General features: G+C 45.4%; 1 protein-coding gene across 4 annotated transcripts; it reads right to left on the reverse strand.

Annotated features, from left to right (window-relative positions):
• Positions 1–16,952: 16,952 nt before the first annotated feature.
• Positions 16,953–107,435, reverse strand: Bcat1 (branched chain amino acid transaminase 1). 4 transcript variants are annotated; one of them, XM_059256343.1, is made up of 11 exons: positions 107,392–107,435; positions 71,846–71,914; positions 64,329–64,529; positions 57,476–57,586; positions 55,770–55,889; positions 43,435–43,598; positions 31,940–32,082; positions 26,845–26,930; positions 24,662–24,802; positions 22,266–22,340; positions 16,953–19,033 (listed from the first exon to the last, which is right to left on the reverse strand). In XM_059256343.1, exons 1-11 carry the CDS (start codon positions 107,395–107,397, stop codon positions 18,992–18,994), a joined length of 1,158 nt encoding a protein of 385 aa, XP_059112326.1. In that variant the 5' UTR covers positions 107,398–107,435; the 3' UTR covers positions 16,953–18,991. The 4 variants fall into 4 exon arrangements, with proteins under 4 accessions (XP_059112326.1, XP_059112328.1, XP_059112325.1 ...); XM_059256345.1 differs by lacking the exon at positions 107,392–107,435 and adding an exon at positions 89,033–89,068; XM_059256342.1 differs by lacking the exon at positions 107,392–107,435 and adding an exon at positions 73,068–73,361.
• Positions 107,436–121,896: the final 14,461 nt, after the last annotated feature.

The following is a 121,896-nucleotide window of genomic DNA, read 5'->3' on the forward strand; positions in this document are numbered from 1 at the left end:
TCCTGTAGACATTTTGAGCAGGTCTTGAGTATGTGCTAGTGGTAGAAGTCTTACAGAATGGGTGTCACATATAAGGAGCTGAGGCACCAACAACCATAAAAGGCAGGATAGAAAGATGGGGAATATTTGGGAGATGTGAGAGGGAAAAGAGGCCCCTACCCGGAATCCCATTAAAGCCTCTTGCCAGCCTCAAAACAAAGATTCCAACACAATTAACAATTGCTCAAGGCCTCTCCCTTCCCACTATAACCCTGCAGTTTTCTGGGAATCTCACCAGAAACCCATTAGAGGGAAAGGAAGTGTTTCACCTTATCAGACTACAGCTCCATCCAAGGCAGGTCCAGAACCACCTCACTTATCTCTCTTATCAAATGAGAAAAGGGGGGTGGCAGTTCTTAGCAACTTTTGAGATGTAACTTGAGAACCACCAAACGTGAAACATAGCTACAGCTAAGACATCCACTGCTTCTGCTCTCTTGGAGATGTACCCACACCCCCGCTTGAGCATGCTTTACTTTCTTCTGAGTGCCTCTCTTTCTCCTTAACCCTCACTCTTAAACCCATAGTAAAATATCTTTAACAAAATCTCCAATTCTGCTTTGTCATAAAATGGCTAGTCTAGAAATTCTTTTTCTCCTCAAAACTGTGAATCCTGATTTGTCCTGAGTCAATGTCCCTAAGAGTCCCAGGGGAAGGGGGACAGACTCCTCGGGCTGCGGAGGGTACCAGTGTAGAGCTGTCCCCTCATCTCTAACAATAATGCCTATAATCACCACCAATGAAAAGCAGAAATTAAGCCCCCAAGACCACTAAATTCCCACTGCATAGTTTCCCAAAATCTTTCCCCCAAAGAAGTGACATCAAATTTCTATTCCTGCAGTAGTGTGGAGGAGGCTGTCACACTGAGGCTGCTATCTCTACTCATCCTTGTGACTCTCAGACAAACTCTCTGAGAGGGCCCACCAAGGCTTTCAGTCTGAGGTATGTCTCCTTTAGACCCCTTCTCATGCAGTTATAAGAACTAAAAAAGAGAAATTCCATGATACACTGTAGATGTAACAGTCTTATTAAATAAGAAACACAGAGCCAAATGCAGAGTTAAAAGCCCAAGAGGTCAGAGCAGTAGCTAAGAGCTGATACTAAAAACCTTTCTTACCCTTCGCTGCCGCTGTAGACTTCCCCTCAGAAAGAGACCTACTTCCTGTGTATGTCTTTTTATTGACTTTCTGTTCTGCCTTCTCATTGGTTGTGAACCTAACCACATGACCTCCTCATCACTGCCTGTCTGTACAGACCTCCAGGTCTTCTATGGTTGGTATTGAGATTAAAGGCGTGTGTCTCCATGCTGACTGTATCCTTGAACACACAGAGATCTTCTGTCATGTGATCGGGATTAAAGGCATGTGTGCCACCATTTTCTGGCCTCTATATCTAGTGGCTGTTCTGTTCTCTGAACCCTGCATTTGGCTCTGTGTTTCTTATTTAATAAGACTGTTACATCTACAATACACCTCCACTCAGTGGTATAATTTTAGTAAAACGTGAGCCTATTTTGTCAACCTGAATGTTGACAGCTGTACAAACTACTGCTTTGAGTTGTAGTTTGGCTTGTATTTTTGAGTGTAAGTCTATACCTATTTATTTTTTGAGAAGCTGCAGAGGCAATTTCCATCACTCATAACAGACATGGTGGTTCACAGCTGTCATCCCAGCACTTGGAAGGTAAAGGTAGAAGTTCAAGGCCATCCTTCCCTCAAACAAACAGAAAACATCACAAGGTGCAGCATGGAAAATGAGTCCTAACAGCCCTGTTCTAAGTCCTTAATAACTTTAGTTCGTAATACTCATCAATACTGGTTCATCTGCTTGGTGTCATCTGAAGGAGAATGGCCACAGAAAGCGAGGTGCTCAGAAGGGCTTGGAGATGTGTGCTTCCCCCTGCATCTTCTCTGGCAGATCCACAACCCCTGGCCAGAATCAGGACCAAGAATGTGAAATGTCCACCATTCTGGTCAAGCTCCAGGCCCTATGGAATGAGCACATCTGCTCATCCCACTATCCCTTAGATGTGAAACTTAAAATGTCAAAACATTCTCCAAGGCATAAAAAGGATTTCAATAGAACTTTTTTCTATGTCATTTTTGGTGGCTCTGGAAGAAAATTTTGTTACTGGCTTTAAAATGTGTATATGTGAATGTGTGTGTGTGTGTGTGTGTGTGTGTGTGTGTGTGTGTTTGCGCGCACGCGCACGCGCACGTGCACCCTCCTATGAGAAAATCACAAAGAGAATGTTGTACTTAATTTTTACCACAAGCAACAATAATTATTTCTGGTGGAAATATTAGACATGAATAGCATGGAAAATGTTATGTAAACTTTTATACTGGGAAAAAAAATCCTCCAGAACCTTAGGAATATTATGCAGCTCAAGCAATGACAGAAGCCTCCAAGAGCAATGCACTCTCCAACTTGTACATTAACAAACATGCTACACCCCCAGGCAAAGAGAACCACTTCACCTTCCCAGATAAAACCTAAGACGAATGAGTCTGACCAAGCTAGTTAGGGGCTTGAATCACAATCCTTAACTCTGCTGAACCTTTTTCACTTTCTTTGTTAACTGAACACCACCTTTCGAAGATGCTCTATGGATATGCGTTTGGCCTTTAGGCACTCTGACTGTCCCATTGTCCGATTAACAGGTAATTAAAAAGACAGGGTGCGTGTGCCTTTCTCCCTTTCTCCTCCTCAGGGAAGTGTGGTGACATAAGAATGAACGGCACGTTCATTAGATTAGTAATTAGCTAATCTCCAGAGAATGGGACCCATCTCCCTGTCTTGTCCCTGATTCAGCAGTGCATGCTTCTGCCAGGTAACTGGTCCTTACTGGTTTGTCTTGAGATATCCCAGAGTTCTGTTGTCAGCTGCTCAGTGCACATGGAGAATCATGGGTGAATTATTTTTGAGCACAATCAAGACTCAATCCTGCTTATGACTAATTGGCGGGAAGATCCCTTTACAGATTCTCTGATCTATGGGTTCCGCTGTTTTAACTCCAGTTCCAGAGGACCTACCGCCCTCTTCTGGCCTCCGTAGGCACGACGTGCCTGTGATGCACTCAAATGCAGCAAGATGTTCATGTTCATGAAATAAAAGTAAATAAAAGGGTTGGGATTATGTAACCTAGCATGTGCAAGGCCCCGGGTCCTATTCCAATACCATAAAAAAAGAAAAAGTGAGATGAGCACACTGATGATTTGAAGAGTCTTCATAATGTGTTGGGTTTTGAATATAACTCTTAATAGAATCTTCTGAAAATTTGACAGTGTACACCGAGTGATGGTGGTGCAGGCCTTTAATCCCAGCACTCGGGAGGCAGAGTCAGGGATCTCTGTGAGTTCGAGGCCAGCCTGGGCTACAGAGCGAGATCCAGGACTACCAAGGATACACAGAGAAACCCTGTCTCGAAAAACTAGAGAAAAAAAAAGGAAAGAAAAAAAATAGACAATGTATTAGTTATCTATCTGTTGCTGTGATAACTAACGCCATGACCAAGGCAACTTATAGAAACGTTTACTGGGCTTGGGGCTTACAGTTCCAAGCGGAGGTAGCAAGTAGTCGAGCTAGAAGCTCAGACTCTGACCTTGAACCTCAAAGCACAAAGCAGAAATGGCTGACGGGAAGTACGTTTCAATCTTGCCCCTCAGAGCCCACCCCCAGTGACTGACGTACTTCCTCCAGCAAGGCCACACCCCCTAAGCCTAGTGGACTAACCCACCAACTGGCTCCCAATGGTCTGACCGGCCGAGCCGCTGAGGTAGGCTTCATTCAAACCTCCACAGATGGCTAATGTAGGACCCACACCCCTGCACCGTGTGCAACTGCTAAGCAACTGAGTCCTTAAGAGAATTATTAATTGTAAGAGAGGAAAACAGAAGTCACGGAAAGGCACCATGAGTCACCCACTAAGGGCAGATGTCATAGAGTTGTGGCGCTTAGGACAGAAAGGAACTTCAGGGTCAGCTTAGTGAGGACCTTGTCTCTCAGAGAGGCTGCTCTACTCAGGTGTGGCTGCTTCACAAGGCGCGGAGGGACGATGACGACAGAGGCTCAGCTTCTCAATTCTCCAAATTGAATGCTTCCTTGAGACAGTCTCTGTCTGCTCTTTCTCTGCACGCTCTCTCTCCCTCCCTCCCTCTCCCCTCTCCCACCTCTCTCTCTGAATCTGAAATTTAGACAAATAAGAGAAAGTACCTTAGACAAAAATAATAATAGTAACAGGGAGGTGGCTGCTGGAGAGATGGCTCAGGGGTTAAAAGCACTTGTGGCTCATGCCAAGAACCTAGCTTCAGTTTCCAGCACCCACATGGAAGCTCACCCAGAGAATCCAAATCCCTCTTCTGGCCTCCTCGGGCACAGGCACACAAGCGGTATTCAGACATACATGCTGGCAACACACACACACACACACACACACACACACACACACACACACACCAAGGAGCACAGCAGCAGTCACCTTGGCTGAAAAGAAAAAGACACATGGTAGTTACGGTTGAAAGTAGTCAGCCCAGCATGAGCAATGCCAAAACCATGCATCCAAGCTAGAAGTGTAAGAGAAGCACGTCTTGAAGGGCCTGTGTCTCCTCCACTGACCACAGCTCAGCCCAAAGTCCGCTGTGGAGATCCCCATCTGAAGTGGAAGAGAAGCTGTTCTGGTTTGCTTTTCTGTTTCTGTGACAAAACACTGACCAAACGCAACTTGGGGAGGGAAGTTTGTTTGTCTTGCATGTTCTGATCACAACCCATCATTGGGTGAAGTCAGAGAAGGAACTCGAGCAGGAGCAGAGGAGGGAACCACAGAGGACCTGAAGGAGGAAGGAAGCTCAGCTTGCTTCCATCTACAGCCCAGAACCATCCGCCCAGAGTTGGCACCACCCGCACCAACCATCAGTCAAGAAAATGCCAAACAGACGTGCCTACCAGCCAATCCAAGGGAGGCAATGTCTCAACTGGGGTTCCTCTTCCCAGGTGACCCTAGTTTGTGTCAAGTTGACATAAAACTAACCAGGTCAGGAGCAGAGCACTGAGAGGCTCAAGACGTGAGACAAAACCTCAAATGAGACAGAGGAGACCTGGGATTTCACCCCAGGGCAAAAATTGGCAACTGATTAATAACATCACGCTGTGTAGAAGGAAGTCACCTAAGTGAGGTTTGGCGTTTCTCCATTTGGAGACGTTGGCCATAGCTGGATTTAGGGCTTTTTCACTGGACAGTGGGAAGGATTTATAAAGCTTGCAACACTTTAAACATGAGCCTGATGTCCTGAACCCGAGGGGCTTGTTGCACCTCTTGTCTGGTGACAGTTTAAAAGGAGGGTAGAGGTCCTCCTGTCTGCTGGCTCAGATACAGCCCGGTCTAGAGTGAGAAACACCACTGAGCTGCAGTAGTCCACAGAGCTAAGGTCTGCAGGGGGACGAAATACATTCTTAAAACCCCAGCACTGGGCAGAGACAGACAGTTCCTGGGATTTAGTGGCAAGTTAGCCTAGCTTGGGAATCATTGGCAAGCTAGCCTAGCCTAAGCATCAAGTTCTAGGTCTCAGTGAGAGACTCTGCCTCAAAAACCAGGAAGACAGATAGCCAGAGTTGTCCTCTGGTTTCCATATGCACAAGTACACATGTGCACCCTCACCCCAACATGACCCCCCCACAGACTCACACATATACACACACACACACACACACACACACACACACACACACACACACCCCTGCCCTTACTTTCAGCCTCAGTTTAGGTTCTAAGAAAGGCATGACCCTGTAACTGGAGAAAGAAAGCTCTTGGGGCTGTGCTGACCCTTGGAGGGCTTCAGTCCCTTGCCATGTTCTCAGCCAGCCCACTGCCATTGGCAGAGCACTTTTGAGACTACAAGGCTATGAGAGGAAGCACTCATGAGGGATGCATTCCAAAAGACAGCCCGCCACAGCTTGGCTGAGAGTCTTGTTGATCTTTCTAATTGTGTAGCTAGGCCCTGAGGCCTACAGTGCAAAAAGAAAAAAAAAGACTAAATAAAGTGTAGGAATTCACTAATTAAGAGCTCCTGTAATTTCCTGTGTGGTAATTTTTATGGACCACCATGATACCTTCCTCACAGGAGACCCAGAAAGAAGGGAAGTGCCCGGAAAGTTCTTGGGAGGAAAGATTAGCTATTTAGGGGGAACATTTCCCAACCCAAACCCAAAGCTCCTCTGAGCACTGTAATGTGAGCCCTTCAATATCAGTACTGATTATTTTATTTTATTAGTATGATATATGCTATATACATGCATGCATATCTGTGTGCATTTGAAAGGCAGATGGCAACATTTGGTGTCTCCATGATCACACTCCACCATATTTTTGAGGCAGGATATCTCACTGAACCTGTTGTTCATGGATTGGCTAGACTGGCTGGCCTGAGAACCCCTGGATCTTCCTGTCTCTGTCTCCCCAGCACTAGCCCTACAGACTCTGCACTCTACCTCGATTTTTACTTGGGTGCCGGGGATATGAACTTGGGTCCTCATGCTTGTGTAATGACACTTTACCCACAGAGACAATTGCTCCAATATCCCCAGTTCCTTTATTTATAAAGCCATTTCTGCTTTGCCAATGATTTGGTTGCTAGGCATGCTGTGGCTCTGTGATGCTGAGCAGGTTGAAGATCAGTGCTTTTGGACTGAGTATGCAGAGAAGTCATCTTGCTAAAACGAGAATTCTGATTTCGTTAGGTCTGACAAGGGTCTTAGAGACTGTATTTCCAAAAAGCACACAGGGCTTTCTATTGCTACTGGTCTGCTAGCAAAGCTGTGCATGGCTAGGTTTTAAATCACTTCAAAACTAATCCAGCAGGTGCAATTTTAGATTGTAAAAGATACTCTCTAAAAAAATTAAATTAAATTAAACCCACACACCAGGAAGCTACTATGATTTTCAAAGCTAAATGGTTATGTCTTTGGGGCCAAGTAGGAGCTCTTGCAAGCTGAGGCTTCAAGAGGAAGTTGGCAGGACAAAGTAGTGAAGACTAGAGCCAGAGCAGCCCGGAGGAGGCAGGAGGCAGCCGAAATCACCGCAGGCAAAGTGCTGTGGTAAGTTCACGTCAAATCAAATCTGAGTTAAAGACTGGCTGGTGGGGTCCGAGGCAATCATAATCGGGCAAGCGGCAGTGATCTTGTTCCAAAAGTGTTGATCTAGAGAGAAACAAGACCCATTTTACCTGTGTGGGAATAGAAAAGTCCAGACTTGAAAAGGTGGTGGGTCCTGGCCAAACAAGCTGCTGCAGTTCTGGGCATGGTATCCATTACAAAGAACTGTACCAGGGTGGAAATCCTGTCCATGAGCATGGATGAGCCCACGCATGGAGGGCGGGAGAAAGCTCATTCAGTGAAGTCCAGGGATTTGTCAGGAGATGCCAGATGCTAGGATTAGCACCACACAGCTGCTTTCATGCTCCTGACCCTCAACTGTAGCTTTCCTATCAGGCCTCTTTCCAGTGACCTCTCTAAGAGGACTCAATGGAACCTGCAAGCCAGGTTGCAACAAATGCTCTATTAGATACCAGACGCCATGCTGAGTGCTTAAAAGGAACACTTGTCTGTGATTGAAGATGTGGTTTGAATGCAAATGGCCCCCATTGGCTCATAGGAAGTGTTCTTGTTGGAGGAAGTTGTCACTGGGGTGGGCTTTGAAGTTTCAAATGCTCAAGCCAGGCCCTGTGTCTCTTCTGCTGCCTGAGGATGCAGATGTAGAACTCTCAGCTCCTTCCCCAGCACTGTGTCTGCCTATGTGCCACCATGCTTCCTGCCATGACAAAAACGGACCAAACCTCTGAACTGTAAGCCAGCCCCAATTAATGCTTTCCTTTATAAGAGTTGCTGTGGTCATGGTGTCTCTTCACAGCAATAGAAACCTTAACCAAGACAGAAGAATTTCATTCTTGGAAGATGGGAAATTGGATTAGACAAATTCTTTTGAGAAAGCTCTAGTCTAGTGAGAGAGGCAAAGAGTGACATGATAATCACCAGTGTGCACTGCAGTGGCTAGCCAGAAAAGCACCAGAAATAGAAGGCGTAGGAGTAGAAGGGAAATACAGAAACAAAACTACCTGTTGATTTGGTACACCTGACTAGAGATTTAAGTAGGTGATTAATAAGAAGGAACAGGACGGAAGGGTGATGGGGCTCATTTAGTAGAGTCCTTCCCTAGCTCCTCAGTGAAACTTAAACAAGGTGTGATGGTTCAGACCTGTAATTCTAGCACTGGGAGGTGGAGGCAGGGGGATCGGAACTTTAAGGTCACCATCAGCTACATGTGTGAGACCAGCTTGGCTTACGTGAGACACTATCTCAAAACAATGGCAAAGTTTGTTAAGAGGAATTCAGTTAGCTCATGATTTTGGAATTAGGGAGGCTAGCCAATTCGATACCCACCAAGTGTCTTAATTCCCACCCCCAGGACCTCATGGAACCCAGGACAAACTCAAACTTGCTATGTAGTCAAGGATGACTTTGAACTTCTGATCCTCCTGCCTCCACTTCCTCAGTGTCAGAACCAAAGCCATTCCCAAAGGTAAGTCTGTTTTAGTTGTCTTTCTGTTTTTGTGATAAACACCATGAGCAAAAGCAATTTGTTGAGGAAAGGGCTTATTTCATCTACAGGTTTCATACAGTCCATCATCAAGAGCAGCCAAGGCAGGAATTCAAAGGAGTTTGAAACCATAGAGGAATGTGGCGACAGGCTTGCTCCCACGCTCGTGTTCAGCTGCCTTTCTTACACGGTTCAGGTCCACAGGCCTAGGGACACACGCAGTGGGCTGGGCCCACCTACATCTATTAGCAATATTTAAAAAAAAAAATGACCATAGACATGCCCAAAGGCCAATCTGATGCAATTAATTCTTCAGCTGAGGCACCCTCTTCCCAGGTGTCAGGTTCACAGCTGAAGCTATGACACAAGCCCACCATCAAAATTAATCACCACCTGGGATGCTACCCGGTGGGAAAGGCCAATATTTGATGCTGTGGTCTTCATCTGTGACCTGCAGAGGAAGCCAAGCAGGTTGCAGATTTTAAGCAGGATTTCTATTGCAATCTAAAGGCCAAGTTCCCAGGAAACTTAGCTGTGTCCATGGGGTGTCAACTGATGGGGTGAGGGCCACCTACCAGAGGGTCTTCTTCTGTCCTCAGAGTTCACAGATCCTAATAGCAGTCACATCTGAAAGTTACTTGGCATTATGACCCCATAGACACACCAACTGCCCAGGGAGGTTCTGTTCACAAGGAATGTAGAACTTGACTCAATTGGTTTCCACTCTGATTTCTATCTCCTCTACTCACCAATTAAGGTATGAACTCATGACCACAAGATCAGCCAACAGCTCTTAGCCATTTTCTCATGATTAGCCATCTGTGTGTTAGGATATTTCCTTCTAGCTCAGAAGATGCTAAAGATTAAAGCAGGGTCACCTGGTTCCCAGGATGAAGGAAGCTTTAATGAGAAATGTTTACTAGATTATATAACTACCTTTAAACAAATGCAAGTCGGTCTTTCTTCTTTCCTTCCTCCCTTCCTTCCTTTCTTCTTTCTCTTTCTTTCTTTCTCTTTCTTCTTTTTCTTTCTTTCTTTCTTTCTTTCTCTCTTTCAACAGTTCAGCTTTGGAAATTAGGGATAGAGTCAGCACAGATCTGTTAAGAACAGAACAGCAAGGGGCTGGAGAGACTCAATGGTTAAGAGCACCAGCTGCTCCTGCAGAGGACCCAGGTGCAATTCCATACCCAGATGGCTGCTCACAAATATCTATAACTCCAGGGCCAGGGGATCCAATACTGTCTCCTGGTCTGTGGACCCTGTATGCATGCAGTACAAAGACATACATGCAGGCAAAATACCCAGACACATAAAATAAAAATAAATGCTTTAAATAAAAAGAATGGAAAACTGGAAAGATTTTTTTTTTCATTGCATTTTGAAAACCTCTGGTAACCATGACCTTGGAGGAAAATAGCCATGGGTTTCCTAGACAGAGCTAGAGAGCCAAGCAGTGGCTACTTTATGGATCAGCATCTAAACCTACCTGATCATGAGGTTCCTGGCTTCAGGATGTGAATTTGCCTCTTGTCAACATTCTAAATGAAGTCAGGCTGTACAATACATTATCATGACAGGAGGCATAGGTCACGTGTCTTATATGGAATCAGACCCTTGATCAGGAGAATATGCTCCAGATCATGTCAAATCAGCCTTGTAGAAAAATCATCACAAAAATTGGAAACCCCCGTCTTGTTCTCTGGACTTCCCATGTCAACACAAAGAGACACTTCCAACCCTGAAGGAGACACCTGTCTCTTCTCATCTGTCACATCAGTGCCTATAAGTGTGTCACCACCCTCAGCAATGTCACATCTCCCTTGTCATTCTTGTGGGAGTGCAGCATTGACATGGTTGGAGGGACGACAACTTTCCCAATTCCATGTGTTGTTTTTCCTCCCTCCTTTTTTCCTTTGTCCTTCAATTCTGGGGAACTGAACCCAGGGCCTTGGGCACTCTAGTCAAGTGTTCTGCCACTAGGCTGTGTCCCCAACACTTACATGTAACTCCCTGTTAGAGATCTTAGCTAAGGGCCAAGATGTTCACAGGTTAACAATGTGTGCAGGTCATTTAACACACAACACTTTTAAGTTCAATTTATGGCAATTCTTAAAAAACAAAACAAAAAACCACCTTTGGTTTTTGTTACACTTACATTACTTTGAGTAAACCACAAAAATGCATCTGTGGAGGCTGGAGAGGTGACTCAGTGATGGAAAGCACTGGCTGGTCTTCTAGAGGACCCGGGTTCAATTCCCAGCAAACACATGAAAACTCACAACTGTGAAACTCCAGTCCTAGGAGTCCCAAAACCCTTTTCCAGCTTTCATCAGGCACACATATGTGCACAGACATGAATGCAGGAAAAGCATGCATATGTAACAAGTGCATTTGGACAAGTCTGAATTCAGCTTTATTCTCTCAAAGGCAAGTGCATCTGAGGGAAATTTACTCACGGCCTAATATAAAGTCTTGTTTATGCTCTCAGGGTCTTGACCAAGTGTCTTTTCCTTTGTAAAGTTTTTCTGTATTCTGAAGGTGACTAGCCACATGCCATACACCATTCGTCAGGGAGGTGAACTCATGGCAGTAGATGGGAAAAGACCAGTTTTAGTGACTTTGCTCATTGCTAAATACTTAACAAAAGCAAGTCAGAGAAAAAAGGATTGATTTTGACTCAGCCTGGGGAGATGTGCTCTTCACAGCAGGAACACTTCATGACCAGAAGGAAGGCTGCTTGTTCACATCCTGATAAGGCAGTAGGCAGAGAAACTGGAATGCCTTCACTCAACAGGCTCCTTTCTGCTTTGTGTCTGAGATCGCAGCCCATGAGAGGGTGCCACCCAACCCAGGGCAGGTCCTTCTCCCTTCAGATGACCCTCTGAAAAGCCCTCAGACACACCCAAGCTGATGTTTGAAGTTGCCCAGTGTGCAGCACTGGAAGGAACAAAATGCTGCAGCCAGGGGAGGTGATTGGTTGGTTTACTTATTTATGTGTGTGTTAGGGGTGGTGAGAGCATTCTGACACACGTGCTGAGGTCAACCAGGTCAGTCCTGGGGACAATTTAGGTCATCAGGCTAGGTGCCCCCCACCTCTGCTCCGAGCCATCTCTCCAGCCTGAGGTGGTCTTTAAATGCCCATTTTATTTCTTGCTCAGACATTTGAGATGAAGACACCTAGACTCTCTCTGGTTATGTGGTTTCAGGTCTCTGGTGCCCTCAATCCTCAGCTTCTTGGTGCTGCTGTGGTTCAGAGATGCACATTCCATTCACTACCACCACTGACCAGAAACCTTGGGACATAACATAACTTCACACATGCAGCCTTGCCAGTCTCACGACACTAGACAAACAGTGGTTTTCAGTTGTTTTATTGGCAGCAGAGGAGTGTTCATAGTCACAGATCTGAAGAACCTGCCAACAATGAAGAATTTATCTATTGCCAACAAAATACAACCACCTTGGGTCCTTAACACAAACATAGAGTGCTTCACATGAGATGGCTGTGATACAACAAAGCCACCTTCGAGTGCTTAATTGAGTTTCTACAAACCCTTCAAAGAATGAGGTAATTTCCTTTACCCAGCATCCTCCACATCAACATCTTTACACTGCATCCCTTTAAATCCTGTCAAGACCTTCTAACCACCTTCCCTGAAAGCTGAACCTTGTTCACAGTGTTTCTTTCTGTCTGCTTAAAAAAGAAGCTGGGCCTTGCAGTGATGTGGTTAACCAATGCTGATACAGGAGGGCTGGCTGAGACACTATTGTTCAGCTGACTCTGTTCCCACTCATAATCTCTGGTGTCAAAACTCACTGTACATATTTGCTCTCAGCCACTGAATTGCCGGGCATGGTGGCAAAGGGGCACAGACCCTAGGCCTGTGTAGCTCAGGCCTCCCCTGTAGAGCTGTAGCTGCACACACATGATGTGGGCGCATTCCCCTCTGGACATCAGCAGAGAAAGATCTACAGCTATGCAGATTTGTACACACCGGCTAGTTGGATCTTGAGACGGTCTTGCTATGCTTCTATGACTGAAGATTAAATTCCCAGCTTCCTGCCTCAGCCTTCTTAGTGTCTGGAGCTTATTAATTACATCACAAAGAGGATACCACCCTATAGTCCAGGCTAAACTGGAACTCAAGTCTGTAGCTCAGGCTGACCTAGAACTCACAGAAATCCTCCTGCCTCATCTGCCCAGGTCTTTTTGAGACCTGATTTTAATCTACAGAGAACTGAAAGAACTCTGCATTCCTGGGAAAGGAACCAGAGCCATGGGGACTGAAGAGCTATGTCCATCCTTTCCCCAACCCTGAGGATGACTTCCAGGCCCTCATGAAAGCAGCCAGAGGGAACAGCAGCATGGTGCCCTATCTTATCATTTTCACCAAGGAGCGAGAGTAGAGGGCCCAAGGCTTCGAAGGGAGGAAGAGCAACGGTCTGGTCGACACTGGTTATTTGGGTTAGGGCTTCTGAACCTGAGAACACAATCACTGAAGACCAGACACCACAAAGCTCACACACTGTGGTGCTTACCCACCTGGACGTTAGTAAAGGGTTTCCACACAACGGGACCCCCAGGTTACAACCACAAAGCTTAGCCTGAGCATCTGAAGGGATGAGCTGCTGGAGTGGCCCCTGATGACACTGACGGCACTTGGCACGGGCCTGGCAGAATAAGGAGGCTTCTGTGAACAGCATGAAAATAGTTTGCACCCCAGATAGCCCGTCCCTTTTCTCCTAACCTCCTCCATTTGTCCTTCTCTTGTTTTCATTCAGTGACTGCTACCTTGTGTCATCACCACGTGGCAGTGGCCTGCAGACATGTCTGTCAGTGTGATACTTTACTCTCTCCCACTCACTGGCTTCCATTAACTCTCAGGATCTCGGTGCAAGACTTAACTGAACATTGTACCACTGAGGTCTCAAAGCTCCGACATCGGGTCCATCGTGAAAAGGACACCTTCAGGTGGATGGTCTGAAATCTCAAAACACACACCCAGTAGGTTCTAAAGCACCTGGTTCCTATGGCTGAATTTAATGCTTTCCTTGTTATTCTCCCAGAAAAAAGCTGGGTCTCCCTATGCAGCCCTGACTATCCCAAATCTCATTCTGTAGACCAGGCTGGCCTCAAATTCACAGAGATCCACCTGTATCTACCTCCTGAGTGCTGAAATTAAAGGCATATGCCACTACACCTGTCCTAAATTTCATGTTTTTGTCACTTATTAAAGTAAGTATGGCCCCATGGAGTTATAACCCACAAACACTACTATGGTCTTCCTAAATTTCATGACCAACCTCTCCAAATTAAATAGCTTAGAAATCTTTTACTATGGAATGTGGCAGGGTCCTGTGCTGTTGTTCCCTTTGGGGGAGTGGGCCAAGTAGGCCCAGAGTCAACGACACAAATTCCCAGAGAATGTCGAAACAACAAGCTCAGTTTATTCAGGAAGAGGCAACCCTTATATACCCTCCACCCCACCCTGGGGGGAGGTCTGATGAATCTGCATCTGCTGGTGTGACATGGCTGCCTCTCATTGGTCCAGCTCATCTCCAGATCATGTCTCAGCTGCTGTTGCTAAGGCCCTTAAGCAGACCCAGGTTGGCTCTCAGAAAGTATCTTTGTTACTGGTTTGGGCCAGCTGGCCCTCAAGCCTGTTATGGATGAGTCATCCCACAATGGAACACACACTAAGGGTCAAAGGTTCTTGATTCTACCCAGGCTTTTCAACAATAATTTAAAAAGGAATAAAATTAACTTTGTAATATTTTAAATGGCCTTTGTTTGTTTGTTTTTAATGTGTATCTCAGGCTGGCCTCAGACTCTTCTCCTGCCTCCACTTCCTTCAGCAAATCCTACAGGCACGGGCCACCAGAACCGGTGGCTTTTGTTTCTGTATTGAAATCCTCAAACTGAAAGTGGGCCTGGTGCCTCTCAACTGAGGCAGGAAAACTGAAAATCTAAGGCCGGCCTAGGTTACAGAGTCTGCAAATTTGGGCATCAAAAGTGAGATGACGTAACCAAACAATAAAAAGTAAAGAGGGAGACGCAGCTCAGTAGTAGAGCTCTTGTCTAGCGTTCAGCGCCCAGCACTAAAGAAAACAAGGACCTTCAACTGAAAGTCACATTTCTGTGAGAACCCCTCAAGTGGCTGACCTGTTCCCTCTGGGCTGTCCTTTCCACAGCTTTCCCCACTGAAGAGAACACAGTCGGAATGTTTCTCTGGGGTCATTTCCTTTGCTTCTTTCACACATAATCCTGCTTTGAGTTTATTGAGATGAGCAAAGATGCAGACACGGACGGTCTGTTAGATGCACCTGACAACAACTGCTTCAGAAGAATGAGGTGACAGATAAGTGCAGATGACAGGTGCCCTGGGTGGGGAATGAGGTGACAGATATGAGTGCAGATGACAGGTGCCCTGGGTGGGGAATGGCGAGCCTGGGGGAAACCCAGACACAAGGACAGGAACTCAGCTCTAACTTCCTGAATAAGCAGCAAAGATCACACGCAGCAAAGACTTCCTCACAAAGAGTGAAACCAAACATGTTTGCTTAGAGAGCTGTGCTCTGAGGTCCTTCTGTTGTCTGCTTACCATCACTTTATGTCTAAAGTTAGATCGGTTATCAGCCCACACGCTCCATGAGGTAATGTTTACATGCTACTTACTTTCTGTGTGAACTTCCTATCCTACTGCAGGCTGTGTGAGGTGTACATTGTGGGCATGCAATCAGTGTGCATCCTCATGGCCTCTGTTCAGTAACACATAATACAAAGGAATATGAAACCCTTTGCTTCTTAGGGGGCATAGATATGTGGACCATAGAAAGATGAACAAATTCTACCTGCATCAAAACAAAGCGACAGTTGCTATCACATGTCCCTGAAGTCACTCCCTGGACCCATGGCCTGTAACTGCAGCATTTGGCTGTTCATAAGAAACCCACTCAGCAAAGAAGGGTTCCTTTACCTTATTTGGGTCAGGACATGAAACAGCGAAGTCCTTGGCCTTGATGTGATCCAAGAGTATCTATTGTTCTACATAGCTTAGAAGTTACCATCTAGTGGGAATGAGCAGCTGTTGTCTCCCGAGAGGCTATCGGCCTCGGTCACAGATGTTAATTAAATATGATTTTGAAGAAAGGACGCTGAACTATGTAGAACACAGAGCTAGGGAGGCAAAGAAAAGAACTTCCAGGGGCAGCTTTGTGCTTCAGTTAATTCCCTTAAAGCAAACCCAAAGTGCAGAAGTGACAAGAAGTCTTTCTACCCTTGTGCTCACACCCGTCTCCACGTGCCCAGGAATGCTCCACAGAGGGAAGGCAGCTTGTTGAGATGTGTTATTAACAAGCAACAACTGCTACAATAAGGATTGTATCCCAGAGAGGCTGAGGTAGCCTCTCCACCTCTTCACGGAGCTGACACTACATCAACACACAGCTTGTTTAAGGTTACTTTATATGTATGTGGGCCTCAGTGTATTATCTGTGCACCATATGCATGTAGGTACCCCTACAGGCCAGAAGAGGGCATCAAATCCCCTGGAACTGGAATTAAGACAGTTGTGAGCTGCCAGGTGGGTACTGTGAACTGAACCCTGGGTGCCTGCAAGAGCAGCAAGTTCTCTTAACCACTGAGCCATCTCCCTAGACCCCACTACAGCTTGTTTCTTTCAGCAGGAAAAAACATGGCTCCCTAACCAAGTGTTTCAGTCACTTCCCCTTCTATTTGTGCCTCTGCAAGCACAGGAGGCCAGAAATCGCCCATTTATGCAGTCCCCCCTGTTTCTCTGTGACAGCTCGAAGCACTTCTCAGGACCTGAGGCCTCTTCTTAAGCACCCTTAGTAGAATCCTTGATAAACTGATTCTAATAACCACATTTCCATCAGCAAACCACATTAGCCAAGGCTCCGATTCTCTCTACCTTTCAAACGCCTGGTTTTCACATGTGTTCTGGGGAAAGCTGACAAACCAAGACATGCAAGATAAGCTAACCATCCTCTTAAACTACCAGTTGTGTTTAGTTATGTTTATACCTGCTCACATGGGACTTGCTGAATCTCATTGGATCAACCCAATTAAACAGGAAATAATTGCAGTCAGTTATGCAAATATCAGCAATAATATTAATTTGTTGATTGCACCCAACAGATTAGCCTTACATGTTTCTAATGCTATTCTGCCTTGTGCCTTAAATGATCAATTAGTGTTAGGATTAGTGAGTCTTGATGAAGGGGTAATTGCCTGTTGACAATGTAACCCTCCTGCTGCATTATGCCCCTGCAATTGAATAGACAGTGCACAAGGAAAAAAATATTCCAGACATTCCTTTTATGCCTACTTAAGAAGTCATTTCAAAAGTTGATCTCCTGTCCTGTTACTTCAATGGCAGACTGAGCTCTGTATCAGACGTCCAGGTTTTTTTTTTAAAAACACATGTCCTGCCTTCCGTTTTAACTGAGTCTGATGGAAAGCTCAACAGGTTTTTATGTAAGAGGTCATAACATATGCTCTCTAACCATCACACAGGCCACTGTTAATTTAGAAATGTAAAGTCTATAGTGGACTCGGGGCAGACAACTCAGCCTGGTCATTCTGCACTTCTTGACCGCTAATACACCTGCAGCTCTCCCAGACAGATACTGAAGATGAGGTCAAAGGGCGTGGGAAGCCAGAAGCATCTCTGAGGATGCTGCCTCATGAACATGTGCAGGAAAGGATGGAGAGCAGCTGGACACCCTCACCCAAGACTTCAGTCACCAAGGGAAAGGCCCACGAAGACATATTTTTACCATCTCCTTTCACATTCTCCTTCTCCCAGTTTCTTACTGTTTCTGTCTAAAATACTCAACAGCTAAACATTTTGGAACAGAACCAAAGTGCTATGTATTGTTAAATGTCTCTAAGGAATGTCTCTAATGGATGAAGTTTTTACAATGTGTTCCCCTGGAATGCTAAAGAGACCCAAGTTTCATCAGCAAGATGAAAGCCACTGTGACCAAGAAGCCACAGTACCATGGTTGAGAGCTGACCTTCCAAGGGTGAGTGCTTTCTATCAAGGCATGACTTTCTCCTGGATAAACTGGAAGATAAAAGAATTCTTCACTCACAGTTCCTAAACAAGGAAAACACTCTCTGGAATTATTCTGTTATCTCGCCAGATGCTCATTAATGCTCACCTAAGAGAATGTCACAAAATGCAGATTAAGATCAAAATCCAGAGTGTATCTCCCTACCTACCCCTCTATTTGGCATTTAACATTTAATGTACAGCATCTGTAATTTCCATGTGGTTGTTATTTTATCATGAATTCTGTCCAGGGCAATCATTTCAGTTCCAATAATAATAATCTTAAAATATAAGATAATTCTTCCAACTGACTGATGTCTTCCATGGACAAGAAAGACAGCTTGAGGTACTACTGCTACATGTTACCAGAATTAGGCATGGCTCCCAAGAGGGCTTCAGCATGGAGAGACGGAAAGTATACTTCTATGTTCATTTTTATAGTAAACATGTGCTGAATACCTATATTGTGCTGGGCTTTGAGGACACAAAGATCTCGAAGGCATAGGACCCCTAGTCTCATTGCAGCACAGTGAGCAGCCAGTTATAATACTATGTAAAGAGGACGGGGGGGACAGTGAGTGTGAGCCTCACAGACACCCAGAGACTGGGGCAGACCATAACACCAAGAAGGGACAGACTGCCTTTAGCTTGGACTTAAGGACCTACAAAAACATGGAGGAAGGAAATCCAGGGGACCAAATTTGTTAAAAGAAAAAAAATCAAGACATGATAGTACACAACTGTCATCCCAGTATTCAGAAGGCTGAGACAGGAGGACTGCCATGAGTCTGTGACCAGCCTGGCCAGACATTAGGGAATACTAGATCAGCCAGACCAGCCAGGGCTACCTAGGAAGTCCAACTCCCAACAACAATAACAACAACAACAACAAAAACTCATAGCAAAAAGCCCTGTCCTGTGTGTTTCTGACACCAATGAGCCACAGGGATGCCACCTAGGAAATGTCCTCGGGTCATCCTTCTGCGCATACAGAGGTCTCATTGGTTGAGGAACCCTACCTTCTACTAAGGAACAGACATTTGGATCTTGTGCAGGACAGGGTAGGCATTTATCATCATCTTTCCAGAGAATGCTACAGGAAGCAATTACTACCACATTTACAGGTAACATTTGGCATTGGCAATTTTCTGTGGCTCAAGGAAAAACCTCCACTTGGTAAAACATGAACTCTGCATCTACAATATGCAAAACTACTAACAGGTGGTCACGGTTGAGGGCAGAGGTCCGTCTTCTGTGGCACATCACCAACCCACGGGGGTTTCCATCAGGGTAACACTGTTGTCCAGTCGCTCTCCACCCTTCCGTACTATGACAAAGGCAAAAGCATGTGTTTCAGTCTAAAACAGACACTTGAGCAAACCCTCAGGGACCCGAGCAGCCACAGCTGTACAATGGGCTCATTTACTACAGCAGAGAGAGGGCTTGGCTGTTAAGAGCATGTACTGACCTTCCAGGGGACCTGGGTGTCCGCTTACAAATGTCTCTAACTCCAGCTCCATGGGATCCAGTGCCCTCTCTGGCCCCCATGGGCACCAGCACTTACAAGTGCATGTACCTCCACTTCTACCATCCCCTTCTACACATAAGTAAAAATAAATCTTCTACAAATAAAAAATCTGGTAAATCAAGTGTGTCAACATATACTTGTAATCCCAGCACTTGGGTGATGAAGGCAGAAGGATCCACAGGAGTCAAGGCTAGCCTGGGCTCTATGAGACCCTGTCTCAATCAATCCATAAAATGAAAATAACCTTAGTATGAACCTGTAGCTGCCTTTTCCCATCCTAGGAAATGGAGCTCATTCCTCACACTGCTTTCCCTGATACATGAGGCCGGGGCTCCAGCTACCCAAGGCAGGTGTCATGGTGTCAATATCCACTGTGTTAAGAAAACACGAAAAGCGGCTTTGGAAGAAGACTGTGACACTGCAATCAATGTGATGTCAGCTGGGTCTCCTTCGGTGGCTCTGGTTTGAAGGCTTTTCCCCAGGGAGGTGCTACTGAATGACAGCAGAACTGTAGGGTGTAAGGCTTGGTCACTGGGGCTATTCCCTTGAAAAGGGCAGTGGATCCAGCTAAAATGCATGGGAACCTGCTACCTGCCAATCTCAGAGACCAATGTCGAATCTCTAAAACTGTGAGCCAGACAGGCCTTTTCTTGTTATAAAATTACTAGCCTCGAGAATTTTGTTTTAGTACTATGAAGCCCATCAATGCCACATTATTCAAGACATTTCTCTTATCTCTTCTTAGAATATGTAAATACTTAAGAGCAACATATGATTTAGTTTAAAAACAATTTATCTTGGCATCTCATTCCTTCTTTCAATGAAGAAATATTACTGTCCGTATTCTCTACCCTAGACCCTGTGTTAAACCCCAGGAGACATAAGAAAGTAAAAAACTCCGGCATTAAAAGAGCTCTAGGAGGGGACAGACATAGGACAATTATAATGGAACTTCCTGGTCTTAGGTAGCTCAAGAGGTATTTAAAAAGTTCCCACAGGGGTTCAGGTCTAGCCTGATCTACACAGTAAGACCCTATCTCAAAAAAAAACTGAGTGATAAAAAGTTCCTGCATGGGATGAGCGCCAAAGGTCGCCATGACGCTATGAGGCAACCACACTGTCGGGTGTGGTAGTGTCATGGACCAAAGAGCATTTGGAGAAGAGAAACTACCCAAAGAATGGAAGCCAAGATGATTAGGGTGGACAGAAACACAAGAGCAGACAGCATGGCCAGCGTTGTCCAAGTTTACCTCTGCTTCTGTAAAAAAAACCAGGAGTGCTTTTCCTTGTTGATTAGAAAAAGAAAGAAATGGGGGAAAGAGAAGAAATAAAACAACCTTGTATTGAACTCTCCCCCTGCAGCAGGTATTTATTGTAACCTAGCACCCAGGACCAATGTGGATAATTGGCCCCTTGGGACAAGAAATTAGCCTAGCACTTAGAATTATAGACTTTAAGTCAGATCTGAGGTTTCAAAGACTTCCCCCTGGGTCATACTGGCAAGAGCCTTGGTTTTTCTTTCTCTTGTTTTTTGTGGTCGTTACTTGTATTCAATTTTGTGGAACACTTTGTAGGGAAACATCATGTTTCCATGTAACACCCAAAGAGATCAAATGTCAAACATGATGTAACATCCTACTCTTTTTTCTCTCAGTAATTACTAAAATTATTTTTCTTGGAAACAGACAAGCTAGTCGCTTGGCTAACAGAACCAATTTGCCATCTTGTAAGAGGATAATTTGGAGACTTGAGGACACAGCACAAAATAATTGAGGGAACAAAGATGTGGTTTTGATTAGGGATGGTTGGTGCTGTTGCTTAACAAGCGGGGATATGTAGGGTACTTGTGCTTTGTGACTGACTCTGAGTCACTTCCAATCTCTTGTGCCTGTGCTGATGACCTCTTTGCCTCTGTTCAGTATGGGTTCTGAGTGGACCATTGGGCTTTTTTGTCTGTTTTTAAAGATAGGCTCTCTTGTAGCCTAGGCTGGCCTCAAACTTGCAACATATTGGATAGCCATGAAGTTCTGATCCTCCCACCTCAAACCCCAAAGTGTTGAATTGTAGGCACACACCCAAAACACTGTTGGTTGTATGCAGTTCGACCCAGGGCTTCATGCATGTTAGAAAGCCCGCTACCAGTCAAGCTACATCCCTAGCCCATGCTGGATTCGGTGCCTCCATCACTAAAGAGCATAAAGGGAGAGGGAAAAGTTCTATTTTTCTCAAATGTTCTACCATGTGTATCTCTTACTATCTTTTTCTTTTCCCATTGTATGTGTGTTATTCATGTGTATGCATTTCTATATGTGTAGACACATGTACATGTGGGCACACATGTGCAGATGTGTGGAAAGTCTCAAGGTTGAAACTCTTCTACCATATCTCTAGAGGGAGGGTCTCCCAATCAAGCCCAGAGCTCATGGATATGGTGGTCTTACTAACCACTTTCTCTGGGGATCCCCTGGCTCTCTTTCAGAAGCTGGAATTACCAGCTGGGTTGCCATGTCCACCCAGCATTTGCATAGGACTTTGTGCAAATAGGGACCTGCACACAATGAACAGCAAGCATTTCAATCACTGATCCTCTAGGTGCATCTTTTGTATTTCAACTTTTTTTTTTTTTTTTGAGACAGGCCTCACTGTGTATCCCTGGTGGACCTGAACTCCCTACATAGACCAGGTGGGCCTTGAACTCAGAGATCCCCCTGCCCATACCTCCCACGCTGGGATTAAAGGCGTGTTCCACCTCACCAAACTGCTTATGAATATGAGCCCCAAGGTGAATTTCTTTTAATATTTTCTTTAATTTTTTGTTGTATCTGAGTGTTTTGTTGCATGTATGTGTGCACATGTGTGGAGTGGAGGCACAGGCACGCAAAAGAGGGTACCAGATCTCCTGGAACCAGGGCTGTGAGCTGACTTGTGGGTTCTGGGAAATGAACCCAGGTCCCCTTCAAGAGCAGTAAATGTTCTTAACCTCTGAGCCATCTCCCAGCTGCCCCCAACCCCAGCTGGTAAAAATGTCTACCTGGATATCAGTCAACTTTCCTAAGATGCGGCTTGCAAGCTTGGGACCGTTCTCCATTGTTGGAATGTGCAGCATCTGCAAAAGAAGGAAGAGAGTGGTCTGAGGGTGTGAAGCACACACGGGCGTGACGGGAAGATGCGCAGCACGCCCGTGAGATGAAGGCAACGCCTCGAGGCCCAGAGAGGCACCCCAACATACCTATCACACACACTACCTCCGACAACGGAGTCTTTTCTGCTCAGAATCTGAATAAAAACCAGTCAGCCAATGACAGCGTGTTCATTTCCTACCAACTCAATCAAGGGCACAAAAGGTTGGAATGCCGTTCTTCGGGACAGTGTGAGGAATTCAGGAGACAAGAAGGGGTCCCTGAAACAGTAGAAGAACTCAACACAGGATTCTAAGAATTCATAGGGTGAGTAATCGCCCTCTGTTGAACCCTCTGGCAAGAAATCAGAGCTCAAAGATATTTTGCAACAAACGAAAGCAAGTCATTTCAAAGGAATAAATTAAAGCAAGTCTCATCTCCATTCACAAAAGGGATTTCTGAACCTGGTCTGGGACAAGTCATACATACCTCCAAGGGCTACAACTCTCATGAGAAGTCAAGGTTAAATCCATAGCTGAAAGAGATTTCGTGCCCTTAGTTTGTATCTGAGCCATGCCCGTTCATGCCTTGCTGGCTGGTTGGCTTTTGATGCTTTGATTTTAATAGATAGTGCATATTCTCAAACACTCTTCTTATTATACCTTTTAGTATAATAGGATAATTGCAGACCCTTTGGGCTCTAAATGCCTCCCAGAACCATTTAGGAGAAGCATTAAAAATAAGTTAACCTTTGTAAACTTTTTATTTGTAGAATAGAGTTAACAATTGGATTTTAGTTACTAAAATGGACCAATAACATACATAGATACTGCCATAAAATACTCAAATTAGCCCCTTACAATCTCTCCTTCCTCTCTCTGCTTTTCTCTATCCCTCTCTGGTACTCATGCCTTCCCTCATGTCTCTCTGCCACATGGACATAAAACCAGGTAGTTCTTCCACAGTGAAATAATCTGTATGTGAAATTGTGTCAGTAGCCACATCTGAAAAGCAAATTCTAAAATGTTAAGCAAAACATAATAGTAATAATAATAATAATCCCAATAAGCTGACATTGTAATGTTGTTCATAAATCAGAGGAACTTACATTTAACGAGTCATCTGAAGCAGTTAGTCTTGTAGGAATAAAAAGCATACCCCTACAGAATAATGCCTACACTGTTACAGACTGCCTATACGCCTACAGAATAACATTTACACATTTACGGAATGCCTGTAAAATAATTCCTATCTTTTCACTCTAAAGATAGAGGCTGACCAGATGTGCATGAGGATTAGATTTTGCTATAATAGGGAAAGCCCTCCAACTGGCAAGATAATGCATTTATGGTACAAGTAAAATTGGATAAATGGGGGCGGAGAGATGGCTCAGTGGTTAAGAGCGCTGGCTGCTCTTCCAGAGGACCCAGGTTTGATTCCCAGCACCCACACAGTGGTTTATAACCACCTGTAACAGCAGTTTCAGGAAATCCAACACCCTTTTCTGGCCTCCACAGGCACTGTATGCACATGGTACACATGCAGACAAAAGACCCATACACAAATAAAAGAAACAAATCTGTTTTTTAAAATTAGACAAATGCAGTAAAGAGGTAAGTATTATTTCCTTACAACTAAATCCTCGAGCTGCTTCAGAAGATCTGAGTGAGCACAGTGCACACCACTCGAAATGTCTGCACGGTGGTCTACACAACGCTGACAACGGGAATCGAGGCAGATGAAAGAACGGACAGTCAGTTCTCACGCGCACTTTGTACCTACTGCCCCTCCGCTCCAACTGCAGCAGCTGGGAAGAACCGGCAGAAACCAGAACACTGAGACCCAGCTACGTGCTCTGCAGCCTACCTCGGCAGGCGGGCAGAAGAAGGAGGTGAAGAGCTCCACAGTTGCCAAGGACAAGGCTGCCTCGATCTCATGTCCGAGCTCTCACTGAATCTCCAGAAAGACCCAAGTGCTGCGCCAGCTCAAGCCCAGCCAGCTCAAATTTCCCTTGCACACTCTATGACTCCATTAAGTTACAGGTAAATGTCTACATTTTGTAAAATTCCATTCATTCATTTACTTATTGTGAGCATCAGGTAGTGAGGATGCCGTCAAGCGCATGAGGCGGTCAGAGGGATGCTAAGCTGCTAGAGTCAGTTTGTCTCCTTCCGTTACGTGGGTCCCGGGGACCGAAACTCAAGTTCTCAGCCTGGATGACAAGCGTCTTCACCACTGTGCCATCTCACCAACCCCGGGGCACAAACTAACTTTAGAAATGACTGACATATAGAACTATTTGTCTTACCTGGCCCTTGTAGAGAATGTCTGAAACCGGGCAGACGACGCAGGCCGTCCCTGAGCCAAACATCTCCTTCACTCTGTTCCCCTCCAGGGCAGTGGTCAGGTCATCCATGGTGAGGTATCTCTCACACACCTTAAACTCACCCTGTTTGGAGTATTAAAAATGAAAAAAGAAGAGAAAAAGAAAGTCAGTGCTTGTCTTTGGATCTGGCTGAACTTGAAGGTGTCATAATGGTCCTCTGGGAGAAGCAGGAAAGGGCACACTGTGTGATTGCCCTAGCACGTTGAGTAGGAAAGGACACAATGTGTGACTACCCAATGTATTGAGCAACCTACTTCCAAATGACTGACAACTTTCACAAATGAAGTCATCAAGATGTTCACCTGGGTTCATGGCACATTTTCACACATGCTTATGTCAAGACTTACAGTTGTCATGGATAAGGTCTCACACACTAACTCATTCTAAGTGCTACTTACTACATTTTCCACATCTTTTATGATTAAGAAGAACAACTGACTGCATCATATATCAGTACAAGGACAGCTGCCATTTACCAAGTATCCACCACATGCCAAGGTCTTTAATGCATCATCCTCTCTACTTTACAGTTGAGGGCATTTGGTTTCCAGAAGGTAGAGGGGGCTTCCTTAAGACCAGTCAGCTAGTAAACAGTGAACCCTAGATTTGAACTAAGCCTTATCTGGTTGCCTTCAAAACTGGTAAAAATCATAAACTTAGTTCATACGGCTGAAGCAGTCACTATTTGTTAGGAGCCAATATTTTGACTTTACACCAAGGGGTGTTGTGATTTTGTTCAAAATTAAATAAATTACTAAACAATTTGTGTTCCAGAAAAATCAGCAAACATTACTGAAAACAGTTAAGGTCTGTGTTATAGAGAGAAAAAAACAAAAACAAACAAAAACAACAACAAAAACAGTATAAACCCATCTTGCAAATGAACAGAATCGTGTTTGCTCAGCTCATCCTTATCTCTGGACTAGTTCCCCTGCCTGGCAAGTTGTGGTGCCTCCGAGTGCCTCTTGGCATTTTGTCTGTTTCAACATAGCTTTAAAATGAATTGCAGTTAAGGAGTCAAGAAAGACCCCTCCATAATAACCTGTTTTCCAAGCTCAGGAACCGGAGGTGCGGGACACTCAGGCTCACACCTTGTCACCGGGCCTTCTATACTCGGTCCATTTGTTCTCTTAGTAAAACAGAAATTACTGAGCTTCAAAAAGCCATCTTTCCAAGGGCAGACATAGTTGGGACAGGGCAAGCTGTCTGAAATTAAACCAACAGTTTGCAAATGTCATGCCCAATGTGCCAGCCAACTGGCAGCAGTTGGGTCTTGTCTACTCTGGACATGGTAGGATTATTTAGCTAATGTCTTCTACTTTCAGTCTTTTCCAGGGAAACTGCTGGTCCACTATGAGATAATGCGTGTGTGTCTAAACATCTGTCCACTAGGACTGTCTGGCCACAGTGTGCTCAAAGCCTTTTCATGGTCTCTGGGGATCTTTAGAACACATGGGTCACAAGGACCAGCCAAGAAGCCATGCTAGTCAGCTAGCCAACTCCCTCCCACATCTACCTTACAAACACTGTCTTTGGCATGAATTTGAAAGTTTACTGAAAACAATTTTATATTTGCTTTGAGTGTTTTTAATTTTAAAATAAGCATGTGTAGAAATCTAAGACAACAGGGTGGGGGGCAGTAGAGGGAGAAAGACAGACAAATCAACATTATGCTGATATTAATATGTCAATGAAAATCTGTAGCTCCTCTAATGGTCGTGGGCACACTGGAATAAATACAGAACATGTCACCAATGCAATGAGGAATAGTTTACAGTTGAAGTTAAGGGCTGGGTGCAAACACCCAGTGTAGACCAGGTAAGCGGTAGTAGAAGACACCCTGTAAACAGACTGAGATTAGTTAGAAACCCTCCTCACTACGACAGCCTGTTCAGCTGGTTCTCTGTGTACTCTACTAAAAAGAATACTTACTGGCTGGTTTTGCCAACACAGACCTTCTAGAGAGATCTTTTGCACAAGGTAAAATTTGAAGATTAGATAACATTGGTGGGAACCACAGGATATGATATCATTGCAAAGGGGGGTCATTTTTCATGATTCTTTGTGTTGGGCTCATGGGAGTTGTTCGGATCAAGGGCACGCACCCACTGTTGTGCCAGCTCTATGATGCTCTGCCTCGTCACACCTGGGAGAATGATGCCATCTAGCGGAGGTGTCGCCAGCTCTTCCTCTGTTAATTAGAAACAGGAATGTTTACAAAATTTCACTCATTAGACATGTCACAACAGTAGCCATTTTTAAAACCATTTCTGATAATTTGACAAATAATAAGCATGCAGATAATTAATTCCACTGCCCTGCATCATTAGGTTTCTCAAACCTCTACTCGCTTCTCATAAGAAGACACAAGAGAGACAGCCCAGTGGGTGAGAACAGGTATTGCTCTGGTAAGGACCAGAGTTCTGTTCCTAGTACCCACCTAAGAGGCTTACAACTGCCTGCAACTCAGCTCCAAGGGATCTAGTCCTCTTTCAGAATCCATGGGCACTGCACTAGTGTGCACATTTCTCCACACAGATGCACACACACACACATAATTAAGAATAAAACAAATTTTCTTAAATAAGCAAAAACAAAAAAAGGACCAGCAAGATGGCTCAGTGGATAAAGGCATTGGGTCCCAAGTCTGTCCCCCTGAGTTCAACCCTCTGGAAACCCCATGGTAGAAGGAGAGAACTGATTCCCACAAGTGGTCTTCTGTTGTCTTAGGGCTCTCCCAGGCCCCTGAATACAGTTAAGAACTTTAGAACTAACTCATTTCAATCCTTACTCTACAGGAGTAACAAATGTGCACTTTCCCAGGCTAGTGACAGTGAGAAAAAGCTGTGACCACACACCAATGTCCTAGCTCTGGGACCACTACTTTCTGTCTCGAGGTGGGGTGGATCTAGGCTCTTCAGCTTCATAATGGTTACCAGAATAGAGATCTGTCCATCTCTGTGTGCCCCAGTCCCTGCATCATGTCTGGCCTAGCACTGACGATGAGGTTTTTTGTTTTGTTTTTATGTGTATGGGTGTTTCACCTACCTGTACGTATGTGCACCACATGCATGCAATACCCACAGAGGTCAGAAAAGGGGACCAGATCCCCCAGAACTGGAGTTACAGGTTATGAGCTACCACTTAAGTGCTGGGAACTGAACCTGAATCCTTTGGAAGAGCATTACTCTGAACTACTGGGGCATGCCCCAATCCCCTATAATAAGTATTTTTTTAATTTTACTAAATGAATGAATGAACCATCTTTGCTAGGCTATACAGCAGTTTGATTTAGAGAGTTTATTTATTTTCTGAAAATTGCTTTTTAGAAAGAAGAAATTGGTTCTGGAAATGTTCCCGAGGCTACTTGTCATTTTAGAAGTGTTAATGATCTCAAAATAAATGTGTTTTGTGATGGCTCCTTAGCTAGACACAGAAATGCATGAGTGTATGTGTGTGTGTGTGCAGTTTTCACACGTGCATAGACCTTTCCTACAGTTAGTTCAGCTCTAAGACAATACTGAGTTAAACACAAACAGCAGCCTTCATGTGTGTAAAGGCTGTTGTGTGAAATGAATTTAGCATCCAACTGTAACCACCAGCCTGAGGTCAAGAGGCAGAACATCTGTTCCCCTGTTTCCCAGACAGGGTGAGGACATGAGGACATTTGGGTGAGAAGTAGTCATTTTCCTCTGCAAACACAGACACACTCCCAGGAGCCAGCCGAGAGGGAAACACAGCCTGCTGCTCAGCAGAGGCTGGGGGTTGGTTACTGCCCTAAGTTCTATGACCCATTGTTTTCTCCCCCTCCTCACCCTCCAAGGAGAGCTACACAAGGATTGTGTTAGATAGTGTTAGATCATGGCTAGGACAGAGAAGAGGACTGAAGAGGCCCAAGGGAGAGGACTCTTTTTATTTCTTCTTATTGTATACGTGTGTGTGTGTGTGTGTGTGTGTGTGTGTGTGTGTGTGAGTGCCTGTGGGTCTCCTGGAGCTGGAATTACAGGCAGCTGCCAGACATAGGTGCTGGGAATCCAATTCGGGTCCTCTGGAAGCAGAGCACTTGTCCCTGGCCCACTCACTCCCACCCCCTTTTGCCTAGTGATGGATAACCCAATGGAAGGAGCACACTGAGACTAAAACCAGCTTGGGCAAGTCATAAAATCTAACTCCTATTAAGGACTCGTGTATTTTGCAAGAGGCAGTAGACAAATCACTCATTCCCACTCTGATCTTTACTCACAGCCATGCAAGACTGCTGTGACTTCTCAGGAACAATTAGTCACCAGGACAACTTCTGGAGCTATGATGCAGGTGGTGGTTAAAGTCCTTGACATCTCCCATAAATAATGACACTGCCTTTTCTGAATGATGTCCCTGTTTGTGCTTGTGGTGGCTTGTGGTGCTGGGTGGGTGGGAACAGGGAGAGGAGTGGGCAGGGAGAAAGACATCTCCTGAGCACAGGACGGCAGCGTCAGCCACCTCTCTAGCATCACTTCACATATATGTTTATGAGAAGTCCCAGTTTGAAATCCCACAAATTCCAGCATAAATTTTGTTTCCTTACATTTCCAAATGCAAACAGCACGAGTAGAAATATGTCTGGTGTGTCTGGCTGAATCATATGCCCAGGCCAGAGGAGACAGCCTGGCAGAGGCGCCCAGGGCCAACTCACCCTTGATGGAGTGTAAGGCCTTGTACCAAACCGGAACACAGTGCTACATTCAGCCTCATCTGAATCATCTCTTCCCCTTTTAGCAAAACAAAGCATGTGTGAAGAGGCCACCACTAAGCAACAAGCTCCTTTTAAAAATGGATACTGAAGCTGAGACTGGGAGCTTGTACCTAGAAGCATCATTTAATTCTCTGTGTGTGTGTGTGTGTGTGTGTGTGTGTGTGTGTGTGTGTGTGTATGAGCATGTGCATGCATGTGGGTGTGTGCATACATGCAGAAACCAGAGGACAACAGTGAGTCTCTTCCTCTATTGCTCTCTGCCTTTTTTTTGAGTCAGGGTCAATCTGCCTGTCTCCACCTCCTAATGATGGTGTTGGAAACATGAACGGCCAGCCACACCCTGACTTCATTTCACATTTTCAGTGTCTATAAACAATCGGAAAAACATAAACAGGTCTAAAAATGTGCTCCTACATCTCACAATCAATATCCTAATGGTCAGTGCAGGCCGACTTTGTCCCTTGCTTTGGATCATTTAGCTCAACACCATATAAACTGTCAACACTTCACTGAACTCACATCAAAGCCTGACACTGAAGCATTCAGGATGCTAGACACAGCCCTGAATTTCAAGCCACATATATTGGCACATACTTATAACTACAGCATTCCACAGCTTGAGGCAGGAAGATTCCTCTAAGTTTGAAGTTGGCAGAGACTATAGAATGTGGTCCTACCTCAAAACAACAACAACAAAAGCCAGGTGTGGTGATATTTTATTTGTGCTTTGATAAATAAAGCTTGCCTGGAGATCAGGGGGAAAAGGCCAGCCATTTTAAGTAAACAAAGTCAGGCAGCACATGCCCTTAATCCGATCACTTGGCAGGCAAGGTCTCTCTGTCTGTGTTCAAGGCCATACTAGGGAATAGAGTCAAGCATGGTAACACATGCCTTTAATCCCAGTACCAACCATAGAGACCTGGAGGTCTGTACAGACAGACAATGACAAGGAAGTGAGGTAGCTGGGCTAAAAGCCAATGAGAGGGCAGAAAAGCAAGGCATATAAAGGCATGGATAGACAGGAAGTAGCTCGCATTTGGAAGCTACAGAGTGGGTGAGGTAAGGTTGGCTGGTGGCTATTCCTATTTCCCTGATCTCTAAGGCTTTCACCCCCATATTTGGCTCCATGTTTTTTATTTAATAAAACAATTTAGAAATTCGTCTACAGCCAGGTGTGCTATAATCCCCCACACTCAAGAAGAGAATGGAGGATCAGAAGTTCAAAGCCAGCCTTGGCTGCATAGTGAGTTCAAGGTTATCCTGGGCTGTATACACAGGACCTTGTCTTAAGAAAATAAAAGAACAGAATGTCTGTGATTTACATGTAGTGGCCAAGAGTCAACAAACACGGATCTACTGGCAACCTCAGGATATACCCTGGGTTATATTTAAAAGTGCAGCTTATTTTGTGTAGGAATATTCGGATACATGCATGCCAGGGCATTCAGGTGGAGGTGCAAGGACAACTTTTGGGGATGGGTTCTCTCTTCCCACCTTGTGGGTGGCGAGTGTTGAACTCAGGTCATCAGGCTAGGCGGCAAGCACTCCCAACCTCTGGGCCTCCTTGCACCCTAAGAGTCTAGGTCAATCAAACAGAATGCAAAGAAAACCTGCAGGGCTTCTGAAATGTTATCAAAATGTGTAGAAAGGACACCAATTCTGAAGACAATTCTAGTGAGAGAGAGGTGCGGAGAAGTGGTGGAGCCCTGGCAACAGGAAGAAGGGTCCTGGCTTATGTCTTCAGCACCACAAGGTCAAACAGAAGTCAAAGGGCCATCGAAGTCAAGCCTAGTGGAGCATGCCTGGAACCTCACTGTTCAGGAGGCTCAGACAAGATGGCAACCTCAAGGTCAGTGCGGGCTGCACAGTGAGTTAAAACTAGCCCAGGCAACTATAGAGAGCCTCAAAATAAACAGTAAAGTGGGGGCCACAAGTGTAGTTCTAGAGAAAGCTTGCCTAGCATGTAGGAGTTCAGTTCCAAGTTCTGAAAAAAAAAGGAGGCGAGCACTAACCGCCCCCATAGTCAACAGACGGTTTACTAGCACATACTACGTGGTACAGATTGAACTACTACTGAACTAACCAAGACTCATCACTGAAGACTGTTGTGACACTAGGAGACAGCAAAGGGGAGGAAAAACGATCTGTTTTTAAGAAAAAAATGTATTTTATGTACATGGGTATTTTGTCTGTATGTCTTTACATTGCACACGTGCAGTGCCCACAGAGGGCAGAAGACTGCATTGGATCTCTGGAAACTAGAGTAACAGACAGCTGTGATCTACCATGTACTTGCTCAGAACCCAGGTCCTCTGCAAGAGCAGCCACTGCTCTAGTCTGCTGAGCCATCTCTCCAGCAGAAACAAGACTATAGAACCATGTGTGACGTAGGCTCCACAGCAGCCTCTGGACCCCAGTCCCTGCACCCCTGCCACCAACTGTCACGTCCCCAGAAGAGCAATTACCTCCATTTTCATTTATCCAGTAGAGGAACAGATTCATCGTGCCCACTTCAGTTATCTGGTCTTCCTTGCCATACAGCCAGAGGACCTGCTGACAGCCATTCTCTGCTGCCTCGCACTGTGCCAAAAGGGACGCACCATAATTGCTAGTGAGGAAAAGAAAACCTGCTGATTTATATATGTGTCACCCTGTGCCCCCAATCCACTCTAACAATCTCATTATTATTCATTCATCTGATGGTGTGTGTGTGTGTGTGTGTGTGTGTGTGTGTGTGTGTATGCACTCATGTGCATGTATAAAGCTAGAGAACAAATCATCAGTCAGTCTTCTAACTAAGTGAGCTGCTATGCCCACCTTCAAGGCTTAATCAGACACACACACCCACATATAGACGCAGACACACACATCCATACACCCACACATAGACACACTCACAATCCATACACCCACATATAGATAAACACATACACATCCATAAACCCACACATAGACACACACACATATACTCACACATATACCCATACATCCACAGACACACACACACATACACTCACACATAAACACACACATATACCCATACACCCTCACATAGACACACACACAGACACACATGCAAACACTCATGCATGTATGACATTATCACTTTAATACATAACTCTATCTCCAGAACATTAAAGAAATCAGAGACTAACAGCAAAGAAATCTATGTTCACAGACCTGCCCAGCACCATCACAACTGAGCAGAACCACATGCATGCCCCAGGTGCCAAGGAGAAAACATGGGCCTTCTGATGCTTTCTGGGAAGAGGAAGCTAGAGCCATAGAAGAACGAAGTAGGGCTAGAGGTGTTGATATTTCCCAAAATCAGTTTCTCAAGAAGGCCAGTATGCTGATTTGCAAAGTTTGGCTTTGATGATCACACCTTGGCCCTATGTCTTCTAGCAGCTTTGAATGCTTGGAATAAGGTTGAAGAATCAGGAAAGAGGACTGAGTCATTTACTAAAATGGTCCAAAAGAAGGTTTCACTGAAATTTTGCAAAGATTAAGTCCAGCTGTAAATAAAATGTTATCAGATCCAGAAGTTACACAAATATTAATTGAATTTCGGGCTATTGAAAATTCTAATTCTGAATGCAAAAGGGTGATTAGGCCTTTAAAGACAAGATCAGCACTAATAGATGAGTGGATTAAAAATACAGCTGATACTGGATCTCATGCTTATGATGCTGCTTTGATAGAAGTAATTTCTAGAAATTTTAAGAAAAATCAAAAGGTCAGGTGTTTTTATTGTAGTAAACAAGGCCATCTAAGGGATTGTAGGCAAAGTTTTCCTAGAAACAATGTTTTTTCTAAAGATAATCTAAACAGAGGCCATAGCCTTCTAGAATACACAGAAGGTGTGGCAAAGGCCGGCATTGGACTAATGAATGCAGATCAACATGGGACAGGCAAGGTAACCCTTTGCCACCTGAAAATGCCTCAAGGGGTCTCTCACTATCAAATTTGGTTCAATCGTTTCCTGTCAGCATTGGAGAAATTCCTCCACAGAGCAGTTAAAAGACTTAATGCCTGTTGTTAAAAAACACACTACTCTGGATGACAGAACAGCCTCACTGTATTAAAAAAAAAAATTTCTGAGAGACCATAAAAACATGAATTTTGGCAAACTTCTATAAATGATCAAAGACCAAAGCACATATACTAAAAATACAAATAAATGCACTGTAATCAAAGGTTTAGTTGACATAGGCACAGATATAACAATAATTACACTAAAATCTTGGCATCCAGATTGGCCTCTTCAGGAGGTAAATATTCAGATTCTAGGGATTGGAACTTTATCTTAGATAAAGCAAAGTAGAAGGTAGGTTGAGTGTACAGGGCCAGAAGGACAGAGAGGAAAATTAAAGCCACAGGTAGCTAATACAGCAATGAATTTATGGGCATATGATTTGTTACAGCAATGGAAAACACAGGTTAGCATTCCTCCAACCTCAGAAACAAACCATAAAATAAAGAATGCTTCTGAGAGAGATATTAAAAGTATTATCAAAAACAGTCACCAACCCTTCAGGTTGTACGTAAACAGGGCACAACAGCTGCTGGTCTTTCAAAGTCACCAACAGCCCTACCTTTAAAGTGATTAACTGACAAGCCTGCCTGGGTGTATTTAAAAGACTGCTTTTTCACTATACCTTGATAAGAACAGGATAGAGAAAAGTTGCCTTTATGGTGTCTTCTTATAATAATTCTCTACCTCTTAGAAGACAGAAGATACCAATGGAGGGTCTTGTACAACTGCTAATAGAAATTATAAAGTTTCCTCAATCTATAATTTACCACTGAAAGGATAATATCTTACTAGCTGAGTCAGATGTAGATACCTTAGAAAAAATGTTTGATGAAAGTAAAGAGAATTTGTTGATGATTACAAATTGCTATTGAAAAAATACAGAGAGAAGATTCTATTAATTACCTAGGATATGATAGTTTTATAAAAAATTCAACCACAGAAAGAATAAATCAGGAGAGGTTAATTATGATCTCTTAATGATTTTCAAAAATTGCTGGGAGATATTAACTGGCTATGGTCCACAATTGGATTAACGACTCAAGAACTAACTAATTTGTTTCAAGCCTTCAAGGAGATAAAAACTGAAATAGTCCAAGAAAATTATCAGCTGAGGCTGAGAAAGAATTGGCTTTCATAGAAAAGAAATTACAGGAAGGACATGTGGATTATTAGGATCCAGAGCTTGATTGTATTCTGCTTTTTGGTTTTTTTGTTTGGTTGGTTTTTTGTGGGTTTTTTTTTTTTTTTTTTTTTTTTGCCTTCTACACATTCTCCTACAGGAACTCTTATACAGAAAGAAGATAATATTTTAGAATGGATATTTTTGTCACATAAAGACAGTAAAAAATTAAAGACCTGTATAGAAAAGTTTTCTGAATTGATTCTGAAAGGAAAATTGAGACTTAGTCAATTAACATGAATAGATACAGCAGAAATTAGAGTGCCTTTCACTAATGCTGAAATTTCCTCATTATGGACAAAAAATGAACACTGGCAGAGCTTGCAGCAATTTTTTGGAGGGAGCTTAACAACAAATATCCCCAAAGCAAGAGACTTCAGTTTATAAAAAGAACTAATTGGATCCTTCTTCACATGTTATGAGGAACACCAATTTCTGGAGCCCCACAATCTACACTGAATCAAATAAATCAGATTATAAGTCAGGAAAAATAAGTAATGTGGCTCAAAGCACTTATGATTCAGTTCAGAAATCAGAGTTATATGCTATTCTCATGGTATTATTAGACTTTTCAGGGCCTCAATATAGTTACTGACTTCAATATGCAGAAAGAGTTGTTTTACATATTGAAACTGATGAACTTATTCTAGATAATTCAGAATTAACTTTGTTATTTATTCAATTATAACAAGTAATCAGAAGTAGAAATCATCCATTGTATATAACATATTATCAGATCCCATATGGGCCTGCCGAGCCCTTTAACACAAGATAATGATGAAATTGATCAGCTATTGGTAGGAAATGTGCTAGAAGCCTCAGAATTTCATTAGAAACACCATATTAACAGCAAAGGTTTAATGAAAGATTTTTCTATCATTTGGAAACAAACCAAATTATAAGGAACTGTCCTACTTGTTCTTTGTATAACCAAACTCCACTACCTGCAGGAAGTAATCCAAGGGATTTTCAAAGAAATGAAATTTAGCAAATGGATATGTTTCATTTCGTGGAGTCTGGAAAAGTATGTGCACCATACCATAGATATATATTCAGAATTTCAATGGGCAACTGCTTTGAGTTCTGAAAAGGCTGATTCTGTAATCACGCATTTATTAGAAGTTATGGACATCATGAAAATACCTGTACAAACTAAGACTATCAATGCTCCAGCACATGTGTCTAGGAAAATGAAACAGGTGTTTACTTATTACAATATAAAGCATATTACAGGTATACCACATAATCCTACAGGACAAGCAGGTATAGAAAGATCTAATTGCATTTCAAAAGATTAATAATAATAAAATCATAAATATTAACAAATATTAATAAAATAATGCTTAATAAACAGAAAGGGGTAAAGACCCCCAGAGATAGATTACACAATGCTTTATTAACTTTAAATTTTTTAAATGCTAATAAGAAAGGAATAACGGCTGCAGAGACAATAAATAATAGAAAAAAATTGCAGAATTAAATCAGCCTGTATACTTTAAAGATGCGCTCACCTCAGAATGGAAACCAGGATATGTGTTACATTGGGGAAGAGGTTTTGCTTTTATTTCCACAGGAGAAGAAAAGCTATGGATACCATCAAAATTGATAAAAATTAGATTCGAACAGGAGAGACCTCTTGATTAGGGGAGGTGATACTTCATCAACCAGTGTGACCATTCAATCTAAACTAACTTATAAGACTAACAAATGCCTTTCATTTGATCAGATATAACCTACCAAAAGGGAAACTCTCCAAAGTAGGGCTAGAGCAGGGTTTTGGTTTTGTCTTTTCAGGAGAATGAAGGCACACAACTAAGGAATCTGAAGACTAGTAAACAAACGAGACATCAGAAGAAACTGTCCCAAGAAAAAGAGTAAATTGGCCAATGATATAAAACACATCCAACAGGAGAGAATTTCATAAATCTTCCCAAATGTTTGTTTCTGCTGTTCTCTCTCTATATATATAAAGCAAATAGTCTTTTTGTAGTCCCAGGTCAGTAAAAAATTAAAAGTAGCTTTGAAGTTGGAATGTGGCTCTCTCCTTCTTTAAACCTAAGCATATGTTAAATGTTAAATGAAAATTAAAAATCTCTGTTTCATGTCAAAAGAGCCACCTGGTATGGAACAGAAAAACAACCAAAATTAAGGGACTATTCTATTGTCATTAATCTCATAATCCTTTGGTTTTATTTTGACCCTTTAAAATGTTTTTTAAGGTATAAATATTATCTCAAAATATAAAAGATTGTTTTATAGCCAGGTGGTGGTAGTGCATGCCTTTAATCCCAGCACTCAGGAGGGAGGCAGAGGCAGGTGGATAGATCTCTGTGAGCTCAAGGCCAGCCTGGGCTACAGAGTGAGTTCCAGGAAAGGATCCAAAACTAAACAGAGAAACCCTGTCCCAAAAAAAATTTTAAAAAAAGATTGTTTTGTATATGTATTTAAACTTTCTGTTGTGATAATAATAGCCATATAGAGTACTAACTAATTCTAGAAATAGGTTTCATCTAGCTTCCTGTACATGATTTTGGGCATGAGTCTAAAGCAGGTAACTAGGAACTAAGTTTGTGTTCCCCAGATATAGTTAACAGATTGTGGTCCTTTAACCTTTCTGAGATCTGCTGCACATGACATTTAAAACGTTTAAGTTTTCTTCAGTGAACCATGACCACTCCTGGTAGTGACCTTTGAGGTCTCTAAGATGATGGGGCCCTGCAATGATGAATCCACCTAGATTGTGGTAACACTACTAAGCTGACAAACACCATCCAAAGATCAGCTTTGGACTACAAACTTCAAAGTGGTTAGCTAACATGGTCTAGCCTCACAGAGTACTCCAGTCAGGACTTCAGAGAAGCCCCACACTTTCCCATCACCCGAGACCAGACAAGAGCTAGCTCTCCCAGGACTTGACCATTATCTTAATTTTCTCAGGATCCCCAAACAACAGCAAGTAACTTTAAGAACATTATGCCCACATTCTCAAGAGTAGGGTGGGTGGTTTTTGGTCATTCAATAGATTATAGATGTTTATCATTGTTTAACAGGGTTGGTTTCAAGTTGTTATTGGTCATGGTCAGGGAGGAAACTAAGCAAAGAAGGTTAGATTCAGAGGTCTCTTTCTGAAAAGAAAAAAAGGGGAGATATAGGGATGATAGGATAAAAAGGGAAGATTATTGAACCTACTTTTACACTAAAAAGCAACTATTAATCTCAAATATTTTTTTTTCAAATATTTTATATTGGTATGGATTTTGGTATATTGATTCAAATTTAAGGTTATTTTTGTTAGAACATAATGGATATATGTTTCTACACTTCCTTAAGGTATTGTACCTATATAGCTCATTTAAAAATTTAATGTGAAGTTCTAGTGCTTGAAAGTTATTATTACAAACTTTTGAGGATAATTAAGAAATGCAGGTTAGTAGTTAGTCATGTATAACAATCAAACTTATAGCCAGGTTTGGTATGTTTTCAAGGTCAAACAGATATATTTTAGATAGCTAGATGATCTTCAAATACTTCAATGATCTACAGAATATGGCATTTGAGATATTTTAATAACATAAGGCTTTTCATGACAGTGAGCTACATCTGTTCCTGGCAGCACCAATTTACTTCAGAGAAGATGATGGGCATCGAAGAACCTCCATATGGAGTTTGCTTTCATTTGTGGCAAAGCTAGCCATTGGGCAAGAATCTGCCCTTGCTGACTGTTAACAGTATGGTGTTCAAACTGGACAAATAGGACACAAAAGAAAGGACTGCTCAACTTTGCCAAGACAAAGTAGGACAGTCCTTCAAAATTCCTACTTCTGTCTGTCAGACATTCTAGGCCTATAAGCTGAAAAGATGGATGCCCCATTACCTTAGGTGACTGTCTAGGCAGCCAGATGTCTCTATTATTTCTATAGTTTTAGAAGCTGTTTGTTCTGTACTTCCTGCTTACAGATAATATTTCATCCTTCTCTGGTCTCTGATGGTATTGAAGACTAGGTAGTTATACCATTTTCTTTATTACCAAATTAAGAAAAGAAACTTACAAAAGAGATGTAAAGTGTATAAGGTTGAGAGATATAAAAGCTTAAGTAGTTTATCTAAGAAAATGTTTTAAGGTCTAAAAAGATACTTTTAGGATGGTAATACAAGTTATGATAAAAAGTGGTTTAGGTATAAAACTGTGGACTCATCAAGATAGGATAGATAATAATTTCTCTGAATTTGCCAAATACAAATGGACTGGACATTGTGAATGTAGTTCTTACCTAATAATTGTTCTTACTGTATAAAGTTTTACTGTGATAGCTAAATCCTTTCCTTTTTATTTAGACAAAAAGGGGGAAATTTGATCATACTGTGACAGTCCAAGACTGTCAATAAAGTTAGCCTTGAATCAGGGGGTCAACAACTAGCTAACTGGAATTAGCCATAGAGATTTTGGAGAACACAGGATACGAAACAACAGAGAAGCATTGGAAGGAATAAAGAGGGGCTTAGAAAGGTTCAGGGGCCTTTCAATCTGGGAAGCCTGGAGATCAGGGTCAGCTGGTCATTCTTCTGCTGCTTTCTTGATCTATCAGGTTTTTGCCCCAGCATCTGACTCCTGAGTTTTTATTAATGATAAAACAATTTAGATAAATACTTCAGTGCCTGTGGGGACCAGAAGAAGGGATTAGATCCTCTGGAATTGAAGTTATAGATAGCTGTGAGCCACCATGTGACTGCTGGAAACTGAACTCGGATCTTCTTCAAGAGTAACCGGTGCCCTTAACAACTGAGCAACCTCTCCAACCCCATTTATTACTTTTCATAAGTAAGAAAATACAAAACAATGCCTGAGGATGTAGTTTAGTGGGAAAAAATTTCCCAGCATGCACAAAGCATTGAATTTGATTTCCAGAAACTAACTCACATATACTCTCTCTCTCCCTCTCCCTCCCTCCCTCCCTCTCTCTGTCTCTGTCTCTGTCTCTGTCTCTGTCTCTCTCTCTCTCTCTCTCTCTCTCTCTCTCTCTCTCAGGGACAGAGAGCACATGTCAGACCCAAGTCTTTCTCCCCCAACATCTCTAATTATTCTAATCCACTTATAATTTTGAAGAATTGGTGGTCTCCAAATCCAAGCCTGGTTAAGGTATACTTGACATTGTCTCAGCTGAGAAAACCATAAGCCATACTCTGGATTGAAGCTCCAATAAACTCTAGTAAAGTGTTTTTTTCAAACACTTCCATTAAAATACTGCCCTGGACCACCAAAAATGGCTCAGCAGGTAAAGGTGCTTGCTGCCAAGCCTAATGACCAGAGTTTGACCCCCAGGACCCACCCAGGAAAAGGAGAGACACAACTCCCATGAACTGTCTTCTGACCGGCCTTACATGCCATGGCATATGCATCGACACATAAACACACAAATGAATAGAATCACTACAGGATAGATAAATGTTTAATTAAACAAATGCTGCCCTGAGAGGGGAAGGAGGAGAAACAGGATGTGAGAATTAGCCTGAAACTCAGGCCTGGCTGTGAGCCACGTGGGAAACAGCTACTTAAGCCATACATCTCCGTTTATCCCCGAATGCCTCAGGCTCTAGAGGTTTGGAAATTGAAGTCCCAAAGCTTCTTTAATGTTTAAATGGCCTACATTTCTCTCTCTCTCTCTCTCTCTCTCTCTCTCTCTAGTGACTTCAAATAGAAGCCAAAGTGTGCTGGTTTTATTATTCCCTGATGTGTAAAGAACACACTAGCATACAATGTTAATACATGAAATGGTTGGACAATCCCCACAATTTAATGCAGGTGGCACCTTAAAACCAGAAGCAGAATATTCTCTCCCCGAAGTGATGTCTGCACCCTAATCCTCAGAACCTATGAATTTGTCAACTCACTATGGCAAGGACTCTGGGGATAGGGTTAATGTCTTCATGTGGCAACCATGATGATGGCCCAGGGCCCACCATGACACACATTCCTCACAGGAAGGTTGGGAACAGCTCGCAGTGGGAAAGAGGCTGACTGACTTTGAAACTGATGACATGGAATAGGTGACATGGAACCCAAGGTCAGCAACATGGACAGACGAGACCCTGGAAGGGGCGAGAAGTGACCAATTGTATGAATAATAGTGGCATGAAGGATGAGGAGGAGACTTTAACATTCTGTCCTATAAGGAGATATTCGGATTCCATGCTGAGAATCTAGACACATATATGAACAGCTTCACGCATGCATGCTGTTACTAGTTTGTTCTAGGTTAACCTCTCTACCATCGCCCTGGTCTACACTATTCACATTCCAAGCAGAGACTGAGCGCAAGTATCCAAAGAATGATGAAAGCGTAAGAACCTGTAACAAGAGACAGGGAGGGTGGGAAGATGGCCCAGTGGTTAAGAGCACTTGCTTCTCTTGCAAAGGACCTGGGTTCAGCACTCACATGGCAACTCACAGTCACCTAGAAGTACAGTTTCAGGGGATCCAAGGCCTTTTCTGGCCTCCAAGGACACTAGACAAGAACACAATTTACAGTCTTGCATGCAGGCAAAATGCTCACACACATAAATTTAAAAACAGGACAGACAAGGACACCATGGGTCTCAGAAAACTGCCCTGACACCTGGCTGAGCTCCAAATGGGCTGCTTTGTGCCTGACTCCACCCCTAACCCCCATAATGCTTGCTGGCTGCAAATGAGATGTGAGACGAGATGTTAAGATGTAATTCTGCTGTCATCTCAGATCACAGACTGAATAAAGCACACCTTAATTAAAGCTTCCGTCCCTGCCTCTGCTCACTGGCATTTATGGTGAAAGACAACATGAACACTGATATTCCAGCAACACAAATACACACTCTCCACACGCGTCTGTGTTCGCTTGCTTGTGTGTGTGTCTGCTTATGGCATGTGCAGGTGCCTACAAAGGCCAAAAGAAAGCATCAGATCCCTGGGAGCTGCAGTTCCAAGCTGTTGCAAGCCTCCTGACATACAGCAAACTCAGGTTCTCTAGAGGAGCCGCAAGTGCTCTGAACTGATGAGCTGTCTCTCCAGCCCCCATTTGCTCTTTTAAAGGGAGACTATAATTCTAAGTCTTTTGTTCCTCTGTAGCAAATACTGCGGGAGTTAGATGTAACAATATTACACATACAAAGACTGAAGGGATAGACCTGAAGCACTGAATCTGTAGTTATTGTGGAATAGAATATTTGTTTAAATATGTAAAGATGTCTTACACTTGTTTATGCTGCATTTGTTAATTTGTTTCACCTTGCCTGCCTAAGGCACCTGATTGGTTTAATAAAAAGCTGAGCAGCCAATAGCTAGGGAGTAGAGGGACAGGAGGGGCTGGTGGGCAGAAGGAATAAGCAGGAGGAGGAATCCAGGAGTGAGAGAGAAGGAGGGAAAAGGAGAGGTATGGTGATATTTTATTTGTATTAAAATGTTATTTGTATGTTAATAAATAAAGTTGCCCGGGGGTCAGAGCTATTAGCAAGCCATAGGAAAGCAGGGCAGTGGTGGCATACGCTTGTAATCCCAGCACTTGGTATGCAGAGCTGGGTAAGTCTCTGTGTGTTCAGGGATACAGCCATTATTGGACACACATGCCTTTAATCTCAATACCAATCATGGAAAACCTGGAGGCCTATACAGACAGGCCATGACGAGGCGGTCATGTGGTTGGGTTTACAACCAATGAGAAGGCAGAACAGGAACACTATATAAAGACATTAACACAGGGGTAGTGAGTTCGGAGAGGTAGGACCACTGCAGGAGGAAGGGTAAGGTTTTAGCTCTTAGCTCTGACCTCTTGGCTTTCTTCTTTGCATTGGTTCTGTGTTTCTTATTTAATAAGAAGGTTGGTTACATCTACAGAGAGGGAGATGCCAGGGCCAGCCAGCCAAATACAGAAACAGCAGAAAAGACATACAGAAGGAATAAAAAGATAAAAAGCCCCGAGGCAAAATGTAGATGAAGAGAAACAGGTTAAAATAAGCTATAAGAGCTATCTTAAATTAAGCGTAAGCCAAGGCCAAGTACTCATAATAATAAAAAGGTCCCATGTTGTGATTTGGGGACTGGCAGTCAGAGAAAGCCTGCTACATATAGTTTTCTGGAGAAGGCCATCTTCCAGAAGTGCTCTAGAAAAGGTTGCCACTGTGAGTGGAGAGCACCTGGGGCTTGTGGGAGACCTTTCACATCCCCCATATCTCAGAGGCCGGTTGCTGGGTTCAACCTTCCTAACCCTCCCAGGACATCGTTGAAAGTCACTTTCCAGGAGTGTCTCTGTCCTGGCTATGACATGTGTGTCACAGTTGATTCAAACCCGGGAAGAGCCGCAGCATACTTAATCCTCTTCTATACATCAAGGGGCATTCTGAATTAGGGCCAAGTCCACCCTGAAACTGGCCAGCACATCTCCAATGCTCTTTTATTTCTTGCCAGCTGCACAGAGTCTGGGAGACTGGCCAGACATTACCAGTGCAGGGCTTTCCTCCCCCGCTTCACAGCAGCTACGCCTGCCGTCCATGGCAACTGAGAGGATCAATCCCAGGACCACCCTGCGGCTGGAGAGGAGCAGAGCTCAGGGGTACTGGTTCACAGCACAGTCCCACTCCCTGTTATCACTGTCACCGCTGTCTTAGAGGGGCCACAAGTAACACCAACAGCTAGTACATTTACGGAGCTAAACCACAAAGAGCTATTCCCTCTAGAACACCACCAGTCAGGAAGGACACCCAGACTGACTTACCCACCGATCTTGCAGTCCCCAGTTCCACCTTGCCAGGCCCTGACATACTTTGGATTGGCCCACAGTGACACTGGATTAAAGGTTCCGCTAGAAAAATAAGGTCCCACAGGGCTCAGGATCACAAAGAGCAAGGCTCTGGATGGCTTCTTGACTCCAAGAGATTGCTGTAATAAAGAGAAAATGCACACCTCTGTAATTGACAGTGGAACTTCCTTCTTAAAGTCTAGAATAGACCTGTGCCCACCTCCCAGAAGGGGTACCCAACCAAAGTCCAGTGACACAAAGCCTTTTAAAGAAAACACTGACAATGGGTATTTAAGTTCTGGGGTGGGAGGGGCAGGACCAGAGGGGACACAAGATGGCTCAGTAGGTAAAGGCACTTGCTGTCAAGCCTGCAGACTCAACTCACTTGTGATGATCCCTGAACATCACACGGTGGGGAGAAGAGAACTGACCCCCACCCTGCACACACATAAATAATTGTAATTTTAAAAGCTTTAAGTTTCATTTTGGTTTGCTCTCTGAGTTATGATTTTAGAGGGACAAACACATCTTGCAGTTGCAGTTGCTGCTGTTGCCAACAGCAGGTGAGGAGTCTGTCTCTAACCCCTTCAACTCTTCTCCCAGCCTGCTGCTGGGCACTCCAGAACATGTGAGGACAGTGAGCGGAGAGTAGATGGGGAGTGAGGCTGTGATCACGCCTGCCTGGAAGGTACAGAAAAGGCAGCAGGGGGGTAGCTTTTCTAGAGGCAAAGACAGACAGGAGAAATAACATCAAAAGGACAGGAGAGAATGACCCAGACCTCACATCATGAACAGGGAGCTGGAGAGGTGGTCCAGCAGCTAACAGCACTAGCTGCTCCTGTAGGGGACCCAGGTTCAGTTCCCAGCACCCACATGGAAGCTCACAGCTGTTCATAACTCGACTGTCAGGGGATCCAGTGCCCTCCGTCTTCTGGCCTCCACGGGTACTGTACACACATAGCGTACATACAAAAATGCAGGCAAACAACCATGCACATAAAATAAAAATAAATAAATCTTCAAACAACAAATAACTAAAAGATAGCCTTTTCTACATGTATCAAAAACCTACAAATTCCTCCAACATGAGGGAGGCTCTTAAGTCGGGTCAGTGGATTATTAGAGACTGAAAGTCCCGGAGGCCGAGTGTCATAAAGGGAGAATGGTCTGTCTCTAGTCAGCTATGCAGTGCAAGACCTCAGGAACAGACAAACCAACCAGGATGGCCCATGATGGGCTAACCACTGCAGCCTGCCCTGCCCACGCCGCTGCAGCCTGCCCTGCCTGCATCCCAGTGGATGGCAGCCATAAAGAGCGACAGTAACTGTGGATGCTGGCACACCTTATGCTGTCTGCATGACAAGCTAATGCTGGGCTCTCAAGTGGCCTTTTACTTGCATTTCCAATACACCTGCCTCTACTGCACACTGTCTATCAGGGCCCACCCATTAAGAACCAGGTAGTAGCTGGGTGGAGATGTTGCACGCCTTTAATCCCACTACTTGGGAGACAGAGACAGGCAGATCTCTGAGTTCAAGGCCAGCTTGGTCTACAGAGTGAGTTCCAGAACAGAGAAAGCCTGGCTTGAAAAAAAATAGGAAGAGGGAGGGAGGAGGAGGAGGAGGAGGAGGAGGAGGAGGAGGAGGAGGAGGAAGGAGAAGAAGGAGAAGGAGAAGAAGAACTGGATGGTAAATATCTGTAAGCCTTGAAAAACTCTGTTGGCTGATGAGATGGCATATTTGCCATGTAAGCCTGAGTACCTGAGTTCAATCCCCAGGACCAATGCTAAAAAGCCAGATGTGGTGGGATGTGTCTGTAATCCCTGCACTCCTCCAGTGAAGTGGGAAGAGGAGACAAGACAATCTGCCAGAAGCTTGTTGGCCAGCTAGCCTGGGGTACACAACATGGCAGCCAGATCTCACCTCAACAAGGTGAGACGAGAGAACAACCTCAGAAGCTGACTTCTAGCCTGTACACCTGTACTCCTGTGCCGTGATGCACGCACACACACGCACACACACATACACACACACATACACACACACACACACACGCACACACACGCACACACACACATGCACACACACACATACACACACACACACATACACACACACACATACACACACACACACATACACACACACGCACACACACACATGCACACACACATACACACACACACATACACACACACACACATACACACACACACATACACACACACACACACATACACACACACGCACACACACACATGCACACACACATACACACACATACACACACACACATACACACACACACACACACACACACACAGCCTGTGTAGGTAACAACGTCACCTAAAAGCCTCCACCTCTCTCTATCAGGAAGACCAAGCAGGGGTCCAAGACCCTAGAACAAACTGATGGTGAACTGTGACTGAGCCTTTGCTTTGGGGCTGGTTTGGGGTTGGTTTTTCCTGTTATCGGTTTGGTTTGGTTTGGTTTTTTGAGGGGGAACAGTCTTTCTACATAGTCCTGGCTATTCTGGAACTTATAGAGATCCGCCTCCTCTGCCTCCTGAGTGCTGGGATTAAAGGTGTGCACCACCACACCAGGCAAGTGTCTGTTCTTTAACAGGAACTTTGTCGGAACATGGGAATCTCCTCCCCTCACCCCCATGCAGGATGAAGATCCTGGAAACTCCACTATCCTTTCATCTGGGAGGGAGGCTGTGCGTGAACACACACTGTTCCTTCCCAGTTCTGAAAGAATGGCACTGACCCTGAGTGGGCAGGAGTGGATGGAGGGATCCGGCTGCTGCAGCTTAGCTGTGCCTCTGCTCAGAGCGCTCCTGTGGCTAAGTGGCCATCGGGATACTTCTACTGTGCCAGAAGTGAGGGTACATTCCCAGGGGCTACACACCAACACCAGCGGGCCCTGGCTTCATTGTAACACTCTCCTGGCTGTTGTCACCCACTCTGCCCTGTGGGCTTTTCTAGAAACTGGTGGGAAGAAATACCCTAAAATTCCCTAACAGGGAAAGCCTGCCCACAATAACCAGAGGGAAAAGGGGTCACCTTACACGATACACACCACTCACCTTATAAATACCCATAAAAATACCAAGTAAACCCAGTACAACTAGCCTGGAAGAGGAGGGCTTCACGAGAGGGAGGGGAAGTGATGGGAGGAGAACACACAGCTCCAAATACACTACGGGAGGAAGTGAAAACGTCAGGAGACCCATTGGGTACAGTTAACGAACACTAATGCAAAGTGAAATGTCAAAATCCACAACCCAGAGTTCACTGGGCCGCTCCTCCCGTTAACAGGTCAGCCTGTTGTGGTATATTTTGTTCATGTTTGGACAAATAAAGCTTGCTTGGAGTCAGAGGACGGAGCTAGCCCTAGTTAACCATAGAGGTCTGGAGGACTGTACAGAGAGGAGAGAGGAAATGGCAAGGTGGGGCGGAGACAGAATCTCAGCCCTTTTGGATGGAGGAACAGAAGAGGTAGGAAGCGTCTGTGGCTGCTCCCCTGCTTCTCTGATCTTTCAGGTTTTTACTCTGACATTGACTCCTGGTTTTTACTGATAAGATTAGTTAGATTTACCCATCATCAGCCCACTTCAGGTTCTCTTTGGAATTCAAGCTCTGCTTTGCAAGATGAGCTTTGTCTCTGGATTCCCTTGAGGAAGATAAGAACTTTCGCCCCTAGCAGGGCCTCACTTCCTGAGGGCTGACAGTTTGCAGCCTCACTGACTTTCTTAAGTTAGTGGCTGAAGAAGTGATCTCTGGCTTCCTGCTAGCCTCCCCCACCACGAGGGACTCCCTCCTGAATCACAGGCCCAAATAAACTCTTCTATAAGTTACCTTGCTCACTGTGTTTTATCACAACTGGAAAGTAACTGATACAAAAACAATAAGGAATCCAGAGAGGCCACTCGGAGTAAATTGCAGGTCCATTGTGCTAACTGCCACCTGAAGGCCACATTTATCTTCTAAATTCTAAATGGACTGTCTTTCTGATGTACAACCCAATAACACTTTGTCACCTACCACATGAATTCTGGAACACCTCACTGGATTTACACACGCCAGTGCAATTTGCATTCTACTAAAAAAAAGTAACAATCACCTAAAACAGAATGAATTTTTTTTCTGTACTGAATTTTACCTCATTCGGGCTGAGGAGGAAGATCTGTGGCGGAGAATACAAAGCCCTCTAGATTTCAACAGCAGTACCAAAGCAAAAGCAAATTTCACTTTGTAACTGTGCTTCATTTGCATTTATTCCACCAGGGGGCGGCAGAGAGCAGACAGAAGGAGAAAGGCAGGATTCAGCACCTCCATCAAATCTGCCTCTAGAAAAAGCATCTTGATGAGTCATTTCATTCATATCTGTTCTTGATGAATCATTTCATTCATATCTGTATCCTTAGCAACAGCTAAGTTATACGTTAGCATTTCTCAATGCTGGCCAAAGCTGCATCTGAGAATGTAACTTCATACCTTCTAAATTTAAGACAGGTCCACTCACATCTGCAAGCTCCTGTGGACCACACCTTCATTCATTGTCTTTCCATGAAAAGAACTCATTGAGGGAGGGGGGCAGATGGCTCAGTGGTTAAGAGCACTTGTTGCTCTTGCAGAAGACCCAGATTCAGTTTCCAGAACCAACATGGAGGTTCCCAACCATCTGTAATTTCAATTCTAGGAGATCCAATGCCCTCTTCTGGCCTCAAGTGAGCACAGTACCCATGTGCACAGATACACATGCAGACAAAATGCTCATAGACATAAAGATTAAAATAAAAATAAATAAATATAAATAAATCAAAGAATTCACTGGCTTTCCTGGAGGAGCAGATGGGAGAAAGTCTCAATGCCGTTTCAATACTGAGCGTGAGTCAAATGTCATTCTAGGCTCTGAGAAGGAGCTTGGTGACAGGCGCTTCTCCCCTCAGGATCCCTGACTAAAGCTTCTCACTTCTGCCCTGGAAAGCGATTAAGATCCTGTGCTCGGTTTGGAGTTGTGTTGTGTGCTGTCAGTCAGATGACAGTCAACAGAGTCCTTACATGATAGTTGTTTCTGATCAACTAAAACAAAGCCACGTAACCCAGGGGAAATACGGGTGTCAACAGCTGATGGGGGCTACAAGCAACAAGTCTGATCCTCTCGGACATTTCAGGGTGCTTTTGTTTTGGCTTTGGGAGACAGGGTCTCACTATGCAGCCCAGGCTGGCCTCAAACTCAGAGCAATCCTCCTGCTTCAGCCTCCCAAGGACTATGATTACAGTAGCTCCTTCTTGGGGTGGGGGTGTTTCTGGGGAGACGTTGGGAGTTTAAGGTACACATTAGGTCAGTGCAGACCACTAAGCTACACCCCAGCCTGATCAGGAGCAATGCTAGACTTAGTATCCTCATCGAATCTGAATAGATAAAGAATGGAAAAGGATGTAGTACTTCGCTGCTTCAAGAGACCATACTGAGGCAGAAGCACCAATGCCTTTATATATGTATATGCGTTTCTGTACACAGGAGGAGAGACAGAGACGGGGAGAGATTTTTTTACTGCCTATGCTAAGCTTCGCAATAGTCAAACCCCTTTGTACTCTGCATAGAGGAATGATTCTTAGGTGTGATGTGAAACAAAGCCTACTTCACTGTGAGAATCACCACTTCTTTCTGGGTCACGCAGAATCCCTCACAGAAGGGCGTGATGTCACTAGTTATTTGAAGGATGGCAGAAAGGAGTCAGTGAGCCGAGAAATTCCATTTGAAACAGTGTGGCCTCAGAGGCAGAGAGTGCAGCAGTGGGAGCCAGGGAGGGGGTGCTGCGTGGGACAGTTCTAACCAGCAAAGCAAACAAAAGCACAGAAGGGGCTCACAGCTATCAACGAGACCAGCTAGCTTTCTCTTTCAGTCGGAGACTTCTTTTTTAAAAGGTTTCAGAGTTAAAGGAGAAAATGGAGCTAGGTACTGTGGCATATGCCTGTCATGTCAGCACTTAGGAGGCTGAGGCAGGAGGATCAGTAGGTCAGAGCCACTTCAGCTATATAAGTTTGGAGCTACATAGACCTTTAAAAGAAGAAGAAAATGAAGAACAACTTGGCTGGAGAGATGACTCAGGGGGGTTAAGAGAGCTTGCTGCTCTTCCAGGAGCGGAGTTCAGTTCCCAACACCCAAGTCAGATGACTCACAGCACTTGCAACTCCAGCTCTCAAGAGTTCAAAGCCCTCTTCTGGACTCTACCAGCAACTGCGCGCACATGCACACACACACACACACACACACACACACACACACACACACACACACTGAATTAAAAATAAACCTTTTTTAAAGATTAAAATAAGTAAGAAAATGACAGAGAATCTGTAAATGAAGGGAACCATTAGGCTGAGGGCCCAGAGGTCCCCTCTTCTGGCCTCCTTGGGCACCAGGCACACATGTGGTGCACGTACATACATGGGGATAAAAACTCACATACATATAGTAACAATAATCAATACAGTACCCATGACCTCCCCTGAATGTACACTCTGTTGCTTGGCTCCTCCCCGCAGCCCTCATGCTCTCTGCATCCCCAGCTCAGACATCATGTGCTCATTCGATTTCTCATCCCTCCCCCCTCCGCATTCTCTCCTGCCTTCCCCATCTCTACCAGCAACTGAATTATGTCCCCCAAATCCATGTCGAAGCCCTGACTCCCTACAGTAATGATTTTTCCCATACTCGGCAGAAGCCACTTAGTGAAGGAACAGTACAGAGAGTGTCAAGTGTCGGTCACATTGTCCTCAGTCAGGAAGAGGGGCAGATGGCGGTCAGTTCAGTTTCCCTCTGATTTAGGCAGGACACATGATGGGTGACATCGAAGGATAGCTCTCCCTCCTCAGTTAACCTCTCTGTTAGTGCCCTCACAGACATGCCCAGATGTGCATCTCCTAAGTATTTTCAAATCCAGTCAAGCTGACAGTAAGGATAGAATGTCACGGCTACGATGTGGCTGGCCGAGGACACAGGGCCTTTAAGGTGGGGCATAACATCATGTGAGGTCACAAGAGTAAATCCCTCCAGCTGGACTTGGGTCCTCATAAAGAAAAAAAGGCACTGAAACTCTCTACCTTACTGGCACACGATGGTCACTGAGGAGTGGCTGGCAGGCCTCACCAGAAGCTGGCCACGGCCAGGCTCGGATGCCCAGCCTCCAAAGCACTGGGAAAATAGGTCTGTGGTTTAAGCTACACTCAGGCTGTGTGGGGGAGGCCCGAATTTGAACACTGGGTCTCCAGTTGGTGACGATGTCCAGGAAAGGCTGTGGAACCTTTAGGAGGTACAACCCTGCTGGAGGAAATGTGTCACCGGGCAGCAGGGCTTTGTGGGTTTATGTTCTGATCCCCCTTCCCTTGTGGATGAAAATGTGGTCAGCCAACTTCCTGTCCCCCACCGTTTCTCTCTGCCCATTGCCATACCTTCTCTGCCTTGACGAACTCTCCTCCAGGAGCCTTAGGTAACCTGAAAGAAACTCCTTCCCCAAGCTGCTTTTGGTCACAGTATTTATTTATCCACAACAACGGGATAGTTAGTTAACTCTCTGCGACAAAGTAACCAACCATGCTAAGACACATCTCGTCCCTGTCTAAGCACTTCAACCCCATCTTATACATCATGTAGGTGTCATTTCAGGGAACAAGTGCCCTTAGCCTGAGTTAGGGACTGGTGGTACTTGCCACTCCAGCACCCTGCTTGTCAAATGTAGACTAACATGCAGTCATCTTACATCTACTATTTCTTTCGTTTCAATAACCAGTGAACTCCATGAAGTGCAGGATCATTTCATATTGCATTTTACTCCACGTGTTTGCCTACATGGGTGTAAGTGCACTGTGTGTGTGCCTGGTCCCTGCAGAGGCCAGAAGAGGGCTTCCAATGCCCTGGAAATGGAAATACAGATGGTTGTGAGCCACCATATAGATGCTGGAAACTAAACTCAAGTCCTCTGCAAGAGCCAAGAGTTCTTAGCCACTGAGCCATCTTTCCAGCCCTGTTACTCCAGGTTTTTATCAAATATTTGTAGAAAGACAACTGAACCTTAGTAAGACATCCTTTACAGAAAATGTAGAGGCAGGCACCATGGCATGCAACTGCAATCTCAAACCCTTGAGAGCCTGAGGCAGGAGGATCGCTGTGCGGTCAAGGCCGGCCTGAGCTACATAGTGAGTTCAGGCCCATCTGAGATACATGAGACCTTGTCTCATACAAAAGTCACTACATTTGAAGGTCACCCAGCTGAGCAATACATTGGTGGCCTCCCACAGGTTTGCCATAGATAATAGCTCCACTCTGTGGGTTCAGGTGATAATAGATAACCTGGCTTACATTTCAGGGACTCTGAAGGTCACTTCTGAGAACAGTGACTCCACAATGACCCACAGAGTGAGCAGAGGAGGACAAAGAAACATGACATTTCTATATAAGTACTGCATCCTTTTCCTCTGTGGCTTAACTGCTGGGCTAAAGACACCTCACAGATGCCAGCCCAACACAGCCCGGAGTGCAAGGATGCAGCCCTGGAATGCAGGAAGACCTCCGCCTTGTCCTCCTCCTCCATCTCCCATGGCACTGGCCTCGGCTCCTGCAGAGCAAAGCCGCCTCCTGCATTCCCGAATAACCACTCAGGTCACATGGAAATGAAGCCAACGGTGACATAAATGACAGGAGAATATGGTCCCAGAGCTCGACACTCAGTGTTGAAACTGTGAAAATGAGCACTTAGAAGACAGACTGTCATGAGCAGAAATGTCCACATGGTCAAGTGCACAGGGACTCTGGGAAATAGGAGAGGAACACGGCACATCACCCAAGGACATGTCATTCGCTCCCCGCCTGTCAGCCTGCTCCTTCCTTTCCAGTGTGATGGGATGTGCTTGCTCGTTTTCTACTGGCAGGGCAGAGCTGAGTGGCCTACAAAACCAAAGCTATTTATTTTCTGTCTGGCCTACAAAACCAAAGCTATTTATTTTCTGTCTGGCCTGTTACGGATGGGGCTGCTGGGGCCTCCTCCGAGCTACAGGGCGGCCCAGCAAGAGGTGGTCCACAGGACTAGGAGTCTCCTCAGACAGGATCCCCTCACAGCTCTGACAATGCCGCTCCACCTACCAGCTCAAGCACTGTGCCAGGAGGAAGAGAGCAAACACAGAGCCAGATGTGGGGGTGAGCCAGATGTGGGGGTGCACACTTGCAATCCCACTCTGGAGGCAGAGGCAGGAGGTTTACCGTAAGTTTGAGGTTGGTCGGGGAGAGAGGGTGAGACCCTGATCCTCAAAAAGGCAGGGCGGGGGCTGGCAAGCCCTGTGCTCAAATCTGCAATTCCAGCACTGGGAAGGCTCACCCGACACAATCAAGGCAGTGTTGAGGCCAACCTGGTCTATTGCAGGTACGTTCTCAGCTAGCAGGAATACATGAGACCTTGTCTCAAAGATAAATACAGTGAAGAACAAATAAGGTGCTGTGTAACAGTCTCCTCCAACATCCCATCTGCCAGGGACGCTTCTTTAGCTTTCAGGTAAACAACTCAGAACAGCTTCAGGAGGTCCCTGAGACTGACCAGATTCACTAGGCCGGTCCCTGCCAGGATAAGCAATAAAAGCTGAGGGTTCCTCTCAGGAAAGCTAAGCCACAAAGATGACTCTCAGACAAGACAAGCTGCGAAGTAAACAGACCAGACCAGCTGCCTGGAAGAAGCAAAAACCAGCCCATCTGCTTAGAAGAGATTTAGACCAGACTTGGAAAGGACATTCTCCAACCTCTTAATCTGCCTGCAGGCCATGTTCCAGGCTCCCGGCTTTTGTGAGCTGTCACCTGTGCTGAGATGGGATTTGGTGATGCAGCTGTCCTGAGTCATTTCTGCCCCTGTAAGTAACCCCTCCCCCGTATTCCTGTAAAGAACAATAAAACTCACTGGTTCACCAAGTTGGACTTTGACGGTCTCCGTACTTCAGTCTGTCATGGGCTCCCTATCTGGGGTAAGCAGACGTGTGCTGCATCTCCCCAGAGAAAGTCTTGTCAACAAAAGGCCAAGCCCACACTAACTTCTACAGTTAAGACTCTTCAGAGAGGCCAATAACCACAGCTGAGTGTGTGAGGGGGCAGAGACCAGCAGGTCAGGTGAACAAGGGCCCAACACCGAAAGAAGGTCCAGAGCAAGGCACAGGCGTCAGAAACAGCACTCTCGTTCTTAAAGGCAGACATGGGTAGAAAGCCCTCGACTTTCTCAATGAAACCTGACGTGCTGTGAGCAGGCGCTGCAATCAATGTGGAAAAGCAGGCCAGCCAGGGGATGGATTGGACAACTTGTGTCTACATGAAGAAAGAGAGTTCTTCAGCACAAAGTCCGCATCCATACGGACGATGTTTAAATGAAATAAAAACTTTAGAACAGAAGAATGACCAAGAGAGGAAGCCTCTAAAACACAAAGCACAGAAACCACAAAATGCAAACGATAACTTTATACTAAAAGTAAATGTTTGAGTCTGGTGGGTCACCCCACGCCTGCTACCCCAGCACTTGGGAGGCAGAGGCAGGATGACTCTGAGTTCAAGGTCAGCCTGGTCTCCAGAGCAAGTGCAGGACAGCCAGGGCTGTTACACAGAGAAACAAAGGACCTGGGTTTGGATCCCAGCACCCATATAGCGGTTCACAGCCATCCAGTTCCAGAGGATCCAGTGCTCTCTTCTGACCTCCTGAGGCACCAAGCACACATGTGGTATGTCCACATACATGTGGGTGAAACATGCATAAATTAAAATGAATGAATCCGAAAATAATTAAATGCTTGCTTCTCAAAAGATGCCAGTAACAGACAGGGAAACCGTCTGAAGTACATTTATCTTATAAAGAGTGGAACTGGCAGGACAGCTCAGGGGGTAGGGACACTTGCCAACAAGCTAGGCCCATCCCTCAACCCTGTTGGTTGTTCAAACCGTCCCTCCCTTCCAGCTCCCGAAGGCTCCTCATGAATTACGTTTTCAGTAATTGTTCTTTGGACTGGGACCCTCTCTTCCTACTCTTTACCAAGAGATGCTGAGGATTCAGGAAAATGAAAATAAAACCAAGCCCTCTCCCATAACTTCTACAGTACGGTCACATCCACACCCAGGTCTGTCGTGGGGGAGGCACACCCCTGCAAGCTCGGACTAGTCAAGGGAGAGCAAACATCACCATGCCTTCTCTTCAGTTAGTCCTGAGTGAACTGCCTACAGTTACCGACTTGATGGTGGCAAACCGTCACCCCGCAAACCTATCTCATCTTTCACAGAAAGACGGCCTTCACAGTTGGGAGGATGAACAGAGCTGGAGGGTGACTGGGATGGGAGGGATAGAGTGTGTGTGTGTGTGGGGGGGGTGTCACTCAAACCACACACTAAAGGCTCAAGAAAGAAGCATGCCGGAGGCTAAGCTGAGCAATAGTGCTCATCCCTGGCTTCAGTCTCCAGCCGTGGAAACAACACTTGGGGGCACACAAGACGGCTCAGTGAAGAGGAAGCCACTTGCTACTGAGCATAAGTACCCGATTCCATCCCCAGAACCCACACAGTAGAAGGGAAAACCTGAGGGAACTCTAGCCAGCCAGAACGCAGCAAGCATGGCCCGGGCTGCGTCCCTCTCCCTCTTCCCTCTGCCTTACTAAAGAGCCCTTAGATCACATTCCTAAATCCAGCCACCAAGGTCTACTCCCTTATTTGGCCACTTCCTCCTCCTGAGGTTGACTGCCAAGCTCCAGCTATCACAGTATTAGAGCAAAAGCCCCTCTTTGGCTCACCCAATTAACATGCCCTATCAACACCTCATCCTAACCCAAGGTTTCCCCTTTACCTTTATAAACTGTCATTTGTCTATGGGCCATGTCTGTCTCCTCTCTGAGGCAGACCTTCCGGTCTCCATTCCACCCCCAGGACATCCCTCCCCCTTCTCCCTCATCCTCTGTCTCCAGTCTTTGCCTTTTATTCCCTGCCTCTGTCTCTCTGGGGCAAACAAATCTCCTTGGTGCCGGCAACTTGGCTTTGGGGTGTCCTCTGCTCATAAGAATTCCTTCAGAACCAGCTCCCAAGACAGTCTCTGACCTCCACACACACAGTGGCACACACATGCTCACTTGTGTACATACGCAAAATAGGTCATTTTTTTTGGGGGGGGAGCGGTTTTTGAGACAGGGTTTCTCTGTGTAGTTTTGGTGCCTGTCCTGGATCTCGCTCTGCAACCATAATTTTTGAAAGGCTTTTTAATCATAAAATCCTTCCCCCAAATACAGTCAGGTTTACCTCAGTCCCGATAAACGTGGGGCGGATGTAGAGACTGGCAGAGGTGGAATACGGGACCCACTCTTGGTCTATCTGTATGAGCTGCCGAATGCATTCCAGAAGCTCCTCCTGGTCAAACACCTGAAAAGACAGAATCCCTAATGAACGCTAACCAGGACACCAATGCAGACCTTCAACAGAGAGCCAACAGAAACTCCGTTTCCAAGACTGCTCCCATCTTACAGTCCCGGTCGGCTCCTGAACAAGCAGCTTCCATTCATTCTCCCCAACGTGAAACACCACGAAAGGTATCCGTAACAAACACTTAAAAAAATTCTGTAGACACTTTGGCAAAATAGAAAATTATGTAAGTGTGAATTATTCATAAGGAAAAGATAAAAAAATCAGATCTCCTGAGGCCTCAGATGGCTCAGCATGTAAAGGCACGTGTTGTCGCTGCCTATGACCCGAGTTGATCCCCAGAACCCACGGAGTAGAGAGAAGGCAAAACTGTCTTCTGAACCCCACACTGCCTCCTTCCCCCCAATAAACAAACAAACAAATGAGATTTTTGATAAAGAAATTAGACCCCTCTACCACACTTCCACATCAGTTATAATTAGGTTTTACATTCAAATATAACAAATTACAGTTTTTTAATTTTAAAATGGATGTCTGTGGCCTCATACTCCTAAATCAATTATAATTGGATTTTATACTCAAATCTAACAAAATATTAGGACTTCTATTTAAAAATTGACATCTGTGGCCTCTTATAGTCTCAATTATAACTGGATATTATGAACAAGTATAACAAAACATTATGATTTCTGTTTTTAAAATAGATAATATCTTCAACTTTAAGGCTCAAAAGAACTTCTTACCCAGGAAAAACATAACACAAACCACGAAGGAAAAATAGAGATAAAATTTGCATGTTTGAAATTTAAGGACTCCTGGTTTTTCAAGACCAGAAGCGGCTTGTGAGACACCAGTGTGGAATGTCACTAGTGCATGTTATGACATCCTGAACACTGGTCAGAAAGACAAGGGGCAGCTGATCCCTCAGAGGACATCCCCTTAACCCATGGGTTACAAAACAGGCTTTGTAAAATGGTCGAGCAGTTTCCTCATGGCCACAGGCCAGAGAGGGACCCTTGCAGAGATATGAAGAGCTACACAAGGTGGAGCAGCACCACACACTAGCTCAGGGGCTGACCTTCACCCATGATCACAGTGCAGGGATGCCAGACACTAGGGTGACCATCGACACTGGTAACCCGTGTCAACAAGCCAAGTCTTGGGTGCAGCTGGCCAGAGATGAAGTTTAATCGATGCCATGAACACTTGGCTGGGAAATCAAAGAAACCTCAGCCTGCTTTCTCACCCTCCTGAGTGACCACAGACAAGTGGTTTACTTCCCCTAGGCTGAGTTTTAATTCTCCTCTCTACACAAAGGCATTAAAATGTATAATTGTATAACAAATGCCTTAAGATGGCTCAGCAGGTTAAGGCACTTGCCATCAACCCACGTGGTCGAGAGAATTGGCTCTTGCAAGGTTTCCTCTGACCTTTAACTGAAGGGCATTGCATAGATAAAGTCGGCATTTATACAGTTTGTGGAAAACCTGATGCAATTATTCAGGAAAGGTTTGTTTTGTTTTGTTTTGTTTTTGATGGAAGACTAGAACAACTCATGAAATGGAAGGGAACACCAATGTGCATACCGGCAAAGTGGCCCGCAGAGCAGATCGGCACATTCTCTTCATGTTGAGTTCAGGCCGAAACAATCGGATCTTGTTATCGACTCCTCGAAAGGCCTTCAAGCCTTCAAACAGCTGAGGAAGAAGGAAAGGTGTCAGGAGGTGACTGAAGACAATCTTAGTGGTGAAGTTGCTGCCCTTGGCCTCAACTTCAGATGAACAGTTGACAGAACACGTTAGAATAACTGGAATGGAGAGGGGCGGGGAAGGGGGAGCGATGGGGAGAGAAGGGAAGGAAAGGGGTCCTCCTTTCAGTCCTCGACCTGATAGACAATCAGGAAGGGAAGATCCAAAGTGTACTGCTACCACCTCCACCCACTCCTGGCCAGGAGCTGAGAACGCACCTTTGGCAGGCTAAGGACGGGAGGAGAGGAAGGGAGGAGGGGAGGAGAGAAGAGAGGGGGAAGGGAAGGAGGGGAGGGACCAACTGTTAGTCTAGTTTTGGGAGACAGTCCAATCTTAAGGTCCTGCTCATGCAAGACTGCTCTGACCATTTTACTGCCTGATGGGAACTTAACTCACACATGCCAAGATTTCTTTCTTCCTGACAGTACCAGCTTTACAGGGGACTGAACGACTGAAGGTGTGCACAGGGCAACCACCGCCTCCCACCACCCTCCAGGCTCATGATGGAACACCCTGAAAGTCCCATCTCACCAGAAGGAAATGAAGATAAGTCCAGGGACTTGTTTAGGTTAATCTGGCACATCAAGACGCCCTCAGAGGAGTCCTCGCCCTTACAATATCTTTATTATAAATCTGTAATGTTCAGTGGTTTGGAAAAACCAGTGACTGAGAGAGCTAGGTGGGTCAGCCTCCAAAGGCTGACATCAACAGCCTGCTAAGAGCTCAAAGTGGTCAACCTGACAAAAAATTCTATTTCTTTCTTTCTTTTCCTTCCTCTTTTCAATTTATTTTAATGTATATGAGTGTGTCTGCCTAGTGTGTTCAGAGGCCAGAAAAGGGTGTCTGGTTCCTTGGAACAAGGGTAGAGGTGATTGTGAGCAGTCATGAACCTGGGTCTTCTCCACAGGCAGAAGTGCTTTTAACCACTGGGCCATCTCTCTGGGCCCTCTTCCTCTTTCTCTCAGTACCAAGTGTTGACCCCAGGGCTGTGTGCATGCAAGTATCTACTCCACCAACTGCCTACATCACTAGCCCTCCAGATTCCACCAATCTCTCCAGCAAGAAGGTAATCACCGGTAACAAATGTTCATCACTGCACTTGAAATGGCAGAGCCATTTAATTTCTTCTTCAAGGGAATGCCAAATGCCCAAATCAAAGTAAGTATATCATGTCCTTTCAAGTAAAAACAGTGTCCCTGAAAAAAATGTGACTAGTTTGACTCACAAATTCCTGGCCAAGGTGAGATTGCTTCCCCTAAGGCTGCAGTACTAGAGCACACCAAAGTAAGCTGTGCAGTGAGTGCTGTGGAGTAGCTGCTTCGTCACACTAAATACTAAAATGACGCTTACTAGAGAACTGATAATCAACAAAATAATGATGAGCAGACCAAATGGCTCAACAGATAAAGATGATTGCCTCCGTGACCTGAGTTCAAACCCCGGAACCTATGTGAGGAGAAAACTGACTCCTGTGGATTGTCCTCTGACCTCCACAGGTGCACCATGGCACCACACACACACACACACACACACACACACACACACACACACACACACGCTCACATAGATACACACAAGTAAGCATGAGGACCTGAGTTCAAGTCCCAGAATCCACGTAATCAAAACCAGGCATGGTGGTTCAGACTTGTAATCCCAGCTCGAGGGACAGACAGATCTCCAAGGCTTGCTGGACAGCCAGCCGAACCTACTTAGTCCCAAGTCAATGAGTCCTTGTATCAGAGAGCAAGGTAGAAAGTGTCTAAAGAGTGACAGGTAAGGTCTCACACACACCCCCACACCCACACCCACACCCACACCCACACCCACAGGAGAAAGAGAGAGACAGAGACAGAGACAGAGACAGAGACAGAGAAGGAGGAGGAGGAGGAGGAGGAGGAGGAGGAGGAGGAAAGATTTGTGAAGTTCTCTGAAAAACAGACATAAAGCTGAAGATCCCTCAGAACATTCCATAACTGTGGAGAGTTGGAATGTTGTAGATTCAGGGCCCAAACCATCCTGCGTTATCTTCAATCTCCATAGCCATCACTTACCCACTGGTGTTCTAACTTCACATTCTTTTGACTCTCAAGAGATCATAAACCAGAGACTGAGAACATCATCGGATGCAGGACTTCTCGAACCTGCTCCCCGATGTCCCAATCAGTACATTTTATAAGTGTGCTGACTAATGTCCCCAGCAGTACATTCTGTATGTGCCCTGACTGATGACTTGTTCTGTGACTATAAAAGGTTCATGTAGCCTCTTCCATGGTGGGCCATGTCATTCAGGGCAACTTGATTCCATGTGCCCAGGCCATGGCCACTGTTGACTCAGAATAACCTTACCTCTTACTGCCTTTGGGCCAGTGCTGTGTTTTACACATCACACACCTGCCTCCATGCACAAGAACATTCCCAGGAGAACAAAGACTCACTCGAAAGCCTGGACAAGGGCACGCGATGGAAAACTACTGCTTTCAGACCCCAGTAACTACACTCCACAGCTGGGCAAGTAGGCAAAAGGCCAGGGGCCATGCACACCCGGACCACAAACTTCCTTTCTAGATCGAATCCAAAAATGTACTTTCCCAGCACTCCCTGCCCAGTGGCCCTGAGCCTCTGTCTGCTTCAGTGGCCCCTCACCGTGTCTCCACCAAGGCTGATCGGGACCACCTGCACAGGCGGTGTGGATATTCACATACAAGAGTGTGGTGCTCAAACCCAGAGCTTCCTGTGTAACGACAGAGGAGCATTTACACTGAGCTGCATCCCCACCCTCAACCTAGTTTTTTTTTCTTTTATTGAAAATAGATTTTTTTATCACAATAATATATCCTGATTGTTTCTCGTCCTCCTACGCTTCCCAATTCCCCCTCACCTCAGCTCCCTTTCTGTCTCTCATTAGAAAACAGGCCTCCAAGTGATTACAATAAAATACAACAAGATAAAACAAAAAGCAGCACATCAGAACTGGACAAAATCAACAGAAGGAAAACAGCCCAAGTGAAGGCACAAGAATCAGGGACCCACGCGTTCACACCCCCAGGAATCTCATAAACACACTAAACTGGAAGCCAAAATATAAACACAGAGGACCTGGTGCAGACCTGTGCAGACCTGTGCATGCTGCTCAGACTCTGTGAGTTCACATGAGCTTTGCTCAACTGATTTAGAGGGCCTTGTTCTCCTGGGCTCCTCATCCCCTCTTATACTCTTCTGCCTCCTTTCCAGAGGGGGGGCGGTGGAAGGTGGTGGAGTGAGGAGGGTGGGAGGGAGGGCGGGGCTGGTTGTCCCCTGAGCTCTGAGGGGATTTGATGGAGACATTCCATTTAGGGCTGAGTGTTCCAAGGTCTCTCACTCTCTACATAATGTCTGCCTGTGAGTCTCTGTATTTGTTCCCATCTGCTGCAAAAGGAAGCTTCTGTAAGGATGAGTCATTTTATTGCTACATTTTTTTTTAGAACAGTAGCATTTGGTTTTACCCTAGGTCCCTGGGTTATCTAGTCTCGGATTCTCAGTCACCCAAGTACTGTCAGGTCCACACTAGGTCTTAATGAAGACACTTCTGGTAACTTAGTCTAGCTACGAAGACTCATAAAGAAGCGCTCTGTTTTTATTAGGTCACAATAAAACGGAAAAGGTTGTGGCCTTTACTCTGACAGAATAACTCTAATTTCGCTCATGTTTTCAGGCTAGAGGAGGAACACAGCGCTTTGTTCACGTGAGGTAAGTGCTTGAACACTGAGCTACATCCCCAGACCTGTTATTTTTTAACTGCAATCCTAGCATTTGGGAGGCTGAAGCAGGAGGATTGCTATGAGTTGGAAGCCAGCCTGCCACCGATGATAATAATAATAATATAAAAAAGTCAAGCTGGAATTTCAGTTGATCTACTTCAAAACCCCAAATCTTTAAACTTCAAAAACGACCTTAATTCTTCCAATTAGTTCCAGCAGTCCTCAGGCTGTGGTGCCTGTGCATTTAGGTTACATAGCTTCAAAAATGAATGGAAATTAGAAACCCACTGTAATTCTGAGTGTTAAGTCTGAGAATCAGGGTCCTAGAAGCCACCAGGTTACCAGCAGCCTTTTCTGAAGGAGAATGGTCAGTTCGCCTGCCATGTAAGGCGAAGGGCTTGGCATGAACAGCCTATGAACTCAGCCCAGAGCATCAACTAGGAGTCAGCTGGGAGAGAAACTAAGACCCACTCCACCTGGTGGGTGGTACACACCTGTAATCCTAGCACCTGGGAGGTAGAGGCAGAATTGGGAGTTCAAGGCCAACTTCAGCTATACTATAAGCTGGAAGCCAGCCTAGGCTACAGGAGACCCATCTTTAAACAAAACAACAGGTGCCAGGGATTTGCTTTGATGGCCTCTGGAACAGAGGACCCCACTGGGTCAGGGGTCATGCAGTGGACACTAGCGGTAAAGGGAAGCAGCGTGCTTCTGAGCTCACTGAGTAGCTCACTCTCCAGGCAAGGCTGGCCCCTCTCACTTCAGACCCAAGGGTGTTTACCCCAAGTGTCCTCCAAACCTGGAGCAGACACACCCTCACCCTGTGATGGAGAGTAAAGAAAACAGCAAAGAACACTGTGTCCTTGAGAAGAGCTGGAAAGTAAAACAGTACCACTGTTTATCCCACGTTCAAAAATGTCTGTGGTGGGAATCTGAAACCAGAAGCCGGTTCAAGGACAGATCAGCCTGCTTTCAGCTGGGAACTCCAGCAGGCCCCCAGGCCATGTCTCCCAACCCTGTTGAGTTCCCCATGATCAGACCAGCTCTGCGGCACTCAGGGTGTCTGAACATAGACACCCCCAGTCCCTTTTACAGGGTGCTGTGAGCACCAGTTTAGTGATGTGACGTTTGCTTTCTCAACGGGGCTACCCAGGCTGTCTCTTCCAGATGCTATGAGCGCCCCAACCTGAGCATGCTTTGCTATCTGTCTGCCGAGTCTTTGGAGCTGCTATTCATGCTTTGACTTTGTGCTTGCTCTGTGCTTAAGTCTCTCACTCTAAAGTGTGGAACTGCATAGAATAGGTCATCACATGCACTTTCCCTTGGCATCAGGCAGTGGTTCTCAACCTGGGGTGGAAACCCTTCAGGGGTTAAATGACCCTTTCACAGGGGTCAAATATCAGATATCCTGTACGTCAGATGAATCTTGTACAGATTCATAACTGTAGGAGAATTAGTTATGAAATAGCAACAAGATCATTCTGTTTTGGGGTGGGGGGACATGAGGACTGTATTAAAGGGCTGCAGCATTAGAAGGTGAGCGCCACTGCTCTACAGCCGTGAGTGCACTACCTGATTTTACACTTTTAAGAACACAGATCCTCCTCTACAGGGTGGGCGAGAAGGCTCATCAAGTGAAGGGCCTTGCTGCTAAGTCTCACAACCTAGGTTCGAGAACAGACACCCACTTAGAAAAGACAGCCAGTTCCCACGAGTTGTCCTCTGCATGGAATGCCCCCCCAAAACACAAAAAATAAATGTAATGAAAAAAATTTGAAGGTAATATCAACTTAAACAAAAGTATTAAATCATAAATGATTGTACTTCCCAAGTTCCATAACCCTCCAGGAGCACCTGAGACAGAACTTGAGCCCCATCCCTGTCCGCCTCTAAACCCTCAATTTAATTTGAAACATTTGTTTTTTTTAAGATTCCTGTATTGTACGTATGTCCACGTCTGTTCGTGTGTGTGTGTGTGTGTGTGTGTGTGTGTGTGTGTGTGTGTGTGTGTGCTTGCCCAGAGGCATGAAGAGGGCGTTTGATCTCCTTGGAGATTGAGTTGTGAGCTGCCTAAAATAGGTGCTGAGGACTGAACTCTGGTCCTCTGCAAGAGCAGCAAGTGCTCCTAACCATGGAGCCCTCTCTCCAGCCCTGAACACTGATGCACACGCTTCTTACTTCAGATCATTAAATGAGTGGATTCCAAGGTAAGGTGGGAAATCTGAGCTCTATACACAAATAATAAGAATGATCTATAAAGTACAAGATCTCTAAAAAGCACAGCATTGGAATTCAATATTCAGAAATGGTTATTTTATCATAGCTATTGATATTTTTTTACTATGGTCCTTTTTCAATCCCTTTGTAGATCTCTAGCACCTTCAATATGCTGGAAGAGCTATCCCACAAAATGAAATGTAGGGCCGGGGGAATGGGGCAGTGTTCTGCAGATGTGATTAACTGTGTATCTGCCGACAGCCAGGAAGTGGATTCTCCAAACACTCCAGCATGAAGGAGCACATTCAACCCCACCCCGTCCTATCACCAGCAGTGAGCATGGGCATCTCATCCTATGACCTTTCTCAATCCCTCAACCACCTAAGAAAAAGAGGGAACTTAACAAAATACTCATGGCTTTGGGGTTCCTTGAGGTGTCATTCTATGGCCCACCTGGGCCAGCCTGGAATGAACTGAGTAGTCTAGGCTAGCCTTGAACCTTCTGTCAGACACCCTGCTTAGCTTGCCAAATGCTGTAATTGCAGTCGTGGCCACCACACCTGGCTTGGTGTGGGCTCTTGGACTTCTAATTTTCCTAACTATCCTTCCTATGTGATCTAGGTTTATATATATATATACATCTATGGCAACCTTCAGTAAAGATAGCAGAGCCTTTCCCAGCCCAGAGAAGGTTGCCAGGAGGAGAATCCCAGCCCCAGCAGCTCTTGAGCACTTACTTCCACACCATAGTGTAAAACTGAGGCAGCAGGATGTATAGACAAGTTTTCAAAAGGCTTAATGTGAGGTTTCTCCCATCCAGATGCCAAGGACCACTCCACTGTCAGCATGTGGTCAGTGAACGTAGTTCCAAACACCAGAGAGTTGGGGTCTGGCTTTTCCTTCAAGACAGTGGCTGATGTAATGACGAGGTCTTTGGCCTGTGGGAGAAAAAGGAGGATGGGAAGGAGAAATGATCAGAACCACACCTCACTGGCTAAACAGTGCAAAGGTCCAAATGTGAAAGGCATCCCTTGATGTTTGCAACTAGTACAGAATTTAACACTGGGGGGTCTGAGGACATGCTTCGGTTGGTGGAGCGCTTGCCCAGCATTCATGAAGTCCTGGGTTTAACCCCCAGAACCACTAAAGACGTGGAGGCAGAAGGTTCAGAAGTTCACCAACCTTGTCTAAAAAACAATGCAAGTCTCAAACAACAACCCAAACATAACACCATAACACTTGTGAGAACCAAATACACCAGACCTGTGCTCAGAGCTCAGACAACTATTTAAAATCTCTGCATCAGGGCTGGCAAGAGGGCTTAGCAAGTAAAGTCGCTTGCCGCCAAGCCTGACAACCTGAACTTGATCCCCGGGACCCACATGGTAGAAGAAGAACCAACTCCCACAAGTTGTCCTCTGACCCTGACATAAGCACCATGGCACACACATTCTCACCCTCGCCCCCTCCCCGCCCACAATAAATTACTGCAATAAAAAAAAAATTAAAACAAAACAATAATCTTGGAGCTGGAGAGATGGCTGTGGGTGTGGGGAGCCATCTTGATTCTTTGCAGAGGATTCAAGTTCAATTCCCAGCACCCACATAGTGGTTCCCAACCATTCATAAATCCAAAGTTCCTGAGGATCAGATGCTGTCTGCTGACCTCCGTATGTACCAAGCATGTACACAATGCATGCACGCACATACATGAATGTAAAACATACATAAAACAAAATGAACAAATCTAAAAATGTATTTTTTATAAAAATCAAAAATCCCCGCAATAGTGTGGCAGTGTACACCTGTCATCCCAGCACTTTGGAGGCTGAAGGAGGAGAGACACATATGTGAGGCCAGCCTGGACTACATGGCAAGTACCAGACCAGCCAACGTTACATACATAACAAGACTAACTCACAAACAAATCTCTGCAATGACTTTGGCTATAAAGTCATGAGAAGCAGACCTCAGGGATGTGCCAGCATGATAGGTGTGGGAAAAGACGCAGGACTGAGGGGAGGGTCTGCTCCCACTCCCACCAGACTCCAGCGACACGTTTCAGAAAGGAGGGGCCTCCTCCAGGAAACACAGGCCTGCTCACAGTAGCAGGAGGACCCTTAAGGACTGAGCCACTGCTCCCCATGGCTGCACACCATCTCCCCAGAGCATTCCAGGCACAAGCCTCCGACTCCTCCAGACGCACAGGGCAGAGATGAGTGCGGCAGAGCGCTCTCCTCTTTAAAGATGGACCAGCAGAGAATGGAGCCTCAGATACAAGCCCTCTCTGTTCTGGGAGGACAAGATCGTGAACAAAAGCCCTCCTATTCAGGGACACAGAAACAACTGCTCTCAGCCACTCTCCACAAAGCCAGTTTGAGCATCACAAATGGCCAAAGTCGCCACAGTTCTGATCCTTGAGAACAACTATAGAACAGTAGAAAACAAAAACAAAAATAAAACAAAACAACAACAACAAAATTCCAGAGAGGAGAAAGCTCTGCAGGGGGTGAGGCTGTGAGACTCTCTTGACGCTCAGGTGGCTTATACACTCTCCTTAGCTAAGGATCATCCTGCCTCTGCCTCCTGAGAAGCTACAGGTGTGCACATCTCCCCAGGTCTAAGTAGTGCTCACGAGGCAAGAACTCTACCAACTGGGCTACACGCCCAACCCCATCCACAGTCTGCGACAATGAGAGTATCATCAACATTTCTCACAGAAAAACACAGGACAGGACAGGCTGAAGATGGATAGTGCGAGCTGAAAGGTGAGACTGAGTTCCAGACAGACCTCATTCACTGCAAAGCCAATTGGCATTGGCGTTTTAAAATACTATTTATTATCCTATATAGATACACATGCTAAGCGTGAGTGTAGGCATACCACAACATCTGTGTGGAGGTCAGAGGACAACTTTTGGTTGGAGTTGGTTCTCTCTTTCCAACATGGGCTCCAGGGATCAAAATGGTGTCAGGCTGATAGACCAATCATTTTCACCCACTGAGGCATCCATGGCTCTGACTTTCTTTTTAAGTGAGAATCAAGAATGTGCATGGTTCTTCAGCAAGACTTCCTCTCCTCCCCTTACCCACCCACCTCCTCCAGGCAGCTACCAAAATGTACAGCTTGTCTACCCTGCTGTTTTTCTCTTGAACTTTGGTAAAATTGTCCTCAAGCATAAAGAATAAACTTTACTTTCACTTTCAATGACCATCTGAGTTAGGATAACTTAAAAACTCAAGCTTTGCCTCATCAAAATTGAATGTGCTCATTTTTCCTTTTTCCTCTAGCTCTGTTCCTCACTATCATTATTCTTAGTGTTCTGAATTTTATTATAAGCATTAGCTGCAGAGGCATTGTGGCTCAGGGAGTGCACAAATGTATCAAGCCTGCTTGAGGTCCAGCCCTTGCTTCCTGAAGAACATCACCATCAGTCGACAGACACACAGGTTAGCACAGAATTATCCAAACCTCCAACCTAGTATTTTTGAGCTACTCTGTGCCTATAATGCCATGGGTCATTAAATACATCAAGTCCTTGTTCTGCTAGCAAAGTTAAGATAATAAATAACCAAAAGACTAGATCAAAAGGTGATTAACTATGAAGAATTAAAGTAACTCAGGAGAAGAGGCAGAGAAGGGAACGTTGGTCTTTGCTTTGCAGAGGCCTGTCAGTGTGGCTGAGCTGCCCTGAGTGCAGAGAGAAGGCAGGATGTCTATAGACCTAGGATTAAAGTATTTCAGGCAGATGGTCCAAGCAGGACATAGCAAAGACCCTGAGGCAGGAAGGAATACAGGGAGGAATGAGAGAAGGGAAAGGGGAAAGGGTCACAGAGGTCCTACGGCTGTCGCAGTTAGGAGAACCAGGCAAGGGATGGACCAAGACAGACGACTAGGCCCCTATACACCAATCACATTCCAGCTCTCAGAGACCTCTGGCTGTTGGCTGAGACTGCAGCCTTGGCTACCTCCTTCCGGGATGTAGTTTGCCGTAAGCTCAGCAGGCACGGTAAGCCTCGCTCACCACACTACTGCAAACATCAGCCTATGGGAGGGACCATCACCAGGGATGCCTGCAGAGGCAAGACTGTCCTGTACGTATTTCCTGGTGGTTTTGTCAGTTGAACAAGCAAGCTCAGCTAGGGTGAGAAGCACTTAAGGAAATGTAGGTAAAAGAATCTGGGCAATGCTAAGTTCTGTCCGGCTGGGCTTCGCCAGGCTTCCCCACCTCCAGTCCAGTGATTTTCCAGGCCCAGGCCCTCAAGCCTGGGAGATCAGCCGGAGATATTGTGGTCTGCACTTTGCCCAGCTAAAAATCATGTTCGAAACTTTGAACAAACTGAGCCCCAAGGCCCCTTGGAGGTTCTAGGTCCATTTTGAAATGTGATCTAGCTTATAGCTTTTAAATTTTTTCACGGTTGGAAAATGGAGCTCAGTGGAAGGAAAAAAAAAAAACACTTGCTGTGAAGTAAGAGGATCAAAGTTCAAACCCCCAGGTTAAGATGACCCTGGTTTAGTTTATATAGTTGTACCAGTTCTGAGTCCTTTGCCTAAAATGCTTCCAGAGCTGGGCTTGTAGCTCAGGGTACAGCACTTTGCCTACTGTGTTTAAAATCCTGGGCTCAACACTCAGCATTGCAAAAAGAAGAAAAACAGAGATGGGGTCACCCAGTCAGCCCAGGCTAGACCAAAGCGCTAGAGTGCGTAACTGCCAAGCTGACACAGAGAGTACATTTATGTTCGAATTCGTGTTTCTTCTAGGCCGGAGACGGCTCAGAGGTGAAGAGTGCTTGCTGCTGTTTCAGAGTTCAGCTCCTAGCATGGTCGGGAAGCTTGCAGACAAGCGTTAACTTCAGCCCCAGGACCTTCTGCCGTCTTGTTCTGGCCTCTGAAGACACTGCACACACGGCAGCATCCACACAGACACATAAATAAACCAGAAAGAGGTTAAAACCAGTGTTTGAATTCGAACTTCCGAATACTGGCGGAAATTCTAAATGCTAAAATGTCCAGCCTTCCTTCCATTTGTATGGACCACGGCATCTTCTCTGACTACCACCCCTCTCGTCTGGATTTGAACATAAAGAACACCCTGGATCCAGCTGTTTTCTAAGTAACACAAAATTTCAACAAGAACTCTAAATTCCTTTCTGCAATTCTGGAAATCAAGGGGTTTGTTGTTGTTGTTGTTGTTTTATTTTATTTTATTTATTTGTTTGTTTGTTTTTTTCCGACAAGGGTTTTTTGAGACAGGGTCTCACTATATAGCCCCAACTGGCCTTGAGCTCAGAGATGCACCAGCCTCTATGTTCTGAGTGCTGGAATTAAAGGCAAAGGCTGGGGGCACAGGGAGGTGAGGGTGAGGCCTGAAGACATGGCTTAGCAGTTAAGACCACAGCACCCACATGACAGCTTACAGTGCTCTGTAATGCTAATCAGGTCTATGTGGACACCAGACATGCATGTGGTACACACACACACACACACACACACACACACACACACACACACACACACGGAGGGAAACTCTCATACACACAAAGCAAAAATAAATCGATTTTTTTTCTTTAAATGTCAGATGGGCTGGTACACACCTTTAATCCCAGTGTTTGAAAGGCTAAAGCAGGTGGATCCCTATGAGTTCAAGGCCAGCCTGGGCTACAGGTGAGACCCTGTCTCAGAACGAAGAAGGGGGAGGGGACCAACCAACCAGTTTTTGTTCAGTGATGTTTTATATTAAGGGCATTGGAAGGCTAAAGGAAAGCATGCTAACTGGGAGACAGTAAGAAAAAACAAGTTTCCAGGCCATCTATCTGGTTCAGTGGGTAAAGGTACTTCGCCTCCAAGCCTGATGACCTAACTTCAATACCTGGAACATGGTTGAAGGGGAGAGCCAATGCCTTCAAGTTGTTCTCTGATTTGCACATGCATGGACCACACACATATACAAAGTAAGTAAACAAAAACATGTAAAAATATTTTCAATTTAAAAAAAAGGAAAACAATCTTACGATTTGATATCTACGATGAGGAAGCACCTGGACACTTTCCTTGCCGAGCCCAGCCGTTCTTCTCTGCACTGGATACAAAAACAAACATATCCAAAGCGCAGACTACGTAAATCAGCACTGGAAGGCACGAGGCTCTGCATGAGCGCCTGCAGCTTTCTGCTCCACTGAGAAAGACTGCCTGGTCTGCTCAGTGCTTCTCTGTGGGTCCTCTCTGAGAACCTACAGAGGTCTGAAGAAGAAATGCTACAGCTTTGGGGTCAATCAGGGGAACTGTAAGATGCAGAGAGCTCATTTCTTTCAAAGAGGACCCTGGTGTCCACAGTAAGACTCAGAGGTAATAAATACAGTTCTTTAAAAGACTGAGCTAAAGAGAGCTGGAGAGATGGCTCACCAGCTAGAGTGCAGGCTGCTCTTCCAGGACCCAGGTTCGATTCCCATCACCATGTCAAGAGGCTCACAAGTCATCTGTAACTACAGTTCCAGAGGATGCAATGTATCTAGTCTCCAGGGGCACTCACAAAGATGTGCGCAAACTTACTACACGCACGCACATAATTAAAAACAAATCTTTAGGGAAAAAAAAAAAACAGAAAAAAGGCCTGTAACGTGGCTGAGGGCAAAGGCGCACACTGCACACACCTGTGCTCTTTCTAGCATGCTCAAGTCATGGTGGGGAAGGGGAGAAACAACCCTTCCCAGTTGCCCTCTGACACCCACACACGCACCACGGTGTCCTCCTACAATAATTAATAAATAAGTAAATAAATAAGATGACTGCTTTCTGGGCCCAGCTAGAAAACATCACCCTCGCTTTGACAGGACCCCATCACAGTGGGAAAGGGACAATAAAAATAAGAAAGGATCTATGAGAGACCTGGACCACAGACAGAAAATTGTCAAAAGCGGAGATCCAAGCTAAGGGTATGACTCAGGAACAGAGGCTCTTGGCTTAGTATGTGCAAGGACCCTGGGTTCAACAGCCAGCACTGAGCTTTCAATAAAACCCATCAGATGATCAATACTGTCTCAAGCCACACCAAGAGCACAAGAAGAGTAGGTGGGCATCAGCACACACAACCAAGCTGCACACAAACTTCAGTTAACAAATACATTATTTTCACTATGAACTCCATTGTGCACTGAATACTTTGTATAAAAAAGCATAAAGTCCTTTCAATTGAAAAACATATAATAATTTCTTTTGAGAAATTGACTCACTGAACCTTTGTCTTATAAAGCTTAGCAAGAACCCAAGGCCAGCCTGGTTTGCACGGAGTTCCAGGACAGCCAGAATGATCCCCAGCCTTTCATGTATGATAGCTGAGTCCTGGGAGGTGCTGGGGATGGAATTCTAGACAAGCACTTGTGAAAGAACTGAGCCCCACACACACCGACTACAGCCTCTTGGAAACTACCGAGCAGTCTATAAGGATTAGCAGCTAAGCCTATTGCTTAGGGCTACTGGGGAATTACTTCAGTGCACCAGAAATCACACAGACAAAATCCACAGCAGCTCACTGTAGCATGTTATACTATATTTTGGTTTAAAACAAAACAGTTGTAAGCAGAGGGCTTATCTTGAATTCAGCATTCCCCAGCACTGTCCCCACACCCCGAGTGTCCCCTGTGGGACTAAGCCCCTCTCTGAACTCTGCCAGGATATGAGGTCACAGGACAGTCTGTACTATGGATGACAATTGGCAACGCGCATCAGAGCCAGCAAAGCGGCAGAGTCAAGCACCCATGGAGATCTGCAAACCGCTCCAGGCTGGGAGCTGGCGGATGAGGATAAAGGGCTGTCAGGGATCTTTATCTCTGTCCCTTCAACAACTCCCCTGTGAAGCATGAGGCATGTCATACATAAACTACACAATTCAGGTGGAAAGAAAATGCAACCCTGGACTGTAGGATTTTTAAGGAGAGAAGACGCAGTGCATTTTCTTGGACAAGCAGGGCGAAGGGTTTAGCTGATACAATTAAGAAAAAAAAAACCCTCAGGTTCCTATTCATCAATTGACTCTTTCCCAATAAAATGTATGATTCATAAAATAAAACAAGCAGCTTACTGCTAGGTAAATTTTGTTTTGCTGACTGGTAATAATCTCGAGTGACTTTTTCCCTCCCCAGCTGTAATTTAAAATTCAAGAAATCTGTGTAAACTTACACAGTTAAAATTCCCCAACCCCCAATCTCAACCTGAAATGCATTACCTCTAATTTAACCAATCCCGCAGATGCCTTACCCTAAAAGTCTCAGCCACTTCTGATCCTCGTTCTCCAGCAAAGGGCGCCGCGCATCCATTACTGCAGTCCTTAAAAATAAAAATAATTAAACCTCCATTAAGCAAAGTTAGGTGGGTCATCACAGGGACCTGATCGAGGGACTCACCATCACAGAAAACAGAAAAGCCCAGCCTGGACGTCCAGCACCCGGTGTCAGCTCCAGCTGGAGTGATGTCCCAGCCTCCCAACCCGCCCCAGGTCTGGCTTATCTTCTAGTAGTTCAGGGAGGCGCTCCTTAAATTCCAGGTCAGCCCAGGAGCGAGGGTTCACCCGCAATGAACAAGAAAGCAATTGTCTCCCGAATGTCCGAATGAGTCGTCTAGACCGAGGGTTTAAGCCATTTATAGAGAAAAAAAAAAAATTCCCGAGAGCGCTCAGCCTCGTGGTCTTGTCAATCACAGGCGCACAATAGGCAGGCTGCCTGGAGTGTGAGAGAGCGCGGACTGGCTGGAACCATTTTCTCCACCCGCAGGGTCCCCGGTGCTTCGGCGCGGCCAAAACCTCACACTTGAAGGACAAAACCTCTTGATACTGGTGGCAATTAAATAAATGAAAGATACTGCAGTTCGGAATTAACTAGGGAAAGGGGCAAGCATTCAAAAGCTGGACGCTAATTTGCTAAATAGCTAGGAAGGAGGGAAGGGGTCCAAGCCTGCAGAGGCTGAGGTGGGATTTTGGGGTGGGGACGGCTTTCCCTCATCCTCCAGTTTTCCAGGCTGTGACACCCGCATCCCTGGTGACATCCCCGCTATCCCTGATGATGCCCAAGTCCCTGTAACGACCCTCAAGTTTTCCCCGTCCCCGATTGTGACCCCAACATCTCTAGTGACAACTCCTGCGTCTCCAGTGGAGAACCATGAGTTTCCCCAAGCCCCACTAGCTTCCCTAGTGGCGATCCCTGAAGCCCCACAGTGACCCCCCTCAGTCCCCAGTAGTGTCCCCAGTGGAGACCCCCGGGATGACCCCAGAATTCTCTGGAGACACTAGCAGTCCCTGAGTCCCCGGTGGCGACCCCCGAGCATCCATGAATCATCTCCATCCCCGCCGCAAAACCCCGAGTCTCCCAGTCCCACATCCTCCGTGGTGACCCCCGAGCCACGTGACCCCTTCCGCCGTGACCGCCGAATGAGTCCCCCGCGGGATGCTGGTCCTGGCGCCCCTCGCCCTTTGCCATGCGAGTACCTGGCGGGCCAGGGTTGCAGTTCCCCGGGGCAAGCAGGCCATGACGAAGCTGCGGACGCGTGGGAATGCTTGGCGCGGCGGCGACACGTGGTGCACAGCGAATCCCGCGAGCCCGGGGCCGCTGTTCCGCGTGGCGGGCGCTGGAGGTCCGAACGAAGAGCCACTGACGAGCACCCGGCACAGGGAGGAGCGCAGACGCTGCAGCATCTCCGTGTCGTGGGTGCGTGCAGTCACGCGGGGCTGGGCAAGCGCATCGAGAGCCCAGAAGCACTGGCGTTTTACTCAAGAACTCTTCAGGGCAAGACCCAGGACACCTCTGCGACACATTTACATCACAATGGCTTTCTCTGGGACTAGGCGGGTAAAGGACCAGGGTTTGCAGGTGGGGACCTGCATTTGTGTCTGGGCTTTGACCTGCTACCGACCTACAGTTGCTGACCTCAGAACGTGAATCCGCTTTTCCACGCAGAGCCTCTGATCTAGCTACCCTGCTGGCAGCCTCGGAAGCAATCTTCATGCGGTTTATCTGCTTCAGGCAAGACAGCGTCCCTGCTAGCGTGGTGGCTGTCCCTTTTAACCCTAGTACTTGAGAGGCTGATAAAAGATGGTTGCTGCGAGTTCTGGACAAACCCGAGCTACAGTAAGACCCTGTTTTGGAGACAAACAAAAACTAGGGGCTGGAATGATGGCTCAGGGGTTAAGAATTTGATTCCTAGCACCCATGTCCTTACAACCACCCCCAGCTCCAGGGATCCCATACCGTTGGCCTCTGAGTGCCTGCACTCAGGACACATAATTAAAAATGATGAGCTCCCGGGCATACTACTTTGGCATTTTTCTGGCAGTGGACTGCGAAGGGGCCCCAAAATAGCTTGACCATACAGCAGCCATGACAAGCTTTGGGGCCTAGACACAGCTTCTGTGACAGGCTTACTGGCAGGCAACACCCAGATCCAGGAAAAGCCTTAAGCTGATACCACCCAGGGATCTACCCAGGGGTGAGGAAGTACCTGGCATCCCAAACATTCCAACCATTCGATAAGGTGGCCAGATGTCCTTGAGTCTAGCACACACCTACTTTTTGTTTTACAGATACCCCTAGACAATTGTCAGCCAATCAGGGACTTGGACCCTGGAAATCCCCTCACCCCAACCTCTGCTATGATGAAAACTCTGCACCACCTGAGTTCAGGGCTCTTTGTTCTCACCGCTGTGTGGGACAGACAGAGAGACCAAGCTCCAAGCTTGAAATAAAAGCTCTTTGCTTTTACATGCAGGATTCGGTCTCCGTGGTGGTCATGGGCATAACAGGACCTCGGTAGCAACATTAGAAAGAGGCACTAAGGGGGGGTTAGAAATAGTTCTGGGTTTAATACAGGAAATGGGAGAGTAAGACAGCTTTAGTCCCCTCCACTCAATCTCTGGCGCCAAGTTGGAAAGCCCCACCTGTTCCAACAGCCTGAAGAGTTTCTCTTATGTGTATTTTTCCTTAACTTTTTTTTTTTAATATCGAGGCATATTTGTTCATTGTTACTAAGGTACACTGCGATCCTAGGGATTCTTGGTCAATGTCAGCCTACAGGCAGTGAGCCCTCCTCGTTCCGAAATTAATAGTGGGCACTGGGTTGACCTAGCTGATCTTGAAATGGGAATCTGGCCTTGCATTGTGGGGAGAAGGCAGTTAAAACCCACCTGGTTTCAAAGTCTGCTATTAAGGAGCTGGACAGAGAGCAGCTTGTCTTGGGGGCCATAGAGGGTGGATTCCTACGCCCTGCTCTCAGCTACCACTATTTAGGATTTAAAATTTCCTTTCCGTATGCAAAGGTGGAGACATCAGAACTCTGTTGAGGGCCCTTTTTACAGGAAAACTACTTCCTCCAGCAAAGAATGGAATCTAAGCTCAACCTTCAGCCAGAGTGGAGAAGAAAATTCTGATCTGCCCCAAAGATTAGAACTTTAAATACTACTGACCCCTCCCTAAAGAGTTAACTAGTTGGGTATGTCAATCACATGGCACGGGGGTGGGGGTGGGGGTCTTCCAAAAGCTGAAAATTGGTTTACCTAAAGATCCAGCTCTAGCCCTCTTGGGCATATGCCCAAAGGACCGACATCCATGTTCATTGCTGCTCTATTCATGATAGCCAGGAATTGGAAACAGCCTAGATGTCTATCAATTAACTGATGAATGGATAATAAAATGTGGTACATTTATACAAAGAAAACTACTCAACTGTTAAGGGAAATGAAATGTGCAGGTAAATGGATGGAGCTAGAAACAATCATCGTGAGTGAGGTAACTCAGATCCACAACGACAAATATCAAATGTTTTCTCCTGGATGTGGATGCTAGTTTTTAAGCTGTAAATATTTGTTCCGGTGAATAATCACACAGGGTAGGTAGCTTGTAAAGGACCAGGGAGAAGAAGCAGATCTTCCAGGGAAGAAGAAATAGAGTATAGTATTATAAAGAGACAAAGGGCAAACACAATAGGATTGACTGGGGACGGGATGGGAAGTGAAGTGGGGGGGCTATGGGGAGGGACAAATAACACTAAAGGCCACGTGGAAGGCCACGTGGAAACCTACTACTATAGAAACTTCCTAAAATACAGCTGGGCGGTGGTGGCGCACGCCTTTAATCCCAGCACTTGGGAGGCAGAGCCAGGCGGATCTCTGTGAGTTCGAGGCCAGCCTGGGCTACCAAGTGAGTTCCAGGAAAGACGCAAAGCTACACAGAGAAACCCTGTCTCGAAAAACCAAAAAAAAAAAAAAAAAAAGAAACTTCCTAAAATATATGCACGTATGAGTAGAGCACACATGGAATCACCATATAATGGGGAAGACAATGCCCAACTAGACATCTTATGCCACCAAGCAAAGCCTCCAGTACCAGGAATAGGTTATGTAGCTTGTTGAGCTGTTGGCCAAAGGGGCCCATGGATTTCCAAACATCACAGGCTGTTGCCAAGGCTATTCATGTCTCTCCATAACCTGATGGTAGGGTCATATTGCTGAAGACACAACTTATGTCATCAAACATGGAGAAATTGAGCTAGTGCCCAGCTGAAGCCTCATCCCTACAGACTAGCATGCATGGTGTTAGAAGGTACTCTGTGCTACCAGAGGAGAAAGGTAATCAGCAGTAACTCCCAGCTATGAACCTGTGACTACAACAGCAACCTGTCTGCAAGATAAACCGGTGAAACAGTGGTACAAAAGTTATTGTCAGATCCAAAGTGGGGCCCCCAAAATGGCAGTGCTGGTGATAATGTCCTAAGCAGAAGGGCTCTGACTGGACCCAGTAAACAGATTGTTATGGAGTAAAAAAGAATGAGTTTGTTTCCCAGGAAAGCCACTATTCCCTAACCCAGCTTCTGGCAAGAGCATCTAGCTCCAGACTAACCTTGCACCAATTCCCATGCTTTTCTGGCCCACACCTCTCCTTCCCTGTCTCCTTAAAACTGACAAGGCTTTTCCTGTTCTGTCCACACACAGCCCTCCTGCCCAGACAGCCCAGCAGTTTGATTCCTCAGATAAACTTTTCTTTCTACAACCACTTTTTTTTTTTAATTACATTTAAAGGCCCACTCTATGAGATGGAAGGCATACATAACACTACTCGAGAGGCCCCAAACCCGAGACTAAATAGGTCATGGGCCTAGAGGAAAACTTATTACTATTATTCTGCTAAAGAAACAGCGATAAAATGACTCCAAACGACATATTGCCATGCCCATGGAGCATCACTCCACCCTCATCAGAGAGTTTCTTCTTGCAATAGATGGGAATTAACAGAGAGACCCACAACTGGACACTCTGCAGTCATAGACTCTGGAACACTCGGCCCTAAATAAGATACCTTTATTAAACCCCTCATCTCAAGGCTAAGGGCTCTATGCAGAGGAGGAGATGGAAAGCCTCTACGAGCCAGAGGTGGGAGATGACTCATAGCAAACAAGATCTTCCAGACAAAACATGAATGCACGGAGACTGTGACAGCATTCATAAAACCTGCACAGGTTCAAACCAGACAAAATGCTGGCACTGAGACAGGGAAAGGGACACAAAGACCCACCTCTAACCAAGAAGCTATTTACAATTAATTCGTGCTGGGAGAGGAGAAAATCTGTTACCTCCAATGGAATGTTCAAGGGTGAATCAACCATACTCCAGCACAGGTCCCACGCCCCGGCATAGTTGGCCAACACAAGATGAACTCTATGTTTTTATTTTGTTAAGTTTTTTAGTTTATCTGTTTTCCTTTTTTGTTGTTGTTGTTTTGGTTTGGGTTTGGTTTTATGTTTTTATGTTTTGTTTTTTGAGAGAGAAAGAATATGAAGTTGGTTGGATAAGGAGGTAGGATCTGGGAGGAGCTGGGAGAGGGGAAAGAATATGAACAAGATATGCTCTATAAAAAATTCAGGCCAGGTGCACACATTTAATCCCAGTACTCGGGAGGCAGAGGCAGGTGGATCTCTGTGAGTTTGAGGCCAGCCTGGTCTAGAGAGTGAGATCCAGGACAGGCTCCAAAACTACACAGAGAAACCCTGTCTTGAAAAACAAAACAAAACAAAATCAATAAAATTTATAAAAAATAAAATAGAATATCTGCTGCAGGACGAAGAGATCAAGGATACCACCATCATTCATCACTCTCTGCCTCCTGGAGTGGGTACAATGTGACCAGCTGCTCAGGCTCTTACTGCCTAGACTTCCCCACCATGGCACACTGTGACCTCCAACTGTGTGCTGAGCTGCTTAAGTCCTCTTAAGTTGCTTTCCAAAATAATAATAATGATGATGATGATGATGATGATGATGTTATGAGAACGTATGTGTGTCTGTGCATATGAGTGCAGGTATCCTTGGGGGCCAGAAGAGGGCATCAGATCTCCTAAAGCTAGAGTTACAGGCAATTATGAACTACCCAACATGAATGATGGGAAACAAACTCAGGTCCTTTACAAGAGCAGTACATGCTCTTAGCCACTCACAGAACCATCTCTTCAGCACCCCAAGTAGCTTTTCTCAGTGTAGTTTATCACAGCAACAGGACACACATGGTTGCACTCACATTCACCAGAAAAGAGCTGACCTTACAGAGGCCAAGAACAGTGTTGACAGAGACCAAGAATATTGGGTGGAGGAAATAATGTGGAAGTTTTTGTTGTTTTGTTTTGTTTTTTAGAAAGTCAAACTCTGGACATGGCACATGCTAAGCCAGCATTGCATCACTGAGCTGCTGTGCAGTGAAGGAATATCCATCAAGGAACACTAAGTGCTAAGTTACCCATAAGTCAAACAGGAGTAGGGACTTCTGGAACATAGTTGCACAATGGGGTGGCAGTAGGTAGTAACATCATGTACCACACAGCTCAGAAGGCTGGAAGAAAGGGTACTGACCATCTCCACAGCAAGCAGTAAATGTTTGAGAAAATGAGCTCAGCTTGATGTGATTATCATGCAATGCATTGTGGGTGGAACCAGTAATATGGAACCCCATTAATATGTGCATCTTGTAGGCTTCAATTTAAAATGAAGTTTTTAAAAGAAACATTTTGCTGTGGGATGTTCTGTATATTAAATGTGTTGCTCTGATTAGTTAATAAATAAAACACTGATTGGCCAGTAGCCAGGCAGGAAGTATAGGCAGGACAAGGAGAGAAGAGAATTCTGGGAAGTTGAAGGCTGAGGCAGAGAGATGCTGCCAGTCACCGCCATGAAAAGCGAGATGTAAGGTACCGGTAAGTCACGAGCCACGTGGCAACTTATAGACTAATAGAAATGGGTTAATTTAAGATATAAGAACAGCTAGCAAGAAGCCTGAGCCATTAGGCCAAACAGTTTAAATAATATAAGCATCTGTGTATTTATTTTATAAGTGGGCTGTTGGACTGCCAGGGCTTGGCAGGACCCGGAGAGAAAACTCCAGCTACAACGTTTTTGTATTTCTGTCATTTAACTATAAAATGTGACTCAAAACGCAATGAAAGGGATTATGGATTTAAAAATCAGATAACACTGTAGACATTTTTATAAATGTGCTGGCTAGTTTTATGTCAACTTGACACAGCTAGGGTCATCAAAGAGGAGGGAGCCTAGGTTGAGAGAAACCTCCATAAGATGGGGCTGTAGGCAAGCCTGTAGGGCATTTTCTTAATTAGTGGTGGATGTGGGAGGGCCCAGCCCACTGTGGGTGGTCCTGGGTTCTATAAGAAAGCAGACTGAGCAAGCCACGGAAAGGAAGCCAGTGAGCAGCACCCCTCTGTGGCCTCTGCAGCAGCTCCTGATCCAGGTTCCTGCCATGTTTGAGTTCCTTTCCTGGTTTCCTTCAATGGTGGACTACAATGTAAGAGTCTAAGCCTTCCCTCCCTAACTTGCCTTTGGTCGTGGTGTTTCATCACAGCAGTAGTGACCATGACTAGAACAGTAAATAAGTCACTGTTCATTGTATTTCATGAGGAACTAGTTTTTCCCCACAGCAGGGTAATATCCTTGTGCTTATCGATTATTAATAAGCCATAACTAGAATGAAGCAGGAATGTTAGTTTAAGTTGTTAGATTTTAGGTCACTCTGCTTAATGTCATATTAAGAAGAGATAATTTAACTCTGTGTGTGTATATGCTTGAGAGTGTGTGTATATGTGTGTGTATGTGTGTGTGTGTTTCAAGGTCTCATGTATCTCAGGCTGGCCTCAATCTTACAAAGCCAAGGCTGACCTTGAACTCCTGATCCTCCCACCTCCACCTTCCAAGTCCTGGGGTTAAAAGCATGTACCATAACACCCAGCCTATTCAGGGCTAGAATCTTTCCCAGGGCCTTGGTGTGTGAGACAAGTACTCTACCAACTGAGCTGTATCTGCAGCCAACATAAAAAGAGGTTTCAGCCAGGCGGTGGTGGTGCACGCCTTTAATCCCAGCACTCGGGAGGCAGAGCCAGGTGGATCTCTGTGAGTTCGAGGCCAGCCTGGGCTACCAAGTGAGTTCCAGGAAAGGTGCAAAGCTACACAGAGAAACCCTGTCTCGAAAAACCAAAAAAAAAAAAAAAAAAAAAAAAAAGAGGTTTCATTGATTGTAACCTACAGGCAAGTAAACCCACTGCAAGGTTTAGAATTGAGAACAGAGGACCTGGGCAGGATTGTTGTCTGAGCTCCAGTTTGGAGACTGGAGGAAGGCCAAGCAAAGTGGGGTACTGAGACAGCTCTTGGCAAATACACAGAGCAGATGACCCTATAATGGGATTTTCACAGGGGCCTGACCTGAGAAGATTCCTCTCAGAGACCTGGGAAAGACATTATATCCAGGTTTACTTTATTTCTCTAAGACAAAAGTCTATCTATACAGCTTCAGTTCCATCCTGACACTCAGTTCCTCCCTGTCCCTTCTTTTTCTGTCTTCTCATAGTCCTAACTAAGCTCCTATGCTTTTAACCTCTTCTTCGTCCTCTGTTCCTTCACCCTCCATCTTTCCTTCCTTGCTCCTTACCCCCCCCCACCCTGAGAAACTCTGCCTTCTTCTCTTCTCTCTGGCCACGCAGCTCTGCCTGCTTCTGGAATTCTGTTCCAGTCCTTACTGCACCTGGTTATGCAAAAAGCCCTGTTGTCCTGAGTCAATAGCTCTGCCATATAATGTATATATGCTAAATAACACCAAATATTCCTTGATAAATGGCTTCCTCTTGAAGGACACCTTGGTCAGTCAAGGTATAGCTTATATATAGCTGAATCTCTATAATATATACTTGCAGCTTGCTGCAATCCTGTTAACAAACTGGACCAGGCTACAGTAGGAGATAGGGATACAGGACACTGTGTATCTATGTTCTCAGACAGAAACAATCTGGACTAGAGGGAGACTCTTAAGTCAGGGAAATAAATACAACTCAAGAGATTCAGGAAGTGTAGCTGAAAGTTTTCCTGTGTCCCGCCTGGTCCACTCAGACCCAAGTAAACACACAGAGGTTTACATTAATTAAAACTGATCAGCCATTAGCTCAGGCCTACTACTGACTAGCTCTTAAACTCAGCCCATTTCTGTTAATGTTTATGTAGCCATGTGTTCCATGGCTTTATCTGTGTGCCATTACATGCTGCTCCCTGGACGGCAGGCTGGCATCTCCTGATTCAGCCTTCCTCTTCCCAGAATTCTCCTCTCTGCTTATCCTGCCTATACTTCCTGCCTGGCTACTTGCCAATCAGCATTTTATTCATCAACCAATCAGAGCAACACATATTCACAGCATACAGAACATCCCACAGCGCCTCCCCTTTTCTGTCTAACCAAAAAGGAAGGTTTTAACTTTAACATAGTAAAATTACATATAATAGAACAATTATCAAGCAAGAATTATAGTTATAATATCTAGTCTATTTGTATTTGGCAAAATTAAAGAAGATATCCTATCTATCCTATATTTGTGAGTCTAAGGTTTCATATCTATCTTACCTCTTATCATAACCAGGGAAAATTATATCTAGTCTTCAACTACATCAAAGACCTCAGAAGGATACAATATTACCTAAGTAAAGAGGCAGAGCATTGTAAGCAACTTCCAAAAATCTAGAATGACAGAGACAGCTGCCTGCCTGGACAGTTATCCAAAGTTCCTCTGCAATGTTGGGACATCCATCTTCAGCCCATAGGCCTAGAGTCTCTCAGTCACTTTTTCCTGTGTCCTGTAGAATGTCTGACTGTTTCTTCTGCAAAGCAGGAACCTGAAGGACCATTTTGCCTTGCAAAGTTCAGTGGTCACCATCCCATGGGTCCTGCATGTCCAGTCAACACAATATTTTGTCAGTCTAGGCAAGAACAGTTTCTTACCCAAATGGCTGTCTTTGCCAAGAAGATAAACTCCACATGGAGTATCCTCAATGTCCATCCTCCTCTCTGAAGTAAATTGGTCCTGCCAGGAGCAGACATGCCTCACTGTCCAGAAAGTCCAAGTTTTTAAAACATTTTAAATGCCATATTCTGTAGGTCTTTGAAGTGTTTGAAGATTACCTACCTAATTAAAATACATCTATGTATACCTAGAAAACTTAACATGACTATAAGTTTGACTATCATAGAAGACTTATTATTGCCGGGCGGTGGTGGCACATGCCTTTAATCCCAGCACTTGGGAGGCAGAGGCAGGTGGATCTCTGTGAGTTCAAGGCCAGCCTGGTCTACAAAGCGAGTACCAGGAAAGGCGCAAAGCTACACAGAGAAACCCTGTCTCGAAAAACCAAAAAAAAAAAAAAAAAAAAGACTTATTATTAATCTGTATTTCTTAATTATCCACTATAATTTAAGTGAATTATATAAACATAATACCTTAAATGAGAGTAGAAATGTATATAATGTATAACAAAATTAAGTTTAAATTTGTATCAATAAACTAAAATCTATAACAATGTAAAATATTTATCCTATATTTCTATATCATATCTCCCTTTCTTCCTTTAGAAAGATATTGACTATGATCAATAACAATTTGTAATCAACAACCTAAACAAAGACAAACATCCATAATCCATTATTGGGAATGTGGACATAGTTTTCTAGGCTACTTCCTGCTGATAGAGAGTGCTGGTAATCTTATGGGGATACAAAGAAAATTTTAGGATTACGGTTAAGTCCTAAATGGAGTAGTCTGTGATGCTGTATTCTCTGAGCCATTGCCTTGAAGTTGATTTTGAATGATCTGGGCCATGGGGTCATCGGAGACCTTTCAGGGGGTCTTGGCTGATCAAACCTGATGTATCTTAACCTGGAACAAATCCATAGCCTCTTGCTTCCTGTGGAAACAAAATCAGAGCCTCCTTTCCAAAGCAACATATCCTTAGATCCAAGTTTTGAAGTCAAGATACCTTTAAAATACACATATTGGTTTAACTGAGCAGCCTTTACAATCAAATGTTTTTCTGCAGTTGAAAATCCCAAAGACAACATAATCCAGATTCTCTGTGTGATATCCATCTTTATGTGGCTTATTTTTTATACTGTCTTTACTGTCTCTTTAAAGACTTTTGTTGTTGTTGTTATAAGTTACTTGGCATTTTTAGAGGTTTTTTTTTTTAATGCTGAATGTTGTTTATTGAAGGAGGGAGGAGGTCTTAAATACAAGCTTATAGCACAATGGGAGAACCCTGGAGGGTAGAAGTTCACTACCGATGTTTTACAATCTTGCATCTAAGCTGTTAATGCCCATTATGCAGGATACACAGACAAGGAACTTCCCTTAAGCATTCATGAAGGTGGAACCCAGCAGGGAATTAGCATAGGGAGGATATCAAGGTCAAGGTCAGCAAGCAAGGCAACAGTTACCCAAAACGGGGGCCAGGACCCTACAGGTCCCCCTTTTACTAATAAATGAGCTTCTGACTTAGGTTGCGTGGGACATCAGCAGGTCACCTTACCCATCATGGAGACGCCTGCCCTAAAGACTTTATTTTTTAAAACTATTTCTTTATATAACTGTCTATATTCCTTTTCCTCTCTCTTCTAAGCCGACATACATTTTTATACACATTATAAGCCATTTAAAGTCTTATTCCATCTGAATCTGTCTTATTGTGAACCTATTGCTTTAAACTGCAGCATTACTAGGACTGAAATGGAAGCTTTGGCTGCTGGCTCCGCCCATCTCAGCTTCCCAATATGGCAGAACTACATTTACCACCAGCTCTGGGAACCAGACTCACTGTCGACTATGTGACGCAGTGGATCCATGCTTCCACCCAGCAGCGTGTAGCTCAGAAACCTTTTTTTTTCTGTCTGCACTAGCAAAACCTATATCCACCATGCAGTGTACTATGCAGCTTGGAGATGCTTCTGTGTAAAGTGGCATAGGTCAAGCCCACATGCCACAAACCAGTCATAGAGTAGCTCAAGCCTTCAGGCCACAGCTGGCCTAAGAGAGACAACTAGGAAGCTGTTTTTAGCTCCATTTCAGTTTTTTGTTTTTGTTTTGTTTTGTTTTTTGTTTTTCAAGACAGGGTTTCTCTGTGTAGTTTTGTGCCTTTCCTGGAACTCACTTTGTAGACCAGGCTGGCCTTGAACTCAGAGATTCGCCTGCCTCTGCCTCCCGAGTGTTGGGATTAAAGGCGTGTGCCAGCAATGCCCAGCTAGAATTTTTTTTAAGGCTTTCTCAGGTTTTAGTTAGAAACTCTTGACCCACATTTTGGCATGCAGGACCAGTGGGTGAGAGAGATTTGTCCTGACCTTGGGCCAGGTAGGACACAGAATAACTTCAGCTACACAGGAAGTCCCTAAAACTCACAAGCCCCCAAAGGCCTGGGACTGGAGAGATGGCTCAGATATTAAGAGTGCATTGCTCTTGCAGAGGACCCTAGCCAACTGGGCAGCTTGCAACTGTCTGTAGCTGCAACTTCAGGGCATCCTCCCCTTCTGGCCTCCACAGGCGTGTGCACTCAACCACCACCCCTCCCCCAACACACACACAAAATAAAAAAAAATAAAAATGCATTTTTTTAAAGGTCCACAAGGCCAGATGAGCAGTAAAAAATGGTGGAGATTTCCCAGTAAGTTCTGCAAGGAGCTGGGTGGGATGGACTTTTTGGTGATACAACTGCCAGTGAGTCACCCATGCTCTTGTCCGCAACCCTAATAAACTCAATGATTCACTAAGCTAAACAGAGGTAGAACATGTGTCTGCTGTTCTATATGGGATGAACAGAAGTCAGACAACAGAAGGAAACAGCCAGATTTCAGCAAGTCTCACAGAGTAGACAGCAGGAAGGACGGGGAAGGGGAGAGGATGGGAGAAGGGGAGAGGAAGAGCCCCCAGGAAAGCTCAGTGGAGACAGTCACCAAGAACCGTGGAATCCTCCAGATGCTGTGGTCTGAGGAGGTGAACAGTCTTGTGAGGCACACTGAGTTCTGAGGAGTCTCTGAGACTGACGACCGGAGATCCCCCAGGGTCTGATGACTGGCCTTGCTGCTGGTCAGCTTTTGACATGGCATTGGATACAGGTGGATACTGAGCAATGACTAACAACAAGAAAAATCTGTATTCCACCACGTGTCACCTCTGATCAATTCTCTGTTGATTTCTGAGACTATCTCACCAACCCGAGGCTGGCTTCAAACTCACGAAGTATCCGTATGGCCTTGAACTTCTAATTCTCCCCTTACCACCTCCCAAGGCTGGAATGGCAAGAGCGCTCCACCACACCCAGTTTATACCGTGTGCTGGGGTCAAACCCGGGTCTGCAGGTAGACATGCTAAGCAAGCGCTCTGCACACTGAGCCACATCCCCAGTGCCTGAGTCACCCTCATCTCACAGTCTGGGTCAGGAGCCCTGGTGATAAGAACTGCAGATCATTTCACCCCGCCACAATAGATGTGACTCCCTCTTGGTTTTACACTGCTGGTATTTTCTTTATTCTGGATTTATTCTTTCCATTTTTTTAATTTGTGTTTGCTTTTTCTTCACAGATTTCTGAAATCCAATTATCCCAATCAATTAACACTTCCTTATCTCATCTTCAAATCTCCTTAGCTCAGCTCCTGCAGACCTCTGCATGGCAAACCTGCTTGAGAGGCATGTTCACAGGTGGCCCAATCCCTGGTCATGACTGGGTCTCCTCTTCGCTCAGAACACCACACAAAATTATCCCTGTAGCCACGTAACAGGCAGAACACATGCAGTCCAGTGTCACAGGGAAACGAATGTGGTGAATGCTTCTGATACCCAAGGCTCCTCTCAGACAGGACAGACACCAAGCCAGCTCCTCACTCCCCGTCCCCGTCCTTTGTACTTCCTGTAATTCTCTGTACAAAGGACAGCCTTCGCCTGAAAGGCCTCCGGCCATCTCCAAGCTCTTTTCCCAGGATCGATGGAGAGAAAGAATCTGAGTAGAGATTAGAGATTTCAGTGTATATTCAGAAACAAGCTCAGAATTTTGCATTTTACCAAAATAGTCTTACATCTCAAGTTCCGAGCAGGAGACATTAAGCCTAATTAAATGAGGCTTCAAGAAATAACAGAAGATATTTCCTCATGACTGTAGAGAACATTGTGTACGTACTGTCACTTGAATAGCTACTCATGCTTTTTTTATTTTTTCTCCTCACTGTGTAGTCCTAGCTGGCCTCAAACTCACTATATAGACCATGCTGGCCTTGAACTCAGAGAGATCTGTCTGCCTCTGCTTCCTGAATACATATACCACAACACTAGGTGGTACTCTCTACAGAGCAAGATGCAGGACAGGCACCAAAACTACACAGAGAAACCCTGTCTCGGGAAAAAAATTCATGTCATAGAGCTGGAGAGATAGATGGTCAGTACTTAAGAACGCTGGCTGCTCATGAAGATGTTGTGGGATGTACTTTAACCGGCAAAGATATGCTACATTTATGTTGCAGAATATTACTTTAACTATGTAAAGGTGTGTTATATTTGTTTATGTTGCATTTGTTTAATGATGTAAGGATGTGTTACTGTTTCACCTCACCTGCCTGAGGCACCTGATTAATCTAATAAAAAGCCATTAGCTAGGCAGTAGAGCTGGGATAGGCAGGGCTGGTGGGCAGAGAGGAGGAGGAGGAGGAGGAGGAGGAGGAGGAGGAGGAGGAGGAGGAGGAGGAGGAAATCTAGGCTCAGGGTAGAAGAGAAGAGAGAATGGAGGAGGAAGAGGGAGACGCCCAGGCCAGCTAGCCAGACAGACAGACACAGGGGAGCAGTGAAAGCATGACACACAGAAAGAAAGAAAGGTGAAAACCCGAGGCAAATGTAGATGAGGAGAAACAGGCTAAATTAAATTACAAAAGCTGGTGGGACAAGCATATGCTAAGGCTGAGCACTCATAACTAATAGTAAGTCTCCATGTCATGATTTCGGAGCTGGTTGGTGGCACAAAAGCAAGCGTGTTACATGCAGAGGGCTAGAGTCTGGTTCCCAGCAGCCGTAGAGGGGACTTCATAACCACCTGTAACTCCAGCCCCACGAGACCCAGCATCCTCTTCTGGTCTCCACAGGTTCTGCACTCACATGCACAAGACCATACACAGACAGAAAATGGGTAATTCCAGGGGCCTCTGATGACGACCACATGGAGATGGAGGGCAGGGTGCTGCTCAAAACTGGTTCTGAGTAAATGCCGGGAACTGCGTCTGCCAGCAAACACTGGCTTTCCTGAAGGTCTGTGGGCCAGCAATCCTCGGTCTGCAGCTCCACTGTGTCACTGTTAATGATCACCAAGAACTTTGCAGCCATCCATGGAAATGCATCTGTGTGCTTTCTGTTGCTGCAATAAACACCTGCCCAAAAGCAACCTGGGAGTCAGGGTTTATATTTGGCTCACATGTTGGGATCACAGTCCATCATTGAGGAATGCAGGGCAGGACTACCTTCCCTGGGATGGCAGCGTCTACTGTGGGAGGAGCCCTCCCACATCAATCATCAAGAAAATGCCATCAGACATGCCCACAGGACAGTCTGAATGTGGAGGTATTTTCTCAAGTGAGGTTCCTTCCTCCCAGATGACCCAGTTTGTGTCAAATTGACAAGAAGGAAGGAGGGAGGGAGGGAGGAAGGAAGGAGGAAGGAAGGTAAGAAGGAGGAAGGAAGGTAAGAAGGAGGAAGGGAGGGAGGGAGGGAGGAAAGAAGGGAGGGAAGGAATGGGGCAGAGGTGGGGGCACATGTGACCACCCCAAGCTGGCTACGCTCCCCTGAGATGCCCCAGTCCACAGATGAAGATCCCACAGACATGGGAGACCACTGCATGGACTCAGTCGGCATTTGTCTGCCCAGGAAACACAACGCAGGACATATTTACAGAAAGTGATCAACACAGGGAAAGGTGGGGGGCGTGGCTGGTGGTGGACAGTGAGCAAAGATTCTCAGCAAACAGAGAAATGGGAATTTGAACCACCACAGTCTGTAGGAGCAGCTAACTAAAGGGTCTTTCTCATAAGGATGCCATACAGTCAAAAGAACATGGCAGAGCATGGGAGCACACACCTGTCATCACAACACCTGAGACACACAAGCAGTAGGGTTGAGTTCAAGGTCCACTGGGTGTGTAACACAAGCTTTTTAATCCCAGCACCTGGGAGGCAGAAACAAGGGGATCTCTGTGAGTCAGTAAGTCTCCACAGTTCTAGGAAGTCAGGGCTACTTAGTGAGAACAAGTTTCAAAAGAGAGAGAGAGAAAGAGTTCAGGGTTGGCCTGGACTACATAAAGCAGTCTCAAATTTTTTAATTAAATTAATATATATGTGCAATAACTTATCTGTGAGGAGTCCTTGGTTGTGGAACTCTGTCCTCTGAGCACAACACACCTGGGAGTCTGCCACCCCGTCCCTCCGGCTCCACGCGACTGCTGTCTTGAAAGGTCCTGGAGTCTATAGGAGGTGGAGGCTGACTGGGGATGAGGCTTCAACCACACAACTTTTGTGAATTGTCACACAGGCTGGGCTCTGGGGTGACACAGCTGCCTGAGTCACCCATAGTCGTGAAAGTTGCATCCACTTTTTCTGGGGAAATGTGAACAGCTGTTCACCCCCAACAGGGCACCAACCAATGACAGATGGCAGAGTATTTACTAGAGGACCGTGGACGACCCCACAACAGCTGTATCACCAAGGTCCCACCCATCGTGGATGACTGATTCATAGAGCTGCATCACAGAGACCTGCAGTCAGTTAACGTCCCACTACTTCATAGGCTCCGGCATCTCCCAAGATCACGTGCACCTGAAGGCTGGCAGGAGGGAGTTAGTGACAGACTCCTGAGTGAGGGGTTGTAAGGATTATGTCCTTAATTATATCACCAGCCTGCGACGGCATCCCAGCCTAAAAAGTGGACGTGCCCTCTCTGTGCCCTCTTTTTCCACACTCCCTCCTTCAGTATTCTCTCCCCTCTGCATGGTCTCTCTCTCTCTCTCTCTCTCTCTCTCTCTCTCTCTCTCTCTCTCCTCCCTTTCTCTCCCAATAAAGCTCTAGAAAAGTAACCATGGATCATGATTCTTCCTCCACCACAACATCCAGTGTTCTCTTCCGTTGACATGGCCACTGTGAGTGGCGGCCAGCCACGAGCGCCGAGGGCCGCCGCTTAACCAACAGGGGTCCTGTTGTGGAACATTATTTTAACTGTGTAAAGGTGTGTTACATTTGTTTCTACTGCTTTTGTTAACGATTCAAAGACATGTTACATTTGCTTGATTAAATAACATTAACCTGGGGTCAGGAGGCTGAGTCAGCCACTAGCTGACAGGAAGGGGTGGGAGGAACTAAGTGTAGTGAGGGTTCTTCAGTGGGGGCTGAGCAGAAGGACAGACCTCTTTTTCAGGAGACACAGGCAAAGAGAGAAGATTAGCTATTTGCTGTAGTGATATTTGCTGTGTTCATGACCTTGGGCTACACGATCATGACCTTGGGCTATACGGCCCGAAGGAGGCTGTGCTTCCTGGCGTCTTACCATGACCTCTGAAAAGGAAAGGGAGAGGGGTCACAAGGTCTCTTCTTCTTGCTTCCTGGCAGATCCGACTGCCAGGTGGATTCACTCCCCGTCAGAACAGAGAACGGCTTCAGCTGTTCACTCAGTTCTGTATTTGTGAGTGTATTTCCTCAATTTATATTTTAATAAATCCCTATTACCCATTCAATAGACTCCCATGGTTGATCTTAACCATTTGCTATTCAGCCTTTCTGAGCTAGCAGGATTTCACCTCAACCTTTGAATCCTGAGTTCTATAGAAGGATAAAGTTCCCCGTAGTGGCCGTGATGGAGCCTGTGCCTGAGGGCCAGTGCGGCGGCGAACGCTGTTGGTGACTTCAGAGTCAGGTGCCGGATGGGCCGGCAGTTGCTTTCGGAGCAGCCACTGTGTTGAATGAAAAACTACAGGAGCCTATGACCCTTCTCGTCCAAGCTCTTTTAGGAAGTGCCAACAATTCCACTACCACAGGCCTGGCTATCACTCTGTCCTTCGCCCCCTGGCCAAGGTAGTCTCTACCCCAAACTGTGCATGGCCCTAAGGAAAAAGCCATACGAAATCTCATGCTCTTCTAATCCCAGTAGAACCCCTTCATTAACTCATCAGTTCACAAAACTGGACTGGATGCAGATGCAGAGCCCTGAGACATGAAGGCTTGACCCTTGCCCACTGAGTGGATTCATTTCTTCCATCTGCCAACCCTCTGGCAATCCTTTCATTCTGCAAACCGCTGTGTCCTATCAGAAATGAAGTAACTGGGCATCCGGCACTCCTTGGGAGATCAGTAAGCTCACAACAAACACCAGCTGGCTAAGCGAGCCCATCAAGCTTCCCAGGGTGACAGTGCCAAGGGCATGCCTGATCCTGGTGTGCAATCTTTATAAACCTAATGCCATTGCCAGTTTGGGCAGGGAACTGTCAATCACAGCATCCTAAGGAGTTCTGTTCAGCTTCTAGGGACCTTGACTCTGGGAGAAACTGGATCCTTGGCTTTGTAGGGTAAGCCAGCAGAAATCAGGATTGAAGTTTAGGCAGATGAGAAAGAGGGGAGGTTGGGAGGGTAGAGCGGTGATAGCACGCTTCTCTGGCATGCACAAGGCCCTAGGTTCAAGCTCCAGAACTGGCAATCTTAAATAGTAATAATAATAAATTTTAAGAGGCTGGAAAGGTAGCTCAGTGGTTAAGAGCACCAGCTGCTCTTGCTGAGGGCCCCAGGTTCAGTTCCCAGTAGCTACATGACAGCTCACAATCATTTGTAACTCTAGTTCCAGGGGATTCAGCATTCTTTTCTGACTTCTTCGGGCATCAGGCACACATGGTGTATATACAAACATGCAGACCAAATACCCATACACATTTAGAGAAAGGCAGACAGACACAGAGAGAGAGAGAGACAGACAGATACAGAGACTCAATAAGCAAGCCCAAGAGCATGGTGTGTGCTTCTCAGGATCACAGTTCAGTGTCTCAGGAGTAGACACAGACATCATTCTGACGGCTCTCGAGTCATGCCTCAAAGGCTTGCTAAGAAACAGATTTCCCTTCCTCCTCTTTTGCTCTAAAATAAATATACATTTTTAAAATTGACTTATTTTTTTAATTTTCTGATAGACAAGGTCTCATTATGCAGCCCTGACTAGCCTGGAACTCACTGCCTTTGACCAGACTAGCTCCAAATTCACAGAGATGCACGTGCCTCTGGCTTCTGAGAATGGACATTTAAAGGTATGTGCTACCATTCCCAGGCAAATAATTTATTTTTATTTTTAATTGTGTATATATGTACGTGTCTATGTGTATGTGAGTGCAGTGCCTTCAGACCCCAGAAGAGGGTGTCGGATCCCTCTGGAGTTTCGGGCTCCGTGAGCCACCAGACAGGGCTTCTGGGAAGGAGCTCCGGTCTTCTGTAAGTGCAGCACATGAAGACCCTTTTCTTCTTTCTTGGTAAGTGGAGGGATGCAGTAGCTGCGGCTGTTGGGATCTGTTCATCCTGAGGCAGAGCTGGAAGGACAGACGGATTTACTACGGTAGCCTGGTTAGAAGAGGGCTTGAGACACAATACCTAAGTTACTCATTTCCTTCTGCCCTACCAACCTCTGTGGCTCGCCACTTGGATCCTTTAAAGAGGGAGAGAAGCATGTGTGAAAGGAGAGACGGGACCCATGCTTGCCAAGACACTCCGGTCGGGTGCTTCCAGGCAAACCTTGGGGAAGATTTAAATAAAGGTTCACCAAGGACAAAACCACGGCCAAAAAGATGACACAGTGGGACAGGATTTCCCACCACGCTTGACAACGTGAGTTTGATCCCCCAAACCCACATGGTGTTAGAAGGAAACCCACAAGTCAGACTACATGTGTATCATAGTACACACACACACACACATACACACACACACACACACACACACACAAATGTTCTTTCTTAAAAATCACATTATAAAGACCTTTAAAGGTCTTTTTAATTTAATTTAAAGATCTGGCTTCATTTTCATTTTGCTTTAAGACGAGGTCTCACTATATAGTACTGGCTGGTCTGGAACTCATTGTAGACCATACCAGCTTCAAACTAGAGGCAATCTACCTGCCTCTGCCTCCATACTGCTGTGACGGGCATGCTCCACCACGCCTGGCTTGGTTGACATTATTTTTCATTTCAGAATCAGAAGACACTTCACAAACTAAAATTCTTGTCAGATGAACCAACGAATTGGCTAACATCAGGGAACATCTAATAAGGCTTAGACAGAAATGGTTTTGTGTCTGTTGAAACGAGAATAGTGAGTGTTATGGAACTCAGGCACTAACTGACTCCATTTTGACTTTTAGCCTGACCAGTATACAGGCTGAGTTCAAAACAGTCACTTCTGCTGATGTTACTCAAAAGGTTGAAGATCGAGAAACTGAGTGGCTCCCAAGTCTTTCTGTGTGTGATCCTCTTTGGAAAGTTCTGCAGGTTGAAGAAACTGTTTCAATCCCACATTTTGTAGGGCAATTATGGACTGGATGGCTGCCCCGCCTGCTTCTGTTCCAAGGCAGTGACATCATTCTCTTTAAAATGGCTAGTGTCTGTGACACTATTTGACAAATGGATGAAATTTGATGAATTATTCAAACCTACCAAGCTTTTGTTTAAAAGTGAGACCCTGCATGCTGGTGCACACCTTTAATCCCAACACTCAGGAGACAGAGGCAGGCAGATGTCTGTGAGTTCAAGACCAGCCTCGTCTACATAGTCCCAGACCAGCCAGGGCTATACAGTGAGACCCTGTCTCAAAAGATCAAGCAAAAAAAAAAAAAAAAAAAAGGTTTTAAATGTGGCTGTTAAGGTGGTAACTTTAGATCAGCCAGTGTATTAAATTGTCTCCATCTCTGCCTCTTTACAGGATATTTTGCCTTGGTCCAGCTTCCATAGACCACTGGACACACAATTAAATGTCACTGGTACTTTTTTTTTTTTTTTTTGCCTGTGTTAGTGAAGACCCCATTCTTCCTGAGCTGTACCTATAAACAGGCTGCAGTTCCAGGTTGCAGCCTTTAGAGAATGCCACCTGATTGCCATACATGGGTCTGTCCTGTCCCTATGCCCTTGCAACTGCTAATTAGGGTTCTAGGACACAAGCCACAGAGGTCATGCAAGTACATCCTCTTCACTCCTGAGCCACCTCTCCAGACCCTCACTTACACTTTTTATGGTGAAGACTCATACTGCGTTTGAAACTCTTTTATTTTTATTGGGGGGGTATTTTGGTTTGTTGTTTGTTTGTTTTTGTTTTTGAGAAACAGTCTCATGTAGCTCAGGCTGACCTGGAACTCACTGTGTAGCTCAGGCTGGCCTGGACCTCACTGTGTAGCTTATGCTGGCCTGGACCACCTGATCTCATAGTCTTCATCCTTTAGAAGTAGTTACGCTATAAGTATGCTCCACCACACCCCTGAGTCAAGAGCTCCTTTGACATCGGGTGTCATTTGTGAAACCTGAGCTGTATATAATTTAGGGAGCAGAAAAGAACCACAGAACCCGAGCTCCATAGGGCACAGTTGCAGCCTGGCTTAATGTGAGGCCTGGGCAGAACTAAGAAGTAGCACTTGACCTTTCATGATCCACAAGGGCTTTCGGCAAACTCACTGTGCCATGTGGCTCTCCCATTTCCTAAGAACTCTGGCTAGTTAGCCTTTCCTGGATGGCTGGAGCCACACACAGAAAAGCCACTTTCCCAAAGAGTTAAAACTTACTTCTTTAGTCTGGTTGTTTCTTTGTGTGCTTTTGTGTTGTGGGATATTTGAACACTGTGTGAAGATGTATTTGCTATGATTGGTGTAATAAAAAGCTGAACGGCCAATAGCTAGACTGAAGGTATAGGAGAGATTTCCAAGGAGAGAGAGGAAGAGGAGGAGAATCTAGGTTCACAGGAGACGACACAGGGAGGAAACAGGAGGTGCAGGATGGGAGAGCGGTAATGCCATGTGACAGAATGTATTTATAAATGGGTCAATTTAAGTTCTAGTTAGCAACAAGCCTAACTAGCTTGTTATAGATAGTTAGAGCTTATTAAAGCTACAGTCCGAGCTTTCATATTAATAATGTTTCTGTGTCATTAGTTTTGAGCTAGCAGCTGACAAAAAAAGCTTGCTACATTTGGCACCTAACACGGGACATGAAAATCACACAGGGCCTGAGAAAGCTGGGGGTGCAAGGGAAGGTTCCGATAGAATCTGTGCTTGCAGCTCTTTTAAGAGGCCCTGCTACCAAGCGCTCCCAGGCCATGCAACAGAGGACCTAGCCACTGCTTAGCAGTTTAAGGTTTGCCTCACACAGTCAAAAAAGGTAACAAACATGCAAAAAGTCAGGTCCAGACCAAAAAACTTCTAAACAGATATAGTATGCTTAAAAATGTGCTTACATAGCTGGGCAGTGGTGGCGCACGCCTTTAATCCCAGCACTCAGGAGGCAGAGGCAGGCACATCTCTGTGAGTTCGAGGCCAGCCTGGTCTACAGAGTGAGTTCCAGGTCAGTCACTAAAACTACACAGAGAAACCCTATCTTGAAAAACAACAAAACAAAACAAAAAAATGTGCTTACATGTTATAGAAATAAAAAAAATGGATATAGACATATAGTCATAGAAAAATAAATAAACAGTTTTTAAAATAATAGTGAAGTCTTTAAAGAGAGAGTAAAGGAGTAAAGTGATAGAAAAGTAAAAAGCCACATAAGGATGGGAAATACACAAGGCTTCTGGATCCTGTATGCTGCTTTGTTGACTTGGAATTTTTTAAATGATAATATACAGAAACAATATCTGCTGAGAGACATTGGATTATGGCAACTGCTAAATTAAACCAACCTATATATTTTAAGAAAATCTTAACTTCAAAATGGAAGTCAGGAAATATGTTGTATTTGGGGAGAGGTTGTGACTCTGTTTCCACAGAAAATGAAAAGCTATGGATTCCTTCAATATTAATAAAGATCAGACTTGATTGGAGAAGATCTCCTGACATTAAAAAGGGAGAAAAAAAAAGACTACAAGACAGAAGATATATATGCTGATCCCTCTACATGGGTATAACATTGAGACTGGATGAGACATGATATATCTTGCTGGCTACAGAGTCCTCATGACTTATTATTACATGCCATCCTTTCATATGGATGGATAAAGATTTATTACAGTTTGGTTACACAGTCCAAATGCACTTATAAAGTTGACATATGCCTTTACCTGCTCAAACATAAAGCAAAAAATCATGTTTAACTGACTTGTGCACATCACACATTCCACACTTATGTTAATGCAGATATATATGTTACCTTTAAAGGTTTGTGTATTTTCAGGGGAGAAAAAAGGACCAGACACCAAGAAAGACTAGTAGTCCAGTGATCCAGCCTCAAAATGCCTCTGTTGCAGTTTCCTAAAAATTCCGCATCCAGAACAACTTCAAAGCTTCTAGTTGAGATGGTCCAGCCTCACAGACTACTCTAGCTGGGACTTCAGATAAGTTCTAAACATTCCCATTACACAGAGACCAGACAACAAATGACACAGCTAGCTCTCCCAGGTCCTGACCATCATCCCAGTTTTCTCAGGGTTCCCTAAAGATGCCATCACTCCCCAAGACAACAGGAAGCTGTTAGAAAATATGCCCACTTTCCTAAGAGGTGCAGTGGGTGGTTTTTGGTCATTCAGTGGGTTATCAATGTTTGTCATCATTGGGGGTTTGGTTACAAGTTGTTTCTGGTCATGGTCAGAAAAAAACCTAAACAAAGGAGATTAGATTCAGGGATCTCTTTCTGAAGGGAAAAGAAGGGATAAAGCATAGAAATAATAGAATAAAAGGGTGGATTATTGAATCAACTTTTGAATAATTACTAGTCTCAAATATTTTACATGGGTATAGATTTGTGTACATTAATATAAATTTAAGGTTATTTTTGTTTTACTGTATTTATGCTTCTATGTTTAAGGTATTGTACCTATGCAGCTCATTTAAAAATGCAAAGTTTTAATCCTTGAAAGCTATTTAGGGATAATAAAGAAAGACAGGTTAGTAGTTAATCATCTATAAAAACCAAACTTATATTCATGCTAGCTATGTTTTCAAGGACAAACATATATTTTAAATAGATAGATGGCCTTCCAACACTTCAAAGACCTACAGAATGTGGCATTTAAATTGTTTTAATAGCATAAGGCTTTTCATGATAGTGAGACATGTTTGCTCCTGGCAGCACCAATTTACTTCAAAAAAGGATGATGGGCATCGAAGAACTTCCATATGGAGTTTGCTTTTACTGTGGCAAAAGTTAGCCACTGGGCAAGAAACTTCCCTTTCCTCGACTGCTGACAGTATGCTGTCCAAACTGGACAAGCAGGACACAAAAGAAGGCAACTGACAAACTGCCAAGACAAGGTAGGACAGTCCTTCAAAAATTTCCTACTTCACAAAAAAAAATCTGTCATATATTCTAGGACTGTAGACCAAAGACAGATGCCCCAACATTGCAGAGAAATGTTAAGTGACATTCCAGGCAGCCAGATGTCTCTGTCACTTCTATAATTTTGGAAATTATTTGCTCTGCATTTCCTGTTTAATCAAGTAATACTATATCCTTCTTAGGTCTCTGATAGAGTTGAAGAAGAAATGTTATAGTTACAGTTTTCCTTGTTACTAAATTCAGAAAAGAAAGTTACATAAGAGCTGTAAAGTTTATAAGGTTAAGAAACATAAAAGCACCGGAGGGGGGTGGGCCGGCGGCGGCGCACGCCTTTAATCCCAGCACTCGGGAGGCAGAGGCAGGTGGATCTTTGTGAGTTCTCGGCCAGCCTGGTCTATAGAGCGAGATCCAGGAAAGGCGCAAAGCTACAAAGAGAAACCCTGTCTCAAAAAAACCAAAAATAAATAAATAAATAAATAAATAAATAAATAAATAAATAAAAGCTTAAGTTGTTTATCTAAGAAGATGTTTTAAGGTCAAAAAAGATGTTTTTAGGTTGGTAATACAAGTTAGGATAGAAAGTAAATTAGGTACAAAACTTTGGACTCACTAAGATAGGCTAGATAATAGAGTACATTCTCTGAATTTGCCAAATACAAATGGGCTAGACGTTGTGAATGTAGTTCTTACCTGATTTAATTGTTCTTATTGTATATCGTTTTACTATGTTAGATTTAAAACCTTCCCTTTTTATTTAGACAAAAAGGAGGAAGTAGGAAATTTGTACACTGTATGAGGATATATTTGCTGTGATTGGTGTAATAAAAAGCTGAACGGCCAATAGCTAGGCAGGAGGTATGGTGATATTTTATTTGTACTGAATTGTGATTTTATTTGTGTGTTAATAAAGTTGCCCGGGGGTCAGAGCTATTAGAGCCATAGCAAAAGCTGGGCGGTGGTGGTGCACGCCTTTAATCCCAGCACTTGGTAGGCAGAGCAAGGTAGATCTCTGTGTGTTCAAGGATACAGCCAGCATTGGAGACACACGCCTTTAATCTCAATGCCAACCATAGAAGACCTGGAGGTCTGTACAGAAAGGCAGTGATGAGGAGGTCATGTGGTTGGGTTTACAACCAATGAGAAGGCAGAACAGAAACTCTATATAAAGACAAACAGACAGGAAGTAGGTCTCTTGGCTGAAGAGGATTTGCTGCAGCAGGCAGGTAAGGCTCTTAGCTCTGATCTCTTGGCTTTCTTCTTTGCATTGGTTCTGTGTTTCTTATTTAATAAGACGGTTGGTTACATCTACAAGGAGGTGGGATTTCCAGGGAAAGTAAGGAAGAAGAGGAGAATCTAGTTTCACAGGAGACGCCAGGAGACACAGAAAGGAATCAGAAGGTGCAAGATAGAAGAGAGGTAATGCCATATGATAGAACGTGTTTATAAATGGGTTGATTTAAGTTCTAAAAGCTAGTTAGGAACAAGCCCAAGCTATAGGCCGAGCTTTCATAATAAGTTTCTGTGTAGCTATTTGTGAGCTGGTGGCCAATGAAAAGCTGGCTACATTTCTGAAGTGTGTGGGGTCTATTTATTGCCAATCACTTGGCACACATTTATATCTCTGTGAGTAAACAGTTCCAGTTTAGGAAGTAGGTGAATCAGAGGTCTTTAATATTTTTTAGTGTTAAAGATTTTTTTTTTTTAATTTCTCATTTTGCTTTTTTGAGACAGGGTCTCATAGAGCCTAGGCTGGTCTTGAACAGTCAGAAAATGACCAAACTACCACTCGGTCCCACAGACTGAAGCAGAGTCTTCCAAATAGCTGGACTGTGTCCCATATCATTTTGGAAGAGCCAGAGGCAGCCACATCCTCTGCCTGGTCCTCAATATTGCTATTAGAAAGTCACTAATGAGAAAGGGTCTTCCATAGATAGTGTTTTCAAGGGTCTGAGCCTGGAGCAAGAACTGTGTTTCTGGTTCAAATCAGGACCAAGGATAAAGGAGAGGCGCAAGGTGCCTGCCTTTGAATCCACTCCCTTGAGGGTTTAGTTATTTTAAGATTTTTGTGTGGAGGGGATAGATAAGTGTATGTGTGTGCAGGTGCCAGATGAGGCTAAAGGGGGCTCTTTACCCCTGGAGCTGAAGTCACAGGCAGTTGTGGATCCTGGGAACCAAACTTGGGTCCTCTGGAAGAAAAGTCCTTGCTCTTAACAGCTGACACTCTGCAGGCCCTTTGGGAGGTCACTGCTCCACTCCACCTGGAGGACTGAGCACCGTGGAGATTAACTGCCTTTCCTCCTGGGGCTGCTGAAATCAAGTCGTTTCTTCCCAATGCATAACTGACTGACATTTCTTTCGCTTTCAAGACAGAGTCTCATGCAGGCCAGGCCAGCCCCAAATTTGTTCTGTAGCCATGGCTGGCCTTGAACTTCTGATCCTCCTGCCTCCACCTCCTGGGTGCTGAGATTAGAAGTGTGCCCCATCACACCCAGTGTTAGGTGGTGCTGGGATGGAACCCAGGACCTCATGATTGCTCAGCAAGCACTGGACTGACTGAGCTACATCTCTAGCTCCTGCTTTGGCTTCTGAGATAAGGTCTCACTTTGTAGACCAGGCTGGCCTTGAACCCAAATTGCTGCGGCTCACTCACCTTCCCAAGTACCAGGATTACATGAGCCACCATACATGGCTTGAAAAAAATAACGTTCGCTTTATTCTATGAATATCTTGTAATAAGTTTAGCTGATATTTATGTAGAACACACAGTCCTAAATGTGCTTTGCCTGTGTGACTGTGTATAATCTTCACACCTTCCATAAGAGGTACACATTATCATCGCCACCATTCCATAGCACACCTTCCATAAGAGGTACGCATTATCATCACCACCATTCCATAGCACACCTTCCATAAGAGGTACGCATTATCATCACCACCATTCCATAGCACACCTTCCATAAGAGGTATGCATTATCATCGCCACCATTCCATAGCACACCTTCCATAAGAGGTACGCATTATCATCGCCACCATTCCATAACACACCTTCCATAAGAGGTACGCATTATCATCGCCACCATTCCATAGCACACCTTCCATAAGAGGTATGCATTATCATCGCCACCATTCCATAGCACACCTTCCATAAGAGGTATGCATTATCATCGCCACCATTCCATAGCACACCTTCCATAAGAGGTACGCATTATCATCGCCACCATTCCATAGCACACCTTCCATAAGAGGTACGCATTATCATCGCCACCATTCTGTACATCAGAATGTTGAGTTAATTGAAAAACAGGCTCTTTGGGGGTTGGAGAGATGGCTCAGTAGTTAAGAGTACTTGTTGCTCTTCCAGGGAACCCAAGTTTGGTTCCCAGCACACACATCAGGTTGCTCACAACCATCTGAATCTGCAGCTCCAAGAGAACTGATGCCATCTTCTAGCCTCTGTGGGTAAGGACACTCACATGTACACACACACACACACACACACACACACACACACACACACACAAGCACACACACTCCCACTATTTAAAAAATAAAATAATTTTTTAAAGTTTAAAACAGAAAAACAGCCAGGCAGCCTCTTCAGAGTGTAGCCGAGCTCACACCACCCTCCGGCCCTCATGCGTGCTCAGGGCCTTTATGTCACTGCTTGTTGTGGGAATTTTGATAGCACTGTGACACTTCAAGACTGTTAAATAAAGTTTACCTTGAATCAGGGGGTGGAGCAGGCGACTAGCTGACTGGAATTGGCCATAGAGAAGCCAGCAATTGGGGCAGAGAAGACACACTGGAAGGAAAGGGTGGGGACTAGAGTTTGTACTCCCTTTGTTGGTAAATACAATAGAGACTTAGTTTAAACCTACAGAAGGTCCTCCACATGAGTGGCCTTCGGGGCAGGGGATTGACTTCTGATGGACCTGGACCGTGGGACCACAGACAATAATTAAAATATCAGTAGATCCCTATGCAGCCACTAAGCCAACAGAAAAACAACTGTGCTTCTCCCTGTGGCCCCCAAGACCTTCAGTAGGGCCAGAGGCTTACAGTGAGAACTCTTCTTATGTGCTTTGTGCACACATTACAGTAAGCTGAGGTCATCATTCTGGGACACAAGAAAAGCAGGGAACAGAGATTGCTCCTCTGTGATTAGTCCCACTCTCTGCCACTCCGTTCCAATGCATCTTGGAGACAAGCAATAGAATCTCTGTGGATGGAGGCCAAGAACTCAGGATGCCAATTATGATTGGGAGGAAAAGACAGCCCAGCCTGATGAACAGCACAGAGGGGGTAGTTACACAGAACCCACTGCATGAGGTGGCTGTAATCACCTGTCTCCAGCCTAAGGGAAGGGACCAGGCACCTCTGCCTCAGAGGCTGGCACAGAAGTGACCTCACTACGGTCAGGAGGCTCAGAACATGTAGGGGAGCTAGGGAGAGGGCGCTACTATTGGGTTGCAGAAACAGATTTAGGGAGATTCTAGAAACTAAGGGAATGAACAATGAGTCTGGGGTTGGATGCAAAGTGGGTGATGCTTTTACTTTCTGGTCATGTGATCTTCTTTCCCAGTTCAACTCCAGGGTCCCACCTTCCTGACAGCTTTTCTGACTTCTGTACCTAATCTTTTTTTACTACCACTGAACTGTGCACAAATGTTTGACTGTAGAATTCAACTCTATTATACTAGTGTTTGCTTCCCCCTTCCCTCCCTCCCTCCCTCCCTCCCTCTCTCCCACCCTCTCCCCACATCTGTCTCCACAAACACAGCTATGTCTCAAGACTAAGAATGATGTGGGGCCGAAGAGACGGCTCAGTGGGCAAAGGTACTTGCTTCCAGGTCGGATGACCTGAGTTCCATCCTGGGGAACCACATGAGGAAAGGAGAGAACAGACCCCAAAGTCATCCTCTCACCCCCATGCTGTGGCATGTACACAACCACACAATATTTTTGAAGTAAAACAATAAGATAATGCTTAAATTACACACTATAAAGTCTAGTAGCCTCAGAAAGAGCTAGCTATCCCAAGGTTTAATTATATGAAATTAAATCAGCTACTGTTTGTAGGTCGTTACTGCACTGTATAACTAGTACATTAAAGACACGTTTATATACTCTTTTCTATTTTTAATTAGGGAGGAGGCTTGTTTTTACTTGCTTTGTTTGTTTGTTTGTTTGTTTTGAGACGGGAACTCATGTTGTCCAGGCTGACCTCAAACTTTATGTGGTACTCCTTTGGCCACACACATATATTCACATTCAGGTGTGCACAGAATTAAATGAATAAATGTACAAATAAATAAAAATATGCATAAACCCCTTGGTAAGCCTGTCAGGGAAAGGGAGCATAAATAGTTGTAATGGAAGAGAAACAACCACAGGAAGCTGAGATGAACACATCGGGTGGCAGAAGTCTGCAGGAAACTGGAGAAGCCCTGCTCTTCTCCCTGGGAGAGAACTAAAGGCTAGAAAAATAAACCCAAAAGAACAACCCTTCTTTGGCAGAAGGGAAGTACACAACAGCCTAATAGATTTTTTTCTTTCTTTCAGAATCCGAGGGTTTGGTAAACCCTGTCTCAGTGCCTCTTTGTATCTGTCCTGGTATGCCTTCATTAGTTTGCTTAAAAACAGCATTGTCTGCAAAAAAGGAAAACAAGTTGACAAGGACGGGAATGAGCAGCACTCGGGGACATGTGACTTTCTATACTCTAATCCCAGCCTGAGTCAGCTGAAGAGCAGGAAGACTTAATCACCAAGCCAGCTCTCTGCCCAAGCCCCATTTTCTTAATTAAGCCTGCTGCTTCTCCTTGGGTCACCAGCAATGTCCTCCCGTGCACAGAGCATCAACCAACCCGACACCACGGAGCCTGTGATGAAGTACGCTTCCCCACATACGTTATGGCTACAGCTGTCTTTACTCTTTAAAGCCAAGTTTCACACAACCCAGGCTGGCCTCAAACTTTATGATCCTGTCTCCATCTCAGAGTGAGTGCCTAGATGGCAGGTGTCCGGCACCACGCACAACTCCCTATTTTAACTCACTCTTTTATCTTCAAAGTTCAAAGAACGACTTATTATGATTTCACAATTTGCTGAGGACGATGATCACAAGAAACGGTAGCTGAACCAGCTAATCAGAAGTGACCACACTTGGCAGAATTCCCCCCTTCTGTGTGGTAATGGAATGCCAACAACTGTTCAATGACTGCCCTGTGCAAATCCGCCACGGCCATACGCAGGACGGATGCAGACTGAGGCTCAGCTGTGTTTCTTTGTCAGACAATGGTGGCTTCTCTGGATGAGCACAGCAGCAGGTGTTCTTACGTCTACACTCAAGGAATTGGAGCTTTGGGCCTCAGAAGCTCTTCCAGAGGCTTCCCTTGGATGTCTTCAGCCCACATAGAGAGCTACCTGGTGAGTTACACCCTCACCTGGACTACAAGAGACTCTGTCTCAAAGAACCAAAACCAAACAAGGCTTCCAAAGGCAGACATCCAGGTAAGGCCAAAATAACAGAAGTACACCCTATCTATATATGAGACAGTTAACGCCAAGTGATCAAACATTCAGGTTTATACATGAAAATAAAGAATAAATGAGCTGGCCGCTTCTTCTCCTTTTTCTTCTTCTTCTTCTTCTTCTTCTTCTTCTTCTTCTTCTTCTTCTTCTTCTTCTTCTTCTTCTTCTTCTTCTTGTTCTCCTCCTCCTCCTCCTCCTTCTCCTTCTTCTTCTTTTTAGTTAATCTAAGATTATTTTCAATGTATAGCAAGTTCACAGTTTTTCAATCCCAAAGAGTCATGGTTTTTAGTATAACTTGAAACTATTGCTTATTATGTAATTATGTCATTATATAATTTCCTCTGTTTTTTCCTTTCATTTCTCTTTTCTTTCTTTTGTTTTTATTAGAAAGAAGATCTTGCTATATGGCTCTGACTGGTCTTGTACTCAATATGCAGCCCAGGTTGACCTCAGATTTTTAGCAACCCTGCCTTGGTTCCTGGGTGCAGGAATTACATACAGGCTTGTACCACCATGGTTGGCTATTTTCTTCTTATACTTGTCTTTCTATTTACTTTGATCCTTTTTCTATATTTCCAGAATAGGTTTCAACCTTATTATTTGACATTTTCTCTTTCCTGGAGTATGGCAGCTCAAGCCAGTAACCCCACACTCAGGGGCAACCCCACACCATGTGGTAACCCCATACTCAGTGGCAATGGGATCTCAAGTTCAAGACCAGTCAGGACTATCTGGTAAAATCTTTTTATAAAAATAGGGCCTGGAGAGATGGCTCAGTGATAAAGAGCACTTTCTACCACCCTTCCAGGGGACCTCAGTTCCGTCCCAGCACACATATTAGGCTGCTCACAACCATTTGTAACTCCCATTCAAGGGGTCATAAGGCCCTCTTCTGGCCTTTGATAGCACCCTCACACATGTGGCACATACACACACACAAATAAAAAATAAATCTTTCAAAAATAAGAGTTAAAGTCTTTTTTAAAAAATATGTATCATTGGGGAAGGGGTGGGGGGGTGGCTCACACCTTTAATCCCAGCACTTGGGAGGCAGAGGCAGGTGGATCTCTGTATATTAAAGACCAGCCTGATCTACAGAGCCAGTTCCCACTAGCCACTGAACACAAGACAAGTGTTCTGGGGGAACTCTTTTCCACCCAAGAAGTCCTGGCCTGTATGATAGAAAGTGTCTGTGAAGTACACTGTGCTATTGCGGGTAGGATGGTCTCCTTTCTAAGCTATTTTAAGGCCATAAATATTCAGTTCTGGAGGTGATGTAATTCAGTGAGTAACCCCAGAGAATGACTTAGAGCAGTGATAAAACAGGCACTGGCTGGTGCCTGACTGGCCTGCAAAGCTCCACCTTGATTTCCCATTCACACGACACCGGGCATCTAACGAGGTCTCAACATGCCACCAACTACAAATGCAGACAGGGTCACACCTATGGACCAGCACACCCTAAATCCTAACTTGGGGCTCATTTGATGTGTGTCTGTGCATGAGTATGTGCACTTCAGCTCCTGCTCATGGAGGCCAGAAGGCATCAGACTCCCTGGAACTGGAGTTACAGGTGCTGTGAGCTACAAGATGTGGGAGCTGGGAGCCAAACTCCAGTGCTCTGTGAGAGCAGCAAGCACTCTTAACCACCCAGCTGTCTCTCCAGACTTAAATGTTTTGTTTTTTTTAATTGGGTTGCAATTCTCATGTGTGTTTCTGTTGGTTTAAACAGAACCTAGTTTCAGCTGACTTGGCTGAATGAGCCCTTCCTTACCAGCTGAGCTTCAGAGCCCAGCAGGAGGGATGGCTATCGGAGGCTGTGTTAAGCACTCTGAGCACTGGGCAGCTGTTCAAGAGATAAAATGGCATTGCCAAGGCTGCCCACAGGTGCAGCTGAGAAGTGAGTGGGTCAGCTAGATTCTCCCATGCTTGCTGGGAAAGCGGTGTCCCACAGAGAGTACAGAGAGCTGGGACAGAGACATCTAACACACAGGCCCCACACTCATGCCCCCAGCAATGCACTGAACATTCCCCTGGAGTCGTTACCTATTTAAAGGAATTGTGGGAGGTGGGGTGGCTCAGTGGGTAAGGTATAGCCATGAGGACCTGAGTTCCAGTTCCCAGAACTCAGCAATGTCAAGTGAGGTGCACATCGTACTTCCTGGAAGCTCACAGGCCAGCTGCCCTGACATACTCAGTGGCTCATAACAAGGACTCTTGTTTCCAATGAGGAAGGCAAGGAGCCCGGAGGTTGCCCTGTGACCTCACTCATGCATGATAGCATATGCATGCATGGTAGCGTGTGCATGCATGGTAGGGTGTGCACACCCACTCACACACACAAACATGCACACATCATATCCATACGCACAAAAGACAATGGGGCTGGTGAAAAGCTCCATGGGCAAAGGTGTTAGCTATCAAGCCCCATCTCTTCAGTTCTAACCTGGCAACCCCATGGTGGGTGGAGAGAATGGACTCAAACATTGTCCTCTAGGGCCTGGAGAGATGGCTCAGTGATTAAGAACACTGGCTGCTCTTCCACAAGACCTTGGTTCAATTCCCAGAATCCATGTTGATTCACAACCCTCTGGAACTCCAGTTCCAGGGGATCTGATGCCCTCTTCTGTATGCACACGGTGCACGGACAGATATACATGCAGCCAAAACACCACACACACAAAAATAAACCTTTTTAATTAATAAATGTGGTTAGCAGGCTTTGGAGGAATAGAGGAAACTCTTCAGCCAGGCATCCCATGCCACCTCCACAAAAGGCTTCCTATGAAGCGTGCATCCCGAAACCCCAAAGTACATAACCCAAATGCCCAGGCCATTTCTTTGTTTATGCACTGAAATAAGGTCCGGCTAGCACTAACTTCCTCCAGGTTGGTAACGGCTTCCAAGCAGTTCCCTCATGGACACACGTAACAAGTAAGGAATAAAACCAACAGTTATGGAAACAACCAGCAAAGTCACAGGTACTCCCAAAAACATATCAGTTAGGATCAGTTGGCTGTTTGTAACTTCCTTCCCAAAGGTTCCAACCCATTCCAAATACTTAATAAATTTTGGAATCCAATGAGCTGAGAATAGTTCTTACAGACTCCCCCCCCCCCCCCCCCGTATTTGTTGGTGTCCTTAGTCCAGGGCTGTTTTCCTGTAGCCCAGGGTGGCCCGCTATATAACCAAGGATAGCCTTAAATTCCCGATTCTTTTCTCTCCACCCCACAAGCTCTGGGACTACCGGTGCATGCCGCCAAGCCTGGCTCACAGAGACATTTTTTTTTTTTTTAACTCTCCATCCTTTGTCTCTATGGCTCAGAAAGCAAATTAAGCTGAGATACCCCCTCCAAAAAATTTTCCAGACAAGAAAGTACCATCCTAGGTTACCCCCCTTCGCTAGTTATAGAGCTTTGAGACTTCCCAAAGGGGCCACAGCAGGAGAATGCAAACCCCTGGCCTTCAGCATGTAGCTTTTCTCTATCCATAGACTACCCACCCATGGAGTTTGGGAACTCATATTTAAGGCAGATATATATAGCAACTGAATAAGAATACACTAAACAGTGTATTCACTAATAAATGCATGTCTATAAAAATAGTAAATGCATATGATTTAGTAAAATAAGGTAGAGATGTTTTTTAAAAAAATACCCATGTCTATCAGGGCTAGAGGCAAAGGAAGCCATGGTATGAATGGAGAAGTGACGTGGAGCTTCCGTCCAGTGAGGCTTGAGCAGTCTGTATCTCTAACTCCCTCCTCCACCTCCCCAGAAACTGAAACGTGGCTGCGCTCCGCTGCTCCCAAAAGCCCACATTTTATTACTGGAATCTTCCTTCCTGGAAGCAAACAGCATAACCAATGGAGTATCATTTCCCTTAGAAAGGGACGCCTTTCAAACCTGGCAGCTTTTCCAGAGCCAGTCCTGGAAAAAAGCCTAAAACGCCTCTGGCTGATGGCTGGGCTAGCTACCTCAGACTAGCATTAGAATACATCGCCTGGCCGCTCCAGTCCTTCAGGCTGCCCTGAAGCTTCAACGTGGAACCTGGAACCGAAAAGCTGAGCTGCCCGCTTTCGGCAGCTAAGAGGGTCCTCCTCCTCCTTCCGTTACACCCACCCAGGAGAGCACCCCGAGCATCCCCCTCAAGCACCATCTCTAGGCAGATCAGACACAAGAACACAGTCCTTCCTCCCGCCTTGGGAGCACGTGGGACAGGCGCTGTGGCATCCTCTGAAGCTGGGTACCGCATCCACAGACCCCGGACACGAGTCCGAGTGGGAGCATCTGCTGGTGGAGATGAAGCCGGGTCCCCACGCCTGGTGGCCGTGGCGGACAGGGAACAAAGCAGGCTTGTCGGAGATGTCCCCGGTGGGTGGCTGCGTTCCAGCAGTCAGACGCTTACCTTCATTGCTCGTGGCCGTGTCCTAGCTCCAGCCCCTGGGGCAGGTCTGAGTCCAGCTGTGGCGCAGCGACGCAGCGACACGTGGCGCTCAGGATAGCAGAGCGCGGAAGATGGAGAGCTAGGAGTGCTCTGGTGCGGATTGCATCAGCGACTGGCCCTGCAGGGAGCTGCAGCTGGGCCTCAGGCTCACTCCAGGGTGGGGGACTGTGTGATGAGCGCGTATTTGTACTGCAGGAGGGGAGGCAGCGGAGGAGGACCGATCTGACAGCACCTTTGATTCATTTCCTCTCTACTTGCCGAGAGAAGCTCTGGGTACCTCCCTCCCCTACCGAGTCACACTGCACCAGGGTCAGGTCTCAGAGAGTGGAAGTTTTAAGATGTATTTGGGGATAGTAAGGAACAGGTTGGATTTTTCCAGGGTTGTGGGTCTTACCCATCTTGTTCTCACTTCCACCCTCAGTCTACTCTCAAATACCAACTCCTTTACTTTTTAAAATCACATTTAAATAAATGTAATAAATTTTGCGAAGGGTTGGGCGCGCACTGTGTGGAACTGTGAAGGACAGCTAGCCGGAGCCAGTTCTCTCCTTCCACCGGCTGAGCCCTGGGATGGGCTCTCAGGCTGGGAAGCCAGCTTCCTTAGTTTGCATCCTCTGATGTACACACAGAGAAGTTTTTCCGATGTGAAATTGCCCCATCACCTGGTCACTCCCTCCCCGCCTACACACGCACACACGCGCGCGCGCGCGCGCACACACACACACACAAAACCTCGTTGTGACTGGATTTCCGTGTGGAGCCTCAGGCTCTACTCCAGCTGACTGTGCTCAAGGGAGCTGCCTCCCTCTGAGGATCTGACAAACTTTCTGTTCAGTAAATCCAAGCAGAAGTCTCTGCTGTGGAATTTTCATCCTAACTCCCTAGAAGAGAATCACCTTGTCCATGACTGTTTTGCCTGTATCCTTTATAAAAGAAACAAGTAAATAAGTAAATAAAAATGATTTTTCTTTCTTTTCCTTTTCTGGTGCCTGGGATGGTGGAAAGACTGGATTATTTATCTGACAGACAGACGTACTGACGTGGGTCTTTGTACCCTTGCACAACAATAAAAAGGCCTTTCCTTCAGGAGACTGTAAGTCTAGGCAGACTTTAACTCAAGTAGCACTATTCATCAAGCAGAAATAAGTGGGTTATGGTTCATATGATGGAGCATTAATGCACAATAAGAAGAAATGAAGCCATTGGTCGGTGGTGGCACATGCCTTTAATCCCAGCACTCAGGAGGCAGAGGCAGAGGCAGGTGGATCTCTGTCAGTTCAAGGCCAGCCTGGTCTACAAAGCAAGTTTCAGGACAGCCAGGGTTGTTACACAGAGAAACCCTATCTTAAAAAACCAGCAGGAGCCGGGGGGTGGCGCACGCCTTTAATCCCAGCACTCGGGAGGCAGAGCCAGGTGGATCTCTGTGAGTTTGAGGCCAGCCTGGGCTACCAAGTGAGTTCCAGGAAAGGCACAAAGCTACACAGAGAAACCCTGTCTCGAAAAACCAAAAAAAAAAAAAAAAAAAAAAACCCAGCAGGAGGAGGAAGAGAAAGAGGAAGAAAAAGAAGAAGAAGAAGAAGAAGAAGAAGAAGAAGAAGAAGAAGAAGAAGAAGAGGAGGAGGAGGAGGAAGAGGAGGAGGAGGAGGAGGAGGAGGAGGAGGAGGAGGAGGAAGAAGAAGAAGAAGAAGAAGAAGAAGAAGAAGAAGAAGAAGAAGAAGAAGAAAAAGAAGAAGAAGAAGAAGAAATTAAGCCAAGGTGCTGTGGTGCCTGTCTGTAGTCCTAGCTACTCCAGAGGCTGAAGCAAAACAGACACACACACACACACACACACACACACACACACACACACACACACATACGCACACACACCCCAAAAGTAGTTATGCCTATACCATGGATAAATGTTGAAAACATTAAGCAATTTGAAAAGAACTGGACAAAAAAGCCACATGGTAGGTTGTCACCAATCTGGTGAATTGGTGCAGGATTTCTTTGGTGATGGCTAAGATTTTCCAGGCCTGGGATATAGCTCAAATGGTAGAGTATTTGCCTGTCACTCAGCAACTCCTTCGTTCAGTCCCTAAGTGGTGGTGGTGGGGAACCAAGGAAAACGGGTAAGAAGGGTAAGGCTGGAAAGAAGAAAAACTGATAAAATTGTTCTAAATTCAGGTGATTATGGTGATATTTTATTTGTATTAAAATGTTATTTGGCCGGGCAGTGGTGGTGCACGCATTTAATCCCAGCACTCGGGAGGCAGAGGCAGGTGGATCTCTGTGAGTTTGAGGCCAGCCTGGTCTACAGAGCTAGTCCAGGACAGACTCCAAAGCTACAGAGAAACCCTGTCTCGAAAAACCACAAAAAAAAAGCCAAAAAACAAAAAATGTTATTTGTATGTTAATAAATAAAGTTGCCCGGGGGTCAGAGCTATTAGCAAGCCATAGGAAAGCAGGGCAGTGGTGGTATACGCTTGTAATCCCAGCACTTGGTAGGCAGAGCTAAGTAAGTCTCTGTGTGTTCGGAATACAGCCATTATTGGACACACATGCCTTTAATCTCAATACCAATCATGGAAAACCTGGAGGCCTATACAGACAGGCCGTGACGAGGCGATCATGTGGCTGGGTTTACAACCAATGAGAAGGCAGAACAGGAACTCTATATAAAGACTTTAACACAGGGGTAGCTCTGGTTCGGAGAGGTAGGACCACTGCAGGAGGAAGGTTAAGGTTTTAGCTCTTAGCTCTGGCCTCTTGGCTTTCTTCTTTGCATTGGTTCTGTGTTTCTTATTTAATAAGAAGGTTGGTTACATCTACAGGTGATAGTTATACACTCAAAACCCTGCACCACATGTTTTTTGGAGACAGGATCTCACTATGTGACCCGAAGTGGCTTAGGACTCAGAGATCTGCCTGCCCTGCCTCCCAAGCACAGAGGCTGAAGGTGTGCGCCACCACGCCCTGCCATCGAATCTCATTCTTTAACTGAGTTATATGTGTGTTTGAGACCAGGCCATGCCCTGCTCAGGATGCTTTATGTTGTGTAAGACAGTGGGTTTTCCAGGCAGTACACCCCCCAGGAGACAAGATTTAAAAGCAGCTTTTGAGTCCATTCTGAGGGGGAAGGAGGAGGATGGTGCTGGGTAGACCCAGAAACGGCACCATCTGTTGGGTAAGACACCCTCCAGCACAGACCAATATAATACTTATTTCTAGAAGTAGAAGGTGGACTACACTATGAGCTTATCAGGGCAGATCGAGACGGGGAGAGCACACAGACATACTAAAATCCTATCAAGGAATCAGGCCCAAAGCTTATTAGCCCTACCAGGCACTGGTCTGATTTGCTATCTTATCAATGCATATTCAGCAGCCTGAAGCCTCTTGGACTCTGCTACAGCTCCTTGTCTTTATTCTATAACCTGAATATACATATATGCATATATAGATATAGTTACTGTGTGCTGTGTGATATGAGAGCTAGTATTAGTGATTTAGATCAGAACACAGGAACCTGCTTTCACCCAGCCATGCTACCAAGGAAGTGGGCTTATAGGATAGATTGTTATACATTCTGCAAACACAGAAAGATACTATGCATGTATGGACCCCAGGGACTCACCTTTAAACCCACCCACCCCAACCCTTTACTATGGCTCCCATCTTCAGTTATTCATTCTTCACAATTTCTTCTCCCTCGGGTACATTCAAGAAGGAAGGTGTCCTGGGTAGTTCTTATTGTCAACTTGACACACTCCAGAGTCACTGAGGAGAGGGAACCTCTCTCGCCTCTGCCTCTCAAGTTCTGGGATCACAGCCCTGCACCACTGTGGCTAGCAAAGTATATGTTTTTGAAAAGGAGAGACAAATCTGATTAGAGAGAAGTCTAGGAAGATGACTCCCAGATGGGCGGGGTGGACAGGGCAAGAGAGGTTAAAAGTAGAGATTAAACCAAGTGAGCGAACTGGGGAAGTGTGAACAGAAAGATGGCCTCCTGAGCCACTCTGGGCGGGGAAGAAGAAGACATGGTTGTAAGTAGGTGGGGGGGACTCAGATCTCCTCCCCCCTCCTTCAAATGCTGCCTATGTGTCAGGGACCAAACATGGACCATGGAAAAGTACTAGCTAGGCCAGAGAACAAGCCCCTACCCTAAACCAGATGCCCCTAAAGATAAAGAACAGGTCAGGCAGGTCAGGCAACATAGCAACAGAACAATGGGCCCTGACCAGTGACCTTACCACCTAGCAGCCTCACGACTTGCATGTCTCCCTTCACCTGCACATACGGCATGTCATGCACCCCTCCCCTCCTTCCTGCCCCCTCCCATGCTATATAAGCCTTGCTGAAGAGAATAAAATTTGCAGCTTGATCAAAACACACTGTCTTGCTGTCTTCTCTCATGTCTCCCCCATCCCTTTCATTCTCTCCCGCAGGTGGATCGTCCCGTTGACACCCCGCTGGCCAGGGCACCTATGAAGATACGAACCAATTAAGTTCAGAGCCCGACTCTGGGTGGATGTCAGTGAGCCCAGCTGGAAGAATGTCTGTGCGTGGGGTCAATTCACAGTAGGGAGGGGACCTGGGGAGACAGCAGCTGGTAAAGTGCTTGGCACACATGCGGTTAGTCCCCAGAATGCAGAAAACGCTGCATGCGGTACGGTACACATACTCATAATCCTGGTGATGGGAAGTGGAGTCAGGCAGATCCTTGGGGCTCACTAGCCAGCCAGTACATCCTAATGGGGGAGCTCTGGACCAGTGCAAGACCTCATCTCAAAACACAAAGACAGCATCTTAGTCACTGTTCTGTTGCTGTAAAGAGACACCGTGACCAAGGCAACTCTAGTAGAACATTGTTTTAAGGTGTGTTACTTTTGTTTATGTAGCATTTGTTTAATTCTATGAAGCTGTGTTACTGTGCCTGTGTAAAACACCTGATAGTCTAATAAAGAGCTGAATGGCCAATGGCGAGGTAGGAAAAAGGATAGGCAGGGCTGACAGGCAGAGAGAATACATAGAAGGAGAAATCTGGGAGAAAAAAAGAAGTAGCCAAAGAAGGGGAGGATTCAGGGGCCAGCCACCCAGCTACACAGCAAGTCACGGAGTAAGAATAAAATTTACAGAAGTAAGAGAACGGGAAAAGCCCAGAGGCAAAAGGTAGATGGGATAATTTAAGATAAGGAAAGCTGGCTAGAAACAAGCCAAGCTAAGGCCAGGCATTTATAAGTAAGAATAAGCCTCTGTGTGATTTATTTGGGCACTGGGTGGCGGGCCCCCCAAAAGAGCAAAAACAATAAGCAACAGACAACTCTTATGAAATCAAACAGGTTCAGAGGGTTAGTCCATTGTCGTCATGGCAGCATGCATGTCACTAGAGCAGTGGCTGAGAGCTACATCCTGATCTGCAGGGAGAGACACTAGGCCTGACATGGGCTTTTAAACCTCAAAACCCATCCCCAGTGACACACTTCCTCCAACAAGGCCTAATCTTCCTAATCCCTCCAAATAGTGCCACTCCTTGGTGACTAAGCATTCAAATAAATAGCTTTATGGATCCATTCTTATTCAAAACACCATAGATAGCCAGGCAGTGGTGGTGCACACTTTTAATCCCAGCACTCTGGAGGCAGAGCCAAGCGGATCTCTATGAGTTCAAGGCCAGCCTGGTCTACAGAGCAAGATCCAGGACAGGCACAAAAACTACACAGAGAAACCGTGGCTTGAAAAAACCAAACCAAATTAAACAAAACAAAACAAAACAAATGCGCACACATACACACACACACACACAAAAAAATAAAAACCACCATAGATGCCAACTGGGGGATAATGCCAGAGGTTGACCTCTGACCTCCACACACACACAAATAGGTGCACACAGACACACGAACATACACATGAATGCACATATATGCACATGCACACATAGAGGAAAAGGTCCTGTCAGGGGAGCTGGAAACATTCAGAAAATACCATGGAAGGGGAAGTTCCACAGAGAAGGTCTGCTGTATGGCCCAGGGGGGAAGTACCCTGAGAGGATGCAGAAAACCCACAGGTAAGACCACAGCAGCCTTTCAAGACTGGGGGAGCCAACTCATATTTAAAGAGGTCAGATGGTCACATGGGAGAGTCCTAATGCCCCTGGGAATTCTCTTCACTTTTTCCTTTCACCTACCTCCTCCCCACCCCTCCCCACCTCCCCACTGCTCCCCACCACCACCCCACCCCACCCCACCACCACCCCCCTACCCCACCCCACCCCCCATGTCTGTGTGTGTCTATGTCCGCCTTCTCCCTCAAGTTTATCTTGTGTCTTCCATTCCAAACGCTCTCCAAGGGGAAGGACTCAACATTGGCTAATTCCATTATTTATCTAGTGAGAGACCTTTCCCTTCTAATAAAACTCTGAACCCCTCTCCCCCAGGATTTCCCAGTGTATCCCTGGCTGTCCTGGAACTCTCTCTGTAGACTAGGCTGGCCTAGAACTCACAGAGATCCAGACGCCTCTGCCTCCTGAGTGCTGGGACTAAGGGTTCACTCACCCGGCTACTGAGAGCTTATTTTTTTAAAAAAGGTTTATTTTATCTTTAGTTATGTGTGTGGGCATGTGCTCATGAGTGCATATCCTATGGAGGCCAGAAGGGGGCGTGTGATTCTCTGCAGCTGAGGTCACAGGCTGAGATGAGCTGCCTGATGTGGGTGCTAGAACAGAACTGGAATCCTCTGCAAGGGCAGTGTGTGTTCTTAGGCACTGAGCCCTGACTTTTTACAGAGGACGTGCATAGTTCTTTGGGAGACAGAAGCTCTCCCTAGATCTATGGTGTACTTATCTCCTCACACTCCTTTGGACAAGGAAAGACAAAGGGTCCAAGTTTGGTCAAAGGAACTCAAGAGGAAGTCCCCTGAGGAATTTTACCTCCCCATAAGGAAAACTAGAATTTGGGCAAGATCTGGGTATATAGGTCTTTTAAATTTTATTTATTTTTATCTATCTATCTATCTATCTATCTATCTATCTATCTATCTATTTTTCAAGACAGAGTTTCTCTGCGTAGCCTTGGTTGTCCTGAAACTTACTATGTAGATCAGGCTGGCCTCGAACTCAGAAATCCACCTGCCTCCACCTCCTGAGGGCTGGGATTAAAAGAATGTGCCATCACCACCCTGTTGAAAATTTATGTATTTATATATTTAATGTATATGTATGCTTTGTCTGCATAGTCTGTGTATCACAGACATGTGTATGTGTATGTCTGTGTACCACAGACATGCCAGAAAAGGCATCTGAGCCCTGGAACTGGAGATACAGACACTTGTGAACCACCATGTAGGTGCTAGGAGTTGATTCGGGGTCCTCTGGAAGAGCGGCCAGTGCTTTAAACTGCTGAGCCATCTCTCCAGCCCCTACATGTAGGTTTTGATTTAATTAGAAGTCTTTTTTACCTCTAGTGGGGACATCAGCCTTGTGTGGGACAGACTTCCTAGAAGGCATCCAAAACACTTAGCTCCTTACTAAATGCCCCCAGCTACCCCTTCTTGTCATCACAGGAGCCCCAAATGTCTGCACACCTTTCCAAAATGCTTCTAGGGGTTCAGAGATACTGCCCTTAAGAACCACTTGAGGACAGGAGACTGCTTGGTGGGTTAAAAAGCTTGCTGAACAATTGTGAGGAGCTGAGCAGGGGTCCCGGGGGCAGTAGTGCTGCAAGTGTCTATAATCCCAGTGCTTCTGTGGGGATTTGGGAGGTGGGGATGAGAGAAGCCAGGATGCTCTCAGACCAGGTGGCCTCTGCAGCAGAGGACAGCAAAGAGACCCTGCCTCAAAACAAGGTAGCTGCTGAGGACGGACATACAAACAAGGCTGTCTACTGACCTCCACATGGAATTTACTTTCAAACAAATTCTGGGCTGGGGAGATGCCTCACTAGGCAAGACTGCTTGGTGTACACTCATGAGTTCCGATCCTCAGTATCCATGTGAAGAGCTGAGTACAGATGTTTGTGCACCCACAGCCCCAGTAGAGGGACGGAGACGGGCTGCATTGCTGGGGTTGACCTGTTGACAACCCTAGTTCCAAGTTCAGTGAGAGACCTTGTTTGGAAGGAATGAGATGGAGAGTGATGGAGCTGAGTGCCCGGTGTCTTCCTCTGGCCTACACACACAACACACACGCAACACACACACACACACACACACACACACACACACATACACACACACACACACGCAACACACACGCATGCACACACAGACTTCAGTGTTATTAGCATTGTACAATTACATGTCAATCACTTTATAAGTGTAAGGGAGACCAGCTGACCTACCATGATCACGGACTCCCAGGTGGGCCTCTGACATCACCCCACCCCCATCAGCACCTACTGCAAGGTTTCTGCCCTCCTAGGCCCAGACAACAATTAGCACATTAGGCACCAAAATTGGCGTTTACTGGCAAAACAGGAGGCTGTTCATGTTCTCTTTTTAAAGGTCAAAGTCTCACGAAGGCCCAGCTGGCTGGCGTCTCTGTGCAGCTGAGAATGACCTCGCGTTTCCGACTCTCCAGCCTTCACCTCCCATGTCCTGTCCCATGTCCTGAGATCACAGAGGGTGGAAGGTGCTTACCACTTACCGCGGGTGCTGGGAGCAGAAGCCGGGTCCTCTGGAGAGCACCCAGGGACCTAACCACCGAGTCAGCTCTCCAGCCCCTAGGAACTGTTTTATCTTCAATCTTCCCCGCATCAGAAGCAGGGTCCTGGCTGGGTATGGCAGTGCACACCTATAATGCCAGTGGGTTGAAGGCCAGGGCAGCAGAACCCCAAGTTTGAGGCCCAGCCTAGGTGATCTACCAAGATTCTGGGTTTAGGGGGTGGGAGGAGGGAGGACAGGGGAATCTTTGGCTGATATGTAAAATTAAATTAACTATAAAATAAAAATATTTTTTAAAAAATTAAAAAAAAATCTAAAACAAAACAACCCAGTTACATTAGAATAAAATCGTGTGAGTTTTGAAACCTGAACATTTCCATAGTGATATTTTCAAAGTATGACATACTACTACTACTAATTTTTACTAGTAGTATTCACAATTGAGTACACAATAGTCAATCACAAGAAGAATTACAGATATGATAATTTTCAGAAACATTGAGTTTCAACTAGATACCACTAGAGGGCGCTACAGACCCCCCATATTTTCACAACATGTAGTGTTTTACTGAATTTCAACAGTGTCTATGACATTTGACTACATTGTATGCAGTTATCATACAATTTATTATGGATTTATATCTCCAATATCTCCTGGATTTATATTTGAGCATACTTTTTATGTACTTCACCTGTCAGATGGGCAACAATGAACACATTTGTGTTCATGAGGGCGTGGGATCACAGACACTGGTGAAGCTACGTTGGTATAATCTCTACACAAATGAATCTGGCAACTTCGAACAAAATTTCAAAATGAAGTTAGGTGTGGCACTCACACTTATAGCCCAAAACTGTGCTGAGGTAAGAGGACTGCTGTGAATTTGAGGCCGACTTGGGCTACACAGTGAGGCCCTGTCTCAAACCAGCATACGACAGCTCAAGGTTACCGTGCTAGAGTGCCCACTTCAAATTCATGAGTTCCTAGGTTCAATACCCAGCACAGGAGAGAAGAAATTCAAAGTGAAGCTAGCAATCCTGGTGGACACCTGTAACCTAAGTACAGAGGGCCGAGGGAGGGGAACCAGGAGTTCAAGGCTAACCTAGACTCTGTAGAGATGACAGCCACCCAGGGCTACATAACCTGACGCAATTGCAACAGAAAACAAAAAAACAAACTCAAAATGTTCAGTCCCTTAGACAAACCTTGTTTAAATTGGTTGCATGGGTTAAGGAGAGGAGAGGCTATACAGAGTCCAAGAAAAGAAGCTCAGCATGGTAGCCCAAGTGTGTAATCCCTGTACTTAGGAGGCAGAGGCAGGAGGATCAGGAGTTCAAGGTCATTCTCAGCTTCACAGCCTGGGTTCATGAGATCTTGCTAAAAATATATGGAGGGGGAGGGAGAAGGGGAGGGGGCGGGAGAGGGAGGAGGAGGAGGGGGAGGGAGAGAGAGGAGGAGGAGGGGGAGGGAGAGGGAGAGGGAGAGGGGAGGGAGGAGGAGGAGGAGGAGGAGGGGGAGAGAGGGAGGGAGGGAAGGAAGGGAGAGATGGCTCAGTGGTTAAGAGTGCTTGCAGTCTTGCAGAGGATTTGAATTCAGCACCTAATACCCATGTCTCCAGGCTCAGGGCCACCTGTAGCTCCAGCTTCAAGGGATCTGACGGCCTTCTCTGGCAATGGCCACCACATGTGGCATATACATTGCTGGCTTTGGTCTCTGTGGACTGAACGCAGGTGACAGTCCTGGATGTTAGAATCGCTCATCTCTTGGGAAGCTAATCAGAGCAAGTCCAGAGAAAGGGATGGGCTGATGGCTCATTTCTTAGGCACTAACTGCTAGATGAGGGGAGCTAATCTCTGCATGTGTTAAAGGAGTTCCAGAAAGATTGTCCAAATACCTGAGTTGGGCCAGGGATGTATATCTTAGTGGCTAGAGTGCTTGCTTAGCGTGCATAAAGCCCTGGATTGGATGCCCAACACTACAAAAACCAGTGTGGAGGTGCAGATCTGTAATCCCAGCACTACAAAACCCTTAGTGTTTTAGTTATTACATTTTGCACAATTTATATACTGTCTTCCAAGCCAGAAAAGGAAGGGACAGCATCCTGTATGTTTGTAAAAACTACACAGCAACTCCGATCCTTATTATCTTAGGAAATTCCAAAATGACTTCTGCTCCTGTGGACGTACCTTGGCATGGTATGGTAGAGTGCATGCCGGGCACATAGCCGTGGGTTCAATTCCCAGTACTTCCTAAACCAGGTGCGTGCATGCAATCCCAGCACTTGTTTACAAGAGTTTGAGACCAGCCTGGGCTACCACATGAGGCTTTGTTGGAAGAGAAGCAGCAGGGAGGAGGCTTTCTTGCCCTTCTAATTGAGGAAAGGACATTCAGGTGAAGTTTGTGCTGGTGGACAACATCCACGTGGTTCCCCACACACAGGCTTCCTCCTCAGCGACTCCTGCCATGAGCTAGATAAGAACCATGACAGGTGTGGCTGATCCCACCTCCTCCTTCACACCACCCCCTTGCCAGCAGGTATAAATTAGCATAAATGAGCTCCACCTACCCCATCCATCTACAGGCTTCCGGTCTCCCTGGTGTGGATATGGTTCGTGGCATGCTGGAACAGGCCGGTGAAAATATGGTGGTGAGATTTCCCCAAATAAGAAGTTCAATGTCAGCCCTGACCTTAGTTACCTTGGCAGACAAAGTGCTGCCTCTGTGGGGAAAACCACTGCACAGGCCAGCCCCACATGCTGCCTCGCTCCTGCCTCAACCTCAAAATACCTGTTGCAGAAGACACTGACCAACATTGTCAGTGTAAATCAGAATCTCGGTAGAGAAAATGGGAAACGTGAAGTAAAACTAGACAGGAAAAGTGAAGGGAAAGATAATTAGCAGACAGAGTTCTGGAAGTTCCCTCCTCCCTCCGTCCCTCAGGCTCTCTTATTTTGACACAGGCTCTCTCTCTGTAGCCTAGACTAGCCTCTACTCACAGTGATCCTCCTGCCTCACTCAACATCCCAAGTGCTGAAATTACAGGCATGAGAATTGTCTTCAAACTGACTTTTGGGGAGATTTCTGAAGTTTTCACAGGAGTTTCCAGGCCTGGTCCTTTGGAAGGTTCTTCCCTTGGCAGGAAGCAGGGGTATGATTTTGTAGCCTAAGAAAACAAGGAAGCCCCTGAATTCTTGGAGTTTGGGGCTTATTGTAAATTTTCTTCTGTCTGAGAGAAAAACTAGACTTATAAAAATAAGTGAAACCGAAGGAGACAGGTGAGTCTCCAAAGCATGACAGACATTTAAGGAATCGTCCCCCAAAGATGCTGATGGGGTTGGTGTGACTCAGTCAGGATTTAATAGGATAGTTATATAAATGGGAAAGGAGGAGAGGTGACAATCTCCCCAGTGTGTGTGTGTGTGTGTGACAGAAAGATGTACAGATGACCGACTTAATGAGCTCTTGCTGAGCCCAGGACATGGGGTTTGCAAGTCACTCTCATGACAGCTGGTATCCCCCATCCTAAGAAAGATACAAAAAAAATGTTTAATCTAACAGATCTGGAGCTCATAGTTTAAAGAGGGCACGGCACGCACACTGTAATCTGTGCGTGGAAGCTGAGGCAGCAGGATTATCCTGAATTCCAGGCCAGAGTGAGACCATCTCAAAACAACAGCCACACAACCTTGGGTGAGATTAAGGAAAAAACACACGCTCTGCCTCCCACTAGCATGGTGGATACATCTGAAACTTCGGTGTGTACATGTATGCACGTGTTCACGTATACATGTGCACATGAATATAGTGGTCAGTCAGCACTGGCCTACTTCACCTGCCCTCCATTTTTTTTAAAGATTTATTTATGTGTGGGGGTGTTTTGCCAGTACATGTCTGGTGCCCCAGGTGAGCACCATGGGCGCTGGGAACTAAAGCCAGGTCCTCTTCCTGAGCGGCTGGAGCTCTTACACAGCCAAGCTGTCTCCACAGGGCACTCGATCTTGTAACACGAATTGTTAAATGGTCTTATTAATAAAAAACCCAGAGCCAGATATTGGGGTAAAAGCTGAGAGACAAAGAAGCAAAACAGCCAGCCACTAGTTCTTACTTCTAGGAAATCCTCAGTCTAAAGAGAGTGAGTTCTTGTCTCCTCACACCTTATATTCTTTCTCTGTCCAGGCATCACTTCCTGGGATTAAAGGCGTGTGTGCTTCCCAGTACTGGGATTAAAGGAGTGTGCCACCACTACCTGGCTCTGTTTTCAGTGTGGCCTTGAACTCACAGAGATGCAGATGGATCTCTGCCTTCCCAGTGATAGGATTAAGGGTGTGTGTGCCACCACTGTCTAGTGGCTGGCTCTGTCCTCTGATCCTCAGGCAGGGGTATTAGGGTACACAATATATCATCACACTATCTCATTTTGTGAAACGGGCTCTCAATGGCCGGCGATGACCCCAGAGAGTCTCCCGTCAGGTTCCTGACTGGGGGTGCAGACTACCCCAGACCTATTCTTTAGCGGGGTTCTGGAGATCAAACTCGGGTCCTCATGCTTGCGAGGCAAGCTCTTAATCTGCTGAGCTTTCTCTCAGTCCCATCTTGTGTATTTCTGTCTGCAATAAAATCACGTCTGTACTGATGTCTGTGTTGTGCATGGATGTTAGATTTATCATAACTCACCAAAAACTTTCAGGAAACAAAGCAAGCATATGTATCCATGAGCCGCAGAGTGAAACGTCTTAGAGACTCATGTTGAACAATATGGGGATTAGTGATGAAAGTTAGATAAACTATAGCACAACCTGAAGACACCAAAGACATGAATCGTGCCCATTTACAGATGTTGTCTTGCACCAGACAGCTGCATCCTTGCTTTCCAGTTCTGTATCAGGCAGGCGTTGACTCAGCTCTTTTGCTATCTAGAGGACAGTCCCAGCAACAACAACAGGACTTGGGTTCTACAAAGGGAGCAATGGCGTCTGCTTCCAGGAGAGTACAAAATAAGATGATGGGGCTTGGGTAATTGTGGTCATTATTCTACATAGCATTACCTCATGTGAGTCCCAGTGGAGATTTCTACAATAGACACGTAATTCAACCTTTTAATTTTCTTTAAAGTATTTTCCATGTGTGTGGTGTGCATTGGGTGTAATGTACATTTGCATGTATTGGGCACACTTGCTGAGTGTGCATGAGACTGTGAGTGAATGTGAATTCCCACTCCCCACCCCGCAGACTGCTCTTCCACTAAGTTCACTGAGGCAGAGTTTTTCAGTAAAACCCAAAGTTCACCAATACGGCTAGTCTCAGTAGCTAGCTTCCTCTGAGGTCCTCTATCTTCACCTTCCCAGGCTAGAATTACAGTCTGTCAAGCTCACTCCACATCCTCATAGGTCCTGTGAGTCAGAACTTAATTGCTAAGCCCCCTCCTTAGCTTTTTAACTTTGGACTTGTGTGCACAGCGACATAGATACAGCTGGGTTTTTCATGCCCTCCTAAATCAGGGTGCTCTCAGACCCTTTCTGAGTGGTGCTCTGTGGGCTTCTGGTCACTACATTTAGTGACATCTAGTGACAGATCAAGACCCCTGTGGTACTTGGTTTTCAAATAAGTTTTCTTTAATCTGTGACTGAGTCATGAAATAGCTGGGATATACTCTATTAAAACATTCTGAAATTTCATTTGTGTACTTTGGACTCAATCTGGAAGGTATGTGGAGAGATGGCAGGTTGTAGGAGAGCAGGTGTTTTACTCACCATAGTATCCCCAGTATCTGCAGAGATCAGTGTGATTTAGGTATTTAATAAACAGTGGCCGACTGCCTATGG

Source organism: Peromyscus eremicus, chromosome 3, assembly GCF_949786415.1.
Source record: "Peromyscus eremicus chromosome 3, PerEre_H2_v1, whole genome shotgun sequence".
Lineage (NCBI taxonomy): Eukaryota > Metazoa > Chordata > Mammalia > Rodentia > Cricetidae > Peromyscus > Peromyscus eremicus.

What these genes read in the sequence shown, in the direction of transcription:
- Bcat1 (XM_059256342.1), bottom strand. Translation starts at nt 73,274, where the DNA reads ATGCTGCAGCGTCTGCGCTCCTCCCTGTGCCGGGTGCTCGTCAGTGGC. An exon ending in AAGTGGCTGAGACTTTTAGG is followed by an intron (nt 64,530 to 71,845) that starts GTAAGGCATCTG and finishes TTTCTCCCACAG; the next exon opens with GCCAAAGACCTCGTCATTAC. An exon ending in CTCTGCGGGCCACTTTGCCG is followed by an intron (nt 55,890 to 57,475) that starts GTATGCACATTG and finishes CTGTCTTTTCAG; the next exon opens with GTGTTTGACCAGGAGGAGCT.